The sequence below is a fragment of the Nycticebus coucang genome, chromosome X (genome assembly GCF_027406575.1).
Source record: "Nycticebus coucang isolate mNycCou1 chromosome X, mNycCou1.pri, whole genome shotgun sequence".
Lineage (NCBI taxonomy): Eukaryota > Metazoa > Chordata > Mammalia > Primates > Lorisidae > Nycticebus > Nycticebus coucang.
The window spans coordinates 181,493,400-181,608,117 of NC_069804.1; the positions used below are offsets into that span (position 1 = coordinate 181,493,400).

At 39.6% G+C, this 114,718-nt stretch overlaps 1 protein-coding gene across 2 annotated transcripts; it reads left to right on the plus strand.

Annotated features, from left to right (window-relative positions):
- Nucleotides 1-684: 684 nt before the first annotated feature.
- Nucleotides 685-111,369, plus strand: MTM1 (myotubularin 1). Of its 2 annotated transcripts, none has more exons than XM_053580162.1 (15): nt 685-743; nt 24,549-24,621; nt 27,691-27,763; nt 28,572-28,666; nt 45,399-45,509; nt 48,973-49,074; nt 69,106-69,189; nt 71,361-71,510; nt 76,130-76,318; nt 80,090-80,275; nt 88,505-88,711; nt 90,336-90,428; nt 91,056-91,169; nt 102,841-103,017; nt 109,688-111,369. In XM_053580162.1, the coding sequence occupies exons 2-15, from the start codon at nt 24,559-24,561 to the stop codon at nt 109,853-109,855; spliced, it is 1,812 nt and encodes a 603-aa protein (XP_053436137.1). In that variant the 5' UTR covers nt 685-743; nt 24,549-24,558; the 3' UTR covers nt 109,856-111,369. The 2 variants fall into 2 exon arrangements, with proteins under 2 accessions (XP_053436137.1, XP_053436138.1); XM_053580163.1 differs by having other exon boundaries at nt 109,691-111,369.
- Nucleotides 111,370-114,718: the final 3,349 nt, after the last annotated feature.

Sequence of the window (114,718 nt, forward strand, 5' to 3'; positions counted from 1 at the left end):
TGTCTTCTCTCTTTTTCTCCCTTTCCCTTACTTTTTACTGTAGTAATGGTCGTGTGACCGAAACCTCAAAAAGTAGGAGGGATTTTAGTCTGAAAGGTTTCCTTTCACTATCTCTAAATAGCGTTCTTGGAAAGGTGCTGGCGCAGCATGTGGACACCCTAGCTGTTGGCTGGTTTTGTGAATTGCAGATCCTGCAGCAGAGTCAGTGATATTTCTCTTTCTTATAGTATCTCAACTTTATGCAGCCAATGCTATGTACCCAATAATAGCTCAATTTAGTGACATGCACTGAAGTCTTAGAGATTTCCCTTTGGATTTCCCGTTTTTTGAACAACAGTGAGACCCTGACAAAAGTTTTGGGACTACGCTTCCCAGAGGACTCTGCTCGCGCCGACTCCAACTTCCCTTACAAGGGTGGCTCTTGACATCTTAGCCCTGCCCATTCCCGGCACTGTATAGGAAACTACAACTCCCAGCTGCTTCCACGCGCCAGACCCGTCAAAGAGCGTTTCCCAGCGGCCTAGCGGGCAAAGAGCACCGCCCCTCAGAGCGGCTCCACAGGCCCACCCGCCTCCTTCCGCCCGCCCCGCCTTATCATGTGACCCATCCCCACCAACCGGCGTGCGGAGGAGGGCGGTGGGCGGTGGCTGGGGGCGGGGAGGCTGGGGGGCGGGCCCCGGAGGGGGCGGAGCAGGGCCCGGAGCGGAGCAGCCTGGCAACCGCGGTGGCGCCAGGAGCCTGAGGTGGGTGCGCGCTCGGGGCTGGCCTGGCTCTCAGCTGGACGCTGCGGGGACCCGTTGTGGAGGGCATCGGGAGGAGGAAGTTGGGACTCCCCAGGCCGGCGAGTTGTGCGGGGCCTCGACTCACCCGTGGGGGTGGGTGGGGGTTCGCCCAGCGTCTTCACTGTCCCCGCGGGGCAGGGCTGAGGCCGGGGACTAGCAGGCAGGTGCCTCCGGCTTCTCCGGTTCTCCCCGCCCAATGTCCCCGGCCTGCGGCGGGCGAAGGTCGGGACGGGAATCGGGGTTGGCTGGTTGGGGAGCGGGGAGCGGACCTCTCAGCCGCTGCCCGGACTTTGCTTCTCTGTCCCGGGCCGGTGAGCGGGCCAGGCAGCCGCCCTGCCTCCCTGGCGACGCGCGGAGGCTGGTCCTCGCCCTGGCCCTCTGCGCAGAGTGGGTGCCCGCCGCATCCCCCGTGGGCCCTGCAGAACGGTCGCAGCCGGCCACTGGCCGAAAAGCCTCGATGGTCTCTCTCGGCCAGTGTTTCTATGTCACACACAGGCAGTTTATATGCTTTTGCAACAGTTGAGGGACGATCTTAGAGGGAACGGTTCGTTCCCTGATACGCAGTCGGAAGTGTGCACGGGCACGAGCAAGCGCCCTTGGTCGGATTGCCTCCCTTAACTGTCTTTTGCTGCGCTCAGGAAGTGAAAACTAATTTTAGTATTTGCTCAAGCAAATAAGAAGTGAATCTGCTGCAAAAATTATACTACGGGCTTTATGGACGCATAGAACGTATGCGGTGAAGTGGGTTGTGACTGGTTTTTAAACAGATACATCAAATCTTCACAAGAATAGAATCATAGCATTTTAGAATTGACTGGGACATTGAAGTTCACAGTTGTTCCTTTTGTTTCCTGGGTTGGGGAACTGAGGCCCAGAGGTGGTAACTAATATGACCTAGGCTTCAGGGTAACTTAATGGCAAGACTAATGTCACAAGCCAGGTCTCTGGGAGTATCCTGGTGTCTATCTAGTTTAGGTTCTTTTCACCACAGCTCAGTTTTATTCCTTTTGAAGTATCCACCTTAGAATCTTGAGATGGAGCCAGCATTTTGCTGTAGTGCAAATCAGTTTGGATTTCCTTCAAAACCACTTTACCAACCAAATAAGACAAACCAGGTTTGTTATTTCATAGACATGTTTTGATTTAATCAAACATTAAATTTGGGTGGAATCGTGTATTTACCAGATTTGACTTCAAATGGCGGCTGTTTCACAAAATAATCCCTACCCTTAAGAGAATCCACACCCTGGAGGAGATTCAAGCCATTGGTGCTGTCTGCAGCATCAGTTTATAGCAGCCTCCTGAGTTGCTTAAAGGTGGATAACATTCACTGGGGTTTATAAATTCTAGGATGGTTATTAAATGATTGTTTTCCATACCTGAAAGTTCTAATATATTTATCAAGTTGTCAGTGGATTCATTCATTCATTCATTCATTCAATGCTGGAGTGCCCATGGTGTGCTTGCAGGGACCTAAGTGCTGGGAAGATAGCAAAGAGCTCCACTGATGAGATCCCTGCCTTATGGAGTTTATGTGTGGGGAGGCAGACGATTAAAAAAAACAATGATGTGTTTCCAGCAGAGAGGAGCTCTATGAAAAAAATGGAGCTCTAAAACTTTATAATAATAGTAAAACAGGCTAGCATGATTGACAGTGACGTGGGCATTGCTTCAAATTGCTAGTTTTAGATTGTCAGCTGCTGTTCCATTAAAGGAAATAAATCTGAAAGTAAATCTGTCTGAATCAAAGAGATTCCATGGAGTCATCATTTCTCCAATGAGTGTCTCTTGGATGGTAAATTTATCACAACCTGATTTTTACTTGCCTTTCCCCTTTTGCATACAAAGAGTGATTTCAGACACCTAGGGAGGAGTTTTTCAAATCCTTTACAGTTTCTGTAGTTAGATACCTCACTATAGCTAGTAGTTCACTCATGCTAGCTACAGAAAGCTCTGCCAGGTCACTATTGGTTGTTGATTTCATGTCTGTATCTGCTGAACTCTGAGGCTACCTTACATAGGGGATTTTTCTTCCCGTGTGTTGGTTTGTACCTGTTATCTGAAATGATCTTCAATCTTTGTGTTGTGGAGTTTGTAAGGAAACTAGTTCATTTCGAGTAGCTCCAGAATAAAGAAGCATTCACTCATAAAATGGCATTACTGGTGGTTTACTGTACAAGTTCATCTGCTGGAGTCCTTTCTCAGTGCTCATAGTCTGTGTGTTCAGTGGCTTCAAAGCAAATCTAAATATTCTTCTAGGTCAGATAAATGATTGAAGTTACAAAACTTACTTCAATATTCTTTGCTCCAAAATGAAAGGGGGATTAAGAAAATATAGTTACATTAGAAACCACTGGCTAGCATTTTTATTGAAGGCTCCAAAAGAAGGAAAGAAGTGGAGATTCTGTAAGAATTAGTAGGTGACATTTTCAAGTGGTGGGCAGAGGATTTCAAAGGCTGGGATTTCTAGTTATTTCTAAAGTTTATCCAGTTTTATAACAGAATAATAGGTTGTTTTCATTGTTTAGTAATTTCCCTTCCCTATTTTGACCTCTTTGAAGTTCTGCTTTCTTTATTTTCTAGTTTCTCAGTTTATTATCCCTTCTCAGAAGATGTGGGAGATAGGGAGTCTCATTTGCCTACAAGGTGTCAGTCTGGAATAGGTGGTCTGCCAGGATTTGAAGCCAGGCCCCCAAGAGTTGTTAGGGGGATGAGTGAATATTTATGTTAAGTGCATAGAATAGCATGTTGCACATAGTAGGCAGAATAAATTGTTATTGACTTGAATAATATGGAACTCCTTTCTTTTCAAGAACATATTCTAGCTATGTCTTAATTAGCTTTTGGAAATCCAGTAAGCTTGATTTTCTAGACATTTCTCTGCATTTCATTGTTGTCATGAGATTCAGTTTCAGGTGACATTGCCAGCATTGTCCTCAGATTCTTATAGTACTAAATTCCCTTCACCATTTGGACTCAGAAATTATTTGAGGCCATATTGTGTTTGTTGGTACAAACAATAATAGAGCAAGAGAGGCCTTCTTTCCATTCTTCTGCTTTGAAAGTGAGAGTGTACCAAGAGACCCAGTTGGAGTTAGTTGAGTTAGGTTTAGTTGCCATCCTGTGGTTGGAGGATGGTTTTCCATTGGAAATGTTTGTAATGTGTTTTTCCACAGTGACTGCTGCAGTAATCCCATCCGTTTCTTTTTAAGAATGTGGAGGCATCTCTAGAAAATTGGCATTGTACACTAGTGCTTTCTTTCTGTTTCTACCAGAGGAACAATGGTAAACGAGCTTTTTGTCTGGGTGAGGTGGTAGAAAGCTTCCTGAATTTGGATTCCAAAAGCTGGGTTTAGGTCCTAGTTCCCCTCCTTAACTCTGTGATGCTGGGCAAGTCATTTAACCTTGATGCCAGTGGCTCTTCCGTTTGCAAGACAGAACTATGAAAATGTGCCCTGCCAAGTTTCCAGAGTTCTTCAGAGAATCAAATGTGCATCAGAACCCTTTATAAAGCTGCAGCATAATTATTATTATTGCATTAATATGTTGTATAAGCAATTTCTATTTGGAGAACTGATATCAGAAGGCAGCTGTCCTTCCTGTTGTTGGCCTGTCTTCCCTGTAGCTGTAGATGTGGCCTCTCTGCCTCAATCTCCCTCTTCAGCCACCATTGAAATATGCAGGTGTGTTATTGCCTCTCTCATAGGAGCTGGAAGCCATTGGCATACTTTAACAAGTTTCCATTTCATTTATTCCCAAAATGGTAGTACTGCATAACCAGCAATCAACAGGGTGACAGCAAGGTGATCTTGTTTTGGGGAATTTTGCCTGCCTCTTTCCAAAGTGTCTCAGAATAGAAGTCTTTCCCTTTTCCAGTTAAGAAAAGGGCCCTCAGGCTTGCAGCCCTGCTATGTTCCCAGTCCCTCCTGCACCAGATTGTACTTCCTATACTTCTGGTGTTAGGATGAAAAGTGACCCAGGCTCTGGAGAAGAGATCCAGGGACTTGATGGCTCCAGGTTCATGCCATCTTCCTTGCTGGAACAGGATGGGTAACTGAGTGCCCTTTTCTGGTTACTTGAATTTGTTTCTCAATATCTTAAAATGACTGCATAAGTAGCACTTCAAAATTTCAGGTACTTATTAATTTAGTACTGCTGTTCCTTGCATATTTCAGTATTTTTTCATCTTCCATGGTTGTAATAAAAAAGACTGAAGTTGGAAACATTTTTTCTGGTTGTGTGAAACCCAAGATGGCCCTATGCACACAGTAGGTATTTAGGAAACATTCTTAGTCTGGAGTTGGACAAGGGAATCCAGCTTTAAATTGTTCAGGAATGTTCATTTTAACCAATTCTGTCACAGGTCTAAAGATCTTGTTCTTTGTCTAAGGAAGAAATGGAGCTCATGGCTTAGCTTTTCTTGCAGTAGTCAGCTGGCAAATGAATAAGGAAGTTCTTTGAGTTCAATGATTGCTTTGCCACCCCTTTCTTCTCAGCTTCTTGATTTGTGGACTCTTGTTATGAGCGGTTTGAGTATAGGTTCGTTTTTTGCTTTGCTTGCTGGTATGTTTGGGGTGGAAAGGAGTAAGAAAAGTTCAAGGGGAGTAATTGAAAGAAGAAAAATAAAAACTAACTTGTTTGTAACTCATTCCCCTCTCATCCCTTGCGTACAAACCTTGACAACACACAGTGATGCCCTTTCTTTAGCATGTGATGGTTGTTACGTGTTGATAGCATGCCCTTGAATTCTTTGTGAGAAGGAAGCATTCTTTATTTCCTCTGAGCCTTTTCAAATGGAATGGGCTGCTGGGCACAGTGTTGTTCTTTCTCCTTCATGGGGGATTATTGAGACAGAGGCGAGCTGTAAGGGAGAGGGTGGTGGTGCTTTAAGTCGCCTTATATGACCTTTAAATTGCTTTATGGTCCTGAGATTACTTAGGTGGAGATGCAGGAGAATGGGGACTCTGCTTAATTCCAGCAGGCCTGGAATTGACCCAGGCTGTTTTACTGAACTAGGAAATGAACCTGAACGATAGTCAGCCCTCACTAGGGACATGCAATATACAACTCACTGGCTGGTCAGTATTATTTGTGGACAACAGTGAGAAGGAAAGTTTTCACTTGAATTTAGTGAGATCCCAGGAGGGTGCTGCAGTTGACACTGGTTATATGACTAGCAGGATGTAAGAAACGCCAGCCAATATTCCATTTTGAGTTTCCTGGTTTTGAGGTGTTCTGAACCTGGGAGAGAAAGCACGCGGTCCCTACTGACCTTACAGAGGGAGGACTTTGGATCCCTTGCTGTGATAGAGAACTTTTTTTTTTTTTGCAGTTTTCAGGGCCCGGGCTTGAACCTGCCACCCCCGTATATGGGGCCCGGCGCCCTACTCCTTGAGCCACAGGCGCCGCCGAGAACTTATTTTTAATCAGTTGAGGATGGGTCTAACCCTGCTGGACATTTCAAAAATTATTATCAACTCTAATAATTTACCCAGAGGTTCTAATTGCACCTGCCATGAAACAGTTGTTCCTTATTAGTAAAGATTGACCTTGCTCCCTGTCCCTGTCCCACATCCATTAACCGCCCCCCATCAGAATCTACATTTTAATGAGACCACCAAGTGCTTGTATGTAAATTAAAGTTTGAGCAGGCTAGTCCAATGGCACCAGTTCATGTCCTGCCTTCCCCATCCTTTGAGAGCGCTCTAGCCAATAGAAAGAATTTGAGCCAATGTGTAATTTAAAATTTCCTAGTAGCCACCTTAAAAACGCAAGGAAACAGGTGAAAAACATTGTAATAGATTCTGCTTAACCCAGTACATCCAAAATATTATCCTTTCAACATGTAACCAACATAACTAATGAGATGGTTTTCCTTTGGGGGTGCTAGTTATGGAAATCCGGTAAGTATTTCCACTTGATAGCACATGTCAGTTTGGACTAGCCACACTCTGGTGTTCAGGAGCGACAGGTCCCAGTCGCTACAGTGTGGGACAGTGCTGCTCTGACGGTTGCAGTTGGCCTGGATTTGCTGACGATTTCATCAGATTCAAAGGCAGTGCGAACAGCCGCCTCCGTGATACCTTAACATTAGGAGTAGTCTCGAACCCTCAGCCCAGAGCTCATTGGAATCCTCACCGCGTCCCTTTGAGGTGGAAACTATTAAGCTCCCACTGAGTTTCAGAGAGGTTAGGTCTTTGGTGAGGCGCTTTGGAAGCAGCAGTCAGGAGCTGACCCCAGGCAAGTCTGACTAGTGTGCAGCCTCCGCGGCAACTTCCTACAGCTCCTCTGACTACAGGGTCTTTTCTTGGTTTCAGTTTTCAGTTTTGTAAGCCATATTGAGAGGGCGTTGTTGGTGTACGGTGTGAAATGCAAGCGTGTTTCTTGGGGGAAACTTCAAAGAACTCGAGGAATGCCTCTTTCTTCTCGGCTTTTCAGAGAGGGCGCTGAGTCCCTAAACAAGTTTCTTCGTTGAGGGAACCCTGCCAGCTGCTGTTTACAGTCACCTGGGGAGCCGTAAATACCTGCGGCTCGCCTTCGCTGCCGCCCTGCAGATTTAATTGATCTGGAGTGAGGCTCTGACACCTGCATTTTTAAGAGACAGGTTCTTGGGGGTTCTGGCCCACAGCTTGGGCTGAGAACGGCTGCTGCAGCGCTTCCCTAACGTCACTGTGTTATGAATCATCTGGACTTGGGGGTTGAAATGCAGATTCTGACTCAGTGGGTCCGAGATGGGGCCAGGGAGTTTTCCCATTTCCCTCTAGGTCCCAGGTGATGTTAAGAGTAGCAAGCTGCATCAGAATCACCTGGGGGATTTTGCAAAACCATGAGTTCCCTGGCATCATGCCTGGAGTGTGGGATTCATTAGGTCTGGGCTGGGGCATGGGATCCGTATTTGAGAAGGTGCATGCTTTCAGCACTTTACCATAAAATAGGTTTACTTTAGGTGTGTAGATGCATTTCTAGTGCATAGTTTTTGTGTCATAAGTGGATGTCGAATCTTATCGAATCCATTTTCTGCCTTTATGGAGATATGTTTTTCAACCCTTCTTGAACTAGTTAATGTGGTTGGTTGTTGTAAGGCATCTTCTAAATATATAACTTTGTAGTACGACCTAAATTTGCGTTACTGGAATAAACTCAACATGGTCATAATCTTTCTTACTGCTTGATTTGATTGGTAATATTTTTCTCCCAAGATTTTTACATTTAGGTATGTGAGATTGTCTTTGATTTTTCTGTGCTATCTTTGCGAAGTTTTGTATCATGATTGTGGTAGCTTTATAAAGTAAGTTGAAATGTTCCCTTTTTTTCTGTTCTCTGGAAGGTTGTGTGAGATTGGAGTTACCTGTTCCTTGAATGTTGATAGAACTTGTTCATAGGGCCACCTGGGCCTGGAAGATTTTAAACTACCAGTTAATATCTGCCAGTCCCATAGTGGTCTATCTTTTCATTCCTGCGTCTTAATATTTTTATTTGTGCCTTATTTATTTCTTGATTAGTTTTACTGGAGGCTTGTCAGTTGTGGTTGTAGCAACAACTTGATAATATAATTATGTTCATTTGTTTTCATTTTTAGGGATCTTTTTCTTTTTGATTAATTTTTTACTGAGTAAAATCTTTATGTAGTTGTAAAGTCAAATTTATGTCAAGGTATATTCAGAAAAATCTTATTTCTATCCCTGTCTTAGGCCAGGTGTGCTGTTTCCTCCCCCCATAGATAATCAGTTTTATTCTTCTGTTTCTGGCTTGCATAGCTGAGAAAGACACACACACACCCCTACCCCTGCACACACGCCTGTGCCTCTTTGCAGGTCCCCTTTTCTTACATATAAAAAAAGCATATACTTCATATACTTCTCAGCCTCTTGCTCTTTCCACTTAAAACGTATACCAGGAATCACTTTTTCAGAGCCATTCTGCTCAAATGTTTTGAAACAGTATTTTCATTATTCTCTAGTTCTAGTATATCTAATTTCAATTGTGATTATTTTATGCACCTGTGAGCTGTTTAGAAGTATATTTTTAGACTTACAAATGTATTTTTAAAACTGAGTTCCAACTTAACTGCCCTATGGTCGGAGAGTATGGTGTGAATGCTTGTAGTTCTTTGAAATTTGTTGGGGACAGGCTTATGTGGCATTGTGTGGCTGGCTATCTTCACTTAGCATACTGCTTTTTGTTTTCATTTTTATGTTGTGTGGTGTACCAGCAGTTCTTGACTTTCTGTTGCTACATGGTTATAGTGTAACTTATGCATTCATTAGTTGATGAACATTTGAATTGATTCAGTTTGGGGCCATTATAAATAGAGCTGCCGTAAACATTTACTCACAGGTCTTTGTGTGGATGTGTGTTTTTATTTGAATAAATACTGAGGTATGGTGTTGCTGGGCTGTGTGCTTAGTGTATGTTTAACTTTACAAGGAACTGTCAAACTGTTTTCTAAAGTGACCATGCCATTGTGCCATTTTGCAATCCCATGGGGCCACTTCCTCTTCAACACTTGTTATTATCTATATTTTAAAATTTTAGCCATTTGAGTGGATGTGTAATGATATCTCATCATAGTTTTAATTTGCATATTCCTAATGACTAGTGATGGTGAGCATGTCTTCATGTGCTTTCACCATTAAGCTTATCTTTTTTGGAGAATGATTTGCCCAAATCTTTCCCCTATTTCTTATTAAATTGGACTGTCTCTCTTAAGTTGTGAGAGTTCTTTATTCTGGATACAAGTGCTTTATCAGATATGTTATCTGCAAAAATTGTATCTCGAACTATGGGTTGCCTTTGGAAGAGCAGAGATTTTTAATTTTAAGGAAGTCCTGTTTACTTTTTTCCTTTTCCTTTTTGTGCTTTTTGTGGTCTAAGAAACCTTTGCCTAACCTGAATTCACAAAAAATTTTCCCTGTGTTCCCTTCTAAAACTTTTTTTTAGTTTTAGCTCTTATGTTTAGGTCTATTGTGGCACACATGTTCCAGGGTGCCCCCCCCCGATTTCCAACCCCTGTCGTTCATACCCTGTGTGTAAGTGGGACCTATGACTTGCTTCTAGAATGTGGAATAGAATATGGAAGAAGTATAGGGATTCTGCAGATATAATTAAGATCATAGCAGTTGATTTCGAGTTAAAGGGGAGAGTATTCTAGGCAGCCTGAATTGATTGGTAGAAAATCCTTAAAAGAGGGTCTGGGTCCTCTCTGAAGTGAGAGATTCTCCTTGCTGATTTGAAATGAGCAGCCATGTTGAGGAAGGTGGTCTGTGGGAAAGAGCCAGGGCCCTAGGCCATGCTGCTCAAGGAAGTGAGTTCTGCCAACAATCAGAATGAGCCTCCAGATGAGAGCACCACCTGGCTGACCCCTTGATTGCAGCCTTGTGAGAGCCTGAACTGGGGACCCCAGTCAAGGTATACCTAGACTTCTGACCTCCAGAAACTGGGCGATGATAAATAGGTGTGCTTATAACTACTAAGTTATAACTACTAAGTTGTTACACAGCAAACCTGTATGTGTATGTTGCATTTCAAGTTAATTCTGTATATTATGTGAAGGGTCAAGGTTCATTTATTTTTCCACATAGACATCAAATTGTTTCAGTGTTATTTATGAGAAAGACTCTCATGCCTCATTGAATCAACTTTGTATCTTAGTTGAAAATCCTTGGAGGTCCTTGCTAGGACTTCAAAAAAGATGGGCCTAATTATGGACTCTCTTCTGTTCCACTGATCTTTATGTCTCCTGGTTCCACATTGTCTTATCAGGCGTCCTCAAACTTTTTAAACAGGGGGCCAGTTCACTGTCCCTCAGACTGTTGGAGGGCCGGACTATAGTTTAAAAAAAAAACAAAACTATGAACAAATTCCTATGCACACTGCACATACCTTATTTTGTAGTAAAAAAACAAAACGGGAACAAATACAATCACACTGCCTCATGTGGCCCGCGGGCCGCAGTTTGAGGACCACTGGTTGATTACGAGGCATAATAGTTTAGTCTGGAGGTCAGGTGAAGGCAGTACCTCAACTTTGCTATTTTTCTTAAGATTGTTTTAATTATTCTTGGTCCCTCGTCTTTCCTTAGCTTGTCAACAAAATCCATTGAGAGTTTGATTGGGATTGCGTTGGCTTTATAGATCAATATTTGTGTCATGACAATAATGAGTCTTCTGATCCTTGAGCATAATTTCCCCATGTTTTTAGGTCATCTTTAATTTCTCAGCAGTGTTTGGTAGTTTTCAGCATGTGGTTCTTGGCATATTTTATTAAATGTATCCCTAAATATTCTAATTTTTCTGTTATTGAAAATGCCATTTTTGGCTTGGCAGCCATAGCTCAATGAGTAGGGCACTGGCCACATACACCGAAGGTGGCAAGTTTGACCTGGCCTGGGCCTGCTAAAACAACAGTGATAACTGCAACCAAAAAATAGCTGGGTGTTGTGGCGAGCACCTATAGTCCCAGCTTCTTGGGAGGCTGAGGCAAGAGAATCACTTAAGCCCAAGAGTTTGAGGTTGTTGTGAGTTGTGACGCCACGGCACTCTACCAAGGGTGACACAGTGAGACTCTGTCTCAAAAAAAAATGCCATTTTTATATTTCAATGTCCATTTGTTCATTACTAACAATAAAAATACAAATAATTTTTATATAGCCTTTGTGCATCATGCATCCTTACTAAATTTACTTATTCTAGTAGTTTTTTGGTAGTATCCTTAGGATTATTTACATGCATGATCATATTGTCTGCAAATACAGTTCTACTTCTTCCTTCCAATATGTTATGCCTTTTCTTTCTTTTTCTTACTAAACTTGCTAGAGTCTCTAAAAGATGTTAAATGCAATGATAAGAGTGACCATCCTTGCCTTGTTCCCACTCTTAGTGAGAAAGCCGGAAGCCTTCCTTCTTTCACCACTGTGATGTCAGCTATAAGATTCTCATAGGTGCCTTTGACTATTCCTACTTTGAGAGGTGTTTTTTTTTTTTTAATCATGATTTGATGTTGAATTATATCTGTAGAAGCTGTGTCTCAGATGGAATCTTCAGGAAGTTAGTATACCTCCTGAATAGCCTTGTTGACTCCCCACATTCATACCCATTTGCTGCCATCACTACCCAGCTCTTCCTCCTCATGTTAATTAGAATTTTCATCTGGAGCTTGGGACTTCTTGTTATTCTTCTGTGAGGCAGCATATACTGCTCCTTCAGAAGGCATAGCAAGCCGGGCAGATTCATGTGTGCCGTAGTTTTAGAACTGGAATTTCTTCATCCTCTTTCTTTGCCATCCTTTTGACACTGGTTTTGGTTCCTCTTCATTTTCTTGCCTTTTTAAAATTTCTGCTTTTGGGGAGATTATATCTTTCACATCTCCAAAACCAGCTTCTCTGCCAATAGTGCGTTCCAAAAATGTGTAAATGTAGTCCTTTCACTTTCTTCTGTAGCAGTGTTGGGTGGTCGCTTGTATTTATGGTTGGAGTAAGAGCGCCCCGAGTGGGAAGATAACTATTGTTTGTACTCTTGGATCGCTGCAAGTCTTTTTCTTTCTGACTCTCCTAGAATCCTAATTAAGCCAGTTTTTAGGGATTCCCTTTGCATGCTCCTTCTCCACTATGGCAAACTGCCTGCTGGGCAAGCTACTACTCCTACTGCTGATCTCTGCTAACATTCAAGGTCAGCCTGCTCTTGTAAATTAAGACTAATTTAAGATGTATCAAGCCTAGCGTATTCAACAATTAAAAGACCCTAGGCAGCATTCCAAAAGCCCCATGTAGAGGAAGGTCAGGAAGCTCCAAATCAAAGTTATTTAACCCATTTTTGGAATTTTTCTTTGCAATTGACTTGAGAGACCCTGGTGCCTTTAAAAAAAAAATCCTCAATACTGTCAGTCTTTGAGGAGTCAGCATTTGACTCTAGGCCCAAATCATTTTGAGACACATTTGTTAAACATAGAGTGCGCACTGCAGCTTTGGGGAGCATTGCTTTTGGTTTAAAAATGAAGATATAGTTAAAATTCATAGGACAATGTCTTATGTAGCTTTAAACTCTAAAGGTGGTTGCAAAAGAATTTAAAGAATAGTTTGAACAGTGAGTGAATGCTGAACAATGAACAGCATTGCTGGATGAGTGGGCACCATCAAAGGGGGCTGCTTTGAAGAATAACTCATTTAGCTAGGCTTTTTAACAAGTGCCTCATGACGTCAGAGCGGCTTCTCAAGGGGTGTTTTATTCCTTTTTGTCCACTAGTAATCAAACTTTCTCTTCTTTATATTTTGATAGAGTTTTTGATAAATACTTCCATGATAGAAAGGAATATTGCAGTGGACGAACCAGAAAGGTTGTACTGTTTCAGTGACTCACAGACATAGATTTTGGAGAAAGTCCTCTTTTGTTTCCTCATCTTTAAAATGAAGGCTGAGTTTTATCAGGTTTTATCACATAGATGCAAATCCAAAAATACTTTTTAAAACAAACTATGCAAGTTGGAAGCATAATGCCCTCATTTTTGTTTGATCATCTATTAGAGAATTAGAATGACAGAAATGTTAGTGGGTAAGAGAGCCTGACTTGCCTGGGTTTCAATTCCACCTTTGATAGTTATTAGCGGAAAAATTGTTTAACCTTCCTGTTCCCTGCGTTTGTCAGTTGGCATATGACAATAGTAATACTAGTTGCCTTATAAAGTTGTTGGTAGGGATTAAGTGATGTAATCTGTGCTTAGAACAATGCCTGGAAGATAGTAGATGATCAGTAAAGGAAAGCTATGATCATTAGCCATAAGCAGATATTCTGTTTTGCTTTAGTCATATTGTGTCACCTCTGTTGTTGTCTTTATTACTATTTAACTTATACCTATTATTTTTATTTAAGTTGTCTCATATTTGTCCATCTCCGCAACTCAGAGGGGAAGACGTGTCTCAATTTTTTTTTGTATCTCATTGTGGTCCACAGTTAGGCAGAAGGCGCCAAAAAAATGTATATACATTTCAAGAAAGGAAAAAAAAAAAAAAAGTTTGATGGAGGGTAAACGGCAGGACCACACCTGTGGAGCATATTGCAAGGGTACAAGTCAAATCTGTCAAGTATAGAACATAAATGTCTTAACACAATAATCAAGTAAATGAGGCAAAAGCTATGTTGATTGGTTTGATGTAACCACGTCAGATTGTATTAAAAAATCACACTGTACTCCACATATGCATAAATGTAATCATGATCTATGTGTATTTGACTTAATAAAAAAAAGAAAGGAAAAAACTTACTAAAATTGTAATACTCATACCAATAAAGTTTATCTTATATACTGCATTTTATATCACTTATAATTGCAGAATTCACTTATGACTTGAGTATTACACTTTTTTGTTGTACAATTATACTACATAGGTGGTTTATTGCAAAATGAAAATTGAGTTACCAAATAACATAAATAATTTTAAATATACACCATAGTATAAATGGTTTTACTATTTCTATAACAGCATTCATATTATGATCAATGTGCTCAAGGACAGGACTGTTTATCTTTTATTTCAATCATACCTTCTATTTCAATGAAAACTGACATTTACCAGAGGTGGAGCCAGCTAGTGGAAGGAGTCTTCATTGATTTTGCAGGACCCAGCACAAATCAGGACATAACTGGGGCGTTTCATCAAATGGCTAGAAGCATTAAACACACCTCCCACCGTTATCTAAGAACAGAAGTAATCATCTTTATTTGCTCACTATCTAAGCAGACTTTAATATTTTAGCTAATGCCTTGCAGGTTATCTTGACGGGGGCGGGGGGTGTTAATTACATTTAGCCTGGCAAGAATCAAGAGGAAAACAACATGGCTATCAGTTTAATCAAATATTATTGGTAATATATACTATTCCCTGCATATTCCCTTAACTGACTATAGGACATTTCCATAGATCTGACAAGTGATAGGGATTGAAATGTGACAGGTTTTCCTACTCAATATGCTCCCAATATACTAAGTAAACCCAAATAAAGAGAGTATTAAACTTTTAATACAGATTTTTCCTTTCTTAAAATGTGTATATATATTTTTGCACCCTCTGTATTTATTGACTTTTTTGGAACTCTTTGAAAACAGGATTAAATAAATATGCTAAGTAAGGAGTGTCTCAGAATGATTGGCTTGGTGTCATTTCATTTCATCTAAGAAGCCATACTCATATCTCAGGACTGGTTGATTTACTAGGTGTTCACTGAATGCTTATAGGTGGATTGACAAACTAAATTGTTCTGAAAGTAACCAAATGTTGATATGACCATTAGGTTGGTTGTTCAATTTCCACAGTTAACCTGCCTGTTATGGGTCAATTTGTATCCCCCCAAAATTTATATTGAAGTCCTAACATCCTCCCCATACCTCAGAAGGTGACCTTATTTGCAAATAGTGTCATTGCAGGTATAGTTAGTTAACATGAGGTCATGTACTGGTGTGGGGTGGGCCCTTAATCCAACATAACTGGTGTCCTTAGAGCACACCATGTAAAAACACAAAGATGCACAGGGAGAATGCCATGTAACAACAAAGACAGAGGTTGGAGTGTAGCTACCACCAGAAGCCAGGGAGAGGCAAAGAAGCATCCTCCACAGAGATGTGAAGTGTGAGCATGTGCACACACACGTGTGTCTGAGGTGCTTGGGAAAAACTTCCTGTGTCTGAAAATTTTCAAATGAGGATGTGGTGCTGCAAAACTTCTACTTTCAAGTGGCAGTTCTTGGAAGAATGGTTTCTCTTATTTTTTTTTTTATTAAGTCAAATACACATAGATCATGAATACATTTATGCATATGTGGGGTACAAAGTGTTGATTTTTTTTAATACAATCTGACGTGGTTACATCAAACCAATCAACATAGCTTTTGCCTTATTTACTTGATAATTGTGTTAACATCATTTATGTTCTACACTTGACAGATTTGACTTGTACCCTTGCAATATGCTCCATAGGTGTCAAATGGCAAGTTATCATCTCTAATATTTTCTGTTTTCCTAGAAAATTGCATATCTCCTCTAGAATTCTTTTCTCTACCCTCCCTCTCCACCACTAATTCCAGTTGGAAAAGTCTTTGTCCATAATGCCCAATCCCTGGGCTTTTCTTCAGAGTCCCTTAAGCCAGAGCTGAGAAGATTCTTGGAAAGTAAGATGTTTTCAACTGGCACCTTCATTGCTTTAAGAGTTCCAACTATTTACGTGTTTCTGTTTTTCAACAATTCCTGTTTTAACTTTTAGGAAAGTATCTTTTAATTATACATTTTAAAGTGTACAGAAAGTATACTTTAAAGAGTTCAAGAAAATAGTTACTTTCATTGAGCAGATCAGCTGGGTTCATGAGTTGTGGAATTGGCAGGTGGATGGGAACTTGATCTTGTTCCTATTTTAAAACTGTTTACTGGCAGGTATTTCACCGTTGAAAAAAATCTGGTGAAATTAATAATCTGTTTAAATGTATAAAATATTGCTAGGTAGCCTTTGTATATTAAAAAAAATGTAGCCTGATGGTAGTTGCCTTTTCTAATAGTTTATCCAACTTATAAAAGGTTTCTAAACTTACCCTGTTTCATGGCCACAGCTTGTGCTTCTAAAGCCAGTCAGCTGTCTTGACGACCTGCCACTTGTTATGAGAGGACCAAGAAATAAGGTGAATGGATCAGCCCAAATCTATCACTAACCAAGGGAAAAAAAATGATTCAAAATGCATTCTCCACTATGTCTGTTTTACATTATTTTTAGGCAAAAGTCTTTACAACATGTAAATAAGTAGAAGTAGGTGTAGCATGATGTTTACAATGAATTATAAACATGAAAATGATATGAAGATTGAGTTTCTAAATGAAATACTACTGAACGTCTTCTAATTTTCAAAGAGGAATCATCACGTCAAATACTTTTTGGGCCTAAGAGTTGAACTGGCCAAGACAAATTGAGAAGCGCCAGTGTGTATATGTCACATGCACCTATGTGGATACTAAGCCACTTACATGGTAGTGGGGGAGCTGTTTTGGAATAAATAAATACAGTTAGATTTATAGCCTATTTCTAGACCCCTGAGCCGGAATAGAAGGTAATGAGGTGAGATCTCTATGTTAGGGGTTCCATGGAAAGTTTCCCTGGCCTAGGAGTCAAGTGTTTTCTTTTTCTTGTTAATGGAAGTGGGTATATTGTGAAGATAAACTGCTGTACAGTTAGTTAATCAGAGTCTTGGCAAGATCAAACTGGCCATCTTAGAAAACCTGCATGTACGATGGTTAGGCAATCATAGATACTGTATATTTTATGGACAGTCAGCTGAGCTTGTTAGCACCAGTCTGAGGAATGACTTGAGTTCATTGAAAGCATGTGTGGTAGGTGGAAGGGGACTCATATCTGATGGCCTCTGTTAACACCATTTGCTGTGCTGTCACTTTACATGCTCCTCACTGCAACCCCATGAAAGTAGGTGGTATCTCACCCATTTTATAGATAGGGAACGGCAGGAATTAAGTGACATAATTAGGATTTGAAACTCGAATTGGTCTGAATACAGAAGCCCTTCCTTTTCCTCAACTATATCACACTTTTGCAGCGAGGCATAGTTTCATTTTTGACAAGCTCTGAATGGTGGGACTAATAACTTATTTTTTAGTTTAAAAGGATATGACTATTATTTGCTTTGGCTGAAGAAAATTTATTTGGAAATAATTTAGTTTAAAACAGGGTGTTGCCCATGATCATATCAATGTACACAGTTATGATTTAATAAAAAAAGAAATAAAAATAAATAAAACAGTGTGTTGGGCAGCACCTGTTGCTCAGTGAGTAGGGTGCCGGCCCCATATACTGAGGGTGGTGGGTTCAAACCCAGCCCCGGCCAAACTGCAACAAAAAATAGCTGGGCATTGTGGGGGGCACCTGTAGGCCCAGCTACTCGGAAGACTGAGGCAAGAGAATCGCCTAAGCCCAGGAGGTGGAGGTTGCTGTGAGCTGTGATGCCAGGGCACTCTACCGAGGGTGACAAAATGAGACTCTGTCTCAAAAAACAAAACAAAACAAAAAAAGGATGTAACAGGCTGCTTTTGTAAATAAAATTTTGTTGTGCCCTAACACAATCATTCATTTCTAAATCGCTGCCTCAGTGCCGCGAATGCAGAGCACAGTGGGTGCAACAGAGAATCTGGGGATCTGGGCCTTTACAGGAAAAGTTTACCAACCCTTTGTTCAAAGGCAAATGTATAAAAATGAAATATACTGCCACTTTTACATATTATAGTTTATTTTCATGTGGGTTGAGCATCCCTCCCCCTAAGTAAGCAAATGTAGACATTCACTTGATACCGTACATGGTCTCAAAGTGGTTGGAGTGTAACAGTTTCTGACCAAAGGGTGATTTGGTTGAGCATGTCTCAAGGGTTGTTCTCATTTTCTTGTTTCCTAGGTGGCCTGTGATTAGAGCAACTTTAATGCAAAAAGTCAGAATAAATTTAACCTAGTAAATCATGCATTTGCTGGTGGGGCAGGTTCTCATGGGGGTGGGGGGGTGACACTCCCCCTAGAGGCTAAGCTGGAAATGGGTGGGTTTTGTTTTTTGTTTTTTGTTTTTTTTTTCCGTGTAATGTATTAAAAGAGGCATTATTTTATTGATACATCTCTGTCCCTTTATTTCTCCCTTATATTGGAGTTAAGACAGTATGCTGACTTTCTTTTTTTTTTGTTTGAGGCAGAGTCTCATTATGTCGCCCTCGGTAGAGTACTATGGCGTCACAGCTCACAGCAACCTCGAATTCTTGGGCTTAAGCGATTCTCTTGCCTCAGCCTTCCAAGTAGCTGGGACGACAGGCGCCTGCCACAACACCTGGCTATTTTTTGGTTATGGTTATCATTATTGTTTAGCTGGCCCGGCTGGGTTTGAACCTGCCAGCCTCTGGTGTATGTGTCTGGTGCTGTAACCACTGTGCTACAGGAGCTGAGCCAGTATATTGACTTTCTAAAAGTGTTTTTAGGTTGATAATATCTGTGATTTTCATTTCATGCTTAGCAAAGGAGGTTTTATGGAAATTTCTTTTATAACAAAGGACTATTTGGTCTAGTAGTATTGAGCACCTTTATCCTGTTGGGCTTTTTTTTTTTTTTTTCAAATAAGCTTCCAAGTAAGAGGAGCTACCTTAGAAAGACTTGGAATTCTGAGAGGCTGGCTCATTCACAACTTCTTGTTCGCTGGCAGGTTTTAGAAGTCAGATTTTGAGACTCAGTATGTTTCCATAGCCATCAGGGCAGCCTCCTGAGAAAAACCATGCTTGAACTTAAACGCCAGTGCAAAGTAATAAATCACATTAAGGAATATAAAAAGAGAAACCCTGCATACCTTTTGTCACAGTTTAGTACACAACAATGTCCAAAAAAACCAAAAACACTCAGCAAGGGTCACTGATCTCAAGTCAGGTGATCGTGGGAAATAGAGCTCCTCTTGGTGTCTAGATTTCATTTGCAAAGGCCCTGTGAGGTGAGGTCTAAATAATTTTCTAATTCTGCTGCTTATACGGTTTTACAATAAGGCTAAAAAATGCCCAGCATTTGTTTTCATGTTTCTAGTTCTGTCTACTTTAGGAGTTCTGTGCAATCTTCTTTTGCATGTTGAAGGGGAAAACAGTTTCTTAGACTGGAAAAAGGGTGTAGTGGAAGAGGTTTGGTACTCTGTATTCGAGAGTTCCCCTTCCATGGATTTAAGCAACCATTCCCACCCCCGACTCCATACCGAGGGATAACTGTATCTTAATTTGAAATATCTGCTTCATGGGAAAAGTCTGTAAGGGAGGACAGCAATGTTCAAATTATTTTTGGTGGAAACTGTTTCAAATGGATGTAAGTTAACGCCACAATTTTGCCCAGAACTATCACACCTGGAACTTTCTAATTAGCCAAGGGCTTGTTGTACCATTTTATTTTATTTTTTTCTTTTTTTAAATTAAATCATAGCTGTGTACATAATGCAATTATGGGGTACAATGTGCTGGTTTTATATACAATGTGAAATACTTTCATCAAACTGGTTAACACAGCCTTCACCACATTTTATTAGTTATTGTGTTAAGACATTTATATTCTACACTTAGTAGATTTAACATGTACCCTTGTAAAAATAAGTTTGCATGAATTCCTGCTTACATGAAATGTTGGGCAAACAAACGCTAAGTTCCTTGGCCAAGTCTTCATTGCCCTGTTCATTCCCTCATTTAACACATGTATATTAAGTACCTATTGGGTGGTCAAGCAGTGTTACAAGTGCTATAAATTAAACAGACAAGAATTCTTGAGGCTTAGAGGTCCCAAAGCAGGTGTCCTCAAACTTTTTAAATAGGGGGCCAGTTCACTGTCCCTCAGACCGTTGGAGGCCCTGACTATAGTTTAAAAAAAAAAAAAAAAACAAACTATGAACAAATTCCTATGCACACTGCACATATCTTATTTGGAAGTAAAAAAACAAAACAGGAACAAATACAATCGTACCGCCTCATGTGGCCTGAGGGCTGCAGTTTGAGGACCCCTGCCCCAAAGAGTGGTTGGCTGGGTGAGTTGGGGTCTCTTCACTATGTTTCTTAGTCTAAAACTTCTCTGCAGAGATTGGACCATCACATCTGACCTGGCTTCTTTCAAGAGACCACTTAGAAACACTTTTCTGTAGGTGGCAAGGATGCTGCAGTGTTAGGAGGTCTGAGCTGGAGTTGGCCCTGCAATGACCTTCTTACAGCTGTATCACACATCCTCCACCCTCCTCTTCTCCTCCGTAACAGGAGAGGGTTGAACATCATCACAAAGGTTGTTTTTAGGATCAGAAATGGTAGATGGCTAGAGTCCTGTAGTTAGCATAGACATAGGGAATTAAGTTTCAATTTATGCTTTAAAGCCAAGGGAGCCAAAAATCAATGTTTGTTTGTTTGTTTTTTAAAAAATAATTGAAACTTGATTGTTAGGGATTTGGGACAACATATTCTGTAAACAAAAGGGTAACTGGTTTTTGTAAACTTCACTATAGCCTCTAGTTATTATCAAACTGCATTCAGTCCAACATAGTTGTTTTATAGATGAAGAAATAGATGAACTTCCCTTGCTTGGAGAGTTAGAAACAGCCAAGGGCCTATGCGCATCAGTCTACTACATTTTCCAAAGTGCCACACTGCTTCCCATTGTCCTATTAGAGCCATTATTGTCACGTACTTTAAAAAAAAAAAACTACTTTATAACTCAGATACCGCCAGCCATGCACTATCCCTGTATCAGTAGCAGAAGAGAGTAGTAACTTTTCTTCCTAGTATTTCTAAGGTCAGTACTAATTTGTAGACTTGGTCATGGTGTCAACATTCAATAATTATACTTTTGTATTAAAAAAAAAAAGCTAACGGTTAACAGAGACACTGGGTGGTTCTAAGCTCTTCACATGTACTAACTCCTTCATTTTGCCCAATAATTGAAATAGGGATAATAACAACCAAAGTCCAGAGAAGTTAAATAACCTGTCCAAGCTCAAATAATGAGTTGCAGAGTCAAAATCTGGATGTAGTCAGCTGCAGCATCTCTGCTGTCCAGCATCGTGCTGTTCCAGCTTCTGGAAACTCCAGGGATCTACTGGAGCCGTTCAACAAGAAGAGGCCCATTGTGAAAATGACACATTACCTGGACCCTTGGGTTTCTCAGATCTGTACTTGATCCAGCTTTTGATGGTAGTAGCATCTGCTGTAATTCTACAAATGAGGCCTTTAAACATAAAGGTCACATGTGTCGTATGACTCCGTTTATCTGAAATGTCCAGAGGGGGCAAATCAATGGAGATAGCAAATTTGTGGTAGCTTGGGGATTGAAGAGTGGTGAGTGACTACCAATGGTTATAGGTTTCTCTTTGGAATGATACATGTCCTAAAATTGATTGTGGCAATAGTTATACAACTTTGGATATACTAAAAAACCTTTAAATTGTACACTTGGGTGGCACTTGTGGCTCAGTGAGTAGGGCACCGGCCCCATATGCCGAGGGTGGCGGATTCAAACCCAGCCCTGGCCAAACTGCAACAAAAAAATAGCCGGGTGTTGTGGCGGGCGCCTGTAGTCCCAGCTGCTCGGGAGGCTGAGGCAAGAGAATTGTGGAAGCCCAAGAGCTGGAGGTTGCTATGAGTCCTGTGACGTCATGGTGGTAAAGTGAGACTCTGTCTCTACCAAAAAAAAAAGTATGAACCGTCAGGTATGATTTATATAAGACATTTAAATGAAGGGAAAATGGGGATTTTTATATTCATTTTAAGTTAATTTTTTTTTTTTATTGTTGGGGATTCATTGAGGGTACAATAAACCAGGTTACACTGATTGCAATTGTTAAGTAAAGTCCCTCTTGCAATCATGTCTTGCCCCCATAAAGTGTGACACACACCAAGGCTCCACCCCCCTCCCTCCGTCCCTCTTTCTGCTTTAAGTTGAATTTTTATGACAATTGAAGACATCAGAAAGTTCATTCTTCTATAGTTTATGGATAAATAGGTACAGAGAGGTGAAATTGACTGTATAACCCAGCATTTAAAGCATTGACTTGACAGTAATTTTAGTTTTAAAACATCAACTTATTCATAAAACATTTCAAATATTAAAGTATGTTATTACTAAGAAGTAATTTTGTATTTGTTACTGAAGAAAGTCTACCCCTAGCATATAATTTTGTTTAATCAATAGAAAAATTTCAAGGCAAATGTATCCAACTTGCATCATCTAGTTTATCTCATACATTCTGCTATCTCTAAGAATAATAGGTTATTTTGCTTGCATGTGAACTTAAAGTGAGGGGCTTTTCAAAGCATACTATTTTTTCTTAGTTTAATTAATTTTGGAGATATTCATCTTTTTTTAAAGTTCATTTTGTGTCATGCTACCTCATAGTAGTTCCAGATTTTTTGAGTAACCTTTTCTAGAAAGAATTATTTTCCGTTAATTATTAATTTTCAAGCTTCAGTGGTAGTTGTCTAATTCCAGTTTTCTGGCATTTAGTGAACCAATACATAAGTTTGCCCAATCATGATGTTTCACAATATTGTATATTTCCTATGCAATCATTCACTCATCAGTTGTGAGTGCCAGTATGTGCCAGGATACAGCCACAAACCAAATAGACACAAGTCTTTCCCTTGTAGAGCTGAACTCTTCTCAGGGAATCCTGAGAGTCCTAATCTTTTTTTTTTATTTCAGGTTAATTTGAGGGTACAAAGAATTAGGTTACAATGTTTGCATTTGTTAGGTTCGGTCTCTGTTGTAGTTGTGTAAGTTGTGTCTCACCCCCAGGAAGTATGCCATCTACCCCCACATTGTGCCTATTGAATGAGAGCGCACCAATCCCCCTTCTTCTCTCTCCTCTTCCTCCTCCCCCTCTGTTTTTCCTCCCTCCCCCATCTTGAATTGAATTGAGTTTTTCTCTTGTGTGGGTGTGTATTAGATCATCTGCTGGCTTCATGTTAGTATTGATTACATTGGATGCTTGCTTTTCCATTCTTGTGATACTTTACTAAGAAGAATGTGTTTCAGCTCCATCCAGGTGAAGACAAAAGAGCTAAGGTCTCCATCTTTTTCTGACTGAATAGCATTCCATTGTATAAAAATTCATTTTATCATAAGGACATTTGCACTAGACTGTTCATCACAGCTCAATTTACAATCACCAAAATGTGGAAACAACCTAAATGCCCATCAACCCAGGAATGGATCGACAAACCTAATCTTTTAAGATGACCCTCACCTGTTCATCTCTCCCCCTGTTCATCCTGGTGGTTGCCTTGTCTACATCTTCATTGCCTCTCTTGGGCATTTAAGGACAGTGGCTGGCATTGCAAAGTTATCAGATTGCTAAGTTTTATTCCAAGTTGTGTTAATATTCACTATGATGGATTTTGTTAGTGTGTGGTTGCTCTTGTAATGCAGCCTGGCCAAAAGATCTTATGAATATCCACAGTCACCTTGTTGAACTGGATGTGGTTTACCTCCCACTGACTTTATATATATCCATGTCATAAACTTCCTTAAATAAAATAACCAGAGCATTACTTAGTTTCCTGTTGTTGCTGTAATCTTTGCAAGTCTAAATAGATCCTTGCATTAAAATGGTATTTGTGTATGCTCTGAATGGGATGCTTTCATTTATGATTGAGTTACAATGAATATGCATTATTTAAATGAAATGTATACTTTCCCTAGAAAATATTGATTAAATCAACCTTGCTAATTTGATTTCAGTCAAATCTATGCCATTTTACACTGCCTTAATTTGGGGAAAACAGAATTTTTAAAGGGAAAAATAGTATGAGTTTAATTGTTCACCCTTTTTCCATTCTGCCTGGCTGCCTCTAAATTGTCTTTCCAATTAAGAAGTGTGGAAGTTTGAGGTCTGCTGCACAATTATTAGTAATAAACATTGTGGTGTTTTTAGACGACAGTTTAAGTACTATGACTAAAAGTTCCTGAAATGTTAATAAAAAAAAAAAGAGCCTGAAATGTGTGTGGCCTCTTCCACTGAATCCCCCTTGTGTATTTAGCTCCCCGTTTCTGTTCTTCCCTAGTTCCCTGACCTTGACTGAAGCTTTTTCCCATCTTACCTGCACACTGGTTAGTCGTCTCTATGTTTTGTTCTCTCTAGGGCCTCGTCTGCAAATAGGGCCTGTAAGGTAGCGCCGTTTGTTCTTAGCTGCAGTATGTCAATCTCAGATGTCACGAACGGAGTTGATATTGAGTGTTGTCTCTTTTGGCAGAGCTTCCAGGATGGCTTCTGCATCAACTTCTAAATATAATTCACACTCCTTGGAGAATGAGTCTATTAAGAGGGTAAGTTGAGTTTTCAGATTTCTCTCTTCCTCTGCATTTCTCTTTTCATATTTGACTATTGCTTGGTCATATTGGATTGATTGAATTATGAATTTCCTTATTCATGCGCATTGTATAAATAAGGAATACATGTGGTTTTATTATCTCATCTCATTCCAGAAAAGATTTTAGATACAATACCTTATGTGCGTCAAGTGAGTTTTGCATTTGTAATCCTTTGTGACTTCCCTTTTGAGAACCACTGTCTTGTGAATTACTGCCAGATGTTACATTTAGGTACTAGGCAATCCTCTACCTTGAAAACTTTCGGAAGGAGATAGTGGACTGCCACAGCCCACTGAGCAGGCTGCTACCCCTTCCTAAATATTGGTGTTTTTCTAGTTATGCTGATATAGTAGTTGCATAACTAAAACAAATATAACTTGAATAGCAAACGGTTCAAGGTATCCTGGGGAAAAATTACATTCTTAGCAGGAGATTTTGGAATATATATCGAAAGGAAGGGGTGAATTTAAAATGAGCTTTATTCATGGCCCTTTAAGATTATTCACCAGGAGTGGGGGAAGGGGAGAGCAGAGAGAGGGAAGGAGGGAGGCGGGTGGGGTGTCACAGTGTATGGACACACCTTTGGGGGGCAGGACACAATTATAAGAGGAACTTTACTTAACAAATGCAATCAATGTAACCTGGTTCGTTGTACCCTCAATGAATCCCCAACAATAAAAGAACAAGATTATTCATCAGAAAGGTTAATTTGTACTCCTGCCTGAGGTATGTAGCAATGCCCAAGCAATCAAATGGGAGCAAAATGCTGTCTTTTCATTTATATTCCTTGATTGCTAATGAGGTGAACCTTTTTTTCTTTTAAGTGTATCATTCATTTGTATTTCTTTTATGATATGATTATTCATGTCCTCTGCCTGTTTTTTTGGGTTTTTCAGGGAGATTTTTTCTTATTGATTTATAATTATTCTTGATATATTATGATACATGTTACAAGCGTTTTTCCAGGTTTATTGTCAACCTTTTAATTATATTTATAGTATTTTGATTTTGAAATATAGAGGTTTAAAGTGTTTACGTAATCTTAGCTATCACTATTTTCCTTTATATTTCTGCTGTGGGTGTCTACAAGGACCTTCTTCATCCCCAAAATTATATAGGTTTTTATTGTATTTTCTTGTAGTATTTTTATGGCATAAATCAACTCTAAACACAAGAGAGTAACTTCAAGAATGTAATTATAAGTCCTTGCATAATGCTACTCTGATATAAAGTATATCCCATGTTAATCCCATGTTATCCTGCCTTAATCAAAGATTCACTTCCCTTATTGTGTGGTTGGATTATATTTTCTTCCCCTGACCTAGAAATGTGGCATTTAAAAGGCATACTGAGGGCGGCGCCTGTGGCTCAGTGAGTAGGGCGCCGGCCCCATATGCCGAGGGTGGTGGGTTCAAACCCAGCCCCGGCCAAACTGCAACAAAAAAATAGCCGGGTGCTGTGGCGGGCACCTGTAGTCCCAGCTACTCCGGAGGCTGAGGCAAGAGAATCACTTAAGCCCAGGAGCTGGAGGTTGCTGTGAGCTGTGTGATGCCACGGCACTCTACCAAGGGGCATAAAGTGAGACTCTGTCTCTACAAAAAAAATAAATAAATAAATAAATAAAAATAAATAAAAAAGGCATACTGAATATTACATTTGCTTATTATACTGTTTTTAGTTAGCGAGAGGCAATGTTAAAAGATGATGATAATTTCTTTCCCATCTTATATTTATATAAGATATGTGGTTTTGTTTCTCACAGAGGAAGGCATTCCTCAACTGGGAACAATTTGTCTTTCCTCTTAGTTAAAATGCTTAGCTTGTGAGCACTAGAAAATGTTTACGACTGGCCAGGAATTTAAATTCTGTGTCTGAAGAAAAGAGATAAAACCATTTAAAAATCCAGCAAAACACCCCTCTTTGACAGCTAATGTTTCACCTAAATATACAACTCACATTTTTCTTATTTCATAATTCATAGTAATTCTCTCCATTTGCAGAGCCCCTGGTAATTCACAAAAGTGTGTTCATGTGTTTTGTTCCACTTAACAGAAAACCACTCTGAGGGAAGCATTACTAACTTCACACATGAAATGATTGCAGTGTGATTTTTGGCAAAGAACTAGAAAAAAATGCAATGAAAAATACTGCTGAATAAACCTTTTGCCCAAACAGATGTTAGAGAAGTGCCTCGTGTGTCTTAAAACTAACACATGGAGCACATTGTGGGCGTGAATCCCCTGGGGCACTGAAGGACTTGAACGACAGTGAGTGTCCACGGCACACTGGACTCTCTAGAACTAACCTGTGCATTTTAGTGGTTACTAGTTGGCCTGCCTGGCAGAGCTGCAGAAGAGATTGAATGTGGCTCACCCCTGGAAATACCCCTAAAAGCAGGAGGCCTAGAAAAATTGTAAGGTAACCTGAAGAATTTGTATGAATGGCTCCCAAGGCCCTTGCCAGCTCAAAAGTTCTCCAATAGACCACTCTTTCCTCTTATCTAGGATAAAGATCTTAGTAAAGGTGAGGAAGCAAAAAGTGTTGAAGGATCTTAGGAACATAGAAAACTCAGTATGTAATAACATTTATTTTCCGGCACTGTAATAGGATTCTGGCAAATTTTTGTTTTGTTCGGTTAAGGCTTTATGAGATTAAAGTTTTCATTTCTGCTCTCTACAAAAGATGGCCAAGTATTTAATATGAATAAAAAGCTGCCACAGTATATGCATACCTATAGAATACATTTAATATTGACTTTTTATCACTTTCCTGAAAGCTGTTAACTTTAAAGTGCTTAGAAGTCTTGTTTAAAATTAACATTATTGAAAAGCATGCTAACATTATTTAAATACAGGCTAGAAGTTAACATAACTAATGAATGTTGATGCTAGATTGTATTTATTAAGTTTGAATTTTCTGTGCCAATTTTCTCAAATGCGAATTATCTACTTATTTTTCTTTAAAATGCATATTTCTACTTGCTTAACAAAAGTAATGTCATTGCTCCTGATGTCTCGTTTCTAGCCATCTCGAGATGGAGTCACTCAGGATCTCAGTGAGTCTGTCCCTCGACTGCCCGGAGAAACACTAATCACTGGTAAGATCCTCTGACCTTAGGATTTGCACTGATGAGAAGTCCAGAGAGATCAGGCAGCTTCAGTGCTGTTTCCTCTTTAGAAGTCAGAGTTAGATAAATAGGCCAGCTTCGTTTCAGGGTGTTAACTGAGAACTTTCTGGGCTCGTTTCTTGATCAGAGTTCTTTCAAGAGCTTCATGCTCATAAGGATAGTGATATTCATGTCTCTGTGCCAAAGACTGAGAATAATTTAGGGAAAAAATGGGGATTCTGTCTTAAAAGTCTCTCATTGGAGCTATAAGCTCTCATGGCTGAAGGTTTAAGAACAAAATATTAAGATTTCCAGTCAATGGTATCTGCTTAAAATGATAAACTGAAAAAATCTTGAAGGCTTAAGTGTTTTCCTTTTTGAAATACAGGAGACTTTATTGGTTTAAAATATCTTTCATTTGCCAGAAAACAGAAGTTAGTAATGTTGAGGTAACATTTTGATGTGTTATTTTTTCCTGATAAATTAAGAAGGTATCTTCTTTGGATACAGCCAGATCATTCTGGCTTAAGAATATAGAAGCATCCGTCAGTTTCCTCATTCACTTCTCTCTGTTGTCACTTTGCCCCACATAGCTGTCACTACAGTGTATTTCCCCCACTGCTCCCACTCAACCAAGCATGGTGATGTGGAAGCGTTGCCAGGGCTTACTGCCTACCTTTTCAGTAAATTTTTTGCTGTAGTTATTCTTAGCCGAATAGTTTATTTTAAATTAGTACCATTTGTTGTGTATCTTGGTATATATTTCCATTATTTTAGGGTACTTTTTTTATCTTAATAGACAAAGAAGTTATTTACATATGTCCTTTCAATGGCCCCATTAAGGGAAGAGTTTACATCACAAATTATCGTCTTTATTTAAGAAGTTTGGAAATGGTAAGTAAAACATAAGACCATAAAGATGACCCTAACTGTAAAGATAATGCTAAACTGTTTCTCTTCTACTTTGCAAGATTGACTGTTGATCGGATTAACATGGGGGTATATATATTTGCTTCTCAACTCTTTAATTTTTCGCTTCTATAAAACTCATTTAAAACTAACATCTGCATAGGTAGGGAATAGAATAAACTGAAAAAAGTAAGTTTTATCCCTCATAATGGTAGGGGGTAGATCAGTAATTATAACTATTTGCTAGTTTGGAGCAGTTGGATATAGAACAGTGGTTCTTTACTAGAAGCATAAATGAGAACCACTTATAGAGTTTAACAAACAATGCAGTGTCCATCAATATTAAACATAAAAAGTGATAGGTATCCTAGATAGGCATCGTTAGAGTGTCCAGGCCTGTGGTCTAGATACAGCTTTATTCTCTGAAAGATCACAGAGGAGAATACTGATGTACATTCCTATTAAGGCCTACCATTCTTGAACTTTCCAAATGTTTAATTACAGAGCCCTGGGTAGCAAGTGTAGAACTAGGATGACTATGGTATCACACACTGCCACTCGACTTTTTCAATCCATGGCCGTGAAATGTTTACCATAGCATTTCAAGGAATGTTTCCTTTGATGAAACAATGACCTGGAGGAGAGATGACCAGAAGAGGAGGAGAGGATGTGTAGTCTCTGTGGCTGTCACAGAAGGACTTATGTAGATGGTGGTGGCTTGTCACTGCCCAGGTCAGTCTGAAGGAATGGACTATGGGGCATAGGTCCAGGGCACAGAGAAGAGCAGCCTGCCAGTAGGAGACCCAAGACTATTGTGGAAAATGTTTGCATTATGTCTGAATTCTGAAAAATGCTGTTTGTTATTTATTGCCTTAGCTGTGGGAGCCTACTTTTATAGCTCTTTCAACTTATAGTGTCTCCTAAAGCGAAGTGCTCATGGAGATTGGTGCATGGATCAGGCCACAGGACATTTCATTTATATGAATCTATTCAGATTTTAAGACTGGAGGTGGGCCCAGCACACTTCTGCTGCATGACTCTACTATCTTTAAGACTGGAGATGAACGAATGTTCTAATTTTCCAGAATGGAAAAGATTCTGGAAGTTAACAGCAAGTTAGACGTCAACCCTTGGTAACAATTGGCAAAAACTCTAAAAATAAAAATTTTAAACAGATGATTTTTAAGTACCTAGAAAAGAAAGAAACCACTAGGAGTGTTACTGACACATTGTGTTGACGGAATCAAGGCCATATGACAGACCCTGGTAAAGACACTCAAGTTGAATGGTGGTGCTTAATGCCAGCGAGGAGGGATGGTCTCTAACACCCTGCTGTGCATTTCTACTGCAGTGCAGAGGACCACATAGAAGGCATGCATGTCCGATATGTGAGAAACTCCAAGCTAGCTAATGTGCTAGATGACAGAATCAGGGTTTGAAATTAAACTCACTGGCTAGGATGTTTGGAGCAAAACTAATAGTGCAAAATTTAGCGTGGATAACATTTATGTAGTAAAAACCAGTTGTGTCACTAAAGGATGGAGGAAGTCTGCCTTAACAGGGGTCCAAGATTATTGGAACCAGTAATTGGATGGGACTGATTAAAAGGTCAATATACCTATAGGCTGAATTAATAGAAGTATAATATAATGGCTGGACAAAATAAGACAGTAGCCCCATATGAAGTGTCATGTTCAAAGCCAGGTGATAAACATTTTAACGGAGGCATTGACAAAGTAGAGAAAGTTTGGATAAAGCAAACCAAGCTAGTGAAGGGACTACAATATGCTTACTGACCAAAATAAATGCTGATCTTGCCTAAAGAAAAGAAGACTAAGGAGAGACATGATAGAGCCATCTTTGAATATGTGAAGTGCCTTATGTGTGGGGGAGGGATTAGATGCATTCTGTATTGCTCCCAAGGGTCAAAGTAGGCTAAACAGAAAGATTTTATGCTAATATATGTGAGAATTGTCAAAAATCACAATGAAAACATAATAGTCTCTTTTGCCTCTGAAACTCTTTGCTTATTAACTGGTCGGGTATGCCTGGTTCCATTTTATGCCATCACTGAGGATGAGGTGGGGAAATTATTCACACTGGGATGGCACGGCAAGATTATATACATAGTGTGATCTCAACTTTGTGAAACAAACTAATTATTTGTATAAAAGAGGTTGGAAGAAAATACACCAAGAATTTCAGTACTTGGGATATCTGCAGAGTGAAATTATCTATGCTTTGTTTTCTTCCTTTAACTTGTCCGTATTTCTAAAAATACCTAGAATGAGCAGGTATTATTACTTTTATAATCGGGAGACCATTTAGAAAGTTTTATTTTTGTTTTCACATGGCACCCTGGAGAGTGGGGATTAGTGCCGAGTGGGTGAATAAGATGCCTGCCTGACACTAATTACTAACTTATTTCTTCTTCCACTGAGTTTTACATAAACATTTTCAGCAATTGGCCACAACATTTAGTCCAAATGTAAAATCAAGCACCTAATAGCAGAAAATGTCATATAAAGAATGCCCTTTAAGTGGTTATGTAGGAGCCTAAAAACATAGTCATCATAGTGGTTCTTCACTTAAAGTCCTAAATGAAAGCATTGATTGTAGATCTTGCTGGAAAGTGTGAAAACTGTTGTTGTGTGTTTGCCAAACAGCTGTCATGTCACTGGCATTTTGAAGTGGACACCTATTTGTTTCAGGTATGTCAACTGCAGTGGGAGTGATGAATCCAGATGTGTGTGGTCTGAATCTGAAGTCAGCCCCCACAGGTCAAGGGCAGATTCCCTGCCTCTTGCTGCCCAGAGAAGTAGAGGAATGATGGTCCTGTCCTTGGATAGCCACAGTGCCCTTCTACCTGGCCCTTTCTGCACTGCCTCCAGAGTGATCCTCCTTAAAGCAAGGCTGCTGGCTAGCCTCTCTCTCAGTTCTGAAACAATCATTGGCTGCCCATTGCCTGCAGAATAAGATTCATTCTCCTTTTTGTGGATAAAAGTCCTTCTCACTTGTCTAGGGTTGTCTCACACTACTCCCCAAACGTGCTGTTCTCAAACTATGTGAAGCCCCTTCCTCTTTCCCCGTTCCCCTCACCTGCCATTCTTACTGAACCTGGAAGCCTTTCTCTGCCCTCTTTGAGAAGCTGCTGTTTGTCCTTCAGAACCAACCTCAAAAACCATGCCCTCCCTGGAGCTTTCCCCAGCTTCCCGTGAAGGAATCGCTCCTTCTTTGTGCCTCTGCAGCCTTTTCTTGTGCCTCTGTGTTAACACATTGCTGTGCAACCTTCCCTGGCCACCCTAGCTGAACTTTTAATACCCTTCTTTCATGTTTCATTTTTCTCCTGGGTGCTTACCACTATCTCTTCTTTCTCTGATTCATCTTGTTTGTTGTGTCTCTGAGGACAGGGAGTCATCTTTTTGTTCCCCAGTGATTTTTCAGCTCTTTGGATGGGGCCTGGCACACTGAAGGTGCTCAGCTAGTGTGTGTAGCATGAACGGTGCTGTCTTCTCTGCTGCTCTGTCTGTGGTCTGAACAATTGCCCAGTCCTTTTGGCCCTTTCTGCCTAGCTAGTGCAGTGTCTAGTAGACAGTGCTCAGTAAAAGCATCTTCACTGAGTGAACTCAGGAGGGAACAGACTCCTATGTTGTTAGCACTGCTCAGAGGACAAAGGCCTAGTTGCCCTGTTTGACACAGTACGGATTCGACTACCTTGTGGCATCTTGAGGACTAGCATTGCTTCTGGAGTTGAGGAACTCCATAGCCACCTTTTGGCATTAAGGGAGCTAAGACATTTGGCTTTGAGTTAATGTTATGACTATAGTCAGGGCTACTATAAGCATGTGGTGCCCTGTTAATCAGGTAGACTACCATGAGAGACTGTTTTCAGATTGTCTTCCAGAATTCTGGGTTCAGAGGCTATAGCAAATGAGAAAGATAAGCCTTGTTCGTTCACACATTAATGCCTTCATTCCAGAAACATTCCCTGAGCACTGTGGTGAGTCTAACACCATGCAGGTGAAGAATACTCTACCCTGAGGTCTGCACAGCCTCGTGGGATATAGAGATGAGCAATTGTGGTGTAATAGGACAAAGCGTACAGTGGCATGCATAGCGCTGCAAGGTTGTAACTTCTTGTTGTGAGGACTGTTAAGCCAAAGTGTTGAGTCGGAGAATGTTTTGTAGAGGAGGTGATACTGGAACTGAGTCCTGAAGAATGGTAACAATTTCCTGGATAGGAGGGACGGGGGGGTGGGGAAAATATCAGGTGGATTTCTGTGCCCATGTGGCACTTTTCCATGTTTCATGTGTAATGATAAGGGATAGCGTCATATGCTGTGGAGCTGGTTGAGTGATCTGTTGCAGTTGGAGCATTGGGGTTAGTGGGAAGAGTGGGGAATAGGAGGAGATGAGGCTGGAAGATGAGCCAGTAGCCTCAAGAGTCTTGTAAGTCACACTTAAGCAGTGTGTAGGTTATGTGGCAAATGATGTATGAGATGTGCATTTCGGGAGGAGTACTCTGGCTGCAGCGTGTCTGATGCATTAGGAGAGGGACAGGGAAGCAGGACGACCAACTGGGATGTTATTTTAGTGTTCCAGGTGACAAGGGCCTAATACATTTGTAGTGGAGATAGAAAATGGGACAGCTATGAGAGACTTGGAAGTATGAAGGTAGTGTTTGGAAGTAGGAATTTAAGGAAAGAGCTGAGTCAAGAGATGACTACTGTCAATTTTCACTTGGCGGATGAGAGCTGCCCCATTCATCGAAATAGATAGTATAGAAGGCATGTTGTGGATAAGTCCGGTGCGGAAATCAGGCTGAAGGAGGGGACCTCCAGCTGCCAAGTGGACATGTCTCAGGAGCATTTGTAAACGTGACCCTGAAGCTTCTGAAGCAATAAGCACCATGGTAGTACTGAAGCCCACAGCAGCACGTGAGATTACCTGAGGAGAGTGTGTGTGATGTGAAAGGCTGTGCTCTGGGGACAGAACCCTGGGGTCAGGAGCATTCTTCCCTAGTGGGGACAGAAAGCAGCACCAGCAGAGAAGACAAATCAGTGGCAGTGGAACAGCAGGAAGTTCCTGATAAAAGGCTGCAGGAGAAGTTGGTAGGAGAGAAAAATCTCAAGAAGGGAGTGGATTTCAGTGTGAAATGTTGGAAGGTTTGGTAAGATAAAGAATGAAAAGAGGCCACGGAGTTGGCCATGAGGAGGTTGCAGGGAGCCCCAGTGAGGACAGAGTCAGCAGAGGTGTCAGTCTGATTGGTCTCCCAGGGCTCATGAGCTTCTGCCCATTAGTTCTTTTCCCTATGGCTTCAGTGACTTCTCTAGGTAATGTGACATTGTTCACTGTCAGAGCTCCTTCAGCCAAAGGTTCAAACAACTGTCTGGTGGACACAATAGAATGATGGTTACCAGAGGCTGGGAAAGTGGGGCGGGGGTATGGGGGGATGGTTAATGGGTACAAAAATAGTTAGATACAATAAATGACATTAGATAGCTCAACAAAGTGACTATAATCAACAGTAAGTTTGGGTACACATCAAAATAGCTAAAAGAGTAAAAGTGGAATGCTCCTAACACAAAGAAATGGTAAATGCCTGAGGCGATGGGCACCCTTATGACCCTGATTTTGATTAATTCACATTGTATAGCTGTATCAAGCCATCACACGTACCCTGCAGAGATACAGAGCTCTTACATACCCATGATAATTAAAAATAAGAAATTAAAAAGACAAAGCTTAGAGGTTACTGAGCCCTTTTCCACATGAGCCATGGTAGCAGCTGACAAGAAGAAATGTACATTCTGGCCCAGCCCTGTCCCTGGTATTGACCTTTCTTTGAGCCCCAGGTTCTCATTCATTACCACCTCCTGCAGATCTGTCAGCATTCAGCTGGCATCCCAGATGCATGGCCAAGCTGAGATTTTTTTTTTCTATTAAATCATAGCTGTGTACATTAATGTGATCATTGGGCACCATACACTGGTTTTATAGATCATTTGACATATTTTCATCACACTGGTTAACATAGCCTTACTGGCATTTTCTTAGTTATTGTGTTAAGACATTTATATTCTACATTTACTAAGTTTCACATGTACCCTTGTAAGATGCACCGTAGGTGTAATCCCACCAATCACCCTCCCTCCGCCCATCCTCCCCCCTCCCCCCTCCCTCTCCCCTTCCCCCTATTCTTAGGTTATAACTGGGTTATAGCTTTCATGTGAAAGCCATACATTAGTTTCATAGTAGGGCTGAGTACATTGGATACTTTTTCTTCCATTCTTTTTTTTTAATAATAATAATTATGATAATTTATTTAAATAAAAGATGGCAGATAGGAAAATGTTTGACATATACTCATTTTTTACCAACTCTGAGAGCACATTGACTATGTAGATATCATTTGACAGTTTAAAAGGCACCAAGTACTTTATGATATGTATTTTGGTGTTTGAATCACCTGAAAAAGAAAATCTGTCTCTACAAAACCCATTCAAGCCAGATTACATCAAGAATCCCACAAAATTAGGCAGATCATGCACATTTTGTGAGATTACAATGTGGTTTATTATTATTTTCTTGATTGTGGGTATAAGTTAGAACTTTAAAACTCTTTTATGATTATCTTTTCTGGTTCATAATTTTTCATAGTACTCTCAAATTTACAGCTTTTATAGAATATACATTGTATAAGTATTCCTGGCCATGTTTATCCCAGAGTGCTAGCCCAGTGAAGAATGAAAAGATAATCAACCACCTAAATATTTTTTTTTCAAATTCATGCAGCACACAGCACATAAGCTGTTTTTATTATAATTTTTTATTTCTTCCTGAAAAGATAGCTAGTTAGGCATGCAACCTTCAACAATATATTGAAAAATAATACATGAAATTACTAATTACATAGAATAATGTAAATTAAAAAACCATAGGGTTTTCTTTTTTTTTTATTAAATCATAGCTGTGTAAGAATATGTTCCAGCTCCATCCATGTAAACATGAAAGAGGTAAAGTCTTCATCTTTCTTTAAGGCTGCATAATATTCCATGGTGTACATATACCACAATTTATTGATCCATTTGTGGGTCGATGGGCACTTGGGCTTCTTCCATGACTTAGCAATTATGAATTGGGCTGCAATAAACATTCTGGTACAAATATCTTTGTTATAAAGTGATTTTTGGTCTTCTGGATATATACCTAGTAGAGGAATTGAAGGATGGGGTGGCAGGTCTATTTTTAGATCCCTAAGTGATCTCCAAACATCTTTCCAAAAGGAACGTATTAGTTTGCATTCCCACCAGCAGTGTAGAAGTGTTCCCTTTTCTCCACATCCATGCCAACATCTCTGGTCTTGGGATTTTGTGATACGGGCTAATCTTACTGGAGTTAGATGATATCTCAAAGTTGTTTTGATTTGCATTTCTCTAATGATTAAGGATGATGAGCATTTTTTCATGTGTGTCTGTAGGCCGTGTGCCTGTCTTCTTCAGAGAAGTTTCTCTTCAAGTCCCTTGCCCAGCCTGCGATGGGATCACTTGTTCTTTTCTTGCTTATACGTTTGAGTTCTCTGTGGATTCTAGTTATTAAACCTTTGTCAGAGACATAACCTGCAAATATCTTCTCCCATTCTGAGGGCTGTCTGCTTGCTTTACTTACTGTGTTCTTGTCTGTGCAGAAGTTTTTAGTTTGATCAGGTCCCAGTAGTGTATTTTTGAAGCTGCTTCAATTGCCAGGGGGATCCTCCTCATAAAATATTTGCCCAGACCAATTTCTTCAAGAGTTTTCCCTGCACTTTCTTCTAGTATTTTTATAGTTTCATGTCTTAAGTTTAAATCTTTAATCCAATGAGAGTCTATCTTAGTTAATGGTGAAAGGTGTGGGCCCAGTTTCAGTCTTCTACAGGTTGCCAGCCAGTTCACCCAGCACCATTTGTTAAATAGGGAATCTTTTCCCCACTGAATGTTTTTAATTGGCTTGTCAAAGATCAAATAACGGTAAGTAGCTGGGTTCATCTCTTGGTTCTCTATTCTGTTCCATACATCTACCTGTCTGTTTTTGTGCCAGTACCATGCTGTTTTGATCACTATCGATTTATAGTATAGTCTGAGGTCCGGTAGCGTGATTCCTCCTGCTTTGTTTTTATTTCTGAGTAATGTCTTGGCTATTTGAGGTTTTTTTTCTGATTCCATATAAAACAAAGTATTATTTTTTCAAGATCTTTAAAGTATGACAGTGGAGCTTTAATAGGGATTGCATTAAAATTGTATATTGCTTTAGGTAGTATGGACATTTTAACAATGTTGATTCTTCCCAGCCATGAGCATGGTATGTTTTTCCATTTGTTAACATTTTCAGCTACCTCTTTTCTTAGAGTTTCATAGTTCTCTTTATAGAGATCTTTCACGTCCTTTGTTAGATAAACTCCCAAATATTTCATCTTCTTTGGCACTACTGTGAATGGAATAGAGTCCTTAACTGTTTTTTCAGCTTGACTATTATTGGTATATATAAAGGCCATCTACACCAAACCCACAGCCAATATTGTATTAAATGGAGTTAAATTGAAATCATTTCCACTCAGATCAGGAACCAGGCAAGGTTGCCCATTGTCTCCACTGCTCTTTAACATTGAAATGGAAGTTTTAGTCATCACAATTAGGCAAGAAAAGGCGATCAAGGGTATCCATATAGGGTCAGAAGAGATCAAACTTTTGCTCTTCACAGATGATATGATTGTCTATCTGGAAAACACCGGGGATTCTACTACAAAACTCTTAGAAGTGATCAAGGACTACAGCAGTGTCTCAGGTTACAAAACCAAGCTGAGATTATTCAGCTGTTACTCCCTCCCTCAGTTCCTACTCTTGGTGTTCTTGTCTCTTTTAATGGGGTCGCTTTTCTGCCTTTTACCCTGGAGTCACCACTATCTGCACATTTGCCCTGTCCTTGCTAGTCCTTTTGCTCCACCCTCATCCCAGGCCTGACCCCCAGCATCATCTACCCTCCAGGCCCTGCAGCTCCCTCAGGTAGGCCTCCCTGCCTTCAGCCTCTCCCATTCCATTCTACCTGCACCCTGATACGCACCCTACAGCTTTTCCAATCTTACTGTGCATTCCTTAGCCAGTTGTTCACGGTCCTGTTCAAGATGCCCCATCTTGTCTTCCCAGCAGTGCTCTTTCCCACATCTCCACAGAGAACACAACCTATGCTCTGGCTCCCACAGGCTGGTCACTAGTCCCTAAGTGAGCTGTATGCTTCCTCACCTGTGAACTCCTACTCCAGCCGTTTTTTCCACCTACAGCACACATTCATCCACACCCCTCCCTACCATCTGTCCCTAACCTCTTTAGAAAATATTTTGAAATATTTAATATATAAAACCTTTAAAGACTGCCATAAACAGCTATAGATTCACCAACTAGCCAGAGAAACCCCATCCCTTCCTCCACCTCCATACCAGAGGCAGTCACCAGCCAGGAGTTGGAATTTCTCAGTCCTGGTCATTGCACACAAAATAAAATGTCATCTGGGAAATGTGTAGGAAGCTAAAGGAATGGGGGCTTCTAAGTCTTCCAGTTGAGCATATCACAACCCTATAATGTGAAGTGTAATTTTTCATCTAATTTGCCTCTTGAGGACTTCTGGCAAGATGAGAAGCTTGTTGGGGGATATAAAGTTTTCATTTTGTGGTAAGACAGAAACAGCACTTTTCTCCTGGATTAACTTCAAGGAGAAATTTATTTGGCTTTTCTTGGAAAGATAGAATCATAGTGGTTGTATTCTTATGGTAGAGTATTACCCAAAGATTCTTAAATCTTATTCAATCAATGGTTCTTTGACACTCTGCAAAGACGGCACATATATGGTTAACTTTTACTCCAGAAAGTTATTTCTGTGCAGGACTAGCATGGTGTGGTCTACTTGGCTTGTGTGAAGCATCACCTGTGCTGAGATAGGATTTGGAGAATCAAGGTGGGTGGACCATCTGATGTCAGACTCTGTCTTTCAAATATCTGGCTTGGCAATGACTTTTAGACAGGTGCGAGGTGGCATGACATCTAAGAGCTGGGCATCTGACAGGTGCAGCAGCACTTATATCCCCTAATCTCTGTCACTGGCAGCCATTGGAGCTGTCAACCTTGGATGTCACCAGGAGGAGAGGCAAAGTGTACCTTCCATTGTGAGCATTTCAAAGTCAAAGGGAAGGCCAGCCCACTTCATTACAAGCTCTAGCAAAAAGAATTCCTGTAGTAGTTTTCAAAGAATGCACTGGAAAGTTTTTACGATTTTCCTTTGTTGAGGTCCTCCTGTCTAGTGGATTTAGTTCCTTTCATTTTAAGGAAGGTGAAATAATGCGAAATAGACCATGATTAATCAAACATCCTAGTGTGCGAATGTCGGAACCATCCTCTAGGTATTCTTTTTAACTTCTGCTCTTAAATTGTCTTTTTACATTGCTGCTGCACAGTGGATCTATTTTTAGGTTATGAAGAAAGTCAATCCTGCCAATACCCTTGGTTTCTCTGTCCCTCATTCCCATGCTCATCTCTGAACTTGAAAGTCTGTGGGCTGCTGAGCCCTGACATTGGCAGTCATGAAATCATGTAATGGATCTCATTTCTTAGTTCCACTACCAACTCGGGCTTTCCAACCTCGGAAGGGGTCTCACTGCCGCTTTGCAATTCTTTTCGTCTCAGGTTGACTTCTCATTACATCCTCCACCACTGCAGTGACAAACCTTCCATGCTCTTCAGCTAACCTTGTCTCTTGTTCTGTTGAAGAGTGAAAAGTGATCCTCTCTGAGCTCTTATCAATTCCTCTCTCAACGCCTCAGGGGTCTGCCTTCCCCCATCTTTTCTTCCTTCTGTCCTACCTTAGAGAAAGGAATTAGACATCTTTTCCAAAGTGAATCCCTCCCATCAAACGTTTCTCTTTTCTCCTCCTGTGGAATCTGAGTGCCCCAAAGCGTATTCTGCATCTTGCATTTTTGCTTTGTGTCATTGTGCTTTCTCCTGGCTCTGTGGGTCTGCTCAAGTCTCTCCATTTTAAACCTCTCTCTTGCATTCCTGCTGCCCCTGATGCTGTTGCCTCTTTCTTCCCCTTTGCCGAACTGCTCTGAGAATTGGCCCACACGTGCTTGCTGCTACATCCAGACCATCGAGTCCTGAACTTCTTGAATTCTGGCTTCTGTTCCCTGTTGAAGCTGCTCCTGCACCGCTCTGCTTCAGCGGCCTGGTTGAGTCCTCCGCATCTTCACTTCTCTGTGGGGGCCTGCCCCTTCTCTGCCCTTTCCGCACGCTCTTGGCTCTTCTCCCCTGCTGCCTTTGCCTTCTGTACGGGTCATGTTTTCTTGCCTGCCTCCTACATGGGTTTGCCCAGAACCCCGTCCTCACTCTCTTTCTTTTCAATTGTCAGTTTCTTTGCAGTTGCCTACTTCTACTCCCAATCTTTTGTTCCTTACTCATTGGATACTTGACAGCTGCTGTGTGGCAAGCACCCTGCTAGGTGCTGGGATATGGTGGTGAGCGTAGAGACACAGCCCCCCCGCACAAAGCTCTGGGTCCTAAGGGGACTCATGGGTTCTTCAGATGGCCACCTGTTGTTAGCGTTGCAGGGCAGTAGCACTGGACTGCAATAGTTTGCAGGGCCTGGAAATTGCCCTGAGAAAATGATGCTTGGCCTGTGTCTGAAAAACCCATACCGGTTACCTAGAGGTGAGATGGGGGCTGCGGAGGGGAGAAGCAGCTGCAAGCACCTGAGACCAAGGGGAGCATGACAAGGTGACAGTGTGGATGTGTGGGGATAAGGAAGGAGAGAGAGGTAGGCAGTGGCCAGATGACCTAGGCCTCGCCAATCCTGTTCAGCATTTGGATTTTTATTTTTTTAATTGTCAGGTAAAACTTGTATATATTACGTAATTGTGTTGTTTTGAAATATATATCCATGGTGGAATGGGTCAGTGATGCTAATTAACATATTCATGACCTCACACATTGGTGCTGAAAACTCTCTTAAAATCTATTCTCAGCAATTTTCAAGACTGTAACACAGTGTTACTAACTAGATTCACTGTGTTGTGCCATAATCTCTTGAACTTGTTCCTTCTATCTAACTGATATTTTGTGTCATTTGACCAACATCTCTCCACTACCCTCTCCAGGTTTGGGTGTTTTGTGTTCAATGTCAAGAAGCTTTTGAAGTGGTGTGAGCAGAGGAATGATAGCATCAGATGTGCTTTTCTAGAAGACTGCCCTGGCTGCTGCAGAGGGCCAGTTGTAGGGGTGCAGTGGTGGCTATAGCAGTGTGCCAGAGGAGTTGCTGATGATTGTAGTGGTTGAAAGATTTGAGACTCATTTAAAAGGTCAATGTGGCAGAGAAGGAGATGTCAGGGGTGACTCCTTGGTTTCCAGCCACTGAGACAGGCAACCTTGAATATAAAAATCATGTCTTTACTGGACATGTTGAGTTTGAAGTGCTCTTGGGATGTCTTCCAGTTCGGTATTTGTAGCTGCTGCCTGGATATTTGGACTTGCTTCATTTATCATAATCTCAAACCCACAGTATCTAAAATGGGCCTGTTCATCTTTCTCCAAATCTCCCTCCTGTGCTCCTCGCATCTTTTGGTGGTACCACCAGTATTCATGGCAGAGATCTAGGTCTAAAGCCGAGTTACTTTGACTTTCCTGGGTGATTAATGGCTTTTGCCTATCTTGGCCCTCTCCACTTTCAGCTCCTCATAGCTTCTCCCTTGCACTCAAGCAGCAGCTTCCATGATTTTGAGGAGTAGGTGTAGCCTCTCCTTGCTAGTCCAGAGTGCTAGTGCAGCTATATGAATCTTTTAAAGCACCATTTGATTGTGGCAACCCTCTTCTCAAAAAGCATCTGTTGGATCTCAGTCATCCTGATCCTAGCCCTGTGATATTCCCTAGGGAATTCTTGTCACCTGGTCTTAAACCTGGCCTGCTTGACTTTTAGTAAAATCCTCATGCTTTCTCACGTGTGTGGCTGATGTGACTCTCACCTGTTTCTGGAATACCAGTCTCCAACTGCTATTGCTCTATACTTAAAGGATCATCTTCAGTGGGGTCATCACTACCAACCCTTCATGGAATCCAATCAATAAGATGTTGGCTTGACCTCCTCTCCATCCCATTCCACTTCGGGCTTTTCTTATGGATCTTGGCATGTGCAACCTCGTATCATGTGTACTGGGTACATGTGTCTTATCTCCCAGATAGAGAGAGGCCCATGCAAGCAACTCTGCTTCTTATCTTCATGGACCCCCATGTGCAAGACAGTTTATGTTACTTAGAGAGAGTGAATACGTTGTTTTAGCTTGTTTGTAGTATTAACTTCTCTTTTATTTTAGGTACTTAGAGGAACAAAGGCACAGCATTGAGTTAGAATGGATCTTGGAGAATCCTTAAATATTTAATGATATTTAGATAGTGATGACTCAGATTTCCAAGGAGTTAAGCTAATTTTCCTATTCCTGGATCTTCCAGTTTGGCCTGCTGAGTTATCTGATCTTGATTGTGTCATTCAGGGAGAATGTGGCAAGTCACCTCATCAGGCTGTAGGTGCCTTTGGTCAGGAGCTGGCTGGTTCTCTCTCCTCAGTGTCCTGTTTTCTGTGTTGTGTAGGGTCAGGGCAGTCTGAGCTATAGAATTTCGTCTGCACAGGGACAGACAGCAACAAGGCTTTATTGCTACTTTTAATTCGGCTTTTGAAAACATTCTTGCTTCCATGTTGGTGTTAGAGTATCAGACTTTTCTTCAGTGCCTACTCCATGTATTTTAGGTGTAAGTGTAACATTTTTTAATACAGGCCATGGATCATCATAAATCTCAATGCAGTATAATCTAAGCATAATAAAAGATTGCCTGATAGCATGCTTTTAATAACTGGCCTGTATCGAGAAGAAAATACATTATAATATGCAGCTATATATGTACACTGTGATGAGTTTTTTTTGTTTTTTTCCCCTTGGGCATTTGGGTTTCAGCCACCTGCAGGAGGCTGGAAAATTCCTCCTTATAGGTACAAACAGAAAGACCTGTCAGATGATTGCTACAGCATATGGATCTGCTGTCTTTGCAGAGCACAATTGTGTCTTCCAAAAACTAAGATTTTCTTTGCCATAGTAATAATAATAACTTCCATTGTATTCTGGCTACCATTGACAGACACTGTGCAAGGTATTTTAAATCCATTATCCCTAATCACCCCTACTTTGCAGGTAAATGTGGCCAGGAGAATAGTAACTTGCCAAAGTTTTATCCATCTTTTGTTAGACATTTATTTGTCAAAACTCAGATTGGACCAATTTTGTCTACCTTAAGAGCTCGTGCTCTTTACACTATGGTAACTATGCTCATAGACTTCTTTGCTTTTTTATTTAAAATAATTATGAATGCACAGAACTTAGAAAAATTGTGCAGCGAAGTCTCATGTACCCAGCAACCAACTCCCCCTGATGAAGCTGTATTGCTTCCAAAGCCAGGGAGTTGATTGGTACAATATATTAACTAGACTCTGACCATGCCTAAAGTTCATCACTTGTTTTCATATAGTCACTTTGTGTGTATTTTTTTACACAATTTTTGTGGCATTTTATCCCAAGTAACCACCATCAACAATGAAGATATGGAACTGTCCCTTTACTACTAAAGAACTCACTCATGTTGTCCCTTCCCAATCCCGGACAACGGCTTTTCTGTGCTCCATTTCTACAGTTGTGTTATTTTAAGACTGTCATCCATAAGGAATCGTGCAGGGCACAACCTTGTAAGATCAGCCTTATTCACGCCACATGATGCCCTTTCTTAGGTTCTTCTAGGTTGCACACATCCCTAATTCATTCGCTTATGTTGTGGAGTGGTATTCCATGGCACACATGGCCAGTCTTATCATTTTTTTTTTTTAATTGAATCACTCTCTGTCGCCCTGGGTAGACTGATGCGATGTCCTGAGTAGCTGGGACTACAGGTGCCTGCTACACTTGGCTAGTTTTTCTATTTTTTGCTCTTACTCAGGCTGGTCTCTAACTCCTGAGCACTAAGAGATCCACCCACCTCAGCTTCCCAGAGTGCTGGAATTACAGGCGTGAGCCACCATGCCCGGCCAGTCTTACAGTTTTTGAATTTCTAGGTATCTGTAAGAGCTACATTTATATTTTATGAATAAATGCTTAGTTTTCAGATTGTATTTTAAAGAGAAAGATTTGAAATAAAGGAAGTCTGTGTTTGTATCCCTCAAAAGGGCATGTTTAAAGAATAAAAAATCAGAAAACATCTGTTTTCTTAAAAGTTTTCTTTGTCAAAGTTATCTAACATGTTAAAGAAAATTTTGGATTAAAATTGTGTAGCTTTTCATGTCTTTGTTCATATGAATACATATTTTATGTTATTGTAATCACAGGATATTTTGTATGCTGTTTTCTTCCCCACTTAAATTTATTTTTTCCATTGGCCATAATTTGAATAGTCAACTTGATGGAACAAGATGGAACTAACTAGAATTCTCTGCACCCTGATCTCCACTTGGGGCTCCACTGGACGTCTTCATGCATATGGCATTTTCCCCCTCCTGTTGACTGATAGCCACAAGTTTTTAGGACTGAGATTATTGGATGATGCATCGGACCATTTTTATGATTCTTTTGATGTGTATTCTCAGGCCTTGGCTTGAATCTCAACCCTGCTCCATATTTCCTGAACGAGCTGCTAAAGCTTTTTAAAGCTTTGGTTGCCACATCAGGAAAGAGAGACACCTCACCTACAGCTTACAGTGATAGTGAGGATAAAATGAAACAAAGCATGTAAGGTCTGTGTTGAAGTATGTGGCACAGGGAGGTATTTTGTAGATGGCAGCTGCCGCTGTTATCTCGTAGTGGTGATTGTGATATTACTTCTGTAACATGATTTCATCATGCCAGTGGTCTGTGGACCACGTGCACCCAGCATTGGATAGCAAATGATGGAGAAGTATCACTGTGCGCTCAGGCCCTCTGCTGTGGGAAACACACCCTGGCCTGAGACAAGCACAATTTCCAGATGCGTGGTGTCATCTACTGGGGGAGGCAGACATGTAAATTTGTGGTAACAAGACAGAGTGAAGCAAGCATTGTCACAGCAGTCTTGTTGTTACAGCAGTCTGAATCAACAGCCATGGAGCCTCTGAGGAGGAAGTGATTAATGTTACCCGAGTGAATTGGGAAGCAAGACTTCATTAGAGGTGATGCTTGCTGAGCCAGGGGTGAAGCCACGGGAGAACTCTGGTAGTTGGGAACGATAGCTCATTCTAAGGGAAGGGAATGCCTTGAGCAAAGCACACGGCCTGGTTGCAAAGTGTTTTGTGAAGATCAATGAAGGGGTTCACTTAGTTGAGGTGCAGAATGCTGTGGGAGAGAAGCCTACAGAAACAGGTGGAAAGTCACATCCCGGGGGCCCTGCCAGTATCTACCAAGGCGTTTAGTCTTTATTCCACAGGCAGTGCACCGTGGTAATGTTTGGGGATGCATTTTGATTGCACAATTGACGGTCCTAATGCTTGCTCTTTCACGTGTGATGTGTATCACACTTTTGTTCGTAAGGTGGTAAAAGAGCCAAGGTAAAAACACCTTGAAAGCATATGATTCTTGTAATATGTGATGTTTTCATTATACTGACGGAAATACTGACTTTCGTATTTTTGTCCATTACAGGATTCTGCTCTAATACTTGATGTTCCTCTGGGTGTGATCTCAAGAATTGAAAAAATGGGAGGCGCTACAAGTAGAGGAGAAAATTCCTATGGTCTAGATATTACTTGTAAAGTAAGAGATTCAATACTTTCTTACACAAAGAACAAGGCATGTTAGTGTTGAATTCTAGTAGAAAGTTAACGTGGGTTTGAAAAACAGTTGAAATCTCTTGTTCATCTAAGGCCTGGACGTGATTCTTCCTCAAGTGTCTGGGGAAGTAGCTCCCACATGAGTGGCCTGCTGTGGTCACCAAGTATGAGGACTCAAGCAACTGGTCGGTTTGTTAGCTTGACTGATGGGGGAAGAAAACTTTATAGATACAGTTCCTTAAACCCACTTTAGTTTTTGCTGCAGTCTGCTCCAGGTGCCCCTTCATGTCATGTGTTACCAGCTAGATTGCTTCATGCTACTATGAAGGGAAGGAAGATGAGAAGAGACTGCCCTCTGCGGGCAGGCTGTGTCCTGACCTCTAGCTACCTTTGTAACTTTGCTTAGGTAATTGTCAGAGGTATTAACATTTTGATGTAATAGTAATTGTGTACTGAAATCTGTGTCCATCCAAACACATGCTAGGTGCTTTGTATTCAGTCCTCGGCACAGCCCTCTGAGAGGGACATCTGGTAGGTGGGAAGCTTAAGGCCCAGAAGAGTTAGGTACCTTTGCTAGGATAAACTGGAAAGGCCAAGTCCCAGAAGGTTGAGTTGCTTTCAAATGTCTCGGGTGACCATGAAAGGTCCCTCTAGTGCAGGTATTAGCAAACCTTTTCTGTGAAGGGCCAGATAGCAAATATTTTAGGCTTTGTGGGCCACATAGGATTCCTGTCACATATTTTGTTTTTTCAACCCTTTTCAACATGGGAAAAACATTCCTTGTTTGAGGACCATATAAAAACTGACCTGGACTGAAGTTTTCTGGCCTCTAACCAATCCAAGTCCTTCATTCTATGGACAGAGAAACGAGGCCTGTGCTAAATGAGATTACAGCCTTTTAACCAAATTATCTTCCTAGAAACATTGATATCATAATAGTCATATTCCATTTTGTCAGGAACAGACCTGAAATTGATATAAAGGGACTCTGCTGTGGTAGGAGAAAGATGACTTGCTGTCCCATCTGACATAGGTCACCTTTCACCTGAGGTTAATAATCATAATACCACTGTATCTCTTTCTCCCCCAAAGTAGTTACAATCCCTACAAATTTGGCTATATCAGCTGTGTACATGGGGATTTCTGTTTGCCAGTGGCAACTCCCAAGCTGTAGGTATAAGTTCCAGAGGTCTTATCCAGGAACAGAGGAGAAGCTAGCCCTGATTGAGTGAATTGTTAACATGTAGGCTCCATACCAGCCCTTGCCAACCACTTGGCATCTTTCAATAAAACAAAAAAGCAAAGCAGAACCAGACTGCCACAGGAATTATCTCTCTCTCCTCCTCAGCTTAAAGACAGTGTTTTTTTTTTTTTTTTAATCAGCAATGGTGTAAGTCATGTCTTTATAGACGCCTTGTGGGAATAATGCCTTGCTAAACCAACCCTTCAGAGTCATTGCAATGGGGACATGCAGGGCTTGGAGCAGCACCATATGGCCCAGTTGTTAAAGGAGCTGAGGGTCTGAGTGGGAGACTCTTATGCCACAGGAATCTTTCCCAGATACCCTTCCCTGACCAGTCAAACTCTGAGGAGACCAGGTGGAACATGCCAGTTAGTATAGGCTCATATTTCTGGTACAGATTTGCTGATCTGCCGCCTGTGAGTCATTTGCCTTTTCTGCTTCAGTTTTCTTGTTGGCAAGAAATAATTATCTTTAATTGTATCTTAACCAGATGGCAAAAAGAAGTAATTTGAATCAACTGTGCTTTGGAACATTAAAAATAATTATTTGGATTACCACTTGATCAGAATAAATATTTATTTAGAGATGTTTGAATTTCTGGCCAAGAAGTTAAGAAAATTATGCTACAGAGTTATCATCTGACCAGTGACTATTAGGAAGAAGCTTTCTCACAGGTCCTTGAGGCCTGAGGGTCCTCAGTTGTCTAGCGTTGTACTTGTGGCTATTGTAAACCCTTTTTTTTTTAATTAAATCATAACTGTATACATTAATGCATTTATGGGGTACAATGTGCTGATATTATATACAATTTGAAATGCTTACATCAAACTGGTTAACGTATCCTTCACCTCACTTACTTAATTATTATGTTAAGACACTTATACTCTACTCCTAATAGATTTGACCTGTAAACCCTTTTAATGTGTATCATCCCACTGAAAGGATTGCCCCTTCATTTGCTCATTGCTTTGCATTGTGAATCAACAGCTATAATCACAATACTCTTGGGATGAGATGTGAACTGGTTGTTGAACTTTATTCAGTTACATGCTTTTAAAAATGAAAACAGAATCCAGGAGTTGGCAAGGCCTAGTAGATGCCATCTGTGTACAGAATGATCAATCTCGAGTCATTCATTAGCAGTCTTAGTGTCTAGTTCCCTACACATTCGTTGTTCCATTTGCAATTTGGGATATCTTATATTTGGCACACCCTTTGCTGGTCCTTCAGACCAAGGACATAGGAAGCTTTGAGAGTACTCTTGAGATAAGAAATGAAAAAGCAATTTGAAAAATACAAAGATTATAATACCCGAGAGAGCAGGTACTAGGTCTGTCGTATTCCCAAGGTCCAGCACAGTGCTCATCTTCTAAAATGAGAATGGAAAGTACAATGTTTTTGATATGTTGCCATCACTCAGTCACAGCATCGTGACTTTTTTTTTTCAAGAGACAACCTTAAAAAAATTCATCTTGAAATAAGATAGAATGTTATGTTTATATGTAATACAAATTGACATTTAAAAGAGCTTATTTGCTTTGGATTTGATTTAAAAGATAGTTTTCTTGCTTATGGGAGAGAGATGTATCAGAAAGTACCTTTAAAATCTGGTTTTGACCATTAAATTTTACTTCCTAAAAGTATAGTTAGTACTAACATGGGGCACCTTAATGTGGCTTACAAAGAACTCTGTGAGAGCAAAATTGTATAGTAAAAATATATTATTTACATTACTTGCATGCAAGCTTAAAATGCCAGTCGATTAGGGAGAAAGCTGCTGTATTTTAATGATATGTTTGACAATGTTGAGATTGTATTTGATAGCAGGTATTCTTTTGAAAAGTTGCATGAATAAAATACTGTTTTATAGTTATTCTTCAGAAACCAGCCAAAGTAGATAGATACAATAGATGATGTGAAGGGCAAGGCTTGATTTTTTTTTTCTTTTTATAAAATAAATGTTCTCATTAGCACTACTTGCTTTATCTTCTCTTTACACTGATAGCTGTGACAGGAATATTTCCAGGTGTTCTTAAAATGGATATTTCTAATTATCATATAAAACAAAGCAATTTTCTTAGTAATCTAGATTCATTGCCCTTTTAAGTAAGTTACTCTTCTCCCATAATGAACAGAAGATTTTTTGCTAACTAAAGTGACTTTATTTGAAGGCTGAACTTCAAATTTCTCCTTTGCTCCCTAGGACATGAGAAACCTGAGGTTTGCATTGAAACAGGAAGGCCATAGCAGAAGAGATATGTTTGAGATCCTCATGAGATACGCCTTTCCGCTGGCCCACAGTTTGGTAAATTCCAGAGTTCTCCTCGGTGTCAGAAGGTCCTCAAGTGCCTTCTCCGTGAAAACTGCCTGTGGGCTGGGATCCTCTTTCTTTAACTCTGTTGTGTTCCCCAGTGTAATATGCATACAGGGTTGTTTATCGACTGTGATTTAATTATTTCCAGAGGGAATAGGTCTCTCCCCTGCCAGTTTGTGCAGGATGGATTGCCCCAGGTGACTGTATATACTAAATGCTTTCAAATGCCATACAAATAATAATACAGTAGAAACTCCATAGTTGACCACCTTCCTACACTGACCACCTCAAGTTGACCTAATTTTCATAGACCAGACATGCATCATGTGTATGTATCAGCCTAGTAGGCCTAGTTCCTTATGTTGACCACCTCTGTATATTGACCAGTTTGTTACAGTCCCTTGGGTGGTCAGCTACAGATGTTCTACTGTATTTGGCAGCACCGATTTATTATGAATTTAATCAGTTACAATCTATGACTTAGTCCACAAGGTGATTCAGTCTTACACATGCCTAAAACTTTTCCTTTCTTTTCACCAAACTATTGGAATATCCTTAGTTTTACGAGATGGCTAAAATAAGCCTTTCTGTGAGTCTCATCCCTTGACAATCTTTCTTTATATACCCTTCCTTGATCTTGTCTTCTTCTCTTTTATCATGATTTGTTTGCGTCTTCTTACCCTTCTCCTCTTCTGGTTGGCTCTAAGCAAACTTGGAAGTGAGTGCCCATTAAGGGGAGAGTGAGGATATAATTCTTTAAAAACTACTGTATAAATTCCTTTATTTGAAGCATAGGATAATATACTGCAGACTATGCTGAAAGTGATGAAAGGATCTTAAGTAGAAGAGCCATGTGTTGATCACAGATGAAAATATAGCACTTGGAAACAACACACTGATTTTTGTATCGCTGTATCCAATTTCAGCTTTTTCTAAGTTTCTGATTAAATATGTGATTTTACAACTATTTCTATATTAAATTTTTAAGTCTATTAGGATAAAAAGAGTTTTATGGGAAAATATTTTTTAAATTATAATGAAAGTGAGAATGTGAATCTAATTTGTGAAAGTTCAGTTAGGAAATGTGTTTTGTCTTGGTTTATGCAAGTCTGGCCCTCAAGTATTAGAAATGTACAACGTTGCAGGTTTGAAAGAGGTAAAGCCCTAGTCCATCTCCTGCAAGGTCTTGCTCTATTAGCTATCCCCTTTCTCTGACATCTTCTAGGAAAAGACAAGTATTTGACCAACTTTCTCCTTAAACTACTGTCCCATCTCTCACTTCATTGCCAAATGTCTGGAAGGAATATTCTAGGCCTATCCTCATTTCCAGCCCCTTCATTCCTCTAGCCCATTCGAGTTTGGAGCTCATAACCTTTTACTGACCAATGCAGAGCTCATTTCCATCTTCATTCTGTTTGATCTCTCCCCAGCATTCAACATTTTGACCACCGTCTTGAAAGGCAGTGGAGACTTCCCCTCCCCAGTCCGCACCGCCTCCGTCTTTTCCTTAAATGTAAACATCTTACCGGCGCTCTACTTTCTTCTTGTTTTCACTTTACTCTCACTTTGGCTTGGTGGATTCATTTAGTCACATGACTTAATTTGTCACTGCTATGTAGATGACAGTATTTACCCCTGATATTATCTTTGAATGAGTCTAGCAAGTCTAACCCTCAGACACCTTCTCTGGAAATCTTTGAGAATCACAAACTCACTGTCGTCCTAACCTTTTTTTTTTTTTAATTTCAGGTGAATGCGAGGGTACAAACAACCAGGTCACAATATTTGCATTTGTTAGGTAGAGCCCCTCTTGTAGTTGTGTCCTGTACCCAAAAGGTGTGCCTTATACCTCTACATTGTGCCCTTTAAGTGAGAGCACAGCCATCCCACCCACCTCGTTCCCTCCTCCCAACTTGAATTGAATTGAGTTTTTCTCTTGTGTGGGAAGGTATTAGATCATCTATTGGCTGAATATTAGTATTGAGTACATTGTATATTTGATTTTCCATTCTTGTGATACTTTACTAAGAAGAATGTGTTTCACCTCCATACAGGTTAATACAAAAGATATAAAGTCTCCATCTTTTTTTATGGCCCTAACTGCTTTGCAGTTCACACAACATACTTTGTCCTATATCTCCTGCAAGTTTGAGGATCTTCAGTTGTTTAGGTGTGATAACTTGAAGGCAACTTTCTATTCTTCCCCTGCCTTGCCTTCCTTAAGCACATCAATCCCAAATCCTGTAGGTTCTACTTACTAGTAACTCTCGGCTATTTCTTCCCATTTCTACTTGTGCTTCCTACTTTGAGCCATGCTTCCAAACAGGCGTCCCTTCTTTCAGCTTCCTCCGCTTCCAACTCCTCCTGCACAGTGTTGCCAGCTGTTGTTTATTTGCTTTGTTTTAAATTTAAGTAGGATCATGTCACTGTATCACCCACCACCCCCACAAACCCCCCCCCCCATAAAAACCCAGTGGCTCTCCATGGCTACGGTGTATAGGGCAGCCACATAGGACAGCCTTGTGACCTTCTCTGTTGGGAATTTTCTGTCCCTTTTACCTGAAGTTCCCCACCACCATGCTGTCTCCTTGATGCCCATCCTCCACATACTCAGCCTTCCACATCTTGATCAATCCTAAGTTCTCTGCCATGCTTGTGCGTCCCCCAGGGGAGGGTTCTTCCCTCTCACTAGTCAGACTTTGCAGGTCCCTGTATGAGAGCACTTATCTCAGACTGCCTTGTGTAATAATGTTGGAATTGCCTGCCACACCCTGACCCAGCCTGATATATTATGAACTTAAAAGTGGGGCTCAGCCTTTCTTTCTCCCTCTAGTCTCAGCATGGTGACTTCTGCATGAGAGTTTTACAATGAAAAAGTTTTTTATTGAACTGGGCTTTAGTAGAAATTGAAGGGGAAATCACTGTATGGAAACAAACAGATGGATATTTCTGAACATTGTGAATCTAGCACCAATAGCAAGAATTCCTTGTTGCTGTCACTGGAGTCATCCACAGAGACCTTGACTTCTCAAGTCTGTGGTACTTGGCCATGTGTTTCGTATCTGTGCTGGGAATTGCTGCTTCTTCCTTTGGGAAGTCACTAAAGTAACAAAGCAGAGAGAAAATGTGAACTGAATTGCTCCTACAAAGTTTGGGGAAGGGCATTCTCTTATATTTTAATTACTAAAAGTCATCCTTAAAGAAAGTTTCAGTCAGTCACCAAAACAATAAAAGATACAGATTAAAACACTACTTTCAGAACATCAGTCCATGATTTTCAGGCCAGCATGTACATGTTTGATCAGTGAAGTTCATTTCAGAGTCCCTGTGGAAAAAAAGTACTCAGGAGGCTTAGGGCTTGAGTGCTGAGAAGGGTAGGCACCATTGCCAGAGTAGGGAAGTCAGAAAAGGATTTCATTCGTGAAACAGGTGAAAGAAAGGGAAAGGAGTAGGAACAAAAAGTTCTGCTTTGGCTGTGTGTGGCATTTCTTGTACTTTAACAGAATTGACAGCAGACCACTGCAGTTCTCCCCCACAGAAGAGTCTGGAGATGTAGATTTAGAATAGTGGTTCTTAACCTGTTGGAAATTATGGACTTCTTTGAGGATGTGATGTAAATTATAGTTTCTCTTCCCTTAAAAAATGTACTTCTGTACAAAACCTCACATAAAATTTTAGGGGATGGTTGGCCCCTCTGAAGCCCCTCTGTGGTTCCCTGGATAAGTAACACTGGAATGTAATAGAGAAGTTCAAAACCATAACCTTGGATAAGACCAGCCTGAAGGGAGTAAAAATGGGAAAGGAGCCAAGTGAGTGGTTGGAGAGGTGGAAGAAGCATCTGGAGCATGTGGTTTGTAGAGGACTGAAGGAAAGAGGGGTTCTTGGGACAGTTGTGGGTGTCACATATAGGAGGCCCAGGGAAGAGAGATCAAGAGCTCCATGAGGACCCAACTCCCTAACTATGACCTGCTTGACATTGGGACATCCATTTATTTTTTTTGTATCCCCAGTGCCTAATCCAGTGCCTGGTATAAGTTTATTGAACTTTGTTGAATTTAGGAAAATGATCTTAGGTTGGAGGGGACAGATGCCAGTTTATAGAGGTTTAAAGGGAGAGTAGATGATTTCAAAAAAGAGGTAGGAGGATGGCGCTTGTGGCTCAAAGGAGTAGGGCACTGACCCCATATGCCAGAGGTGGCGAGTTCAAATCCAGCCCCGGCCAGAAACTAAAAAAAAAAAAAAAAAAGAGGTAGGAGTAGCAGGCATGTTTAAGGAAGAATTTTTCCCCTTATAATTCAGAAAGGCGAATAAATACTATTTGTGAACAGGAGAAAGAAGCCTTGCCTCTTTTTAAGGCAAGAGAGATCTTTTCTAGAGCAGGATCCTGGAGAAGGCAGAGAGGAATGGGCTCAAGCCCAGTTTGTGGGGCAGTTTTGGAAAGGAGAAGGGACCATTATTCCTCTGAGACAGAAGGAGAAGAAAAGTTTCCAAACTGCCACAGTGGGGAATGTGAGAGTGTGCCAAAAAGGGATTTCCTGGACGCATAACCTAAGCCTGATTGCATTGAGCAATACAAAAGGCCCCTGCTTGAAAAGATCACTTTGTTAATATTATTGGAACTGTTCAGCCAACTGCAGATTATCTCTGATTTTTATTGGCATTTGAAGTCAGAAGTGAACTTGCTATTGCATCTATGAAATGGTGTCTGGAGGCCAAGTGAGCTGGGTCCCAAATCCAGCCAGGGATAAATAGACCATGAGTGGGCTTTTCTATTTCAGACCACCCCTTTGGCTCTCTCTGGCCTCCTTTCCCATTAGTATTTTCACCACTCTGTGTTTAAGTCAGGACTTACACTTCAAATTGAACTTGAGCTATTTAGCACCATTAACTTGATTGTTTCTATATTATATCAATCTGATAAGACATGCACATTTTCTTCTTTTACCTTTACTTTGATTTTCAAATGCTAGAAATTGTACTGAAATCTCATAAATTGCATGTAACTTGATACTAGTTCTATGTAAATGATAAGTTTTTATGAGAAAGGCCCGATGCGTCTGATATTCTGGTGATTTTTTTAAGGCAGAAATAAAAATTATATACGTTTGAAGAAAGCCTGTTAGATACAGAAAAGTATTTGTCAGAGTGATATGTTCAATGGCAATGTTCTTTGATTGGTTTCCTTTATTATTTGCTCATTTTCTACTCAGATGGGATAATCAGAGATAATATAAATTTTAGATAGGAGTTTTTTAAACTGTCAATCCCAACCCATTAGTCATAAAAGTTAATTTACTAGGTTTTAACCAACATTTTAAAATGGAATAGAATATAATATTAAGAGCATAACACAGAATATGGATAAGTTTCACGAAATATTTCTTTCAGATGTGTGTCATGGTGTTGAAGTACGTTGCTTACCATTAGTCATGGTCAAGTTTGAAAAACATCACCTTAGATAAGGGTAAAATAAAATTAACTTATCGGCATTACTGAAGTCACTTACATCTATCTTTACAGCTGTAGGTATATGTGCATCTTCTTGAATTTTAAGTGAAGGTTTTGAGTTTATGAATAAACTCATGGAATGTAGACTCACATAAGGGAAGTCTAGAGCTAGAAGACATAAAACCTAAGACCTGGATACCAGAGCCACTTATAGGGAGACCCAGTGAAGGGACTTGTTTGCAGAGCCTTTCAGTTCTGTGTTTGCAAGCACGTGCCATAAAGCCTGACAGCCCTGTCTGAATCTGGCTTAGTCACTTACCTGCTTGGCGACCTTGGCAGTGACATAATATTTACATGCTTCAGTGTTCTCATCTGTAATGGGAATAATAACAGTTTCTACCCTGTAGGGTTTCTGTGGGAATTAAATGTCAAGTGCTGACAACACTGCCTGGCATGCAGTAAGTGTCCAATAAATGTTGGCTATTCTATTCTTAGCACTGTGTTCCCAGCAGATATAAAGGATAAGGATGATTACAGCAACACACTTTTCCTCAAGACTATTTGTTAATAAAGCAATCATGATAGCATGTGGGACACTTTAAGCTCTTTAAGAGAAAGATGCTGTATAAAATTTAGTATTATTCTTATTAACCATTGGTTGTACCTTGATAAAGGATTTGTCAAAAGTCTTGCATTTTGGAGTATTAAATCCAGAAAGCAGTTGAAGTAAAGATGTGAGATGTGAGAGGTAGTGATAGGTAATGAATAGAATTCCTCAGAAATTGTTTTCCATTTTTTTCTTTCCATCTTCTGACCCAGCTTAGGTTTGCTGCTTTCAGGGGACCATGGCACATTCAAATTTATATTTCTGCACTTCCCATTTTCCCTTAACATTCTGGATTAAGCTCTTTGGCATCACATCTTCCTTGTTCTTCTATGAGTTGATGAGCAGTCTTATAGTTGCAAAGTTTTTGTCTTGGGTGGGGAATTTGACCTTATGTCAATCAGAACAGGCACAGATGAGGGGACTTGCTCTTGCCCTCTGTAATTTCAGGAGAGAAACAACTAGGTTGCCATGCCCGTGGCCTCCCATGGCCTGATGGTCCGAAGGCTGGAAGCAATATTTTCGCAGCAGCAGCACCTTTGGGAGCAGGGTCCATGGGCATTTGGTTTTCACAGTGTTTGCTGCTTTCTTCTTGTTGCCTAGCTTCGGCGAACCATGTCACCCCAGCACGCTTAAGCTCTTCACCATTTCTCCCTCGTGTCCTCTCTTCCTCTACCAATTATGCTGGCTTTTAAAAAGAATTGCAAAAAGATTGGTAAAGTTGATTATGGGGGTGTACATCTTTTTTGTTCATTTGAATGAGAGTTATAAATGATCCTGACAATAGAGAATTAACATAGGATGTCTTGTTCCTTTGTCTTCATCTCACAAATGAGGAGATTTTTATAAATAACTTTGAAATTTTAAAGTAGGCTGAAATTAAGTGGACCTTTACTTTCTAGACTGATTACAGAGTTAATAGATAAAAGGAAAGAAATGATTTTCCCTGGGGAATCGAGCTGAGAAGCACATGCACACTCCCCACACAGCCACACTGCTGCCCACACCTGTTCTCAATCTAGATATGGTCTTGGGGCTAAAAGGTATGTCTTAGTTTTTATATTTTCTTTTTGGCCAAGACTTCTTTTTTCCTTGAATAAACAGTAAACTTGGCTAATTGAAGGACTAATCATGTTCTAAATCTCCCTCCTTCCTGCCTCCTCTAAGACGTGGCCCTCTATTCTCTTGATCTCCTCCTCTCCACTACCTTCTCCCACTCAGCCTCTGGGTGCACTTGGTTCTCCTCCCTGCTATGCATCTCCTGAAACTGTTGTTTCAACAGGACTCTTCCCCGGCATTGCCATGTCTGTGTTCAGAATCCTAGAATTCTAGTGCAAATGTCCTTATGATAAAAGATGCCTAGTAATGGGATTGCAGGATCAAATGAGAGGTCTTATTAGAGTTCTTTGAGGATTCTCCATACTTCTTTTTAAAGAGGCTGTAATAGTTCGCAGACCTACCAACAGTGTAAAAATGTTCCCTTCTCTCCACATCCATGCCAGCATCTGCAACTTTAGGACTTTGTGATGCCAGCTATTCTCACTGAAGTTAGATATTATCTCAGGGTGGTTTTGATTTGCATTATTCAGCCATAAAAAAAGATGAATACTTTACATCTTTTGTATTAACCTGGATGGAGTTGAAGCATATTTTTCTTAGTAAAGTATCACAAGAATGGAAAAGCAGGTATCCAATGTATTCAATACTAATATGAATACATTTGATGATTTAACAGATGCCCACTAAGAGAAAAACTCAATTCAAGTTGGGGGGAGGGGAAGAGGCCAGGGGATTGGTGTGCTCCCACTTAAGGGGCACAATGTAAGGGTATATAGTACACCACTTGGGTACAGGACACAACTACAAGAGGGACTCTACCTAACAAATGCAAACATTGTAACCTGGTTGTTTGTACCCTCACATTAACCTGAAATAAAAAAAGAAGCCTAGAATTATCTGCCTGCCTGCACATCCTCAGCATCCATTCCATAACTCAGTGTGCCCAGACTTCCAGGCCTCCTTCTCAAGTAGAACTATTCTTGTGAAAGTGACTCAAGCTTTCACAAATTATAAAACATGGTAATCTGTTAGACCTTAACAGATTCTTAACCACCTCATTCTTTCAAAGTTGTGGTTCTTAAATTTTGAGTAGATACAAAAGAATATTTATAAAATATATGTAAAATACAAAGAATATTGATTTTTTTTTTTTTTTGAAACAAAGTCTCACTCCACTGCCCCGAATAGAGTGTCATGGTGTCATAGCTCATAGCAACCTCAAACTCTTGGGCTAGGTCAGCAGTTCTCAACCTGTGGGTCATGACCCCTTTGGGGGTCGAACAACCCTTTCACAGGGGTCAGCTAAGACCATCCTGCATATCAGATATTTACATTACGATTCATAACAGTAGCAAAATTACAGTTATGAAGTAGTAAGGAAAATAATAATTTTATGGTTGGGGGTCACCACAACATGAGGAACTGTATTAAAGGGTCGCGGCATTAGTTTGCAGTCCCAAATTAGGAAGGTTGAAAACCACTGGGCTAGGTGATCCTCTTGCTTCAGCCTCTGAGTACCTGGGACTACAGGCACTTGCCACAATGCCCAGCTGCTTTTTCTATTTTCAGTAAAGATGGGGTCTCCCTCTTGCTCAGGCTGGTCTCAAACTTTTGAGCTCAAGCAGTCCACCCGCCTCGGCCTCCCAGAGTGCTAGGATTACACACGTGAGCTACCGTGCCCGGCCTGTAAAGAATAGTGACTGATGGGGCCTGCCTTTGTTGGTCAAGATGCATGCTGGCCAGCTGCTTCACTTTTATCTTCTTCTTCATCTGGGCCTAATCTGCTGAGTTTTGTTTTCTATAATTATATTTTTCAATTATAGAAGTTATATTTGATTCTTTTTTTTTCAGATTTGTTTGGCCATTATTTATAATCTCTTTTTCTCTATTCAAATTTTTCACTCCCTCTTTTACTTCTGAAAGCACATTAAACATAGTTTATAGTATGCATCTGATCATTACAGTACCCAAAGTCTTTACGGCCTCTTCCCACCATAGGCATGTGTGGTTTTGCCAGCTTGCAGTGCTCAGTTTTTGGCACATTTGATCGTGATTGCCTGTGAACACCTACTCCTTAGAATTTTGTCTATGGGAATACTCTGAGGCTGGGATTGAGACAGTTCTACCAAAAGAGGATTTGTGTTTCCTTTTGCCAGGTATCTTGAGGCACTACTGGTTTGGGACGGCTATAAACTGAATTCTCCAGTTGATATTTTGGGGACCATCCAACTTTTGTGAGTTTTGGCTACAAATTCCTTGAGAGTTGACTTGTGGCTGAGGATTTCCAGTGGGGATGGTGATAGGGATTTTTTTCTTCTCTTGCTCAACACCAATAATCTGGACAGGCACATGTAAATTCTCCGGAGTGCCCAGGTGGTTGTTTCCCTTCATCCTTCCCCTGAGCTGTAGCAGTGAGATTTCCAATTTGACTCCCCATCTGGGGTGGTCCCAGGCCTTTGGGTCCTATCTCCTGTCCCCCAAGAGGCCACGGAAGCCAGTTCTGTGAGTGTCCTGAAGGTGCAAGCCAGTGCGTTCCTCTTGCTCTCTGTGTGCCTGTTTGCAGTTTGGTTTGGGCTTCTGAGTATTTATTCTGCCCTTGAAGCTCATTAGTGCATTTTAAAAACATTTCTGTTATATTTAGCATTTTGAGATGTTTTCAGCAGAAGTCTCATTATAGCCTGTAGACCATCACATTTCCAGACACTTCTCCCTTTTATTGTGAAACTACACTTTCTGTGTAGCTGCTGAGACATACAGTCTCCTGCTCCTTGTACCTTTCTTGATACTTTTCTGGTTCTTCTGCTCCTTCTGCCGTATAAAGGTGGGTTTTCTAGAAAAGTCTATTCTCCTTCTCCTCCTTGCTCTGTGGTACCCCATCAGCAGTCTTTCTCTCTCTCTCATGTCTACCAGCATTACCTTTTGGAGCGTAACTTCCAAACCTATAGTTTCTTATTTCCTGGAAGGTGCTACCTAACCTTAACAACACCTAAAGGTTTGTTTAAAATGACCCTCACATTTCCCCAAAACTTAACCCTTTGCATTGCGGGTCACACTTAATGGGATTGCCCTCTTCCTCTTCATTCACATCTGAAATCAAGGTCATCAGTGGTTTCCCTGTTCCTTAACATTTATTAAATTATTCCTCCCCATCCCAACTAGCTGAGGTCTTCATCTCCTCTCTTCTGAACTGCTGGAGTAATGCTTCTCCTAGTTTTCTGACCCCATTCTGCCTCCCATCTATCCCTCCTGTGCCTTCAGACAGATTAACCCCCACCCTGACTGCTTCATTCCTTTCCCACCAAAGCTTCAGTGTCCCCCACTTTCTGCATGCATAGGTACCTTTGTCCCTTGCACAGTGTAGCCCCCCCCACACCTTTTTTTATCCCTCATATTCAGTAAGATGAACGTGGACTGAGCTGTTTGCTGAGGCCATATATTCTGAGTTTGGCCACCATTTGAGCCTTTTGTTGTTGTCATTATCATGTCCAACCTCGTCTTCACCTTCCGGGGTAGCTCAAATGCAATCAATGTCCGTCCAGGCCCATCTGTCCCACAATAACCGGGGCCTTCCCCTCTCCCTCTCGTGGTGCTTGCTCTTTCCTGCTTATGTGATCAGTAGTTGGTCTGGCCTCTCTTCTCTGAAGGATTTCTAACTCCTAAAGACAGTGGCCATGTCTTTTTCTCCACCAGTACTCTTTTTCCTGTTGGTAAATATTGATTGAGTGAATATATGGAAGTAAATAGAGTGAACGAATAGGAAGCAGGAGCAACCGAGCCATCAATAATAATAATCTGCTGTTTAGAAAGAGGATTTAGTCAACAAGCCTTTACCTCTAATTTAACATTTAAATAGCTAATATATGGCCATGATTGAAAATTCGGGAAGCCTAAAGGGTATACAGTAGAAACATCTCCTTCTGAGCACACTTCAGCCACCTAGCTCCCCTCCACACAGATGTCCAGGGTTTTCCATCTCGTCCATCTCCAGCCAGGGAGACTTGAGCCCTCTCACCCTCGTGGTGCTGCGCTGTGTATGCTCTCCTACGCCGTGGTTTTCTCACTTACCAAGAGATGCTTTCTAATGAATGGGCTTCTTCACTCTATTTATCTCTGCTCTGTTGAACCCATTTCCAGTCGTTTATATAAATACTGCGGTGACTCACCTTGCATATACATTGAATGTGATCAAGTATATCGTAGGCTAAATTCTTAGAATCAGTGATGTTGCCACATTCCCCTTTATAGAAGTACTGGTTTTTGCTCCCACATGCCACCCGTCAGAGGGCCTGTTTGCAGACATCCTGGGGCTGCTGTCACAAATAGCTTAAAAAACACAAGTCTGTCATATTGCAGTTTTGCAGGTTAGAGTCCCAAATGGATCTCACTGAGCTAAACTCAAGGTGTCGGAGGGTCTCCTTCTCCAGGCTGTAGGGAAGAATCCTTTCCCTGCCTCTTCTAGGTTGTAGAGGCCACCACAGCCCTTGTCTGTGGCCCTCATCCTCCATCCTTAGAGCCAACAGTGGGTCAAGGCCTCCTTATGCTGATCACTCTTGACTTTGCTTCCCTCATCACTTTTTGACCTCCATCTAAAAGAGCTCTTGTGATGATTACATTAGGCACACCCAGCTGATCCAGGGTAATCGCCCTATCTTAAGATCAGCTGATTCACAATGATAATTCCATCTGCTATCTTAATTCCTCACTGCCATTTATGGTACATACATAACACAGGTTTCAGGGATTAGGACACGGACATCTTTGGGAGGTCATTATTCGGCTTACCATGCCAACCCAATATGTTTTCTAAATTTTTGATCTTTGCCAATATAATAGATTAAAATGTATCTTTAAAGTTTTATTTTCTATTTATCTTACTTGAGTAAAGTTGAATATCCTTAGTTTTGAGCTCTGTGAACTCATATTTCTCTATTCTCTGTATCTTCTGCCTATTTTTCTTTTGGGTTTTGGTTTCTTTGTTGGTGCTTATGGGTATTCTTTATGTAATAGCTATAGTGACATGTAAAGAGTTGTAAATATTTTCCCCCTATGTATTTTGACGTTGTGGTGGATTTTGCTATGGAGAACTTTTTATATTTATTTGGTGGTAAAATTTACTGAGAGTATGTCTTGGGAGTCCCTAAGAACACCTTGAGGTGCAGTGATTCATAGGAATACTAAGGACTCAGCATATGATTTATTATGGCAAAAAGATACAAAGCAAACCAGCGAAGGGAAAAGGCACAAGCTTCCAGAATTTTCTTCCAATGGAGTCAAATAGGATGTACTTAATTCCTTCAGGAACAAATTGTCACATCACATTTGAGATATTGCCAACTGGGGAAGCTCATGAGAGGCTTGGTGTGTGCAGTTTTTATTGAGGTATGGTCATATGGGCACCCACCACCTAGCACATATCAAAATTCCAAACTCCCAGAAAGAAAGCAGGAGTTCACCATAAGCTATATCATTTATACAAACATTTCAAGCACAGGAAACCACTCCTACCAGTTAGGGAATTCTGGGAACACTCCTGAAATCCATATTGCCAGGTGCTAGCCAAGGGCCGTCCATTTAAGCGGGCCTTTCTTAGGAGAACAACATCAGGACAGCAGTGCTAATTCTTTTCTGCATGCTTTTCTTAAATAGCTTCTGGATTTTGTATCCCAGTCAGGAAAGTCTTCCCCTACTCGAGACATACAAAAGAATTATTGCATGTTCCTGTAGTACTTTGGTTTCTTTTTTAAGATTTGAATATTTGAACAATTTAGAATTTACTTGGAGTTAAAGTATAAGATATGATCCAACTCCTTCTTCCCCTCTTGTTACAGCATCATTTGTTGACTAGACTGATGCTTAGTAATACCACTTTTATCTTACACTGAATTCTCTGTGTATTTGGTTTTATTTCTAAGTGTTTCTCTTCTTGCATCAGTGGTTTTATTCATGCCCCCAGTAACACCCTTCTAACTGTTGAAACTTTTTAAGATGTTGCAATGTCTGGTAGGGCAAGCCCCTCTGTGTTTCTCTTCTCTTCGCTCCTCTCCTCCCCATTCTGGCTTAGGCAATTATGGAATGCCTACATTATGGCTAGACTCAGAGAGCTAGAGCTCATACCCACTTCCTGTCCCCAAGGAGTACCACTTTCCTGGGTACTGGGGAAGAACAGACGCATATGATTCAGGATGTCATGGGAGCATAAAGCAAGGGTTCCTAGAAGAGGCAGATTTGGAAAAATGAGTAGGAGCATGTGCCAGGTAGAAATGGAGGAATGTTCTGTGGCAATGCTAATAGTAGATTCACACGTGGTTTGTTGTCCAGGAATACAGTGTGTGTGGGGGAACTGGAGGGGAAGGCTGGGCCAGAGCTTGCAGAGCTTAGCATACCCCCCTGCCCCCTGAGAAGTTTTGATTTTAATCTCAAGATGAGGGGAGCCACATAAGAGTTCTAAGCTGGACCATGTCGTGATTAGATTTCTATTTCAAAAGATTACTTGGGCTGCAGCGTGTAGGGTAGGTGGAAGAGGGAAGAGTGGAGGAGGGAGGAAGAACATTTCTGAAGGACCTTTTTTTTTTTTTTCTTTTGAGATGGTTTCACTCTGTTGCCTACACTGTAGTGCAGTGACATCATTATAGCTCACTGCAACCTCAAGCCCCTGGGCTTCAAGCAATCCTTCTGCCTCAACCTCCCAAGTAGCTGGTACTCCAGGCCTGCAATACCATGCCTGGCTAATTTTTCTATTTCTAGAAAGATAGGGATTCACTATGTTTTTCAGGCTGGTGTTGAATGCCTGGGCTCAAGCAATCCTCCCATGTCAGCCTCCTGAGTAGCCGGGACTACAGGTGCCACCCCACCTACCGATTTTTTTTTTAGTAGAGATGGGGTCTCATTATGTTGCCCCAGCTGGCCTCAGACCTCAGCCTCCCAAAGTACTAGGATTATAGGCATGACCCACCATTCTAGCCTTATTCCTAGGGATTTTTGCTAGTCACCTCAGTCTGTGATGATGAGGACTTGAAATGGGACAAGAGAGAGAATGGGTTTGTGAAAGATTTAGATGGTAAGATCCATAGAATTTGGTGATTTACTGAATTTAGTTATGACGTTAGTTATGGGGAGGGACTGGATGAAAGCTAGGGAGGAATCCAGCTTATAGAACCAGATCGATGGTGAGGCCAGTGGTTGAGGTTATAGAAGAGAGTGAAGAAGAGGCTGAGTTGTAGGTGACCGTGGGACAACCAGGTGTAGATAAAGGAAGCAGGTGACTACAGAGACCCAGAGCTCTGGCCTGGGGGAGACATTTATTTGGTAGGCCTGGATGTGATCATTGGCATTTTCGTAGATGTGGCCAAAATTGCCAAGAGAAAGAATTACAGTGAGAAGAGGTGTAGCATATGAACTCTGAGAAATGTCAGCCTTCAATGATTATGATTGTGGACAGGTCGTAAAGAATGTTCTTTTTCAAAATGCTTTAAGTGACATTTCAAAGGGACTTTTATGGCCCTTTTCCGAATAAACAAATATATACATTTATGTATGAAAGTAACCATCACCTAGGAATATCAAGCCATTTTCCCCAAGGTTGTGGGTTTAGTCAGTGGTATAAATAGGATTAGGAGAGTTATTTATGCAAATGGAAGTACAAATGGTAATTTATGTGCTAGTTGCTTCTGACCTATGAAACTTAGGTCAGGTTTTTGGAATAACTGCATCAAAACTGACTTAAATGAACTTACTTTGTCAAGTTCTGTGAAATACACTGAAAGCATTATGTACCATTAAGGTGTTAGAATTATATACTTTGCCAAATTTCAGTACCTCTTATGGTTCTTTATAATTTTAGGTTTTTCCTCCATTTTTTCCTTCAATGACAAGGTCTTATTTCTGAAGTATAACCTAAAAGGTAAAAATGGTACACATTATTGCACCATTCTATGACAGATGGAAGCTTTAAAAAAGGTATCTTCAGTTTGAGAAATCATTAGGGGAAAAAAGTGATCATTTAAATTGCTATTGAAACTTTGCAAAAGTCAATTCAAAAAGAAACAGTGAGTGGTTCCCTAAAGTTTGAAGGTTAGCTATTTGGAGACTTAAGTTTGTTTATGTCATTGGGATATTCTCATCTTTCTGAAAATCATGTCCATCAATGACTGTGCCATTGCATGGTGGGTGGCATCATTTGAAAGCACTTTTGAATGTACGTAGCTTGTTAATTTATTCCCCTGATCATGCAGTGAAGAGGTCTTGAAACAGTGAAGACAGCTCTTCTTCCTTAGAGGAAACTCAGGAATCGATCAACATTTATAGATTCTACTAAACAAACAAAAAAAATCTAATCAAATTAGTGCATCTTTATATAAGTGCCATTTAAAAATAATGGCTAATTAAGTGAAGGCTAAACTCTGTCTTCATTTCAGTGCCTTTCTCCCCACAAGACACAACAATGATAAATGCAGCTGAATTAAAATGACAAGATCTATTCCCTATGTCAGAGCTGTTTTTATCCCTGGTGTGAAATCAGAGATTTTCGTCTCAACTTTGTCCTTTAACATTTTTCAAATGTTACATGGTGCTATATTTAATAAAAAAAATGCTCATGATTGCTTTTTTTAAAGTCTCCATGCACAGTATCTCTTGACTAGTAGGAATCTGAATTGATGAAATGCCCAAATACTAATATAGAGCAAAATAAAGACCCACTTACTAGGGGAGGGGAGGGAGTGGACATTTCAACGTGTATATTTTCTGACGTCAGTTTCTTCATTTTGATTTTGTACTCTAGTAATATAAGATGTTAACATTGAGAGAGGTTGGGCAAAGAGTCATTTCCTGTGAATCTATAATCATTTCAAAATAACTTTTTAAAAAAGGGTGCAGCAACCCCCTTAATAGCTGTACCACACAGAACCCTAAGCAAGATTCCTAAGGGTTCTGGTGTATTCCATGTGGCCCTTGTAGGACCAGGGGAGTAGGGGAGTCACCCCCTAGATATTCTGGTTCCTTAGGGGGTGAGAGGGACACAGGCATCCACTGGCATGTGGGAAAAGCAGCCCTGCTGAGCCCAGACTCTGAGGCAGGGCCCTGGCTGAGGACCAGGCCCTTGAAGAAAGCCACGTAGGGCGACTGAAGCATCAACTGAAAGCTATGCTTGGCAGATACTGCCTCTTCCAAGACTTGGTTATATCAGGGCCGAATCGTTCTTGCGTCTTCCGTGGGCAATGAAATGAAATGAGCACTTGCACAGGTTCAAGGGATGGACTTTATCATTACCACCCAGCAAACAAGACTCCTGTGAGATGGGTTCAATGGAACAACTCTAGAACCAGTTCTCTCTGTGCAGCTTCAGTTTCCCAAATTAAGGGTCAAAACTGACCCTAGGTTATATTTAGGAGTAATTACTGAAAATGTCAGTGCACTAATATAATGCTAAAAAACTCAAAGGCTTAAAAGACTATTTTGTCTAGAGAAGAAAGGACAGCTAAAAACCTCTAAATGACACGTAACCCATTAACTTTAGGTTTTAACACTTTTCAGACAGTAGCTTTAATTAGGCTTGTAACAAGTTACCCCTTGTAGGGGATTTTACACTTTTGAATAATGAATGTATTTTGGCATCCTCACTTTAATACTTACTATTTTCGTGTTTTTGTAATAATCCACATGTATGTTACTCTGAGAGCTTGCATTTTAAAATCCTTGCTTTTCTTCTTATCTGAATCTTTAAGGAAAAAAAGAAAAATGAAAATATCTGGGAATGTAAGTTCTGCTACATTCAGTTTTAGAAAATGTCAGCATTGGCTCTTTTAGAACACTTATTTCAGTTGAGCCAAGCAGTTGGTGGAATACTTAGTTTTGAAAGAAAGACACAACATTAAACACTAACTAGTAATGCTTTTGAAAAATGTTTTTCTGTAATTGTAAGCTAACTTATTTGAATGGCAAAAATAGTGTTTTAAAGCATCTGGTCTTTTCCACCCTAAGCTTCAGTGCAATACACATATTCGATGTGTTACTATATATTTCATGATCCAAAATATTAGTATTGGCTTTTGTGTGAGTCTTATATTTCCTGAAATATCTGGGGTCCAAGTCTGGCTCTTAACATCAAGAATAAACTGGGAGCTGTTCCAGTCACCAACTTCCCACAGATATGTTTCAGGGTAAAGGTTCCCAGTTCATTGACTCATCTTGGACATTATTCAGAATGTGACATGTCATTGTAGAAGTGATCTCATGAGAGAGGCCACCTGTAGGTACCATGGGGACATTGTCTCATTCTCATATAAAAGAAAAATGGCATTGCTTCTGTTTGAGTTCTCTTAAATATATTAAGGGAGTTATTGAGATAATTTTGGGCCATATAGCTTTCATCTTCTGCAAACAATTTTATAACAGTGATTTTCATATGAGATATCTGAGAATGCTTGAAGCGAAAAAAGGTACTTTAATATTAATGATTGAGAAATAGTAATTTAGGTTGAAAATGATGCATGTAAGTTAATGAGTACTGACAGCATTACTATATATAATGATTTGTCTGGAGAGTTTCATCTGGGCCTTTAAGAATTTTTTCCTTTGTTCTTAAAAGGCTACCATATTCATTTGAACTTCTTGGGAAAGATGCAAATGACTAAAAACAAGTAAACAAAAACCACATTGAGTTCAGAAGCTTATTTCAAGAAAGCCAGGTCTAGGTTTTACTCTGAAGTCAGTAGCAGTATAGTGTATGTCTCAACCCATCTGCAATCTCCAACTATATCCACAGAACAGCATTCAGCAAGGCTGAGGATTTCCCTGTGCCAGGTACTGACCAGTGTAGTGTCGGATGTTCAAGGTGATGGCTGATCATCAAGAGAATACTTAAGGGTTGTTTGTAGATTCTGTTTATGCGTAAAGGAGTCCACCAAATATTTTAGTGCTGTTTTCACCAAAAGTCCGTCTGTCTTTGTGGTAAACTTCAGTTAACGGGAATCACTTGTTTTCCCCAGGGGTACTGAATAATTAAGCATTGCTCGTGGATTCGGCGCCAGGCTAAAGTCTTAGCGAATTGCTGAGCTCGGTCAGCAGCATCACTAGCTTGGGACCAGCATGCTGTCCATCTGGAATAAAGAACACTTGGCCCCAGTGCTGCCAGAATTGAGACCTGTTGAGGAAGTTTGACAACCCCGAGAACATGTTCTTGATCAGTTTTTACCTTAACCCTCTTGCCATTCGAATACAGATGCTGCTAACTGATGCTGTCCAGTAATGCTCTGTTTTGTAGGGGAGGGAACACTGGTATTCAAGGCAATAGGCTGATAACAGGGAAAATGGGTGACGAGGGAGATAACCCAGAAAAAAGCATCCAGACACAGCGCCTCTAGAGGAAGCGGTTGTGCGGGGACTGTGTGGGCGTCATGCTCTCACTCCGTCAGCACATGTGCGTTCTGTCTGCCACGGGCCAGGTGCTATTGTGATCACGGGGATAAAGGATGTGAACTACGCAAGCATGTGCCTTCATGGGGCCCGTGTGCCAGGGGAGAGGACAGGGACTGCAGCAGTCAGCAAGTAAGTGGTCCTATGTGACAGGGAGAAATACGCCAGGAAGGACAGCAGGAGTGCTGCTGTGGGCGTAGCCTGGTGTTTGTCTTCAGAATGTTGGGGAAGGCCTTCCTGAGGAAGGGTACATTTGATCAGAGATGTGAGAAGTAAGAGGAAGCCACGAGGGAAGAGGATTCCAGGCAGGTGCGGCAGCAGGTACAAAGGCTGGAGCCTGGCGGATGCTTCAGGGAGGGATACATACGGCCAGTGTGGCTGGAGCAGTGAGCAAGGCTGAGAGCAGAGGTGACGTGGGAGGGGTAGCTAGGTGGCAGAAGTCTGCATAGGCCATTGGAGGGACTTCTGCCTTTACTTAAAGTGAGGTGGAAAGCCACCGGAGGCTTTGGGGCACTGGAAACTGATCTGACCTATGTTGTTATGCCACCACCACTCTGACTCTAGAGTTATAAAGATGAAAGCAGGGGTGCAGTTAGGTTATTGTAATATGCCAAGTGAGAGACGGTGGGGGCTTGGACCAGGGTGGTAGGCAGGTGGTGACAACCTTGACCCCAAGGTTTTTGGCTTAATCAACTAGAAGGAGAGGACTGTCATTTATTGGAATGAGGAGACTGTGGGAAGAGTAGTCCTGGTTAGGGGTAAGGGTTTGGCTTTAAATGTGTTAACTTTCAAGTTCTCCAGGTATCTCTTACACAGTCTGGGGTTGTACAGTGGGCATTTGGATAACCAAGTCAGGCACTCAGAGGGTGCTGGAGAGCAATGGATGTTTAGTAGTCACGAGTTTCTGGATGGCATTTACAGCCATGAAATTGATCAATAGTGCCTTGAGAGCAAGCATAGATAGAGCAGGGATGAGTGGTCTGAGTTCCGTCACTTCAGTGTTCAGGCCATCGATTGAGAATTCACAGAAAGCAGTTAATTAAGAATGTCCCTAATGCCCTCTCTTTAAATAGAGAAACATGTGATTGTTCCCTTTCAAAACAGTTGTATTATTTAATAATAATGCTTAGATTTTTTTTTGTCTCTAAGCGGCTTTTACCTGATCTATGGCTGATATTGTTTAAAACTGGTAGGCACTCTTTAGTCTGGAGATCTGATTGTGTGTGTGTGTGTCTGTGTGTGTGTGTGTGTGTAGCATCATTCAAAAAAACTAAAAGATGTTTGTAGCTATAGAAAATTGAAGTTTCAGAAGGAATTACTACTCAGTATAGAAGTTAGTGTAAGTCTGGTCTAAATTTTCCACTGTTCCTTGAAGTCTTAGTTTTGGTTGTAATTTCATGGTCAGCAAATCTAGTATAACTTACTTTGTGAGAAATCAAAAGATATAGTAAACTATTCCTTCACGCTGAACTTTGAAATTTTATTTTTGTCTTTTCTAGCCATTATTTGCATTTTTAAATGAAGAAAAATTTAATGTGGATGGATGGACAGTTTACAACCCAGTTGAAGAATACAGAAGGCAGGTAAGGTGTTAGATACTGTTGTCTAATATGAGCTGAATCTCCAACATGCATAGTAACAGTATGTCATCCAGTCATGCCTTCTGAGAATCACTGATGTCCTTGCTGAATATATTTTTAATGGCAATAGTATTACCCACATGTAGCACGATATAGCTCATTCTGTCACCTGTAATCTATAAGCTCATTCCATAGCCATGTGCAGGTGCCTTGAAGGCTGGATGACTAAGTTCTATTTCTTTCCCTCTATGAAGAACATCTGTTTTATGTTGTTCGTAAAATGACCAAATAATTAGGGTCTAGAAAAGTCAAGCCTCTTATCCCGTACATCTTAGGGATTAATGTTGCTATTTATTTGTATATTTGGAAACTTAACTATTACTGACAGATCTAAATTATATTCATTTCAGTTTGCAAAGTCAAGTGAATGTACATTAAAATTGCCTTTACTCTGCCACCTTATAAACTTCATCTAAATGCATGTTTGCTATAATAAAGGCAAGAGGCTTAGTATAATGTAGCTGTTCAGGAACAAAGGTCTCTTGTGCAATTTTTGTGAAGAAAATCTTGGGCATATTATGTAACAAGAACCATAGTTTGGCCTCTGGCGTAACCAACTTCTATAGGTCAGACAGGAGTTTTATGATGGAGTTTTTCTTTTTTTTGATGGACTTTTTCATGATTATTGTTCTGAAAAGCTCTTTAGATAATTGGGAAATTGTATTGAATGAGCTTTGAGAATCAAGTAAAACCCAGTTGCTTTCATGAAAAGGTCATGAATATAAAGTAAAATGTGGAACCCTAGATTTGAGAAGAACATTCTAGCTACCACCTTCACCATCTGGGCTGGTGAACAACTTGGGGTGATTTTCTTTTTTAATCTTGGTCAGTGCTTTGCCTATTTGTGAGCTGATCTGATGCTCTGGAATTTGGGTGCAATAGTTGAGCCCTAGACCACACGTGTGGTCATATATCCTATTGCTTTCCAAGAAGTCAGGTTTAGACTGTTGAGCTTTCAAAGGCTGTGTACACCTCTCATTTAATGACCTTTGTTCTGGACCAGACTAAGGTGGAAAGAAGACCATTAAAGCGTCTTGCATGTTTTGGAAACCTCTGTTACATTATATAGTAAAATATTTGAGTTTATTTTTGGAGTACTATCAGTAATATTAAGACTTTTTCTTTAGTTCAAAGCTTCTAGCTTGAAATCAAACAGTTCCTGTTTTTAAGGTTGCATGCATATATAAACTTTTGAAGGTAATTTGTTCTAGACTGCCATTATATTCAATCTTTTTTTCTTATAACTTTCTGATGGGACTTATAACTCTCTAATTGGACTCAGCATCAGACTCAGCATCTGTTTGGTCCGTGGTCTATAGGGCCAGACCTAAAGAAAAGGTACAATGTCTGTCCCCAAAGCAAACACCCACATAGCTCACTTTCATGTGTGTTTATTTGTGCATTCGTGAGTATGGGGAGGGAATATTTCACCACCTCTGGATCATATCCCTACTAAGTACAATTTTGTGGGTAGATGATAGGATGGAAGGTATCTCCTTGTCACATTTGCAGTCTGCTTAAAATGCAAATGACTGTATTTCTCATACAACCTATGGGGCTATCGTTGATCCCAAAGACTTGATTGAAAAAAATTATCAGAGGTGGCGAAATGAGTCTCCCTGGAGGGGCTTTCCTTTATTTCCCCTCTGTGATATTCTTTATGAGCTCAGCCTCTCTCCACTTTGGAACAGACGGAAGCATTGACTCTGTTTTGAGCATGGAGAGGAAGTTGCCTGATCTCTTTTTGATCATCAGTTAGACACAGATTAAGATGACACAGGGTACTTTTCTTAGAGGTGGGAGGGGTGCATGGGTGCGGGGTGAACTTGGGTTAATCTCTATTATGTAAGTAGTAAAGAGTATGTTGACACAAAGATCTCTAAGAGAATTGGTATTTACCAATGATAGTTTAGAATTGTCACCAGTGTTGTGTCTTGTGTTCCTGCGTTGTCTGGATTCTTGATTTGGCACCCTTATTATGAATAGGTAGGCCGTCATTACCCTGGGGTCAAAGAGGCATGTGCACATGTTGCTATGAGGAAGAAAAGAGGCCTACGGGCAAGTCCAGAGCTGCAGTCAAGCAATGCTGACTCCGACTTCCTTTTTTCCTGCAGGGCTTACCTAATCACCATTGGAGAATAACTTTTATTAATAAGTGCTATGAGTTCTGTGACACTTACCCCGCCCTTTTGGTGGTTCCATATCGTGCCTCAGATGATGACCTCAGGAGAGTTGCAACTTTCAGATCCCGAAATCGAATTCCAGTGAGTACTGCAATTAGCATTTCTCTCAAAGAGTGCCTTTTATTCCATAAGAATGGTAGGCAAGTAATTTAGAGAAACGCTCCTTTTGGAATATCATTCCAAAAAATATTTATCAAGTGCCTTCTGAGGGCAAAGCACCATGCCAACTGGAGAAGGAAGTATGACAACAAGGAGCTTGTGACCACGGGCGGAGAATGAATGTGAGTAAAGAACTCTGGAAGGAAGACGAACCTGTAACGCTGTTGTGTGTGAATCACGTGTTGTGTGGAACGAAGGACAGGCCCTATGTGGTTTTCATCTTTGTGGCACCACACCTGACACACGTTAGGCTTTCAATAAATGTCAGATTGATCATGCTGAAAGGACACACTAGCTCGTCAGCAGATGTATAAGCAAAGCTTTTCCGTGTCCTGGCGGTGACTAGCATGAGCTCCTCTTCATCACCTTTGCGGGCCGCCTCGAAGCCGTTATCGAACTGTAGTCAGGTACAGATTATTCCAGACAGTGTACTTCTCTGTCATTGAACCTAGTTCACAAAGCTCTCTTTTGGTCCTTAAGTATTCATGGATGCATCATACCTTCTACTCTGTATAAATTTTATAGACTAAAAAGTTTGAAGTGTTTTTTTTTTTTTTTCCCCTGTTAATTTTCAGGGTCTGTCATAATAAGTACTTTGGTTTTTTTTCCCAAAATTAGTAAATTTTTAAAAACAAAAGTTGAAGAAATTAAGATTCAATGTCACCTTGCCTTTAACTTTTAAGTCTAGACATGTTTGTCCTTAAAAGGACAATTGTGAGAACCTTTTTTATACTATTGGCCTAATATGAATTTTATTTTATTTATTATTATATATATATATATTTTTTTTTTTTTTTTTTTTTTGCAGTTTTTGGCTGGGTCTGGGTTGGAACCTGCCACCTCTGGCATATGGGGCCGGCACCGTACTCCTTTGAGCCACAGGCATCACCAAGCCTAATATGAATTTTAAATCTTAAAATCCACTTACTTCTCTAATTATTAGTGTCTGTTAATATCTTCATGATATATACTGTACTTGAAGATACAGTCTTAACTCATTTGTTAGAACACGGTGCTAATGACACTAGAGTTACAAGTTTACTCCTTGTACTCTGCTTGGCCATGGTTTTCTGAGATCATACCCCTCCCCCTAGCCTGCTGTCTTTCCAATACTGCCTTGTCCACAAGGAGGAGTGAACTAGGGTAGTGTGGTTTAGTTTCATTCACTAGTTCATTCGGTCAATATCTATTTGGCATCTACTGTGTCATTTGTGTATCTGGGTAAATTTCATGGGGTTTGTGGCAGGAGAAGAAATGAAACAACTGTGCCCAGTGTACCACCTCAGTCTGCCATCTTGATCCAATCATGCCCATGATCCTGGATGACTAAGAGTCCACTGTAGAACAAATAGAATTTAAATTTTTACTTAGCCATTTTATTGATGCTTCTCACTTTAAAATGGCTACCAATTTGCATTTCATTTCCTAAAAAAGCTAGGGCTAAGCTGTCCATCACTCCTACATACTTGTAGACGGTCTACTTTTAGGTGTTATTAAGCAGGGTAATATGCTCTTTTCTTTTCTTTTTTTTTTTTTTTACAGAAGGTTTTTATTGGCGAGGGAGGGATGCTGCAGAGCAGCACCAAGGAGGAGAGAAAAAGGGGGGGGAGAAAAGAGAGAGAGAGGAAAGGGAGAGGGGGAGAGAGACCCAGAGAGACAGGAAGAGAGAGGAGGAGAGAGGAGTGGAGAGAGGTTAACATGCTTTTTTCAAAATACCTTCTAACCACCTGACTCTTGACTGTAAGCCCACAGCTTTGCTTACACCCTTTAATGTGAAATCATTGATATTTGATAGTCATTTCTTTTTATAAAAGCCCATGTAACAATACGGAAAGAATTGGTAAGAAAGAGATTTTATTTTATATGTAAATAAGATACAAACTATAATAAAATACCATTGGGTAATAAGATAATCCATGTGCATTAAAGTTTCCATTACTGGATACGTATTCCTTTGTTCTCAAACAGGTTTGTCTTAATTTTGTGGAACTCTTTAATATGCAAGTAAAAGATGTTTATTTTAGACATTTTAGAAAATACTGAGCTGAAAGGAGTCTGCCACCTAGTGAGAACCAGTGTTAACATTTTTGGCATACACCCACACTTCTGTGTGTATGTGTATATATATGAATATTTGAAAAAGAAATTCTATAATTTGTGTCTGTTTTCTACCTAGCAATAGCTTATAAAAACTTCCCACGTTGCTAAATATGATCTGCTCAGGTGCTAATATATAGATGATTTATTTAATCAGTTCTATTATGAGACATCTAGGTTCTTATATAATCTTTTGCTATTGTAAACAATGGCTGTCATAAACATTTTGAAGTGGCTAAATACTTGTGCACGTCCTTAATTACGTGTGGTTTCTAGATAATTTTAATAAGAATAATGTGATACAATACCATATACTTTAAAAGCACTCGTGGTAATTGATACTGTGAAGATTATTGGTACCCATTCAGCTCTACAACAAGCATCCGTTTGAAAAGGTAGGAAGAACCATCCCCTTACAAATAAAAGAAATTGAAAGTTGAAACAACTCTGAGAGTAGCTTTCCTAATGTGACACTGCAGAGAGTAGAGGGCTGGGAGAAGGGAGGGCGTTGGCAGAGGGCAGTTTCTTGCCTATGGCCCAACTGAAATTTGCAATTCAATGAGGGTCTTTCTTAGATAATCCATTTGATATTTTTAAAAATGATCTTATTCCTTTTATCTTTCTTGATACCAGGGCCATAGGAAACAGGCCGGACAAGTTAGAAGGTTTAACGCGGGCCAGTGCCTTTACCAAGGCTCCCAGTTCTAAGCTTTTGGACTCTTTTTATTTTTTTTTTTAGTGTTGGGGATTCATTGAGGGTACAATAAGCCAGGTTACACTGATTGCATTTGTTAGGTAAAGTCCCTTTTGCAATCATGTCTTGCCCCCAGAAGATGTGGCACACACCAAGGCCCCACCCCCCTCCCTCCTTCCCTCTCTCTGCTTTTCCTCCCCCCCCATGACCTTAATTGTCATTAATTGTCCTCATATCAAAATTGAGTACATAGGATTTATGCTTCTCCATTATTGTGATGCTTTACTAAGAATAATGTCTTCCACGTCCATCCAGGTTAATACGAAGGATGTAAAGTCTCCATTCTTTTTAATGGCTGAATAGTATTCCATGGTATACATATACCACAGCTTGTTAATCCATTCCTGGGTTGGTGGGCATTTAGGCTGTTTCCACATTTTGGCGATTGTAAATTGAGCTGCAATAAACAGTCTCGTACAAGTGTCCTTATGATAAAAGGATTTTTTTCCCTTCTGGGTAGATGCCCAGTAAAGGGATTGCAGGATGAAATGGGAGGTCTAGCTTGAGTGCTTTGAGGGTTCTCCATACTTCTTTCCAGAAAGGTTGTACTAGTTTGCAGTCCCACCAGCAGTGTAAAAGTGTTCCCTTCTCTCCACATCCACGCCAGCATCTGCAGTTTTGAGATTTTGTGACGTGGGCCATTCTTACTGGGGTTAGATGGTATCTCAGGGTTGTTTTGATTTTCATTTCTCTAATAGATAGGGATGATGAGCATTTTTTCATGTTTGTTAGCCATTCGTCTGTCTTCTTTAGAGAAGGTTCTATTCATATCTTAGGCAGGGGCTACCATGATGTTTTTCTGATGGGCCATTATTCTGCCCATTTGACAAAAGATGAAGGGGAAGCCAGAGACGCTGCAAGTCAAATGTCTGATGTTAGAGCCATGGCAGAGGTGGCACATGACCCCAAAGCCTACATTGTCACCAGGCACACTGCACTTGCACAGCTCCCTGTTTTTAACAGCTCTGTTGAGGTCTGCTTCACATACCACACGATTCCCCATCTCAGGTATACAGTTCGATAGTGATTGGTAAATTACATTATTAGCTAGTTTTTACATGTATTGCTGTGAGTTGGGGAACCAGGTTAACAAATGCTCTGGGTTTGCGTATAAAATGAGAGAAGATGGACTCTGAACAAAGGCTTGGTGAGCTTTCCTAGGCATCGGGCATCCAAGCTGCATTGTGGAGACCGGCCGCTCTTTGTGTCCTGAAATCTTCTTTGCTTCCCTTCGATCATCTTCCCTCCTGTTTTAGATTCGAGAATTGAGACTTTTGGGAAAATAACCTGTAGATGTGAGTCAATATTATAAGAAACATATTGTATCAGAGATGATTTCCTTCACTCTCACTTTGTACTGAAGCTGTTTGTATATGGTAGCAAATCAAATGTAAGCTACAGAATTAAAATAATATCAGAAACTTTCTATTTATTTAAGTAAGATCACTATTTTTAGGTAAGTATTTAATTTCCATTAGACGTGGTGCTAAGAAAAGACTAGCGATTCTAATTGTTTCCAAGTAGACACAATTATTAAATGTGTGTCTCTGGGCACACACGCAGTGAAATTGTACATGAACTGATATTCTATTTTGCACAATTAGATTCACTTCTTCATGATTGTTAGTACGTTTTTCTATTTTTTTTTTTTGAGATGCGATTTCTTGATAGTTTAAACTTTCTGACATAGGTGCTGTCATGGATTCATCCAGAAAATAAGACGGTCATTGTCCGTTGCAGTCAGCCTCTTGTTGGTATGAGTGGTAAACGAAATAAAGATGATGAGAAGTATCTTGACATTATCAGGGAGACGAATAGACAAATTTCTAAACTCACCATCTATGATGCAAGACCCAATGTAAATGCAGTGGCCAATAAGGTGAGTGTATTCAATGATGTGATGGAAACTTAGCTTACGTACAGGGTGCAGTGTTGTCTGTGAATGTTGTTGCTGTGGTTTGTCAACATGTGGATATACATTAATAGTTAAGAAAACTTGTTCTCTTATGTAGAAAGTAGTTTTAATCACAAAACTTACCTTAAACAAAAGTTGAATACATTAAAATCACATGAAAATAAACTTCAGGAAAATAGGCACATCTAGAACTGTAATGAACTTTGGTCAGAATGGTAAGCAGGCAAAAGTTAGAATCACTTTGCAGCTCTTTTGGCTGTGGGTGATCACTCTCCATGTGTACGCTGATGAGGCATCTATAAGGAGTTGCAGGAAGCTATAATTATTCAAATCCTAAAATTCTAGCCTTACTCAAACACTCCCTCCCCGTGCCCATATACTTATAAGTGTGTGTTCTCATTTATAATTCAAGAAATGAGTGGACCCACATATGTGAATTTCCTAATCACACACACAAAAGGTTAACATTTTTAAAGACGTCTGTCTCAATTGGCCTTTTGCCTTCTTAAACAGAACATATCAAATGCATTGGAAGAAGATTATGGACATCAGTATACAGTGTCGCCTACAGAAGCTGTTGCAAGGTGTGAGGCTATTTGGCCCCACGCTAAGTGGCCCAGATTGGTGCACATTTTATGTTTGATTTCTCCTTGTTTTTTCTTCTCCTTCCATCATTGCCAGCTGTCACTTCCAAATGCTCACAGTGGGCCTGCCCTGAGTTGCTCACTCCCATTCTCACTTCCATTCTGCCTCTCAGATTTATTGTTTCTCATCAGCCATAGGCTTAAATTTCATCATCTTTAATACTTTGCTTATCCCAAGGCCATTTATCTGGCATCTTCAATTATTCAGAACACAAGACAAGAACCAGAAAGCACAACAAGTCCTTGAGCCGCTCCGGAAGATGCAGCGGCTTCCTGATGGAATCTGTGATGTCTGTCTGCACTAAGCTGTGTTGAATTGTGTGTGCGTGCGGGGCACTTCGTTCCATTATTTGCGGACAGATCATCTGTCCCCTGCCACATGCATGCTCTTAGACCAGCTATTTGATTTTGAAATTATGTGTAAAGCAATCAGGAAGTTAAGTTGATAAGTAAACTAAGAATTATAAATAAAATACTTAGGAAGTTAATTCTAAGTATCTTCTTGCCTTGTCCTTCATTTTATATATTTCTGTTCCTACTATCCTTCATATATAACTCAGATTGAAGACATTTACAAAATACAATATTTCCATGTACATATTTAGCCTGAAATAGATATAACATTAAAATGAAGAATTTAGAGAGGATATTTAAAATATTAAAATGTATAAAATAAATATATTAATTATATTAACTCAAAGGCTCTTTATAGCAATAGAATTCTTGAATGCCTTTTTAACACTCTGAAATAATCCTCTATTTCTAGTCCTTTTAGGAATCAAGGGAAGGAAAATATTAAGGGAAAAGCCTAAGCCTTCAAGATCGCTGTGTCTTTTTTTTTTTTTTAAACCACACTTGTGTCCTTCCCCCGCCCCTTCTGTGTCTCTCTGCCCCTCGTCTATATCCATAGCAACAGCCTTTGGACCTTTACATCATTGTACTAGGTAATTTGGGTTGTTCTCTTTTGTTGAATAAAGGAAAACCCAGAAGGATACTTAAAAAGTAACGAGAAATGTAGAATTCGAGCTGTGGGGAACTCAATGTATGCCTGACTAATTGATTTTTACCCTTTCTGTCTTCTGTTCTCTTTGGACCTAATTGTTCCTCCTTTGTGGATATTTAGAAATTTACAGCCCCAGATGTAATAAGCAATATCACATCGTCACACCATTTTAAATTAAATAAGCAAAATCCAGGGATAGGTAAGATCTAGCACCAACCGCTTCTATTTTTGTGGCAGTACACTGGTGAATCAAAGTGGAACTGTATTCATGTCTGTTTTTGCCAGAAACTTTGGCAGTGAGTAATATTTTTCCTTTTATTTTTTTCACATAACATTTTTCAGTTATTTATGAAAGGAACTCCAGTGTTAAAGATCTCTTTGAAAATCACCATAGCTATTTAAAAACCACATGTGCAGACAACAGGTCGTCCGTCTTTGGGAGGAGAGGGTGATGTTTCATTACATTACAGGCTTAAAGACCTAGCAAGAGGTAGACAGGCCATTTCTTCCCAGGCCCCATTCCTGTAGTTTACAAAAGTGACTGCCAGCTAGGCAGGAGCCCCAGGCAAAGGAAGGTAGCCTCTGTGTCTGCTTATTTATTAGCTAATAACATTTTTAAAAACAGCAAAGTGAATGTTTGCTGTCTACTTATTACTGATGCCATCTAGACTTAGAGCAAGCTTTAAAGAAATATTTCTGCCTCAGTATGTTTTCCTGCCTAGAGTCTCTGGAGATCAAGGCCTTTGGGTTGTCAGAATGGCCTTTGGGCTTGAGGTTCGAGTGGTAGCCTTACTTAGACTGCAGAAAATTTCTCTGTAACCTCAGGAAAAACCTCTAGGTGGTTTGGGTCCCTTTGTCCCTGGCTACAACTTGTATTTCCACCATTGTTATAAATAAAAAGAAAAGAGGCGTATTGTAGTGACTACACATTTGCCCGGTAACTTCCCCTTTCCTCTTCGGACCCAGGCAGGTGTTTCCCTGTCCTCTTCCTAAGGTCACTCTCAAGTTTGTGGAACATTCTTTCTTTGCAAGTTGCAGAACTGGTTAATTTTTCATAAAGGGCCACATGTTCCTTGGCATTTCAAAGCATTTGAGCAGAAGGCGGCTAGATTCCCAAACAGAACCGTAGCATCACTTTTTGTCCACGTGTGGAACAGGCAGACTTCACCACGCTGTGAAGGTGAACCAGAGTCTGGCCAGCAAGTTAATGTTTGTAGGTGCTATGGGGTGGTAGACATCTCGTCTCCTCTTGAAAACTTTTCCTTGAAGACTCAATGCATGCTGTACTCTGTCCTGGGTGTTTGTACAGCAGAGAGAGAGTGTTATGGTGTAGTAGAAGAGGTTTGGGCTTCAACGTCAAACTAGACTTAAATTTCACTTATTACCTGTGTGACTTTGGGGACATTTAAATAGATTCTCTGAGTTTGTTTGCTCATTTGCAAAATGAGAATAGTAATGCCTATCTTGTAATATTGCTGTCAGGGATAAAATTATGAAAATAAAAATCACAGTACCTAGGACATCACAGGAGCTCATTAAATAGTGACTGACATCAGCTATTAAGATATAGCATAGTTCCCCTAATGCTATGAGGCCTAGGTAGTATTATGCCCAATTTTACAAAAGAGGACATTGGAACTCAACAGAGGTTAAATACCTTGCCCTGTCACATGGCAGGAGAAGCCTAAACTGTCAGACTGGGTCTGACTCCAAAGACTGTTGTTTTCTTCTAACACATCACGTCCTATGCAAGTGGCTTTGTAGCTATGAGATTGACGGAGAATGAGGACCTTCCAAACCTGCCCTTATCTTTCCAGATCCAGAAGAAGAGTTATTACAGAGCCTTTTGAAGATGATTTTTTTCTCATGAATGCAGATTTCTCAGGAAATTGTCAGCCGTCTTTTTTCTAGCTCAAAGTATGACTAATGTTGTTGAGATTCAGTGTTGCATAGGAAGTCAAGTCACATCAATTATTTAAATTGAGTGGTTTTGATTGATATTTGGAGGACAAATAACTTTTGAAATACTTGTGTAAATTACTGATGAAACAGAAAACCTAACTGTTTGAATATTGTGTTGTTTCTTAGGCAACGGGAGGAGGATATGAAAGTGATGATGCATATCATAACACGGAACTTTTCTTCTTAGACATTCATAATATTCATGTTATGCGAGAATCTTTAAAAAAAGTGAAAGACATTGTTTATCCTAATGTAGAAGAATCTCATTGGTTGTCCAGTTTGGAATCTACTCATTGGTTGGAACATATCAAGGCAAGTATTTTTTTTTAACATTTGCAAATATGACATTTGCATTATAATTGTATAGTGGAACAGGAATTTTTTTAATTCCTTAAATTTTAGAGAACTTAACACTGAGAGATAAACTATTTGTAGGAGACTCTACATTTGACAGTTCTGTGTTTCTTTATAATTTGCATACCTAAAGATATCATCACATCAATCTAGAATATTTTTAGAGTTTATAGAAATATCTCTTCACATCTTTTTGGAAGGAAGGAATTCAGTTTTTCTTGAACATTTATTTAGGAATAGCTAATTTATTATCTAACCATTACCAGATATGATCCTCATAGACCTAGATAGATGATTTTTTAAAACTAATCTTAAATGCATGTAAAGAATGAGTTTTATGTTTTTGTTATGTTTAATCCTTAATCCTGGTAAAGACATCAAGAATCCAACACTCTTTGTTAAAGTAAAAGTACTTGAAGGCATCTGAGGGAACTAATACTTTTAGAAGCTGTGTAGTTCTGTAAACAAACTAATAAAAAGTTAGCTTTAAATAGGTGAATGATTAAGATGGATTGTTATCGAATCTAAATTTATTTTCCAACTTAATAGGAATTATATTTCTATTTTACTTGTCTTTTTTCTTTTTTAAAAATTTTTCTTGTTTGGGATTCATTGAGGGTACAAAGTATTAGGTTACACTGATTGCATTTGTTAGATAAAGTCCCTATTATAATTGTGTCCTGCCTCCAAGAGGTGTGCCATCCGCTGTGACCCCCACATTGTCCTTCCTTCCCTCTCCCCACTTGCTCATTCCCCTACCCCTCTGCCTCGTATTAGCTCATCTCCTGCCTTCATATTAGAATGGAGTACATTGAATTCTTGCTTCTCCATTCTTGTGATGCTTTGCTAAGAGGAATGTGTTCTACCTTCATCCAGGTTAATACAAAAGATGTAAAGTCTCCATCTTTTTTTACTGGCTGAATAGTATTCCCTGCTCTATATATATCACAGCTTGTTAATCCAACTGGCTTGGTGGGCATTTAGGCTGTTTCCAAACTTGGCAATTGTAAATTGAGCTGCGATAAACAGTCTAGTGCAAATATCCTTATGATAAAAGGATTTTTTTTTCTTCTGGGTAGATGCCTAGTAATGGGATTGCAGGATCAAATGGGAGGTCTAATTTGAATTCTTTGAGGATTCTCCATACTTCTTTCCAAAAAGGTTGTATCAGTGTAAATGTGTTCCCTTCTCTCCACATCCACACGAGCATCTGCAACTTTGAGACCTTGTGATGTGGGCCATTCTCATTGGGGTTAGGTGATGTTTCAGGGTAGTTTTGATTTGCATTTCTCTGGTGATTAGGGATGATGAGCATTTTTTCATATATTTGTTAGCCATTCATATGTCTTCTTTAGAGAAGGTTCTATTCATGTCTCTTGCCCAGCGATATGTGGGATTGTTGGGTCTTTTTTGTTGATTAATTTGAGTTCTCTATACATCCTAGTTATCAAGCTTTTGTCCGATTCATAATATGCAAATATCTTTTCCTGTTCTGAAGGATGTCTGTTTGCTTTGGTTGTTGTCTCCTTAGCTGCACAGAAACTTTTCAGTTTAATTAAGTCCCATTTGTTTATTTTTGTTGTTGTTGCAATTGCCATGGAAGTCGTCTTCACAAAGTCTTTCCCCAAGCTGGTATCTTCAAGTGTTTCCCCACACTTTCTTTGAGGATTTTTATTGTTTCATGCCTTAGATTTAAATCTTTTTTCCATCTTGAATCAATTTTTGTAAGTGGTGAGAGATGTGAGTCCACTTTCAGTCTTTTACATGTGGTTATCCAGTTCTCCCAACACCATTTATTGAATAGGGATTCTTTTCCCCACTGTATGTTCTTATTTAGTTTATCAAAGATCAGGTGACTGTAAGAGGTTAGTTTCATCTCATGGTTTTCTATTCAGTTCCAAATGTCAATATCTCTGTTTTTATGCCACTATACTATTCAACATAGTGCTGGAAGTTCTAGCCAATACAATCAGGCAAGAGAAGGAAATAAAGGGCATCCAAATGGGTGCATAGGAGGTCAAACTCTCTCTTTGCCAACAATATGATGTTATACTTAGAGAACTCCAAAGACTCAACCACAGGACTCCTGGTAGTGATAAAAAAATACAGCGTTGTCTCAGGATATAAAATCAATGTCCATAAATCAGTAGCCTTTGCATATGCCAAAACTAGCCAAAAACAGCCAAGATGAGAAGCTAATCAAGGACACAATTCCCTTCACTGTAGCTTCAAAAAAAAAAAAAAAAATGACATACCTAAGAATATACCTAACAAAAGAGGTGAAAGACCTCCACTAATAAAATTTAAAAACCCTAAGAAAAGAAATAGCAGAGGATATTAACAAATGGAACATACTATGCCCATAGCTGGGAAGAATTAACATTGTGAAAATGTCTATACTACCCAAAGCAATCTACAGATTCAATGCAATCCCCATTAAAATGCCATCACCATACTTTCAAGAATTGGAAAAGGTAATTCTTCATTTTGTATGGAACCAGAAGAAACCCCATACAGCCGAGGCAATTCTTAGTAATAAAAACAAAACCAAGGGTATTATCCCACCAGACTTTTGGCCATACTACAAGGCCATAGTGTGTTTTATTTTTTTTAATTTCTGATCCTCAAAAATTCAAAAACAGTTGTGAAAACTAAATGTAATGTGGATCCTGGATGGAGTCTTTGAACAGAAAAAAGACATTAAATAAAAACTAAGGAAATCCAAATAAAGTATGACCTTAGTCAATAATAAGTTTGTTAATAATGCATCAATATTGGTTCCTTAGTTGTGACAAATGTACCATATAGTGTGACATACCATAGTTGTGACCAGTATAGCATGGGATGTCAGAAAGAGGGGAAACTGGGCTGAGTATATGTGAATTTTTTATAGTACAACATTTCTATAAATCTAAAACTGTTCTAAAATTGTTTTATTTTTTAATAAAAGGATTGCACAGGTTTTGTGTGCAAAGCATCGTGTTAGACCCTGTGAGTGGGAAAAGGTATAAGTTTTAAGGAGGTTCATGTATGGTTGAAGAGATGATCTGTATGTGTAAAAAGAAACATAATATTCTAAGGTATCATGTGTGAAGTACCAAGTGGGCCTTCATGTCAGAGTCAGTAGAAGGAATAGGTCCTTTGGGAACTTGATCTAACCCTTGAAGAAAGCAACAGGATGGGAGGATCCATTCTAGAGATCAAAGCCCAGAAACAAGCTTAGGTGAGACCGTATTAGGAAGAGTAAGGATTTCCATAGTTGCAGGTTAATCTAGACATCTGGAAGAAGCCAGACAGGGGCCTTGATTATCAGGTTAGGCCATGAGGAGGCTCCAGAGGTTTTGGAATAGCAGGTTATTTTAGGAAAATGTTTTGGCAGCTGCTTGTAGAATAGATAAGAAAGTGATGTCAGAGAAAACAGAGCCATTTCAAGAGTGCAGAAATGGGAATAGTAAAGGCCTAAATTAGAATGCTGCCAATGTGAGGGTGAAGAGATTATGAGAGGAACAGATACAAGATGTTTCCAAGGAGGGGCCTATGATACTTGATGATTCGCAAGGTGTGGTATCCTAAGGAATGAAGGGTGATGCCAAGAAGGTGAGCCTAGTCAACAGAAAGTGATGCTGTCATTTGTAAATGAAGGGTAGTCCTGATCAGGAGCTTGATCAAGAGAAACACCATGCATTTGTGAGAATGGTATGCCATCTACCTAGTGATGTCTATCAGGTATGTTTCCATGCAAAATGGAACTCAAAATAGAGGCATAGGGATTAGATGTCAGTTTGAGAGTCCACTGTTGGGCAAGAGACTCAAGCTGAGCCCTTTAAGGTGGATGCTGATAGAGAGGGCATACAGGGAGAAAATAAGAGGAGTTTGAATAGAGCCTTGACCATGTTTGTATTCAGGATAGGATGTGAAGTGGATCTCAGTGAAGGAAAAATAAGATACATGAGGAAATCAAAGGGTCAATGGGACTTGAAACTTTTTTAGGAAGGTCCTTGATGACCTTGAGTTTGGACCTTCATTGTCATCTAGAGATGGGGTGGAGGAAGAGTTGAGGAAATAGATGTAGTGAACAGAGACTTTTCTTTTCAAATGAAAAATAGTTGAAGAGGGACATGTTTAGAAGGCCTTTTCAAGTCGTGGGAAGCTTTAGCCTTTTTTGTAGACAGACAAGGGATTCACTTCAGGCAGGTTTTTTAAAAATAATAATGCAGGTCTGAAAAGATGAATATACTAGAATGTTTATAATAGTGGGAAAACACTGGAAACAATATAAATGTATAGAAAAATTGTATGTATATAATGAAACACTATGCAGTCATTATGAATTGTATAATACAATATTTAATAACATGAGGAAATGTTCAGCCTATAAAAGTGAAAAGAGCTACCAACAGCCCCAATTTGAGGGAAAATGTGTACAAAGAAGTATAAAAAGTAGCTACCAACATGTTAACAATTATTATTTCTGAGTATTAGAACTATGATAATTTTTATTTTCTTTTGTTCTTTTATTTTCCATTTTGGGGGCATATACGTTACTTTTGCAAAGAAGAGAAACTTTTTTAAAAAAAGCATGGGTACAGGAATTACTGGCAAGGTGGCTGAGCTCCTACTCTGAGCTAGATAGAAGGAAGACAGACTGGGTGAAAGGTATTATTCAATGGCTCAGATATCTGAGGAAATTAGGAGTCGAGGCTATCTGCAAAAGATCAAGTGTAGAAATTAGGACTTATGGAATATGGAAAATGCTGTAAAGACCTCTTTAAAGTTTTGTCCACAGAAAAGGGGGTCCAAAGAAATGAAAGAAACTATCATTGTTCTCTCAGGAGACAAGAGGAGATCTGAAGAGACTGGGGAGCCCATACAGACTTGTATAAGAACATCTGACCCAGGGCTTCTCAGGCATCAGTCAAATCATAGCAGTTCAGGCAGTGGAACAGAGATGTGTATACCATCACCATGGGCTGGGTGGAATATTTAGGCTGCACTTTCTCTGTAATCTCTAGAAAGTAATCTATTCCTTGCCTCTTACAGCTTTTTGTGGCCACTGGCATTCCTTGGCTTATGGCCCCATCACTCCATCTTCTGTTTCTGTGGATACATTGCCTTCTCCTTTACTGTCTTCCCCCTTATCAGGATAATCCAGAATAATATCCCTATCTGGATAATCCACCTGGATAATCCAGAATAATCTCCCTATCTCAAAGTTGATCACATCCACAAAGTCCCTGTTACCATGTTAGGTAGTAGTTCACAGGTTCCAGGGGTTAGGACCTAGATACCTTTCATCATCATTCAACCTCCTACACCTTTGCAGGCCCAAGGCTGCTGATAAAGCGGTAGCATGGCTGTCACTAACCTGTAGTCTGGTGAAATGATCTCACCACTCAATGCATGAAACCAGGGCAAGCTCTTTGCTGCAAGAAGACCACCACCCCTGGCGTGCCTCCCAGGCCCTCATTCCAGTCCTCTGACAGAGCCCAGCAGAGTAGAAGAAAGACTCTGTGGTGTCTGGAGCTTACATTTACTCTTTATCCTTTTCAAAACTCTTCCCCATGGGCCTTCATTTTTTTAAGTGACATATTATTTTAGACTGCTTGGATAGCAGCAGTGTGGAAGCTGGTGGGAGCTAGCTTTCATCAAACATATGCATAATTTCCTCACTTTATGTGGAATATCTTTTAGGCCAGGATAAGCTGGCAGGGCTACCATTCTTCTCACATTGGAGAGGAGTGAACCAGGGTTATTTGATTGGCCCAAAGTGCAAGATCTCAAAAGTGGTGGAATGAGGTTTTACTCCCAGCACCCTGGCCGGGGTGCCAGCACTCTTCACCCCACAGTGCACTGCCTGATAACTGCTGTTTCCCCATCAGTCACAGGTCTATCAGAAAGAAGATTTAAGAGTTTTCAGTGATGTGTTTTTGAAAATCTAATTTAGTTTCATTACATAATTACAGCTGTTTCTGTCAGAAGCAATCATGGAAATTCATACTTAATTAGAAAACATCTAATATTTCTTCATAATAATTGACCAAGATTGAGTCCTTTTTTTATTATGAGTAAAAGAAGTATCTGGAGTGAGAGTTGCCCTCTGTAAAAATGCATTAGAGCTACAAATAGATTAGAGTAGACTCTACTAGACTCCAATATATCTCCATTGCTTCTCAATAGCCCTTTCTTCAGAAGTGCCTCAAATTAAAATTACAAATAGGATTTTAAGGAGAATACTCAAAATGCTTAAAGAAATAAATTGCTATAGTTATTTTAGGAGTAATGAGTTTTGTACAAGTAAGGGACATGCCAGTCATCCTCAGAGCTCCTAACCTTTCCTTTTGGGCACTACTTTTTCTGCTTATCTTCAGTTACTGTTAATGTAAAACTAATGAAGTTACATTTCTTTTTAAGTTGTCTGTACATCATATCTTTCACTTGTTCTGACTTTTTCTTGAATTCGTTCAAATAAGTGAGTATTTCAGTTTTCTCAAATTGGACAAAGTGACCATGATATATGTCTGTTACATGACTGTTCAATTTCAGGAGCTCCGTGGAATAAGAATGTTAAAAATCAACTCATCATGACAAGGCATATGCAAATGGTAATAAGCATATGAAAAGACGGAGGCTCATACACTGCTTGTGGGAATGTGAAATGATATAATAACTTTTGAAAGTACTTTGGCAGTTTCTTTAAAAATTGAATATACGTTTGCTACATATTCCATCCATTTCACTTCTTGATTTTACCCAAGATAAACAAAAACACTATGTCCCTTTAAAAATGTATATGAAAAAGTTTACAGCAGCATTATTCATAGTAAACAAATGTGTCAAACAAGCAAATGTTTTTCAGCTGTTGAGTGGGTAAACACCATGTGGTCTGTCCATACAATGGAATGTTATTTGGCCATAAAAAGGAATGGAGTACTGATGCATACTACAACGCAAACGAACCTTGAAAGCATGCTCAGTGGAAGAAGCCAGACACGAAAGACCACCTAGTGCCTGGCATCATTTATATAAAATGTCTAGCAAAGACAAATGTGTAAGAGACAAGAAGCAAATCAGTGGTTGCTTAGGGCTGACAGTAAAAAGGATTGACCTTAGATGGCACAAGGAAACTTTTTGGGTGATGGGAGTGTTGTACAACTGGACCTTGGTGATGGTTGCAAAACTGCATAAATTCACTAAATCTTACTCAACTCATTCTTATGATGGATGAGTACTATGGGATTTAAAAAGTATACCTCCTAATATCTGAAGCATGAAGAAATGACATCATAACGATGACTCATTGATATATAAATTTACTGGTACTTGTAAGTCTCGAATATTTACTAAAATGCTGTCACTGTATGTTTAAGTATTCTGCTATTTGTGAGCTAAATAAGAGTTTATATTTTGTTAATTTAAAGGTAAAATGTGATTTTCATCGTATCAGACTTTTATGGTCTAGATGGCACCAGTTGGGCTAGTGATTTTTTTTAATTTGATCACTGTTAAGGGTTGAATTGTATCCCCCCAAATTCATATGTTGAAGTTCTGACCCTCCACCCCCAGTACTCAGAGTGTGACCTTATTTGGAAATAGGGTCTTTGCAGATGTAATTAGTTTAGATGAAGCTATAGTGGAGTACCGTGGGACCCCTCTTGGACATGACTGGTGTCCTTAATAAAAAGAAGAAATTTGGACCTGGAAAGAATGCCATGCGGAGACTGGAGTTAAGCTGCCACAGCCAAGGAACAACCAGAAGCTAGGAAAGAGGCCTGGAACAGATCCTTCTCTAGCTCCTTTGGAGGTTAGCATGGCCCTGCCAACACCTTGATCTTGAACTTCTAGCCTTAAGAACTATGAGACAATAAATTTTTATTGGTTAAGCCACCCAGTTTGTGCTACTTTATTATGACAACCCTAATACACTAGTACAATCACATCCATTAAAGTAAGTTTAAAATACAGTTTGGCTTTTGGTTGGATTGGCTTTTTAATACCTAGGCACATTCAAATGCATTATAGAGGAAGATCAACAGATCCTGCAGCTCCTGGTCTTTCATTTTGATAAATTCCATTCTAGACATTAGCTGATGTTGTAAAGCATGACTTTTTCTAGGTTTAAAAACTATTCTTTCTAGTTTAAGCAGTACCTTGTAGCTCCCTGCTGACTCACATATTTTTCTTTGCTAGCTTGTGTTGACAGGAGCCATTCAAGTAGCAGATAAAGTTTCTTCCGGGAAGACCTCTGTGCTTGTGCATTGCAGTGATGGATGGGACAGGACTGCTCAGCTGACATCCCTGGCCATGCTGATGTTGGACAGCTTCTACAGGAGCATTGAAGGGTTTGAAATATTGGTACAAAAAGAATGGATAAGTTTTGGACATAAATTTGCATCTGTAAGTAAACAATAAAACTAATCTAAAAAATCATATTATTACCACTTGGGATTTAAGAAACTAGTTGTTAAACTACATATCACTATAAAAGTGAAAAATTGAAGAATATAATAAAAACAACTTTATAGGCTTAAAAATGTCTGATGTCTTGAGTAGTGAAAGTCTTTTTTGGGAGACATGTTTATCCATCTGCTCCATTTTTATAATTTCTCTTGAAAGTAATACAGAGTCTGCACAGAAATATTTCAAATAAAATTTTACTAATGTACACAGCTATGATTTAACAAAAAAAAATAAAATTTTACAAAAGAGTGAGGACAGGGTGACAATTCTTTCTTAACTAATATTATAGCTATTAGTGCCAAATACATTTTATGGAAATGTTAGGTTTTTAGTTGAAGCTTTTTATTATTCTCTGGTATTCATTTTTAAAATCAAGAGATGAATAAATTCAAGAGGTCTATTGTACAACATGGTAACTATAGTTAATAACATATTCTGTTCTTTAAAAATGCTAAGAGATGAGATGTAAAGTGTTCTCACGACAAAATTGATAACTATGTGAGGTAAAGCATATGCTAATTCGGTATATTTAGTCATTCTGTAGTGTATATATAATTTAAAACATCACATTATACACAGCAAATACATACGAATTTATCTGTCAATTTTAAATAAATTTTTAAAAATAGCCCCTTCTCAAAATCATCAAGACAACCCATTAAAACTCATATTCCAAGATACTTTCTAGTTTAAGCAGTACAGCTCCCTACGGACTCACTTTTTTTTTTTTTTTTGGTAACCCGTTTTGACAGGAACCATTCAAGCGGCAGACAATGTTTCTTCTTTGAATAAGCATTTCAGCCATTTCCCCAGTGTTTCCCATGAAAGAAACACTGGGCCTTTTAGCTTCTGTCCAACTTCATAAACAGCATGAATAACATTTTCAAGTAGGAAGAATCATGGTTTAGCAAATGATTATGTTGTGAGATATTTGATTTTTTTTCCTGTTCTTAAGAGATAAAGAACTTTTGAGATATTTGATTTTGTCTTGTTCTTAAGAGAGAAAGAACTTTTACTTCTAATAATCATACTTTTTTACATGATTCTATCCTTGAGACTTTATGATTACTCCCTTTGCAACTAAAAGCACTGCATTGGGCATATTAGTAACATGCTATGTGGGACAATCTAGTCCAGCAGTTCCCAACCTGGGGGTGGTGACCCCTTTGTAACAATGAAAATACATCGCAGCATCAGGAAGGTTGACAACCACTAATCTAGTCCATTCTATCTACAGCTGTCCAGGACTTGTATAAAAGTCCAATTGCGTGAAATGATGTAACAATCACTATGATGATAATGCTTTGCCAATTTGTATTGGTATTTGTGTAGAAGTTTATATACTTAATGTCCATTATTTCAAAACTTTATATTATTTGTTTATATTGCTGTGGAAATATATACTGTGTACTCCCTGAGAAACTTGGCATTTAGAGGTAATATTGTCACATTTTGTGGGCTATGTGCTTTCTCGGTTTTGTAGCCACAAATTAAGACAAATTATCTTTCTTAGTTTTGTACCCATGAATTAAAACAAATTCTCTTCACCAATTTATTTCAGAGAATAGGTCATGGTGATAAAAACCACACGGATGCTGACCGCTCTCCTATTTTTCTCCAGTTTATTGACTGTGTGTGGCAAATGTCGAAACAAGTGAGTCCTATCTGGGATGAAAATACATTCAACTTAATATTTAAATTAGATATTTTAATATTATATCAGAGATTTCCTCCCCAAATAATATAGGGTGGAGATAGAGATGAAACAAGACTAGCCATGTGTAGATAATTGTCGAAGCCAAGTTATAGGTACATAGGGGTTCACATTTTTATTCCTGCTACTATTTATATGTCTAGAATTTTCAATAATTAAGTTTTTAAATTAAAAATTTAATTTAAATTGTATTGCCTTTACTAAGGGAAGATCAGTTGCATTCACAGTACCACGTTGTCTTTTATATATAGTATACACTGGGATTTGTATATAGCCTAATTCATAATACCTTAAATAAACTTCCCCGAATACCTAAGAGAATTCAGAAAATCAGCCTATTTACCTCAATTTCCTCTTTATCCCATTATTTAATGCTTATTTAAATTTCTCAGTCCTAAGTAGAGTACCAAAAATGAGCTCTTGGGTATGTGAAGACTGCAGCCTCTATTGTCCTTCCTACAGGCCTACAATATGGCAGCATTTATTCATTTCTATGATGTTATCTTTTCGGTTCTATAAAAGATCAGTCCAAAATTTTTCATGCTTTGTGTGTTTGTTTTTCTCTAGTTCCCTACAGCTTTTGAATTCAATGAACGATTTTTGATTACAATTTTGGATCATCTGTATAGTTGCCGATTTGGTACTTTCTTATTCAACTGTGAATCTGCCCGAGAAAGACAGGTGAGTAAAAATGCTAATCATTATTGTAAAGGTTCACCAAAATATATCTAGTCTGCCACAAAATGAGAATATGATAGTTTGTAAGAGATTAACTTTGCCCTCAGGGAGTAGGAATAACTCTAAAGATATGCAGGGACTCCCTCCTAGAACTCCATAAAAATACTAATAAAGGAAATAAAAAGTCCTAATCCTATAGCAGGGAAAATAAGAAAGGAAACACAACAACAAACATTTAGAAACTGAAATGCCAAGGGGTAAGTGGTAAATAAAGTAGCTTGAGAAAACCGAATCTCAAGCTTGAAATGGAGGAGCCAAGAACGAGCCCACTTTGCATTTCAGGAACCCCAGATAACTCAGGGATTAAACTCTACTAGCTATCTGTAGTGAAAGGAAAGAGAAGACAGTGAGAAAGAGAAGGGAAGCAAAGCTTGTTAATACAGAAAACTACCAAACCCCAAAGAAAATGTGCAAATCATAGAGAAAAAAATGAACAAAGGATATAGAAAGCCAGAAAACAATTGAAAAAAGGGCAGGAGGAGTTGTAAGTGCTGACCTATCATTAATAACTTTGATTGTAAATGCATTAAATTTCCCCAATTAAAAATACAGACTGACTGAATGGATAATAAAATATAAGACCCAATTATATCCTGCCTACAAGAAACACACTTTACATGTAAAGACACACAGAGACTGAAAATGAAAGGATAGAAAATGATATTCCCTGGAAATGGAAACCAAAAGAAAGCAGGGGTAGGTATAGCAGATAAAATGTACTTCAAGTCAAAAACTGTAAAAAGAGACAAGGCCATTACATAATAATAAGGGATCAAATCAAGTTTAGGCCAAAAATCATGGGTACGCATTATCATGGTTATTCATTATACACAGAAATGTACCATATTTTGCCATGTATGGTACATTCCTGTGTATGATGGGTACCCATGATGTTTTGCCTAAACTTTCAGGAAAACTCTCCTTGAAAAATTGGCCACCTCATGGCCATGAGAGACCAATCCGGAGAAGACTATTGTTCCCCTGGTAAATGTGCAAATCATAGTACCCTCCTGCAGCTGCCCACTCCGTGAAGACTATCCCTTCCCAATGTCCCAGGAGCCCTTCCCTCCCTGCCATGTCAGATAGAGGCTTCAGCCAACATGGCCACACGTGTGTTGGGTAGGGGGAGTGGGAGTGGGAGTTCTGAAGCTGCTTGGCCTGTGGGCAGCCAGTCAGGTCTCTGGGGCTGCATGGGGCTCCAGGTTCCCTCCATACATCAGGGCCTCAGGCCTCAGCCCATAGCCCACACAGCCATAGTCTGCCTTACCAGCCCCACCACTGCCCCCACTCCTGTTTGCAGCTCTCAGCAGAGGCCACTCAAGCCCAGTTCCACTGGATCCCAGATCCTCATGGGAAACCCTTGTGCCCACTGGGTCCAGGCAGGAGGGCGCAGTGGCCCAGGAAGCCCACTAGTCTCCCCCATTCCTAACCCATACTACCCATGCATAATGTACACCTTTTTTTTTCCCCTCAAAACTTTAGGCAACAATGTGCACATTATACATGGAAAAATATGGTAACAGGTATAAATATATGTGCACTCAACACCAGAGCACCCAAATATATAAAGTAAATATTATTAGATCTAAAGGGAGAGATAGGCAGTTAACACCCCACTTTGAGTAGTGGACAGAACATCCAGACAGAAAACCAACAAAGAGACATCAGAGTTAAACCACACTGACCTATCAGACATTTACAGAACATTCCACCAAAAGCTACAGAATGCAAGTTCTTCTCATCAACACATGGTGCATGATCCAGGATAAATCAGTCGTTAAGCCACAAAATATGTATCAACAAATTAAAAAAAAAAAAACTGAAAGTATATCAAGTATTTTTTCTGACCACAATGGAATAAAACTAGAAATCAGTAATGGGAATATTTGGAAACTATACAAATATATGGAAATTAAACAACATACTCCTAAACAACAAATGGGTGAAAGAGGAAATTTAGACAGAAATTTAAAATTTCTTGAAACAAAATGGAAACACAGCATACAAAAACCTAGAATATAGCAAAAGCAGTTAAAGGGGGAAGTTTATAGCAATCAATGCTTACATCAAAAATGCAGTAAGATCTTGAACAACTAAACATTTCACCTCAAGAAACTAAAACAAGTACAAACTAAACCCAAAGTAGGAGGAAGGAAAAAAGATAAGAGCAGAAATAAACTAGAGACTGTTAACACACAAGTCAGTGAGATGAAGAATTGGCTTTTAGAAAAGTTAAAATTGGAAAACCTTTAGCTAGGCTACCTTTTTTAAAGATTCAGATAAATAAAATCAAATGGAAAAGGAGACATTACAACTGAAACTACAGAAATACAAAAGATTATAATAAGAGTATATAGACAATTATATGCCAACAATTTGGAACACCTAGAAGAAATGGATAAATTCCTGAACACATACAACTTACTAAAATTGAATTGTGAGGAAACAGAAAATCTGAACAGACCTATAATGAGTAATGAGATTGAATCAATAATAAAGTGATTCCCATCAAAGAGAAGCCCAGAGCCAGATGTGTTGGCACACACCTGTCATCCCAGCTACTTGGGAAGCTGAGGTGGGAGGATTACTTGAGCCCAGGAATGAAAGTCTGGCCCTTGGGAAACATAGCAAGATTCCATCTTTAAAAAATAAACAACAACAACAACAAAAAAAAGGACCTGATGACTTCACAGATAAATTCTACCCACCTTTTATAGAAGAACTAATACCAATCCTCTTTAAATTCTTCTGAAAGAAACATTGAAGAGGAGGAAATTTTTCCAAACTCATTCTACCAGGCCAGCATCATCATCCTGATATTAAAACCAGACAAGGACAAACAAAAAAAGACTACAGGCCACTATCCCTCATGAACATAGATGCAAAAATCCTCAACAAAGTACAGCAAACCAAATCCAACACCACTTCAGAAAGATAATATGCCATATCAAGTGAGATTTGTATCAGGAATGCTAGGATGGCTTAGCATATCCAAATCAATAAATGTGATACATCAACAGAATGAAAAACAAAAACTGTGATCATCTCAATAGATGCAGAAAAAGCCTTTAATGGCTAGGTGCCTGTAGCTCAAGCGGCTAAGGCGCCAGCCATATACACCAGAGCTGGTGGGTTCGAATCCAGCTCAGGCCTGCCAAACAACAATGACAACTACAACCAAAAAATAGCTGGGCGTTGTGGCAGGCGCCTGTAGTCCCAGCTACTTCGGAGTCTGAGGCAAGAGAATCACTTGAGCCAAGGAGTTGGAGGTTGCTGTGAGCTGTGATGCCATAGCACTCAGGGCCACAGCTTAAGGTTCTGTCTCAAAAAAAAAAAAAAAAAAAAAAAGCCTTTAATAACATTCAGTATCTCTTCATGATGAAAACTCAACAAAGTAGGCATAGAAAGAACATACCTCAAAATAATAAAGGCCCCATAAGACAAACCCACAGCTAACATCGTACTAAATGGAAAAAGTTGAAAGCTTCTAACATCTGGAACAAGACAAGGATGCCCACTTTCACAATTTCTATTTAACATAGCTGTGGAAATTCTAGCTGGAGCAATTAGGCAAGAGAAAGAACATCCAAACTGGAAAGGAAAGGCAGTCAAATGATCTGTTTATAGCCAGGTATGGTGGCTCACGCCTGTAATCCTAGGACTCCGGGAGGCTGAGGTGGGTGGATTGCTTGAGTTCATGAGTTCAAGACCAGCCTGAGCCAGAACAAAAGCATGTCTCTAAAAAATAGCTGGGCATTGTGGCAAACACCTATGGTCCCAGGTACTTGGGAGACTAAGACAAGAAGATCATTTAAGCCCAAGAGTTTGAGGTTGCTGTGAGGTATGATGCCATGGTACTCTACCAAGGGCAGCAAAGTAAGACTCTGTCTCAAAAAAAAAGAAAAAAAAATATATATATCTTTATAGATGATATCATATATATAGGAAATCCTAAAGACTCTAAAATCTGAAAGAACTAATAAACATTCTGTAAAGTTGTAGAATACAAAATCGACATTCAAAAGCTGGTAGCATTTCTATATGCCAGTAGTGAATTACTGGAAAAATCAAGAAAGCAATTCCATTTATAAAATAAAATACATAGGAATAAATTTAACCAAGGAAGTGAAAGATCTCTACGTTAAAACTATGAAATACTGATGAAAGAAGTTGAAAAGCCCTCAAATGGAGAGAGATTCTGTATTCATGGATTGGAAGAATTTAAAGTGTCCATACTACTCAAAGCAATTTACAGATTCAAAGCAGTCCCTATCACAATACCAATGAAATTCTTCACAGAAATACAAAAACAATCCTAAAATTCATGTGAAACCACAAGAGACCCTGAATAGCTAAGGCAATCTTGAACAAAGTTGGAGGTGTCACACTACCTGACTTTAAAATATACTGCATATTGCTGTCAATATTTGGGCTCTTTTCCTGTTCCAAATGAAGTGTAGAATTATTTTTTCTGGATGTGTAAAGTACATCATTGTTATTTTGATAGGATTACATGAATCTATAAATCACTTTGGGTAGTATAAACATTTTATCAGTGTTGATTATACTGATCCATGAGCATGATATGTTTTTCCTTTTGTGTCCTTCAATTTCTTTCCTCAGTGTTTCATAGTTCTTTGTAGAGATCTTTCATCTCCTTGGTAAAGTACATTTTTAGGTATTTTTTCTTTGTCACTGTTGTGAATGGTATTGAGTCTTTGATTTTTGATGCTCAGCTTGACTGTTATTGGTGTGTAGAAATGCTACTGATTTTTGTACATTGATTTTATAACCTGAGACTTTATTGAATTTATATATCAATTCCAGGAGTCTCCTGGTAGAATCTTTTAGGTTTTCTAGATATAAGATCATATTGTTAACAAAAAGCAATGGTTTGACCTTCTCTTTCCAGATTTGGATACCCTTAATTTCATTCTCTTGCCTAATTGCTCTGGCTAGGACTTCCAGCACTATGTGGAATAGCAGTAGTGACCATGGGCATCCTTGTCTTATTCCCATTCTTAGCGGGAATGCTTTCAACTTTCCCCATTCAGTATGATGTTGGCTGTGTGTTTGTCATATTCTTTTATAATTTTGAGATTTTTTTTGTAGGTCTGGTTTATTGAGGGGTTTTATCATGAAAGTGTGCTGAATTTTGTTGAATGCTTTTTCCGTATCTTTCGAGATGATCATATGATTGTTGTTATTCCTTCTGTTTATGTGGCAAATCACATTTATCAATTTATGTATGCTAAGCCATCCTTGCACCCAAAGGGAACCAATCTGGAGACTTCACATTCCCAGACTTCAAACTATACTATAGGGCTACAGTAACCAAAACAGCATGGTATTGGCACAAAAATAAAGATATAAGCCAATAGAAAAGAACAGAAAACTCAGATATAGAATCAGCCACATATATCCAACTCATCTTTGACAATGCTGACAACAATGTTCACTGGGGGAAAGATAGAATCCCTACTCAATAAACAGTGCTGGGAAAATTGGATAGCCCAATGCAGAAGAAATAGGATCCATGTCTCTTGTCACTCATAAAAATTAATTCAAGGTGGATAAATGTCTTGAATGTAAGGCATGAAACCATCAGAATTCTAGAAGAATATGTTGGGAAAACTCTTCTAGATATTGGCTGAGGCAAAGAATTTATGAAGAAGACCTCAATGGCGATTACAGCAACAACAAAAATACTGCATTTTGGTATGAATAATGTACGCTTTTTGCCCAAATTTTTAAGGACAGAACTAGGACATGCATTGTACATAAGTAGTACTAATTCCATATCTGTATAAATGTTTTTAATTCTTTTATTTATGCTTATGCAGTAGAGGTATGACTCTAGAAAGCAATAATGATATCTGTATGCAAAAAATAGAATTCAGTAATTGGTTGTGTAAATTTACAATGAACTTGCAACAAAAGCATTTTCAGTCAACGAAGAACAATGCATTTCTCTTTATACACATTAAGCAGGAGCTAGCAATCTAGCTGATATTTTTACAAAAATTATTGGAAAATCCTTTGGAAAATGTCAAAATGGTTTTTATACACAGTAAGCTTTAAGCTAACGGTTACTAAATATGCTAAAGAGCATCGCAACACAGCTTCCCAGATACACTTTGGACCTCCTCACACACAAGCATCATCAACAGGAAAACGACCTTCCTCAGCTGCCAAGACAGAAGAAGGCAATGCAAGGGGCCAGACGTGGAGGAAGAGGTGGAGACCTGGATTCTCGAGCAGCATCAACCTGAGATCTGTTTCAACTAAGATGATACAAGAAGAGAATAAAGAGATTGTACGTGAAAAAGAATTGATGATTTCTCAGGGACACCTAAATGGTGCTTTAACTTTATGAACAGAGAAGGTTTGAGCATGAGGACACAAGCAAAACTTGCCTCCAAACATTCAGCAGCCTATGAGAATCATGTTTTGGAATTTCATGCTTATGTTATGAATCTCTGAAAGACTTACAACTCTGAGCTGTCCCAAATTGCCAATATGGATGAGGTCCTACTCACATTTGACGTGCCATCCAACAGAACTGTGGACATCAAAAGAGCAAAAACCATGGCTGTTAAAACTAGTAGGCATAAGAAAATACATTTCACTGTTGTTCAAGCCTGTTGTACAGATGGGATAACACTACCACCTATGAACATCTATGAGAAAAACATTTCCAAAAGGAAATATTCCAAGTGGAGTTATCCACATACACGAAAAAGGATGGATGAATGAAGAAGGCATGAAAGTCTGGTTTAACAAAGTCTGGTCTGGAGGATTACTTAAGAAAACAGCTTTGCTTATTTTTGATCACTTCAAAGCTCAAGTTACACAAAGTGCAAAAGCAATCACAGCGGACTTGAAAACCCAACTTGTATGATACCTGGTGGGCTAACCAGCCAACTACAATCTCCTGATGTGTCAGTAAATGAGCTGTTTAAGGCCCTAATGAAGAAAGAGGGGATTATCGTGGGTGCAGTCAGCTGGTAATGATTTAACACCTGCAGGCAGAATCAAGAAAGCATCCATCGCCCAGGTTTATGATTGGATCTTAAGATCATGGAACAGTGTCAGGAAGGAAGTTATGAAATGGTTTAAAAAACGTGGCATCAGCAATGCTGTGGATGGAACGGAGGATGATGAAATTTACCAGGATAAAGAAGAAGATAATAATTCTGATATTAACAGTAACAGAGAGCTCTTGGCCTTCTATGATGCATAAATATTGTAAATTTGTTACCAGTGCATAAAATTTCTTATACTGTGTGTCCGTTTTTGTGTTTCATAATTGTCACATAAAATTTCATGTACCATAATATATTAGAAATAAATGCCAAAAAAGTACCTAAATATAAACAAATAAATTTGAATTAAAGAATTAAAATGAAAGTTTTTTTTCCTGACAGTTTGGGGCCAGAAAATGTGGGTGTGCATTATATTCAGGAGCACCTTATGCATGGCAAAATACGGTAAATGGGCCTTGATTAAACTAAAAAGCTCCTGTACATCCAAGGAAATAATCAACAGAGCAAATAGACAACCTACAGAATAGGAAAAAAATATTTGTAAGCTATACATCCAATAAAGTGCTAATAACCTGAATGTACAAAGAACTGAAATCAGTAAGGAAGAATCAACCCCATCAAAAAGTAGGCAAAATACATGAACAGAAGCTTCTCAAAGGGAGATAGAGGAATGGCCAATAAATGTATGAAAAAAAATGCTCAGCATCAGTAATCATCAAGGAAATGCAGATTAAAGCCACAATGACATGGGAACACAAGAAAATAAGTGGAAACATTTCAGTTGCCAAAATGTATAGGGGATAATTTAATATGGACAAAACCTGGCCATGTAACGGGCAGGTATGCCAATGCAAAAATTCATGATTTTCAACAAAAGAACATACTTTGGGGAAAAGGCAGTCCCTTCTGTTAATGGTTCTGGTAAAACTGGATATCCATAGGCAGAAGAACGAAAGTAGACCCCTATCTCTCATGATATACAAAAACAAACTCAAATGAATTAAAGACTTGAATGTAAGACACACACTAAAAATAGTAGAAAAAGTAGGGGAAATGCTTTATGATGTTGATTTGGACAAGAAAATGCCAGGAAGGCTATGTTAACCAGTGCGATGAAAATATGTCAAATGGTCTATAAAACAAGTGTATGGTGCCCCATGATTGCATTAATGTACAGAGCAATGATTTAATAATAAATAAATTAAAAAAAAAAAAAAGAATTGAAAAGCAGGCTCAGCACCCATAGCTCAGTGAGTAGGGCACTGGCCACATACACCAAGACTGGCAGGTTCAAGCCCAGCCTGGGCCTGCTAAACAACAACAACTGCAACCAAAAATAGCTGGGTGTTATGGCAGGCGCCTGTAGTCCCAGCTACTTGGGAGGCTAAGGCAAGAGCATCGCTTAAGCCCAAGAGTTGGAGGTTGCTGTGAGCTGTGACACTATGGCACTCTACAGAGGGCAGTGTACTGAGACTCTATCTCAAAAAAAATTGAAAAGCACAGGCAACAAAAATGCATAAATGGAGTTCTGTCAAACGACAAAGTTTCTACACAATGAAAGAAACAATAAAAGTGAAGAGACAACTTACAGAAATAGGAGAAAATATTTGCAAATGATGCATCTGACAGGGGGTTAATATTCAGAATATATAAGGAACTCAACTCCAAAGCAAATAATTCACTTAAAAAATGGTCCAAGAATTTGAATAGACATTTTTCAAAAGAAAACAAACAGCCAACAGATACATGAAAAAATGCTCATTGCTAACAATCGGAGAAATTCACATCAACACCACAACAAGATACCACCTCATCCTAATTCTCAAAAAAACAAAAAATAAATCCTGGCATGGATTTGGAAAAATGGGAACACGTATGCACTGTTGATGGGATTATAAATTGGTACATTCATTATGAAAAACAATGTGGAGGTGGTTTTAGTCCATTTGTGTTACAGTATAAGAGTATCTGAAGCTGGATAATTTATAAAGGAAAAAGATTTGACTCACGGTTCTGCGGGCTGTACAAGAAGCATGGTGCCGGCATCTGCATCTGATGAGGCCTTAGGCTTCTTCCACTGATGGTGAAAGGCAAAGAAAAGGGAGTCAGCATGTGTAGGGATCATCACATGGCAAGAGAGGAAGCAAGAAAGGAGTGGGAGGGGTGCCAGGCCCTTTTTAACAACCATCTCTCCCAGGAGCTAATATAGTCAGAACTCACCCCTGTGGGACGGCGTTAATCTATTTCTGAGGGATCCACAACCAAGACCCAAATACCTTCCATTAGGCCCCTCCTCCAACACTGGAGATAAAATTTCAATGTGAGGTTTGGAGAAGACAGATAACCCAAACCACAGCACAGAGTTCTTAAAAACTCAGAATGACCAGCAATGCCATTACTGGATATTTATTTACATGAAAGTAAATCAGTATGTCAAAGAGATACTGTCACTCTCATGTTTATTTATTTGCAATAACCAAGTTATGGCATCCACCTAAGTGTCCATGAACAGAGAAAGGCATAAGTAAACGTGGTGTGCATACACACACACCATAATACTATTCAGCCATATAAAAGAATGAAACAGGTCGTTTGTGGCAATGTGGAGAACATTATGCTAAGTGAAATAAACCAGGCACAGAAAGACAAGTCCCACAGTATCCCACTTATGTTTGGGGTCTAAAGAAACTTGAACCTATAGTGACAGAAAGTAGAAGGATAGTTACTAGGTAGGGGAGAAGGGGAGATGTCATTCACAAGGTACATACCTTTAGTTATAAGATGGGTAAGGGCTGGAGACCTAATCTACAGCTAGCTGAGTAACTGTGGTTCATAATGTATACTTGGAATTTGCTAACAGAGTAGATCTCAAGTATTCTCATCACCCCCAAAATGGAAACCATATAAGGTGACAGAGTGTAGCTTTATTATATTTCACAATTTATAATATATCAAAACATCATACGTGCACCTGAAATATATACAATTTTTATTTGTCAATTGTACCTCAAAGTCTGGAAAAAAAAATAAAAAAACATTGTTGCTTCTGGGGAGAGAAGTAAGTTTTTTCTTTTCTTTTTTTTAATAACTTTTTCAGACTATTTAACTTTTGAAACTATGCATGTATAAAAATGAAAACAAAATAACATGCAAGCCCGGCACAGTTGCTCATGCCTGTACTCCCACCACTTTGGGAGGATGAAGCAGCAGGATTGCTTGAGGCCATGAGTTTGGGAGCAGCCTGAGCAATGTAGAAAAGTGTGATGAAAATGTGTCTAACGGTCTATAAAAACAGTGTATGGTGCCCTATGATCACATTAATGTACACAGCTATGATTTAATAATAAAAAAAGACCCCATCTCTACAAAAAAATTAAAAAAAAACTATCTATCTGACTAGTTAATATATCCCAATATAAGCATTCCAAATTGTATATAAAATCACATTGTATCCCATAAATGCATTAATGTATACATGATCTATGTGTTTATGACTTAATAAAATAAACTTTAAAAAAATAACTATCTGGGCATGCTGCTATATGCCTGTAGTCCGAGCTCCTTGGGAGGCTGAGATGAGAGGATCACTTCACCCCAGGAGTTCAAGGTTATGATTGCACCACTGCACTACAACCTGGCCAACTGAGTGTGACCTTTCTCAAAAAAATGCATATAAACACAAAGCAGTATAGATTTTGTCATTTAAAAGGTATGATTAAATTTGTAGGCAGATTCAAAAAAGGTAGAATTATGCTGTCATTATTATTCATATTAATGAAATATGTATGTTTAAGAAATGTCTTTCGTCATTTGTTTTAGGATATTCTTTTTAAAAGGTTTCAGTTTTAGCTTATTGTTCTTTTCTTGAAGTTATTACTAGGAAGAGTTTCAAATTACACCTTTGATCATTTTAAATCTTATATTTTCCCCTTAATTTATACCCAAAATTTGGTTAAAGCTATAATAAAAAACAACGAAAATATGAATATCTTTATGAGATGACAGACACCACGTTGAAAAGTGAAGACTCAGTACAGTTCATTATCCAGATGTTTTCAAATGTCTAGCTATTGATATGAGATAGATTAAACATCTGGATGGATGATTAAAATAACTTTATGTCCAGATGCCTACAGTCAAGTAGGCACAGGTTAAGATTCTGTAGTTCTAACAAATAGAAAAATTTAAAAAGTTGATGAGGTCTTATGATAATTTTTCTTTCCACTGAACTAAAAAGAGCATACCACCTGTCTATTCGTAAATGTTTTACCTAGCCAGAAATAGTCTTGGGTCAGTGAAATAGTCTTAGGTCAGTGAATTGTGTTTAATAGTATAGCATCTTGCGCCCATCTTCCAGCAGAAATAGTGGCTCTCAAGATAGGCCATTATCTATGCAAATATCAGTAAGTGGCTGGCCAGGACTCACTGGCCCACGAGGCTTTTTGAGCTATAATGGGATAATGTAAATGTATGATTCAAGTTGCTGCTGACCTATATTGCCACAGGCTGCAAAATGGCTTATGTATTTGTGTGTTTTTGCTTTAGCCTTTTACTTTCTCTCTTTATAGAAAGTTACAGAAAGAACTGTTTCTTTATGGTCGCTGATAAACAGTAATAAAGAAAAATTTAAAAACCCCTTCTATACGAAAGAAATCAATCGAGTCTTATACCCAGTTGCCAGTATGCGTCACTTGGAACTCTGGGTGAATTATTACATCAGATGGAACCCCAGAATCAAGCAACAAGTAAGTGAAGTAGCACTGTTACGAATGATTCTTTCTGGGCCTAGATAATATTATTTGGTGTGGTTGTTTTTAATATTATACAGAAAAATAAGCTGAAAAACACTGTCTTTAAATACAACTTTAGTTTAGCATTGTTTTCTAATTACTAAAACATGTATTTTGATAGACTTAAATTCTTCTGCCAATGTGAATGATAGAATTTTTTACTAAAATGTAAGCTGATCTAAAACTTTAGAAAATTTCTGAGTTTTTATAGCCAGGAATTTCCATTAATCACTTGAAGTGGTTACACATTATAGATACATCATTAGAAAATTCTTTGCATTGACTGGACTCAGATGATCCTATGAAGGTAAGAAAACATTTGCTACCATCTGGGTCAGGTACATGCAGTAGGTCAGCTAACATCAGAGGGCTTTTTTTTTCCCGTGGATCTTTCCATCTACAATAAGGAAAATTGATCTGTTAATGAATAGTCAACTCAGTTGGCCATTTATTGAGCAAAGATGGCAACAATGATTTTTGTAGTGAAGGACTCCACATTTTTTTAAAGACACACTTAGGCATTTCATTCTCTTACCCTCAATCCACCCAAAGTCAGAGGGAAAAGCAGCCTTTTTGGAAAGGCTTGGCAGTACCTCCGTTTATTGAATCTGTTCTAAACATTATAAATATTCAATATTTTTGATGGCTCTTTGTAAAGTTTCACACGTTTTCCTGTGGTTTGGGTGGTCAACTACCTGTTCTCAAAGTCCAGTCTTGCATAAGTACCAGCTTCAATCCTGCCTGCCAAAAATAGGCTGGCTCCAACAGGGCACCATGACTGTGGTCTGTCTCTCAGATTGTTCCTCCCAGGCAGTTGGCCGTGTGCGAGGCTGTATGTGCTCTTCTCCTTGGGGAAATGTCTATTTCAAGCTGGCACCCTCATTTCAAGGTCTCTGCTGCTTACATGAAAGGCTTTTGCAATTTGTTAACAGTTGAAATGTGTATTCTTTTGGAAAGGGACAGATTCTAGGGATTAGGAACATTTACTTGTTTAGTTTGAGATTTAAGAAGCACATTGAGGGAATTGATTTAGCAGTAGTCCTGGTGTTTGGGATAGCAAGTAAAGAGGAAACGGGAATTCTTCCAGGGTTCTAACCACTTCTACAGAGGATATGTCTCTTTTTGAATTAAAACAAAATATTTTGTATATGAGCACTGTGTTCGCCTTATAAAATAAGCCCTTTATTTTTGTGGCTTTAAAAAAAAACATTGACAGTTTCTGTACAGCTCCTGTAACCTCTTCTCACCCATCTGTACTTGGAGAAGTTCTTAACATTTAAAGACTCTAGAGCAGTGGTTCTCAACCTTCCTAATGCCGCGGCCCTTTAATACAGTTCCTGTGGGTTGCGACCCACAGCTTGAGAACCGTTGCTGTAGAGCAAGTTATTTATGAATATATACAGGGAATAAAGATAATTGTGTGACAGATCAAGTTTGGGGCTTATCAGTAGAACTATTATTCTCATAGAGCTTAGCACAGTGGACTTGGGCCAGATAGGACTGCTCATTCTGTGATAGAGGTGTTCACTTTGAGACAATAGTTTTGACTCAATAAAGAAAATGACTTGTTCTTTCATGTAGATTATCTGAATGTGAACTGTTCTACACACATCTTTATGTCCTTGGGCACTTGGTATTTTTGTATACCAGATACTGAGTGTTCTCATGTGTCAGGCACTGGGGGATACAGAGGTTAAGAAAAGGCAGTGTCTGCCCACAAAGGGCTCCCAGGCTGACAAGGGCAGCCAAGAACATAAACCAATGACTGTAATGCACAGGAATAAATTTCTAATAAAGGTTTTAATTAATAAATACATTAGATTTTCTTGAAGATCTGCTTATGTGGAACATTATTTCATATATAAATACATTAAAATCAAATCACATAGGACTTTTTAAAAGTGTGCTTAGCCACTTAAAAGTTAAATTATTATTCAGTTGTTTGACCCAGAATATAAACAACGACTGGGCACCTACAGTATTGGCAACACAGTAGTAGACTAGTAATGTTGGAAGGCACAAAACAAGTTCCTCCTCAGAATGAGCTGTTAGCCTCCAAGAAGGCAGGATTATTGTGCTTTCAAAAGCAAGAACCACCATGGCGGCACCTGTGGCTCAAAGGAGTAGGGTGCCAGCCCCATATGCCGGAGGTGACGGGTTCAAACTCAGCCCCGGCCAAAAACAAAAAAAAAAACCCAAGAACCACCAGCCCTTGCTATGACTTAAAAGCTCAGAGTTTATTGAAAGACCAGTGCTTAACATTTGTGAGCTGTCAGTAAGCAGATTTGGTACTGTAGTATGAAGAAATTACTCATTCCAAAAGCAAGAGTATAGACTAATCACATGATAAACCTGAGGAGGAATTCCACCAGCTGGCGAACCTCACACTGTACTTCGGGAACCACGTTGGATGTATTGAAATCTTGCACAGTGGGAATTTAAGGATGCAAATGAAGGCAGATGCTAACAGGCTGACCTGTATGATATTCGAGTCTTTTCCAATGGAAGAGTCAGTAGGAATATGAATATGAAAATTGATGCCTAAAATACTTCAATAACTAGCTGATTGCCTGTCTTCCATGCCTTGCTAAGATGGTACATACTTTACTTTAGAATGGATTTCCCAAGTGAGAAGTTAAGGTATGACATTAACAGCCACTTGACTTTGTTTCATTTTCTTATTATGTTGTCTTTGTACTCTATCAGAAGTGGACTCTTCTGTTATATCCTCTGAGTCATGTGTCTGTCGGTAGGCCAATGACTTCTACACATTTATGCCCTTCCTTAACTAAATGATCTTTTTATTCTTAACATTTTTTCTGTTTAGTCTCTTAGGTTTTCTAATTACACAGTCATGCCATTGGCAAAAATGATTGTTATCCATGATTCTTTTTCCTGTCTACTTGCACATGCCAATTCTAGTATTCAAACTGATGCTAAATTCTAAATTCTAAATCCTTTTCATGTGAAAAGGGAAGCTTTAAAGATAGCCAGGACAATTTTGGAGAATGCCCAGGAAGAACTGGCCCTGGTGTATGCTAAGACATATTTGACCAGAATAGAGCCTAGAGACGAACCCACACAGACATGGAGGTGTGCAATAGTGCGAAAGCAGCATTGCAACACACTGGGGAAAGAGCAGACTGTTCGATGAATGATGCTGGGACTGCAGATAAAACTTCACATGTCCCAACATAACTCCTGATGTTTCCTCCAAAACCACCATCTCTTGCCGGCTTCCCCATTTCAGTTCATGGCAACCCTACCTCAGTTGCTCTGGCCAAACGTCTTGGAGTCCTTGACTCCTTTCTGTCTTACACCCCACATCCAGCCTGTGGAGAGAGCCTGTTGGGCTCTGTCTTCAAAACAGACAAAGTCCAAACACTTCTCTGCAAGTCCCACGCCCATCCCAGGGTGAGCTGCCTGCCCTCTCCCTTGGGTGACAGGAGCCTTCTAGCTGGAGTCCTCGACACTGCCCTCTTGCTTCTTTCTAGTCTGTTCTCAGCATGACATCCAAAGCCGTCCTTGTAAAGCAGATCTTGCCACTCTGTTACTCGGAATGAATTTTCATATTCATTCAGGTAGCTGCTTACCTGCCTTGAGTCAAGGCTCAAGTGCTTACGATGAACTCTGAAGCCTCATGTGATCCCTACCTCTTACCTCTCTAACCTCTGGGCCTCCCCACCAACTCTCTCACACATTCTGCTTTGCACACGCAGGCCTCTCTGATCTTCCTCAGACACTCCACTAGCCACTCGGCACCCTCCATCTCCCTCAAGCCTTTCCTCAGAAGTCACCTGTTAAGTGTGGCTTACCCTGACCACATAGTTTAGAGCAGAGGTCCTCGAACTACGGCCCGCAGGCCACATGAGGCGGTATGTTTGTATTTGTTCCTGTTTTGTTTTTTTTTTTTTTTTTGGCCGGGGCTGGGTTTGAACCCGCCACCTCCGGCATATGGGACCGGCGCCCTACCCGCTGAGCCACAGGCGCCGCCCCCCTGTTTTGTTTTTTTACTTCAAAAGAAGATATGGGCAGTGTGCATAGGAATTTGTTCATAGTTGTTTTTTTTTTTTTTTAAACTATAGTCCTGCCCTCTAACGGTCTGAGGGACAGTGACTGGCCCCCTGTTTAAAAAGTTTGAGGACACCTGGTTTAGAGTGTAACTCTCTTACCTTGCTATTCCCCTCCATAGTATTGAGCACCTTGGAACATTCTGTAGAACTCACAAGGTCATTGTTTGTTCTTTGTCTGTCTCCCCCTGCTGGGGGATAAAGGCCATGAAAATCGGTATTTGGGCCTCCTTTGTTCAATGATGGATCTTCAGCATCTAGAACAGTATCTGGCCCTCGGTCCAATTTATAACGAGAAAAATGGGCCAAGGATATTAACAGACAGTGCACAGCACTTACTGGATGTTAAGTGTTCTACCAAGCATTCCTGAAAAGCTTCATAGTGTCAAGTCATACGCTAAAAGTAACAGTGTTTATGGGAAAAATAGGATCAGGAGACCTGCGAATGTAGGGACCTTTGTAATACCAGTGCTAATGAAAGCAGTGATGCCAGTAGAAACGCAGGTAGTTACACCTCTGCTGCAGTTGGACCTGGCTTTTAGCCAATTGATTCCTCAGCAGCCTCTAGTGGGTAGAATTCCCACTCCTCATGTTTAGGATCTCAAGATGAACTTATCCCAGATTTCAGGCAAGTGGGCACTAAATCCAATGACAGATAAATATGGGCACATTGGGCACTAAATCCAATGACAGATGTCCTCATAAGAGAGAGGAGGAGAAGACTTGAGACCCAGGCTCAGAGGGGAGAACACTATGTGAAGACAGAGGCAGAGGTCAGAAGTGATGCTGCCACAAACCAAGGAAGCCATTAGAAGCTGGAAGAAGCAAGAAACATCCTCCTCTGGAGCCTTCAGAGTGTGCATGGCCCTGCTGACACCCTGATTTGGGACTTCTGATCTGTCAAAACAGAAGGAAATGAATTTCTGTTGTTTTAAGCCCCCCAATTCATGTTAGCTCATTCCTACAGCTGCAGAAATCTTATGCTCCCTCTGCTGGGTTGCACGTCCTAGAGGGTGTCTGATTCCAATGATAACATTCTCCTTAGTGTCAAGAATCACATCCCATCTCCTTCATCAATGTATAGTCTTCACAGCTTCCTTGTTGGTGCTCACAACTTCGACAAATTGCTTAACGCAGTAGGAAACAGGACAGTTCTGGAAGCCACCGTGTGAGCTAAAGGAAGGCACTTCTGTAGACATTTTTCTGTTTTTCTCTTAAGGTCTTATATATACCCTGATCACTTCAAAACAAACTTTTTTGTAGGCCTGTTCTGTTGTGTGTGTGGACCTGGGTGGTGCGGATGTAAGTGTATACACATGTACAGGTGCATTGAGCTAGACACTGAGATTTGTGCACTGTGATTAATATCTCAGTTCAAAGGTGGAAAAATGAACAGGCTGGGGAGAATCAACTTATGCTCCAGCCTGACTTTTGCATTTTTATTAATATCAATCAATGACTATTTGCTTATCAAAGAAATGAGCATCATAGCAAAACAGAATGTGTAACTCCATGCTCACAATGATGCTGTGAAGTGTGTGCTGTTGTTATTCCCATTTTCCACTTCGGAAGATGGACGCACACTCCCAGTTATGCAGCTGGTAAGAGGCAAACCCAGGATTCACACCCAGGCCGGAGGGTAGCAGAACTGCTGCTCTCAACCATGTGTTAAGATGGACAGTAATCACATGAAACCATGTTCCAGCTGGCCAATGCAAACTGAAAATTACCATAACATACCATGATATGTCCTCAAATTGTAAAAGAAAATCATAATCTCATGCTCCTAAATGCCGATGAGGACACAGCATAAGGTGTCATCACCATCTCCCAGAGCAACTTGGCAGCATCTAGTGAAGCTGAAGGGACCATTTTGTACGTCTCAGTGATTCTACCCCTAGGAAAATTCCTTAGAGCATCACGCATATATGTGCACAAGGGAACGCGTATGAGGATACTTGGTATAGCATTGCATCTACCGCTGAGGAGCCCTGGAAGTCACAGTCATCAGTGTTGAACTGGATGGACAGCCTATGGTATATCCCTTCAGTGAGACTCAACAAGGATCAAATTCAAAACACATAGATAGCATTGGGTCAAAGCATTGATTGATAAATACAGAATGGTACCAGTGATGTAAACTTTGACAAAATATAAAGTAATGATGTTTTTTGTTTCTGCACACTCACTTATCAGAAAAGTGTCACAAATCTGTACAGTAAGGAAGACGACATGCCAACTTGAGAAAAGTCCAGAGGAAAGGAGGAAAGATGCTGGGCCTGGGGACAGGCAACTCAGGAGGCTGGAACTGTGTCTAGATGGATTAAACTTTTAAAAGATGGTGACACGTACAAAGAAATATGCACATTTCTTGGTGGTGATTTAGTACTCTGGGTACTTTTCTGTATGCGTCATTGACATGCTGGTTAAGGAACGGATGTATTATGTTAAACCTTGATGAAAGGCTTTATTCAGAAAGTAGCAGTTACTGCAGATGTATGGGGCAGATGACGTCTGTGGCGTAGAATATAACCCATGTCCATGGTTCTCTCCAGCAGCCGAATCCCGTGGAGCAGCGCTACATGGAGCTCTTGGCCTTGCGTGATGAATACATAAAGCGGCTAGAGGAATTGCAGCTCGCCAACTCCGCCAAGCTTCCTGACCCCCCAACTTCACCCTCTAGTTCTTCCCAAATGGTACCCCATGTGCAAACTCACTTCTGAGGGGAGCCCTCGCAACTTTCTTCCTCTGAATAAAAGAAATAGTTGACTTTTATTTTGGGCATCTGTACAAAGTAGATTAAAATATTTGCCTCCATGTAGAACTTGAACTAATATAATCTAAAACTCTTGAATATGTGCCTTCTAGAATCTGTATTACAAGAAAAGTACAGTGTCCACACAGCAATGAGGAGAAAGGAGTCAAGAGGAGGTTTTGGGAAATCCTGACACCCTTGAAAAAGCAGCTTTGAAAGATAAAATTAAAATTTAATTTACCCCTAGAGGACTATGTATATGATATGTATTTTGTGGGCTTGATTGAAAGATTACTGTACTTTGGAAGGGGAAAATATGTTTGGGAGATGGATGTTCCTTGAGCTGCTTAGTGGTTGCTTTGGATGATATAAAATGAGTCCAAATGTGAACGATGAGTTCCTGCCAAAACCAAATTGAGCTCTGCTTCCCAGGTGTTACCCAAAAGCAAGGTGTTAAAATGATTGCCAAGTCTGATACCATCGTAAGTGGTGACTTAAGTAGAAATAGCTGTGGGGATGAGTTTTTCATTAGTTGGAAATATAAAATGTTTTCCCCTAATTTGCAAGAGAAGCTTATTTTTATATTAAAAATCTAACTAATGGGGCCCAGTTAAATATGATTTGATTTTTTTTGTTAACTGCCAGTTCTATTTTCTAAATTGTTTCATGAGCTTGCCTAAAATTCTGAGTCACTTTCAGGGGGTGGCACTGTTCAAGGATGGCAGGTGCATTTTGCTGCTTAGGTGAATGTTTTCGCAAACGTTGCTCTAGTCGATACAGCCTATCTGCCAAAATGTAGTTATGCATCTTGGATGCGTGAGCTATTGCTAGAGTCTCATTCTTTGAAATAAATGCCCCAGGTGTACATTTGCTGAGTGTATTCTTGCAAGTATTGCTTATGAATTTCAATTTAAATGGTGTTGGGTTCGCCTCCCCACCCCCAAGCGTGCATAAAAACTGGTTCTGCAGATTTTTACTTGAATTACCGGGCAGTATGCTTTTTCAGGTTGTTTTGTTTTGTAGTATAAAGCAAAATTTTAAATGCACAATTCTATTTGCTATCTGAACTAATTCATTTAGTGAGTATATTTGTAAAAGCTAAGGCTAGAGTTAAAACAATTAATATGTTTTACAATGATTTGTAAAGGATTATTTATAGCTAATATGGTTTTGTTTTCAATGAATTAAGAGATTAAATATATCTTTGTAAATTATTTTATGTCATAGCTTAATTGATCTACCGAATAAGACATCTCAAATACAATAGTATAATGTATGAATTTTGTAAGTATAAGAAATTTTATTAGACAGTCTCTTGCTTTTTGTAAATGCTGTAAATATTTCCTAAATTAACCAAGTGTCACTCCATTAAAAAAAGAAGCTAATACTAATGGCTTAAAGGATTTTGTGAAATTTCATGAAAACTTTTTCATGGCAATAATGACTAAAGACTGCTGTAATAAATATATTAACTAAAACCTAGTATTATTTTCAAGTATCTAACTGTGTCTGTATTGGAAATGTGCATGACACCCATCCTATTTTCTTTTCCTGGGTCCACTTCACATGCTTTTTATCTTACTGGCAACCTTGTAGGTCTCTCTCAAAATTCCAGCAATATTGGGCACTTCAGTGCATAAACAGCAGAGATTTTAAGAGTCATAAATGTCTATAAGAATAGCTTTTGCAAAAAGTGCTGGAGTGAACAGATGTAAAACTTTAGGCTCTGAATGGAGAACATGGCAGTTGATAGTAGAGAAAGGTAAGATATTGATTAAGCCATACTTCCTATCTCATTAGGTAAAAATTTTTTTAAATATTTTCAAGATAGGATTATGGTATTCTTCATATACTGTAGACAGTTGGAAATTTTGTCGTTTATATATCTGCATCCTGGGAATGCTAAATAGAGGGAAGTAAGCTAAAATTGACCATTTTCTCAAAATAGAATAGGACTCTTGAAAGAGTGAGCATATCTTTTTAAACCATGAGTCTTTGAAATGCTTTGCGAAGTTCTTCCTCAGACATTGCTGCATTTAATCCTCACTACAACCTCACAGGTGATATTCTCTTATCCCTATTTTCAACTGAGGACAATATCTTTGCTGCAAGGTTTCACTGACATATCCCAAGTCCCACAGCATCAAAACAAATTCATACTAATATTAAGCTGAAGTCTCTCCTTGAGTCACACTGAATGGCCTTAGTTCTGTCTTTCGGAATGAAATAGAATAATCTCTGTCCCTGGCACCATAATTTGGCACCATAATTATGGTTATATAACGGCTTTTTTTCTAAATATAGTCATAGCACTCCCTGATCCATCTTGGATAATGCAGCAAAGCTTATCCTTTTGCTTTATTGAAAGGAATGATACTCAGAAGTTTCAAAATAAGCTGACTAGTATTTCATCACTTGCAGCCCTTTCCATATAAGGCAGGTTTGTAGGGTTACACAATTGTTGTGGCATTTGGAGACATTAGGCAAAAGCAGGACTAGATAAAAAGAAAATTCTTAAAACATGGGAATTTATTACAGAGTGGACACAACACACCTGTGACTGTTGGAGGTCATAGCCAGTGATGGCCATGAAAGCAAAAGCAGGGAACACCTGAGAAAAGTAAGGAATGCAAGCAGGGTGCAACCCACAATCAAGAATGAGTACTGTTGGCACATCTGTGAAATGTGTTCTATGGCTGAAATAGAATTCATCCACATTTTTGTTAAGATTCACAGGATCACTAAAAGCATGAAGCTGAATACCAATATTTGAAATAGTCTGACATGGCAACATTTATTGGTAGATTTATACCTTAGTTAAGGAATTGTTAGCAATGTCTCTTGTATTAAACATATTTGCAAAACAAAGTATCCTCACTTCCTATGAGGCTTAGATTCAAATATGGATGGCTCCTTATTTTCAATAATTTATATCTCCAACATAGAATAGCTCAACACTAAGACACAGCCATTAAGGCTTTGCAGATCATTTCTCTAGTAGCTTTTGAACACATGCTCATTCACTTACAGTGTTTCTGAAATTGTTTCTCAGTGACTTCCATGTAAATTATTTAAAAAGTTATTCACCTCACTTCACCAGATCTATATCACAAACCTGTATTAAAACTCTGGATAGGATGTGTGGAAACCCTGGTTCCCATCTGGACTTGGCACTGACTCATGGCCCTATTTTCTAGCCAGAAGGTGTTAGGTGACATCCTCCCAGATCCAGACATGCTGCAGGTCCAGAGGAGGCCTTGGTCTCCATCTGCTCAGTGAAGGGCTTCATGTTCTTGAAGTTTCCTTATAACTCGAACACAGCCATTCTCAGAAATGCATAGCTTTTGTAAAGTGAGATGGAAAGATTCATTGTTTAATTTTTTAAAATATATAGTTGATGTAGTTGTACATATTTATGGGGCATAAGGTGATATTTCAATGCATGTATAAATAAGCCAGGCACAGAAAAACATGATCTTACTCATATGGAATCTAAAAATGTTGATTTCATAGAATTAGAGAGTAGAATAGTTACTGGAGGTGGGGGAGGAGAGATGGGAAGGGGAGACTGTGAGAAGTTGGTCAATGGGTAGAAAGTTATAGTAAGTTTTGATGTTCTCAAAACTGCATTTTAATCACTTGTGCACAAACTGTTTTTATGGCACAAGATGGCATTTTCCTCCTTTATAAGTTTCCTCTTTCTGCTGTAAGAAATCACCAACTTAGTTGTGAATTACTGTCTTACAACATACTTGATATCCTAATGCTCTGGGGGTCAGAAGTTTGAAGTGGGTCTCACTGGAGGTTTTGACAAGGCTGCTTCCCTTCTGGAAGCTCTAGAAGAGAATTTTTTTCCTGGCCTTTTCCAGGTTTTAGTGGCCACCTGCATTCCTTCATCTGTGACCCCTTCCTCCATCTCTAAAGCCAAGCAGCATAACATCTTCAAATCTCTGACTCTCTTTTTGCCTCTCTCTTTGACATTAAAAGACTCCTGTGATTGCATTGGGCTCATCTTAACCCAGGATAATCTACCCACCTCAGGGTCAGCTAATTACCATCCTTTATTCCATCTGCTACCTTCTTTTCCTCTTTGCTTGTAATATATTTGCAGGTTCTGGGGATTGGACTGTGGATATCTATGGTGGGGGACATTATGCTGCCTCCCACCCCCAGTTCCTTTAGCTTTACATGGTAGAGAAGTCTGCAAGGTGGGAAGTCACACACTAATAGGTTTTCCCATTAAAAGCTGTACAATTAGTTATGTGACCAGTTCAATTCATTTGTTATATCTCAGATAAAATTTAGACTTAGAGTTGCCTTCAATTTTACTCCCTATTTTTATTCTTCTACTCAAAGCCAGACCGTGTACCCCAACTCACTAAATGTAAGATGGGGAACTGTTCATTGGAGGCCAAACGCTGTGCTGTGGAATCTCCCCACAAGCTTATACAACTGATAATTATTGTCCAGTCATTTTATAAATGAGACTAAGGTACAGATCTAAAAGTGATCTTTTTTTTCCTTTCAAAATCACTTCAACAAATACTGTCACTCTGACCCAGACCTGTACCAGCTGTTGGGGAAGCACAAATAAGGACAGCAGTAGCCTCCTTAGAAGGAGCAGTTGGCCTAGTGGTAATATGGTCCAGTTAACCAGTAATTTCCATGCAGGATGCTTTCTGCTGTGATAGAGAGAAATGGAGGGCTTCTGGGCTCTCCCAAAGGATCAGGGAGAATTTTTGGCAATACCATTAAAACCAAGTCTTAAAAGTTAAGTAGGCATACAAGTCTGGTTTAACATATGCAAATCAATGTGATATATCACAATAAC

Bases quoted from the DNA above. Each gene is read 5' to 3' on its own strand.
- MTM1 (XM_053580162.1), top strand. From the start codon at position 24,559: ATGGCTTCTGCATCAACTTCTAAATATAATTCACACTCCTTGGAGAAT. The intron at 88,712-90,335 runs GTAAGTAAACAA...AATTTATTTCAG, and splicing joins TTGGACATAAATTTGCATCT to AGAATAGGTCATGGTGATAA. The intron at 103,018-109,687 runs GTAAGTGAAGTA...GGTTCTCTCCAG, and splicing joins ACCCCAGAATCAAGCAACAA to CAGCCGAATCCCGTGGAGCA.